Here is a 144,179-nt window from a genome sequence, read left to right as displayed (position 1 = left end):
CACCCACGGCGGCTTTGCGTACGACGGCCCAGTCTACTCCCCTTATGAATTTAGTGGGTGACGAAAAAAGCTACATGTCCAAGCTCCAAGCCACTGCCTGCGGTGACATGTCTGCGCCGCTGTACACAGCACAATGTAATGTTGTAGGACCCAGGGCCCTCATGCATACAACAAGACCACAGGGACACACACAGATATTATGTTGAACTGTCTACGGGCACGTGTGCCCAGCCACTTTATTGGCAGGGCCACATGTACAGTGACGTATGTGCTGGACGTGTGTGGTGTGAGTGTAAGCCAGCCCGCACGGAGTACTTGGTGCTGGCAACAACCTGGACAGTGGACACCAGTGCAACTGAAACTGAAAACACCTGCATAACAGAGTAAACTGCTGAGCAACATGGAGGGAGCCGGAGCAAGTCCAGAGGTCACCTAAAATGCAAACAGAAGTGTCCGTGAGTTGCAGTGCACTGAGTTTGGGGCACTAGAACCGAGTGCGCTCATGTGAAGAAAATGTCTAGGATTGTGTCCCTTCGAGATATTCCTGATGCAGATGCAGTGGGTTGTGTTAGACTTGCATCATCTTCATCATCAACGTCCCAGGTCTCCCACAATGCTTGAGGTGACATTGATGGCAACTTCTCCACACCACAAAACTCAATCAGTAAAGGTCCATGGGTTGTGGTGCACTGAGTCAGTGGCACCTGGAGTGCTGAGCAGGGGATCAGGCAGAAGATGGAATCCATGACAGGTGCGAGCAACTTCGTCAGTCTGCCAGTACAACTGTTTGGATCCTGGCAGTTGGCGGTTGGAGTTGGTCCTGGCGGTGGTGGCATGTGCCTCCTGCGGTGATGCGACGTCCGGGCCGGTCAGGACTCGATATGATGTGTGAGCCCTGGTAGGCCACAGTTAAGGCCGGAGGCAGCAGACAGCGCAGGGCCACGGACACATGGCGTTGATGACCCCAAGGCCATCACCTCAGAGGCCATCCAATATCTCAGAAGAAGGGGTCCCGGACCAGACCAGCACAGAGTTAGTGGCCCCAGATGCACAGTGGCCGGCACAGGCACCCTGCCACGGGACTGTGACTTGCGGTGCACTGAGATAGGGCCAGGCGGACTGAGTGGGTCCTCATCGATGTCGAAGGTGAATGTGGTGGAGGGTTGCGGGGGCAGTGGAAGGTGTCCTCCAGGGCATGATGCGGAAGGTCTGATGTTATCCGGAACCAGTAAATGGTGGAGTGGAAAATTATAGCCTCGTTGCCAGAACCAATTCTGTATCAGCTACATGAGAATGAGCACTACCCCCTAGTCCATAGACTCAGATGCCACCAATGTACAACCATTCAGTGTCCATGAATGTTGCACCGGGGATGACAGGGGATGCAGTCTGCGATGATGCTGGTACACTGATATGAACTCCGCCATTGCTAAATCAAGACTCTGTGACCTACTGGACCACAGTGTAAGCTGGAGGCAGCGGTCAGCAGTGGCCCACAGCCTCGTGTCATTGGCTCACGATGTACACCAGGACAGTTGTCGGTAGTGTTCGATCACCTCCGTAACGATGATCCTTTTTTGCTCCTGACTACAACACGTCATCCTCTTACACCTCTCCTTGCCATTGAAAAAATCGATGCTCAGTTCCAATTGTGCAATCAACTCGACCGCAGTGTAGGCGTTTCCAGTAAGGGGCCACAGAAACATGTGGTTGTGATGCTATACATAGACTTGGTGTCACCACATCAAAGGGAGTATAGTGGTTTAACACCTTCGCTGCGGCGGCTATTCCGCCGCAGCACTAAGGGGGCGTGGGGGCGTGGTGCGCACATGCTGGTGACGGAACCGCTCCGTAACCAGCCGCGGTTGAGCTGTGCTCATGACGGAGCGGTTCCATCATAGCCCCGCCCGCTCAATGGAACGCCCAGCGCAGGCAAGGAATCTGCACCACGCAGGCGCGGCGAGCGGGCCATGACGGAACCGCTCCGTCATCAGCACAGCGCCACCGCAGCTGATGACGGAGCGGTTCCGTCATTAGCACGGAAAGAATTAAAGTCTCCATTGCCATGTGTACATGATTGCATGATCAAGACTCAGTTCCAAATGTGTGACCTACTCGAGCTTAGTGTGGCCCGGGGACAGTAGTCTGTGTGGGCCCACAGACACGTGTGGTTGTAATGCTATGCACAGACTTGGTGGCACCACATCGAAGGGAATATAGTGACATCAAACGTCCCATGTACATATGAACTCACCCATCAGGATATCAAGAATCAGTTCCAAATGTGTTACCTACTCGTGCACAGCATAGACCGAGGGCAGTAGTCCTCATGGGCCCACATGCAAGTGTGGTTGTGATGCTATACACAGACTTGGTGCACCACATCGAAGGGAGTATAGTGACATGAACTCATCCATTATAAATGTGCTCTGCCATGGTGTAATCAAGACTCAGTTCCAAGTGTGTGACCTACTTGTCCGCTGTGTCTGCCGGTAGAGTACGTTAATGTGAAAGGAGTACTACTGACCTTGCTCGCGGAGGCTGTGATGGTCTGAAAAGGCTGCCAAGGTAGTGGCCCTCTGGCTTGGTGAATGCACTGGCACGTGGTGAGCCCTCTTCGATACACACAGGTGTCGGCAGGTGAGCATTGAGGCCTGGGAGCGTGGGCAGGACTGGTTAGGGGACCAGCTTCCCAGGGTGGAGCAGTCGCACAGGATCGCAGGCAACTCCGCTCACGGTGTTGGCGTCGGCCTCGTGGTGGGGTGAGAGGTGCTGCCCTGGCAGAGACATTGTGCATTCCGGAAGAGGACCACGCCCAGTTATGTGCCTTTTATTCACACCCCTACGCTGGCCTGGCGTACACCGGGCCAGCCCACTCCGCTCCCACTTACGGGGGAAACTTAACAAGCTACTTTTCCTTAATCTCCCCCACTGGCTGGGGTGACATGGTTGCATTCACTGTCCACTGCACTCCATACACCAGTGGGGTCTGTCGCCATGGATATGTGTGTGGTCTGCATATTGCAGTCTGTCCAGCACAACCACGTCATACTTAGCATTGTGTACATTCATATTCAATTGTCACTTGCCTCCTTCGCACATGTCTGGTCCCCAAATCTTCCCACATCCTGCTATTGTGCGGCTGAGGTGTCATGCCGTTGATGGCTAATGTACATGGCTGGCCCAGGTTCCCACAGTAAGTTGCACTGTCGTGTCTGGTGGGTGTGCATGTTGTTTGGCATGTTCCATGTGAGCTTGTGACGTATGCTTCTCCAGAGTTGTGAGTTGCATGATTGTGGAGTTGAAGTGTGTGGTATGTTCATTCGGTATTGGCCAATGAGCAATGCATTTCCATGGGTGCCATCCTGGTATCGCAGGTTGATAATGGACTGTCGGACGGTGTAGGGCTCATGCACACTGCCTGGGGTGTTGAAGGCGACGTTGGTGGGGATTCCTCGGTGGTCCAATATTGCCTGGACATTGGTGGGATACATGCGCTTTCTGTTGTGCTTATTGTGTGCAGTGTTGCCAAAGGGGAAAAAGTAGGACATGTGTGCAGTCAATTGCCCCCTGACACATGCGGGAAGCCACCTTTGGCGTAGACAGCTTGCTTGGTCTCCGGCTGTTCCTGTGCAGTGTGTGGAAAGTATAGATAGTGGGGCACCAAGCTGGTGCTATCCATGACTGTTGTGTTGTACTTGGATGGGGCTGGCAGTGTGACTCCTCTGACTCATGCTGAAGTTGGTTGGAGTGTACCAGTGGCCAACAGGTGCATCACAGCCAGCAGCTTGGTGTGAGGTGGGATGTTGGTTGACGCTGTGTTGGTACCGTCAGCCTGTGTCCAATAGTGGTCAGGATCCGGAGGATGGTTGTCCTTTTTTGTGCCTGTGGTGGGCAATGACATTCTCTGGTGTTGGGTCAGTGAGCTTGGTGCATTTTCAGAGGGTCGCTGTCTTTGTCTGCGCTGCCTCGGTGTTGGTCAGGGGGGGCAGTGAGGGTCCGGGGAGGTGGTCCTGGGGGTGGTGGCGGTGGGTGTTGTGGCCCTCTTGGGTGTCCGGGCTGCATGTTCAGTGTCTCCATAGCATCTTTTGTGTTTCAGGTGTGGCTCTGGGCTGGCCTCCCTTTTGTGGTGAAATCCAGCTATTATAGTTAGTTCAGCTAACTATAACTTGCACCCCCGCAATGCACTGCTGATGCCATCACATATCACATCATTCATGACATGGTCAGTGACATCACTGATGACATCTCAAATGACATCACTGATAACATCACTGATGACATCACCCACGTGATAATCTGATACACCTCATCACACCCTAATATAACCTTTGATACACCTACTCTAAAATACGGACTACCATTTTCGAAACCATAGCAACACCAATACCAGTTACTACATAGCCACTCACTGATTCCTAGGTCTACACGCACATCCACTCATTCACCATACAGTCACTCATACATGCAGTCACTCATCAGTACAGGACTATCATATGCACTCATACACCTATACAGACACTCACACTCCACCACTCATCCATAGCGTTACTCACACACCTAGTCAGTCATGTAAAAAACCAATCACACTTCCATTCACTCACCTATACAGTTAGACAAAAACAAGCTCACTTATTCATACAGACACTAACACATACTTACTCTCTTATACAATAATAATAATAATACTAATAAAAACATTTATTAAGCACCTGAATACACTACAACAGTGCATCTCCGCGCTAGGATGCATTCCTACTAGAATAAAAGGCAAGATCATCAGCTGCCCAGGGAAACGAAAGAACAAAGAGGGGGGGAAATACTAAGAAGATGTTACAGTACAGGGAACAGATAGGTTTTAAGTTTCTGACGGAACCTCGTTTCCGACGGTTCCATTCGGAGCTCCATAGGAAGATCATTCCACTGCTTACTTGCCAAGAACCTGAAAGAGCGCCCACCCATCCGTGATTTATGTATGTGGGGGACCAGGAACTGCATACTGCCCATAGATCTCAAAAGGCGATTCGGGCGATATATGTTAAGTAACCTATGCAAGTGTGTCGGACCCTTGCCATGTGCAATCCGATGACTTATGCACATGGTCTTAAACCTAATACGTTCTCTCACGGGGAGCCAGTGCAAAATCTGTAACACACCTTTCCCCGAGGACTTCCTAGGCAGCTTTAAAACCAGCCTAGCCGCCGCATTTTGCACACATTGCAACTGGTTCAGACCCTTATTACTGAGGACACACAGCAGGGAATTCCCATAATCAAGATGGGACGTGACCAAGGCATGCACTAGTGTTTTCCTAGCTGTAATAGGTAAAAGGTCCAGGATCTTACGTAGGATCTTCAATACGCCATCGCATTTCCCTGCTATCTTGGCAATGTGTTGGGAGTATGAAAGCTTGGTGTCCAACAGAACACCCAGGTTCTTCACTGTTTTAGAGGGGACAGGTGTTGGGCCCAATTCCATGGGCCACCACGCGGATGACCAAATGGATGGAGATGAACCAATCACCAATAGTTCAGTCTTATTGCCATTAAGGCGAAGGCAATTGTCCTTCATCCAGACTGCCAGAGATGCCAGACATGCGGAGAAGTTATCCGCCATCTCAACTGGGTTGTGAGATAAAGTAACCACCAGTTGCGTATCATCCGCATAAGATACAATGTCCACCCCATAGGACTCCACCATCCTAGCCAGGGGTTCCATATAAAGATTGAATAACGTGGGGCTCAAAATTGAGCCCTGCGGGACCCCTTGTTTTAGAGTACGGGACGTGGATCTAAAGGGGGGACAGTGTATTTGGAATTTTCTGTCCGCCAGGAAAGAGACCATCCATTCATAGGCAGGCCCCTCAACCCCCAATTCACTAAAACTAGTCAGGAGTTTAGAATGCAACACGGTATCAAATGCCACACTTAAATCCAGCAATATCAGAGCGGCAGTTTGTCCTTCATCAACTTTCTGACGAAGCAACTCTGTTGAGGAAAGGAGGGCAGTCTCAGTTGAATGCTTAGCCCTGAAACCGAACTGGTAAGCATGCAGGAGATGATTTTCCTCCACAAATTTGACCAGCTGGTTATTCACCAATTTTTCCACCACCTTGGCACAGAAAGGAAGAAGAGAAATGGGCCGGAGGTTATCCAATTGGGAGATGTTCAAATTAGCCTTTTTTTAATGGGAACTACTTGTGCCAGTTTCCATTCCTCAGGCACTTGTCTTTCTTGAAATGAGAGGGATGCCAAATTGCCAATGTAGTTCCACAGGAAATGAACCTGCTCACTAAGGATTTTAGGCTGAGCCACATCCAGAGGAGATGACTGGATACTCATGATGAGGTTTATCAGTTCCTCCCTTGGGGGGACCGTGAATTCCTTAAGATGAGCTTTCTTAGTGGATGTCTGGCCAATATCCCCCATAAGGGTTTCATCAACTGGATCCTGCTGAAAGGACTTATAAATCTGTTCCACTTTATTCACAAAATGATCTGCGATAGATTCGCATATCTCCATGGAATAAAGATCTTTGGTCTCTACCCGTGTAGGCACCGTGAGCTACTTATAAATTAAAAAGAGCTCTTTGGAAGAATTTACTGAGGAATCTATTCTCCCTTGGAAACAAACACTCTCTTGGCCTTGGTGATCCCTCCGTGGTACTCCTTCATACTCAACCTATATACCTCTTTCCGGGCTGGATCGTAATCCTTGCGCCACAGACGTTCAAATCTTTTACATCTGGCCTTGACCATGCGCAATTCATCGGTATACCACGGGGCCGACCTGGTCTTACGTACAGGGGCTTTTGAGGTCCAAGGGGCCACCTTATCTAGTGCCTTCGATATCCATTGTTCAAACTCCATTCATGTCTTTTTAAAGGTGTTACTAAGTGGGGGCTTATCCTGCAATAGCATATATTCAAAAGCCTTTTGGGTAAATTTGTTCCAATTCCTACGTTTAGAATGGATAGATTTTATGCAAGTTGTTCCTACTGACCCATCTGTTATTATAAATGGGACCAGGTAATGATCCGACCACAAGATCCTAATGGGAGTTAACACCCTTACCCCAGTCCAATTAGCAAATATGGGATCTAAAAGATGACCCGCCTGGTGAGTTGACATCTCACCTAAAAGCGTAAGCATCAGTGATTTTAAAGAGACAATCAAAGATTGTGCCACAGCACAATTAACATCCTCAAAATGTATATTGAGGTCGCCTAATATCAGGAATTTCTTATAGCGTAAGGCCGTTTGAACTACCGATACCAATAGGCTTTCCACAAACTGCTTGATGCTCCCGGGGGGCGGTATAGGAGATAACCCATAATTTTGCATTCAGGGTATACCTTGATAGAAAAAAGGCCGGCTTCACAATTATTCATTTTTACTTGCTATAATGAGCACACAAGCTTAGTGTTATACACCATAGCAACCCCCCCCTCTTTGGGTCACCCTGTCAATTCTCAGTAGGCTGTAGGCTGGAGGAAGGGCTTCAAGAATGTCCGGCGCCGAAGCCTCATCCAACCATGTCTCTGTAAGAAACAGCAAGTCAGGCTGGAGTTCGGTAAGAACATCATAAATGTCTAAACTGTGTTTCTTGAATGAGCGACAGTTCACTAAAAAAATGGAAAGCTTGTCCGGTGTGATGAGGGATCCAACTTACATAAACTACATTTCTGTGCCACATCCTCAGGTAACACGCTGTGAGTGCATACGGTGTTAAGTGTAGAACGAAAGTAGAGCAACTGATCTCTAGTATAGCTTTTAGTTACTGCCGTCTCAGTCAGAGCAGGAGCAGGGGGTATGACCACTGGCCGCGTTTGGGCACGGACGGGCGCAGACGGGCTTGCCTTGTGCGCGCCTTTGGCGCGCACTCGGCGCGCCCGCTGCGCGGTCGTTGGCTTGCCGTCATAATATAGGAAGCGAGACGGAATGCTAGAGCGCTAACCCTAGCGCCGAGGAGACAGGAAGTGGTGGACTCCTCACCCTCCGCGCAAACGCCCACAATGGACGCGGCGGACCAGGCGGGACCGAGCTGCAAAGCACAAAAAGCACAATATTATTAAGAGCAAAACACACGGTATTTGTAATTTTTAAAAATAGGTCCTACAATTTGGGCACAGAGTAGTAACCAGCAACTTCTTAATTCATTAAAATAAGGTCGCAAATAACGGCGTGCACCTCCCCTTCGTATCCCCACACAGTAATGATCTTTTTGTTGGTCCAGTGAAGGGTAACTGTCACTGCCACTGACAGTTTGGCATCCACGAACGAGGGCTCCCTCCTTCCGCCCTAAGTAACCTCAATCAGGGGAATGCTGGAGCGCTAACCCTAGCGCCGAGGAGACAGGAAGTGGTGGACTCCTCACCCTCCGCGCAAACGCCCACAATGGACGTGGCGGACCGGGGCGGGACCGAGCAGCAAAGCACAAAAAGCACAATATTATTAAGAGTAAAATCACTGATACAACCACACACTCATCCATACAGCCACTCTCACAATCACTCACTCTCACATATAGTTAATTTATATACTCCGACACTCACATGCACTGCCTTTCACATATGTAGTTACTCACACATGTACCACTGAGACATCCATTCACTCACCAACACACCCATACACGTACTCACCCACCCATACAGCCCTTCACAGATCTTGAACCCATACAAGCAATGAATCACCCACTCACATATCCATGCATGGAGTCACACACCCCCCACCCACCCACACAGACACTCAGGCACCCATACAGATACTCAGACAACCAATCAATACCCATATAGACACTCATTTAGCTACTCACCAACCCATGCAACCGCTTACACACCAACTGACAGACTGAAACAAACATTTACATAGTTTGGGGGAGGAGCTTCACGGGCAAGCAAGATGGCCGCGTAAGCTCGGAGCTCCGCGGACCCTCTGACCCTCCGCAAATATCCTGGAGGCTATCCTGTTCCACAGCTGTGGATTCCAATTGGTGAATGGTCGCAGACGCGGGAACCACTTTCCGCTTCCAAATCCGACGTTTCTAGACAAAGTTACGTCGTGTTGAACTTTGTGCCAGGCATGCGCCATTGTCCCGTGGGCGGCTGGTGATCGAGACGACGCGAAGCATGATTGATATGCGAAGCGAAAACCTCCGGTTTCTGCTGGCGGAGTGTGCGTAGCTGCGGAGTCGCCTGATGCTGGCTTGGCCTTCGTGGTAGCTACACCTCGTGCCTACACAAGTGCCTGCCTTGTTCTCGCTGTGTAGCCCTTTGTTCTCTCCGAACCCATCATGGCCGACAGGGGTGACCCCGACAGGACGGCGAACCGGGGCGGCAAAAGGACGACCCAGCCACAGGCAAATAAGATCGACCGATATGCCCAGCAAAGGACCTCGCCTTCTGTAGTGGCTCAATCCAAGGACTCCTTGCATACGGGCTCGCCCGAAGGATCGAGCCCACATTAAGGGACATCATGGGGGCCATTACAAGCATCAGGACTGAGATGCATAAACAGCACGAGGTCCTGGCACATAAGGTGGACACCCTGGCCATCGATCTCAACCTGATCAGGGCCTACTTGGGCAAAACTAATGATCGGGTGAAATCCCTCGACATCAAGACCTCCAGCCTAACGACCGATGTCTCGGACTTGCAAGCGGAGGTCCGCACCCTGAGGTTGGTTAATGACCAGTTCTCCAGACGGTTGGAGGACTTCGAAGGGCGTGCCAGATGGCAGAATGTCCGCATCATCGGAATACCGGAGGGAGCGGAGGAAGCGGCTGTTGATCTCTTTGTGGAGGACTTGGTGAAGACCCATCTCGCACCAGCCGGACTCAGCCATTTTTTCTCGGTTGAACGGGCCCACAGAATACCTGGCGGCCCTCCGAAGACGGGTGTCACACCGAGACCCATCATCGCCCGACTCTTTAATTTCAGGGACCTTGATGTGATTCTTCAAGCTTCGAGGCGACGTGGGCCGCTTAAATTTCAGAATGCAGATGTGAACTTCTACCCGGACTTCACCAGGGCCGTTCAGAGATAGCGTCAGAGCTTTGCGGGGGTGAAACGGTGCCTCAGGGACATGGGGCTCAAGTATTCTATGCTGTTCCCCGCTAAACTGCGGGTTGAGAGTGATGGCCGAGCCCTGTTCTTCGATATGCCTGAGTCCACGAGCGACTGGCTGGACACTTTGCCACAACGCCGAGAAGAGCATGAGGAACACTCCGAAGGCGCCTCTGGTGGCCCTGATCTTCAAGAATAGTGCTTGTCGTGCTATCTCTAGCGGTTGGTGTTCCCATTGACTGTGACTGCTGATGCCAAAGCTTTTGTACTTTTGCTTCTCCTATTTTTCCATGGAGGGTGGCAGGGTGGGACCGCGGGGATTCCTTACTCCTCTAGGGTCTTGTTTGTAGTTAGTTTATGGGGCGACAGGCACACTGCTGGTTCGGGGGGCTTTCTAGTCTGCTGCAGGGGTGCAGGGTGGTGGGTGGTGGTGGGGATGGTTATGTGTGTTTTCTTTGTTCTCTTCTTCTATCTCTCAGGCAATGGGTTGAATGCTCTGCTATGTTTCACTTGTCGTTGAGGCTTTTTGGGGTTGGGTGGGACTTGGGACATGATGATGGGGGGTAGGAAACTGCAAGTTCTTTGTTGGAATGTCAATGGCTTGGGTGACCGTATTAAGAGAGGGGTGGTACGGCAGTTGCTTAAAAGACATATGCCGGATATTGTTCTCTTGCAGGAGACGCATCTGGTTGGAAACACGTGTAGAGCGCTCAATCGTAAAGGGTTTAAGATGGTGGCCCATTTGGGGTTCTCTTCGGGATCTCGGGGGGCGGGTGTTCTGGTGCGTACGTCCCTTCCATTTGAGATTGACTCTACTGTGATTGATGAGAGGGGGCGGTACGCCGCTGTTGCGGGGCGATGGGAGGGGCGTGCCCTGACATTAGTTTCAGTTTATGTTCCTCCGGGTTTGCAGACTAGTACCTTCCAGGACCTTGGTGGCGCCATTTTTAATTTGCCCGCTGGGTTGTTGATTGTGGGGGGTGATTTTAACTCGGTTTGCTCCGGATCCTTGGACCGACACCCGCCTAGAGACCTCCGTAACACCCAACTATGGTTGCCCACCTTTCTTGAGACACTGGGGCTGGTCGATAGTTGGCGACTTCTGCACCCCACCCAGAGCCAATATTCCTTCCATTCTGGCGCTCACGGTAGCCTTTCCAAAATCGACTACGTCCTCACCCTGGCGGCTCACGCGCTGGCGGTCTCCGAGGCCCGTTTTTTGGAGCGGGGCATTTCCGACCATTCCCCGCTATGGGTCTCATTCGATTTTAATATCGTTATGTCGGAACGACCTGTGGTGGTTAACCCATGGTACTTCCGGAACCCCAAGACTCGTGGTCTCCTGGCTAAAGCCATCGACCTCTACTTTATCGAAAACATGGGGTCGGTTACGTCGGCCGCCACTCTGTGGGAAGCCTTTAAAACTGTCTTGAGGGGTGAGGCCTTTACTCTCATAGCGGAGGCCTGTAGTATCAGAGATGCCGACATGGTGCGTGTCGAGGCGGAGATCACGGAGCTGGACTCCCGGTTAGAGGCGGGTCCTGAGCCTGCCCTGCTGCACAGCCTCTCCCTTAAGCAATCGGAGTACCGTGACCTCGCTACTAATGCTGCTCTCGTCCTGGGTAGGGAACAGCAGGGTCGGATTTACGACGTTGGCGACAAGGCCGGGAAGTTGCTGGCCTGGCTGGATAAGAAGGAGAGGGCCAGCCGCGTCGTCCCTGAGATACTGGGAGAGGACGGAGTGGTAGTCACTGACCCGAGCGCCATTGCAGAGTCCTTTTCAGATTACTTTCGGGGTGTTTATGCCTCTGTCTCGGACCGGTCTGAGGCCGATTCGATTGCTTTCCTTTCTGACATCGATCTTCCGTGCTTGTCGGACGCGGATCGAGATGATTTGGACAGGGACGTTTCCGTGGATGAGGTCGCACTTGCGATTCGCTCTTTGAGGTCTGGCAAGGCGCCTGGTCCCAACGGTATTCCGGTCAAACTGTACAAGATTAGACCGGATGTGGTGTCCCCACATTTGCGCAATATGTTCCTGGAGGCGCGGGAGAATGGCCTACTTCCCCTTGACCAGAGGTTGGCCACCATTGTGGTCATCCATAAGGAAGGGAAGCCGAGGGATTTGTGCCGGTCGTACCGTCCTATCTCTCTCTTAAACGCAGAGCCTAAGATTCTCGCCAAGATGCTCGCCAACCGTTTGATTGGCGTTATCGGCGACTTAGTGCATCCGGACCAGTCGGGCTTTATTCCACACCGCAACACTGCTCTTAACTTGCGTCGACTTCACGGTGCTCTGGCTAGGGCCCATACGCTTGAGGAGCCAGCTGTCCTGGCGTCCCTGGACGCCACGATGGCTTTTGACTCCCTCGAGTGGAGCTACCTGTGGGCAGTGTTGGCGAAGCTCGGTTTTGGCCCGGTATTCGTGGAATGGGTTAAACTCCTATATGCAGAACCGCTGGCTAACGTCGCCGTTAATGGCCGAGTTTCAGCGACTTTTGCTCTTTGCAGGGGCACCAGGCAGGGCTGTCCTTTGTCGCCCCTCCTGTTCGCACTCGCGCTTGAACCACTTGCGGCCCTGTTGCGGACCCATCCTGACCTGCATGGTATCAGGTGGGCCCCTGGTTTCGAGGACAGAGTCTCTCTATACGCAGACGATATTCTGCATTACCTCACCTCCCCCTGCAGATCCCTTATTGTAGCCTGTGATGTGCTGCGGCTCTTTGGTCGATACTCTGGCCTAGTTATCAACTGGACCAAATCGCACCTGTACGTCCTGAAAGGGGGAACACCGCGCCTCCCTAGGGGTTGCGGCATCCAGGTGGCGAGCCAGGGCTTCAAGTATTTGGGGATTTATATCTCTAGTAACGCGAAGGCGCGCTACGAGCACAATCTGCTTTCCCCTCTTCTCCGCCTTCGGCGGGACGTGGAGGGATGGCGCAAACTCCCGCTCTCCTTGCTTGGGCGTGCGGGATTGTCCTTGCCCAGGTTCCTCTACGCCCTGCAAAACACCCAGGATCCGGTCCCAGCCCGATACTTTCGGGAGATCGAGAGCCTGCAACGTGCCCTACTCTGGGATGGCCGACCCCGCATCGCCATCACGAAGCTCACGCTACCGTGGTACGATGGGGGGATTGCGCTACCTGACGTGCGAAGATAGTATTGGGCCTCCCAGCTAGTGACTATCAACCACGGTCTGTACGGTCCGGAGAACAACCCAGGATATGCTATGGATAGGTGGCTTCTGGGCGGCGGGAACTACTACAGGGCGCTCTACTCGAGGTCTCTCGACAGGCGGATGTCTGGTCCAACGAAAACCGCGGTCCATATTTGGAGGGCAATTAGCAAGGCTCAGGGATGGAAAGATAGACTGACTAAGTTGACCCCATTGTATGATTCGGACATCCTGGGCACACTTTGGCATACCAAGGGTTTTGACAAGTGGGATTTGATAGGCATTTCCAGGGTGGAGGACATGTTGTCGCGAGGCGAGATTAAGACTTTCGCCCAGCTACAGGCAGAATTCCAATTGGGTGAAACAGAATTCTTCCGGTATGCCCAGTTAAGGGATGCATTGCTGTCCGCTAAACAGGAGAAAGGGGCGATCCCTGACAGCTCCCAATTGGAGGATAGGGTGCTGGATGGCCATATGCCGGACAGCGCCATCTCACTGTCCTATAAAAAACTCATAAATGTCTGTACCGATCTCCTCCTGGGTGTGAGGGACCAGTGGACACGTGATGGGTTAGAAATTGATGATGAGGACTGGCAGAGTGCGGTATCCTCCCCCAAGGAGGTTGCCATCTCTTCCCGTCTCAGATTAGTGCAGCTCAAAATCCTGCACAGGGTTTATGTTACTGGTCCCAGACTCGTGCACATGGGCTACTCCCTCGATGGGCTCTGTCGTCGTGGCTGCGGTGCTCTTGCCACTTTCATGCACATCCTGTGGGAATGTCCCGCGATAGCCTCCTACTGGCGACGGGTGCACTCGATCATGAATGAGGTGACTGGGGTAGCGGTGCATGCGGAAGCCAGGAGATGCCTCCTTAACATCTGGGATCCGACGGACCACAACGTGGCCCAGACTCTATGGGTAACCCTTGGCAACATGGTGGCTAAACGTGACATCGCGCAGAAGTGGGGGGATACGGCAGCTCCTAAGGTTGTACAATGGAAAGCCAATATGGATTGGTGTATGTTTCGGGAGAAGACCGTGTATGTTGCCAGGGGTAAACCTAAAAAGTGGCAGAAACTGTGGGGGGCTTGGAATGCATACAGGGGGGACATCTGCATACCCCCAGAATCCGCTCCGCTGGAGGAACACCTGTCGCCGTAGCCTTAGACACCAACTGCAACGCTGTATATATGCTATCCTGTGTTTTCCTCCCTCCCCACTCATTGCTCTTTTTCCGTTGGTCATACTTGTGCTCATTATACCCTCCCGACCCCCTCACAACGCCTCACTGTTTTTTCACACTCCATTGCCTATGTCTTTGCGCCGGGTTTGGCGCTTCTTTCTCTTCTATTATCTTCTCTGTGTTTTCTTATAAAAAGTAAAATCAACCTTCATCGTTCTGCTGTACTAATTCTTGCACTATTGTTATCCTGACTTGAAATGCTGCCTTGCCTCCGGGATGTTAGGCTGAATAGCTGTGTGCACTGTTTTTGAATAAAGATTTTAAAAAATTTAAAAAAAAAACAAAAAAAATTTACATAGTTTGATGACTAACCCATGCATTCACTAAGACACATTTAATTACTCACTTATACAGATAGTCCACACTTACTAAATCATCCATTCAAACACGTATACACCCACTCATTCTTCAATACACCTTGGCATATATATGTATATATAAAACATATTTTAAACTTTACCTATTTAAACTTTACAGAAACACAGTCCCTGGATGATGTCATCACTGATGTCATCAGTGATGTCATCAGTGATGTCACTGACCATGTCATGAATGATGTAATATGTGACGTCATCAGCAGGGCATTGCGGGGGCGCAATTATAATTCGCTGAACTAACTATAACAGCCGAATTTCTATGGTGTTGTATGAGTGAAATGTCCAACTAACTATAACGTCTCGGAAACCGATGTTTTTTTCCCGTGAATATATATATATATATTTATATATATATATATATATATATATATATATATATATATATATACACGCGTCACACTCCACCTTAATCTCGCTGATTTTGCCAGGAAAGTAAAGCACGGACCCAGCTGTAGCAGTTTCAAAATGTTATTTTGCTCCTGCAAAAACCTCAGCAGCCATGACGCGTTTCGACACTCATGGTGTCTTGATCACATGATTACTTGCCAGATCAAACAGGCCCCTTATTTCTCCACAAAATAAAGATAAGCGCTAAATCTGCGTTTTTTATCTCGGAGAAACACGAGGTTTTTCTCAAAGCGTGCTGTCACCATTCCCACCATTCCTACAATTGCCAGACTTAGCAGGCCTCGCATTTCTCCATCAAACAATGATTAGCGATAAACACTGCGCTTTTCAATCTCGTAGACAGCCTTACCCATACAAAGTTTCTCTCTAAGCGTGCTGTTACTAATCCATGAAACACGGCCGCCTCTAGATCAACCGCACAGCACTTACCTACAAACACACTCAATAAGGGATGCAATGGACTCACGATATGTCCCGCTTGGGCTCAACGAGGTTACAGATTACAGAGCTGCTGGGAGCTTATACCTGCTGTGAAGGAACTCTTCTATGTCCAAACCAGCATGCAACCAGGCAGCAGCCATCAGTGTATACACGATTATTATTTACAAATTGTAATGATGTAATTACATTGTTTGAACATGATTTCTTCGCCTTATGTGCCACAATGACTTGCAATTTTGAGCGCTACCAACTCTTCTATGTTTAATGTCACATGGTTTCCTATGTCACATGGTGGTTCTACCACATTTATCATAACATCAATTATGCACTAGTATAAATAAGGCTCACTAACATGGTGCAAGCAGATGTAGTGAACAAGGTGGATTTGTCCGCCGAAACGCGTCTGATCGTTTATATTGGTTAATAAAAACCTTTGATCTTCATCCACGGAGTCAGTGCCTGTTCTTTTGGAAGCCAAGTCAGGATTGGACTAATATATATATATATATATATATATCCGCAACTCACATCCACCATCTGCCGCTCCTCGTTTTCCCGGGTGCCTCCTTAACGCACGGTGGAATGCGTAAAATGTCTCCAAACACGCAGCTCAAATCCCCGAGCTGTTCAACAAGTAAGGACAGTCCAGCCCATTTTCTTTGTCTCTGCGCTTAGTTTATTTTGGCGCGCACACTCAGTCAACAAACAAACGCGTTTCGGCGTTGCCGCCTTCGTCAGTGCTGGCTGGCTGACAGAGAAATTTTTTAATTTAAATAAAGTTTGCAATCAACAACACATCACATGTTAAAAAGTAAACATAAAAGAGGCACACTAGTTCATTCACTTTTGGCAGCCATCTTAAAGTGTTTCAGATCGGTATCATCACTCTCTGATATAACGTTTGGCTTAAGTTCATTGCATCATTTTAGACAAAATTGTACACGGAGTGAATAATTCATGTCATAAAAATCCATCATTGTCTTGTGCAACCCTAAATGGGCTTTTTTCTCTCCGCAATTTCATAATTCAATATACATTATTACTCTTACTGTTACATGGCAATGACTTCAGTTCATTTTGTTTCATTCAAATGAGTATATGTTTCACCCTTGTTTAGCGTGTCATGCCCTGAATGGGCTTGTCACGCGACGGACTCTTAATTCAGAGTACATCATATTGAAAAGTGCCTCATAGTATCCTCTGTGTTTGCTACTATTCTGCCCTGGATGGGCTTTCTCATCTTAATCATTTACGGAAACAAAGAGGAAAGTAGGACAGTCTTGGGGAGGAAACAGCATTAATCACTTGTCAGTGGTGGAAAAGGTTAAGGAGTATGAGGTACCAGAAAGGGGACAAAAAAGAGAAATCTCTAAACTACTGAACTGTAACTCAGAGTTTACAGTATACTGCTTGGTATGTCCATGTGGTAAGAAGTATGTGGGCAGTACCATCAAACAGACCAAACTAAGAATCCTCGAGCATATGAGGGCCATTAATTTGAAAGATCAAACCTATTCAGTGGCCCGACATTATGAGAAGGAACACCAAAGCAATAACAATCTGCTGTCCTTCTTCATATTAGACCAATTGGTTAGAACAGAGAGAGGAGGAGACTGGGTCAAGAAGCTAAGAATGTTGGAGTCTCGCTATATCATCATGCTCCAAACTAAAAACCCGGTAGGTCTGAACAACGAAGAGGAAATGTGGACACATTTACATTAACCCACATAACCAGAGCAGAGAACACTGAATAGAGAGTTGACTTTTCCCAAATTCTTCCCGCTCCACCACCACCCCCCCTTTCCTCTTCTCCTTTTCCACCACTGACAAGTGATTAATGCTGTTTCCTCCCCAAGACTGTCCTACTTTCCTCTTTGTTTCTGTAAATGATTAAGATGAGAAAGCCCATCCAGGGCAGAATAGTAGCAAACACAGAGGATACTATGAGGCACTTTTCAATATGATATACTCTGAATTAAGAGTCCGTCGCGTGACAAGCCCATTCAGGGCATGACACGCTAAACAAGGGTGAAACATATACTCTTTTGAATATATATATATAAAATCACGTGATCAAGATATATACACAAAGCTTAGTAATAATATCTGGTTGGCTGTGGCCAGTGGAGTGGGCAGTGTAGACCCCACATTAATATGAGGAAAATAGTGCAAAATTCCCGTCCAACACAAAAGAACATGGAGAAAAAGTATTTAAAATGTTTTAAAACCAGCACCCCAGCCCTCCAAACCCTGTGCAAACATATCCCCTTGGAAAAACTAGAAACGTTAATGCAAAATAGGTACCTACTGCTACTTCTGGCCACTCACAATCACATTTTACAATGGAAGAACAAACAAAAAAGGCAAAAAAATCCAGATGCATGCCTTCCATCAAACAACAAACTTATTCAAAAGTTCTTCAATTTACTTGATTCCTCAAAATAAATCTTTGAAATCCAATGATATATGCAGCAAAGATTGCAGACAATAGAGAGAGGGATCCTTTCCCCTCAAAATCCAAATGAAAAGTGAACAAGGCATTGACAAAGCACTGGGAGTAGTCCTCTGGACAGGAAGAGGAAGTTGGAGTCTCTGTGGTACTTCCTTCCTGTTTAAAAAAAGTTAAATATCGCCTCCTATAGCGATGTGAAAGTTGACTAAGGGATGGTACGATGGGGGGATCGCCGTCCCTGATGTGAGACTCTACTACTGGGCCTCACAGCTGGTGGTGGTAAACCACTGGGTATATCGTTCCGCAATGTATCTAGCCTACATGCTGGATAGATATCAGATGGGCAGAGAGGGATGTATGGGGGCGCTATATACGAAAGCCTGAAAAGGAAGATACATCTGCCCAACGACCCATATAGTAGCGATATGGCACCAGGCGACTAACCGCCTTGGATGGACGAATGTGATGACCCAAGCCACACCATTATGGTTCACCCAGCAATTAGGACTACTATGTAATCAGCCTGGGGTTGATAAGTGGGACACCATTGGAATTTCCACCATAGGGGACCTGGTGAAAAAGGGCAAAATCCTTAAATTCGGAGAATTGAGGGAGAAGTATGAACTAGCTCAAGGGGAGATTTTCCGATACTTGCAGATCCGACATGCCCTTTTCTACAACACTCCCGGACATGAGTAGGATACCGGAGTCGCCCCCTTTGGAGGATCGGCTGCTGGATGAACCCATTTTAAATAAAGCCATCTCATTAACATACAGGAAATTGTGTAATAACGTACCAGACCCATTCCACATACTCCGAGGAAAATGGCAGACAGACTTAGGGCCCATTGATGATAAGAACTGGCAGGCGGCGCTGATATCCCAGAGGGAGGCGGCTATTACTCTCCGTTTCTGCCTGATCCAACAAAAAATCTTGCACAGATCCTATCTCACCGGGCTTAACTAGCAAAAATAGGTTCGAGATCGGACACGCTATGCCTTTGTGGCTGCCACCAAGAAGCAACCTCATATTATTTGGAACTGCACGATTATACGACCCGTATGGGAAGGGGCCACAACACACAATTTCAATTTCAAATGATCTTTATTCGGATTTTGATACATCCATAAAAGTACAACACATAAAAACATGTATAAAAATTAAAAACAAGATACCAGTTGGTTATGAGCAGCATATATGACATAAAGTGCATGATACAAAATAGGAAGACATTAATCTATTAACAATGTAGTCGTAGGTTTCAGTTTATCCAATCCCAATAGTCATATGGATCTAGACATACATATAGTTGATTCTCTGTACAATTTATATCAGGATGTTAAAGTGCAATGTGCATTCAGTGGCCATTATACATGTTCCATACTTGCCCTTGATCTCACACAGGTTTTTATAAAGCAACTTACAGTGTATATAACATCGTCTGTTGGTAGCATTTGTAAAAATCTCAGTGCCAGATTAAAGTCCCTTAGGTTATATTTTCTGAAAATCGGCAAAAGATATTGACGGATATACAATTTATAGTGGCCACAGAAAATAAAATAATGCAACAAACTTTGTTTCCCTCCTTCAGAGCAGGGGCAATCCAGCTCTTCTAAATTTTTGTTATAGCCGAGGGGGAAACTTAGTAAATTGACAATACTTCCATCCCGGAACCTGAACAAAAGGCTCCTGTTCCATCTTCCTATTGGGATTGACAGGTATCTACAGGGCTTGTTTGGGTTATTATTACCTGAATCAGTTAGTGGAAAATATTTAATAATAGCTGGTTTCGTCAATTCAGATCTCATTCATGGAAGACGGCGATAGTAAAACCCCTACAAAAAAAACCACTACACGATCCATCCGTCTTAACCAATCTGAGACCCATCTCACAACTCCCCGCGCTATGTAAATGTGCCGAAACCCTGGTAAATAAACAACTCACATCATTTCTGGAAACAAACAATATACTACACCCAAACCAGGCAGGTTTCAGAGCCAATCACTATACAGAAACAGCACTCCTGTCAACGACAGAAACCATTAGAGCGGCTCTTGACCAGGGGAAGAAGGCAGTCCTGATTCTCCTGGATTTATCTGCAGCATTCGACACGGTGTCCCACACCATATTACTACATCGCCTAGCTGAGGCAGGCATTGGGGGCACCGTGTTGAAATGGTTCACAAATTATCTGCTCCACAGAAAACAAATAACCAAATTGGGACACTTCTACTCAGAGGAGAAGGAGGTTAGGTCAGGGGTGCCCCAGGGCTCTAGCTTGAGCCCAACCCTGTTCAATCTGTACATGGCACCCCTGATCAACCTAATCGCCACGCATAATGTAACCACGGTTGCATATGCAGACGATACCCAATTGGTCCTGGTCTTAGATGAAGATACAGGAAAGGCTGAACAGATACTGAAAGACTGCCTAACTGCGACTTTTGGATGGATGCACAATAACCATCTAAAGTGCAACTCTGCGAAAACAGAGATCCTGCCCTTCGGGAAAAATAACATCTTTTCCCCTCTCACATGCTGGCCATCAGACGCAGAAGCCCCTCCTAATACCATCAGTGCCACACGCAACTTAGGTATAAAATTTGACGATATGCTGTCCTTTAAACAGCAATCCAAAGAAGTGGCCGGTATCTGTTTCAACATAATCAAGGGCCTCAGAACATTTTTTGATTACCTCCCACTGGCCGCCCGCCGTACGGTTGCAATCGCTCTCATAACATCGAGAATCGATTACTGCAACAGTTTGTATGCAGGAGCAGCTAAAACTACCCTGCACAAACTGCAAATGATTCAAAATGCGGCGGCCCGGCTTGTCTTAAGATGGCCTAGGAGATCATCCGCATCAGCTGCTCTGAATGCGTTGCACTGGCTCCCCATCCAAAAACGAATACTATTCAAAGTCCTTCTGATCACATACAGAGGCTTTCATAAATGCGGACCCAAATATCTGTCAACCAGTATTTCACAGATACCTCCCAAATAGGGAACTTAGATCAGCCACTGCTAATCTAATGACTATACCCAAGTTTCGACTGAAAACCAAGGGTGGCAAATCCCTAGCAGTACTAGGCGCCAAGGCCTGGAATGCCCTTCCAGCTAAACTTAGAGCATCACCATCAGAAAAAATCTATAAAAAACTTCTAAAAACATGGATCTACGGATTATCTGATGCAAAATGTAAAACTCTAATCTAAGGACATCTAAAGGTCAGCTACCATCCCCAAATATTTCATCTTTGCAGTGAAATCAGCAGCGCCAAGATGCTCCATGGAGTGTACGTGCGCTATACAAAAACCAACAAACATCAAACATCAAACATCGTTCCTCCTTATATTTGTCAAACAATGCCCGTTTTACACTGTTCTTGTGGGCGGGGACAATGGTATTTGGAGAGCTGAACAAAGAGCCATGTCCCACGCTCAACAGGCTATTCTTGACAGCATTTAGCCAAGGTATATGGTGGAATCTTTCGTGTAATAGACAATCTGAAATTATACTGTGCGTTAAGGATGCCGCTGGATTTGTCCATATTTTTATCCAGAAAAGCGCGGGCCTTGACCTAATGAAATCAGCTATGTAAGGCAACCTGAGTTCATGGTGACAAATGAATGTGGGCGCACAGGAAATTCCCCCCAGCACCTTCCTACAAAATCTATTTTCCTCCAACTGCAGGGACGTGCTGTTACAGTATCCCCACACTTCTGCTCCATATGTCCCAGTTGGTTGACATTGGGTGCGATAAATATTGAGCAGGAGGGTAGTAACATCGGCCAGTTTCGGTTGACGGAGAGATAAAATTGAGTTGATTGATTTGCCAATTTTATTTCTCACGTAGGCAGCATGAGGCTGCCATGAGCCAGTGTTAGAGAATAGTAACCCTAGATAAGGGAAAGTGCTAGTGCATTGTAATACATTGTCACCAGATTTAATTGAGGTAGTGTTGTACCTTTTAGGTCCACAGTTCATGATAATAGATTTTTTAAAATTGGTATTTAAACCCAGATCAGACATGAAAGCAACAAACCCTGTGATTAACGAACGTAGTGCATTTGGGGTGTGCCCCATTAGTACTGCGTCATCTGCATAAAGTAGGGTAGTAATGGGGGAACCATTTATAATTGGTACATCCTTATTGTTCTTGCTCGAGGTGGAGCTCAACCCATTAATATATAGAATAAAAAGCAGTGGGGCGAGTACGCAGCCCTGTCTAACTCCTCTGCTAATAAAAATATCATCGGATAATTCGCCATCATTGTTAATTCGTACTCTTGCCTTAAGATCCCTATGTAAATATGAAAGGAAATAAACCAGTGAGTCATCCAAACCATAATCAAGCAAAAGTGACCATAACCTAGAACGATTAACAAAATCAAAAGCGGAACTCAGATCCATGAAACCTAAATAAAGAGGGGACTTTTTGACGATAATGTATTTGGCCATAATCAGATTCAAATTAAGACACTGTTCAACAGTGCCCACATGGCTTCTAAATCCCAGTTGACTGCAGTGTAGCACATTATTATCCTCAGCCCAATTCCTTATCCTTTTAAAGATTACCCTACCAAGGACTTTTAGCGTATTGTCGATCAGTGAGATCGGGCGGTAGCAGGCAGGGTCCGACCTGTAACCTTTCTTGAATATCGGTACGATGACACTGTTCGACCAGGATTCGGGGATTGAGCTGTCAGTCAAATTGTTAAATAAATTACATAATAAAGGGGCCCAAAAATTAATTTCCGATTTAATCTGGTCAATAGATAGGCCATCCGGGCCAGGAGCTTTATTACTAGCGCTCTCCAATATAGCATCCTCCACCTCAGATAATGAAAAGTTCAGTTGTTCAGCATTATTTAATGAGGGGGCAGAATCTAAAGAAATGGCTGCTATAGCATAAATTTTGGAAAAATGCTCCACCCACGCCTCGCCAGTTATATTACAAGTGATTTGTTGGATGTTAGAACCAAGGGATCTGAGTGACTTGACTTCTCTCCAAAAACCTGGCGTGTCTTTTAATGAGGCAGTACGCGTGAGAGATTCCCAATGATTAATCACTAGAGCTTCAGATCTAGTCCGTAGGGCAGATTTATATTTTGATCTTAATTCTCTCACGAGGTGAGTGTCCCTTGGATTTAATTTTAAGGCCGCCCTCAGTTCCCTATTGGCCTTAGAGCAGGCGGAGTCAAACCAGCGGGGGCCATGGTCTATATTGGGCCTGGCTGGTTTGGAAGATTCACTTTTAATGGTGCCGCAAATATTACCAAATGCAACAACCACTTCATTGCCAGGGCTATTGAGCGACAGACAAGTCTCTACTAACAAAGGATGTTTTTTGATTACTCTGGCTAGGATATCCTTATTGTCCACCCCTTTCCATATTAATCTTAGTCTATCAGTGGATAATGCCAGATTTTGTGCCCCAGTTTCTACTCTCAGTGCAGCCTTCGTGGTCTGTGGATTATCTAAGTATATTCTAAGCGGATAATGGTCACTATATGCGGAGCAGATAACTTCTGCTTTTCGAATTATATCACACAAGGACGAACAAAGAAATATATAATTTATCGTGGAAGCACAGCCCTGACCTATATAAGTAGGTGTAGATATATTGTTTGCACTGGAACCACCAATTTCCATAGCATTTACTAGGTCACGGGAGGCTAGATGGTTTTTCAATTCTTCACCGTTTCTACATGGGGCACTAGTGCGGTACATATGAGCATTAAAATCCCCTCCGATGCAAATGCCATCAAAGGACCCATACTTTTGCCCCTCCACGATATCATCAATAAAATTAAACAATAGCAAAAAATTTTCATTGGGACGGGTAACAAAATCATTATTATAAAAGTTAATTATACATAAATTCATCCTGTTAATGTACTTCATAGCCATAAAACATTTGCCTGGTGTAGGGATCTGTTTGGTTTGTACCCCGGATTTTATCTTAGTCCAAATGGATAAACCCCCACTGGGGCAACCCATAGGTGAAGGAGAAGCCTTTAAATTATAGCAGCAGAAACCCTCCATTATGGGAGTGGTTGTGCACCAAGTCTCTTGAAGCAACAATATGTCACAGTTGTTATTGACCCAGTCTGACCATTCTTTAATTTTCAGTTTAGAGTTAAGACCCGCTATGTTCCAACTTACAAGAGATAGTTCAGAGTCCAGAGGCAGTGGACTTTTGTTCGTGGATTTACCTCTTACTGCAATCCCTGTTAGGGGTTGTAGAACTTCCCGAGTTTCAGTGATTAAAGTCAGTGATGGATCATCTGGATTAATCGAAGACAGTGATGGGTCATCTGGATTAATCGAAGAGGGTCAATCTAACATGTCCAAATCTGACAAAGGTGCAAATCTATTGAATGTATTAAGTGGGAATGTAGCTGGCTGGAATTGCGTAGGAGGTGGCTGAAAATGCATGGGTGGTGGTTGAAATTGCATTAAGGGTGGTCGAAATTGCATTGGAAGTTGTCTGTAAAAGTAACTCAAATGTAGCATGGTTGCAACCGTAGAAATAGCGGAACAGTTACTATTTCTATTAAGCAGATGTCTTACAGTTCCAGGGTTTTTAAAATTGAGAACTATCCAGTCACCATCCTTGTCTTTGAGTAATGGTCCAACCCAAGACACCCTGCGAGCCGATATGATTTCTCTTGAGATGTCGTATCCGACGCCCTTGTGCTTAGTTAGCCAGTCTATACATTTGTTTCGCAGTTGCACCCATGACTCCCCCTGATCTTCCCTCAACGGTGGTACTCCTGCAAGGACCAAGACAGTAGGACAGGCATCCGGTGGCAAATGTAAAGCAGGCCCTTGATGTTTAAAAGGCCTGCTTAACCCTGCTTGACCAGTACCTTTATTGTTAGCAGCAGTTGATATTGTTGCTGTTGTGGGTTGGGTAGAGCCATTATTGTGGTTGGTAACATTTGTGTTAGTAGTAGCCGGAGGGGCAGTTTTTCTAGGTGCAGGTGTTGGAGTAGGTTTGGAAGTTGAATTGGGTTTTGCCAACTTCACCCCTACATTAGCAGATCGGGGTTGAATTGTAGGTTGTATAATAGACGGTGGTGATACTCCAGGGTTACTCGTGCCCCCACCCAATACGGTACGAGCTTCCTGTTCCTTTAGTGTCAGAGTGTTGCTTAGGGATTCAAGTTCTTTTAAGAGACGGTCGGCTCTGATTTGATCCAGGATAACAGACCCCTTCCTTTTTACTTCTTCATTTTTAACCAGGTTATCTAGTCTATCAAGTCTTTTAAAAACGTTATTAAACTGGTTGATCATTTTCTTCTCTAGTCGATTAAAAATAGTGTCAACTATGGTTTCGATAAGGTTCCCATTTTGTTTCGAGAGATGGTAGTTATCTCCCATTAATGTTGTTTGGGTCCATATCGTGTTTGAAATCCCAATTGAATCAGTAGTGGTTCCGGCTGAAATATCATCGTCCACAACCGCAGAATCTTTGTCCACAACATGAACAATTTGTGGCCCAGTTGATTTTTGTCTATTCCACAAGCTCTGAGGCGTGGGCTGGTTCTTACTAGTTAAAGGTTGTTTTCTTTTGTTGGCACTTGGCTTGGCAATGCCTCTTTTGCGTTTTTCCCCTCCCTGTTTGTTACTCGTGTCCAAAGGTCCCGGGATAGTAGCATCATCCTGGGACGCTATTGTAATAATAGGAGCAGTTTCAGACAACAGGGATACGGGGGGTGTTAATACTAGTGCCTGTTTAGTGATAACAACAGCTGGTGAAAGTGGGATACCAGGAATATTTGACAATGGTATCGGCTGTGTGATGTTGTTAGTACGGCTCATGGACATTCTTCTTTTGGTGTCAGCTATTTCATTTGATACCAGGTTCAATGCATTTTCAAGTAGGGATTCAAATGTGGCAGGGGGAAAAGGGAAATCATCCTGTGTAGCACCAACATTGGCAGATTCCATACTGGGAGAGGGGAGGAGAGTAGACTCACCGCCAGCGGGTAAACGATGTTAGAGGGGTGGCCCGCCCGACCACTGCTGACCACTGACGGCCACAGACGGCCCGCCCTCTGCCCGGGCTCCGCCCGCGCGTCCCGCGACGCGGAGGGGTTGTCCCGCCTTTGTAGCACCTCCGGGCGCGAAGACAGCGGGAAACAGGAAGTCCACGCAAAGCCCGCTGGGAGCTGTAGTCTCCAGCCGCGTTAGACTGGTGATGGCGGCGAGACCGACAGCGTTCCAGACCCAGGGGCAAAGGCTGCGTGTGGCGTGCTGTCCAGACGGTGAGTGTGCTGCCAGTAAACCCCCGCTCCACCGAGGGGTTGTCCCGCCTTTGTAGCGCCTCCGGGCGCGAAGACAGCGGGAAACAGGAAGTCCACGCAAAGCCCGCTGGGAGCTGTAGTCTCCAGCCGCGTTAGAATGGTGATGGCGGCGAGACCTACAGCGTTCCATACCCAGGGGCAAAGGCTGCGTGTGGCGTGCTGTCCAGACGGTGAGTGTGCTGCCAGTAAACCCCCCACAACACACATCCAAGACGCATTTGGGAAGACACTCACCCTTACACCACAACTTGGCCTACTTAATATATAGGAAGATACTGACCTCACGGAAGTGGAACAACAACTGAACACATTGGGCTATACTCTAGTGAAATGTGAAATTGCCAAAAAGTGGGGACTGTCGCAAAGACCATCTCACCGGATATGGGCAAAGGAATTAGACAAGTGAAACATAGCAGAGAAGGAGGTTTATAAATCAAGAGGGTGCCCAAAGAAATGGGATAAAAAATGGGGCAAGTGAAATGAGTATCGGGGTACCTGTGTATTTCCCCAACTGTGGAAATGGAACTGCAACAAAATATGGCTCAATCTTTGTAAATACTGTGACTGAATTTTGTATATTCTTTTGATGTTATGAACATGCTTGGCAGATGGCAGTATTGTAGACTAACCAAATTATGTGACTTTCAATGTTTAAAAATAATAAAAATATATATATATAAAAAAAAGTTAAATAAAAAAATATGTATTGTGCTAAAAAACTACCTGAACTGTCCTTTTGAGTAATATGGTTTCTCAAAAATCCAATTTCACGGAGATTTTGCTGCTTCTCAAGCCGAAAATCTACTTGAGAAGCAGCTCTCTGAACGAGACCTCCCATGGACGGCTTCCTAGTGACTGGAAATTGCGCAAGGGGACTGCAAATGTGTACGCTTGCTGGAATTATGGGCCTCATTTATGAGGCTGTGCGTCACTTTTTGTGACGCACCAGTGGCGTAAAAAATGCGCCTTGTTACATAGTGACGTATCTAGGTAGATGCGTCACTTTGTAAACCCCTGCGCCACATTATACCTGAGCCAGGTATAATATATGCAAGGGGGGCGTATTGACGCAACAAAGGGTCATGGAAGTGACGCAGTGAAATCTATGAGATTTCACTGCGCCACTTCTAGGACACAAATGCGTAAATTTCTTACGCCTGCCTCACAGCAGGCGTAAGACTGACGCAGGCCCTTTCACATGGGGCTTGCCCCATGTGAAAGGATATATTGCTGGAGTTGCATCACTTTTCTGACACACTCCAGCAATGCGTCACTTTTACGCCATACAGATACGTCAGAAATACTGACGTATCTGTAACTCCTTGCGCAATGATGCATCATACTGTAAATATGACGCATCATTGGTGTTGCAAGGAGGGTGCAGTGAAAAGTGACGCATCGCTGTTTTCACGCAGCGATGCGTCACTTTTCATAAATGAGGCCCCTTGTGTTGTTTCCGGTGTCATCGTGTTGCTTGAACAGGATGCAAAATTCCACCATGTGACTTTGGCGGAATTTGGCCAGAAAATAGGGTAAAAGTGTAACATGGAGTGACCAAAATTGTGTCAATTCCGCGAGCAGAATGCCCCCCCTACTGGTGTCTTTATTTTGCACACGCACACACATGAACATTTTCCAGTACTTATTAACAAAGTTGTTACACACACTAAAATACGCTAAATGTAGAGCGGTATTCCAATAACAGTTTTTAATGGATTTGAAGGCTTTATTGTGAAAGAAAAAAAGATCAAGATCAACCAGACATTAACTATGATACTCACGTTCGCCATGCATTGTGCGCCATGTTTATGGAGCAAAATCTTATTCTAATTCATGTGCATTACAGTGTTAGCTGAAGTGCTAAGAAATGCCTAACATAATCCTGCCCATATCAGTATGGGATGTGTTAACAACAGTTAATTAATTAGAATCGACTCCCGAAGGAGTATCTCTGCGCAGTAGACCGCTGTGGTACCCGTCCTGGCTTTCCCTATGAGATGGTCCCTACTGGGTATCTGCAAGGTGAAACCAGGCATCCCGGCGTATGTGGGGGGCCGTTGTGGAGATGAGGCAAGCTAATGCCCAGAGTTGCCGAGTGTGATCCCTGGTTAGAGTAGGCACCGAGGTGAGAATTATCGAGTCCACTGACCCTGGTCCACGACCCTGCCGCGTTGGGAATTGAACCCTGGTCCCGGGCCGTCCTCTGCTCCTGGGTCTGCCGCCTCTAACCAGTGAGCCACACCACTCCAGTGCTTAATTTAAGCCGGTGGTTGCATGTGGCATTGACAGGCACTCATTTTTGGAGACCAGCACTTTTTTTCCCTTCAGTAGACTTTTATCCAGAACAACAAAGAACACTTATAGCTATGCATGCACACACCAATATTAATACCATTCTCTATTTCACTTGCCTTGAATTTTCTTCTTCTTACGGTCGGAAGCGTTTCCAACCTTTCTGCATGGCAGGCTGCCCAACGAATCCGGCAGGTCAACACCTTCGTGGTTGCAAATAGGAAGCCTGATTGAGCAGCATTGGAGGTGAGGGGTCAAAGTGATTTAAGCCCCCTTCCAGCTCCTGATAGGGCTTACTATACCAGCACTATAAGGTCCTGAAAGAAGGCTTAGGAACGCTCCCCTGCACTTCGGTGTGGCATCCAGGTGGGTAAAGGTTCTGCCATCCCCATTTTAGCAGTTGTACTGTGGTGCCTGAGACATGCGCAGTACATCAGCTAAATTAGATGGATTGAGCCTATGTGTGAGAGCGCAGCTGAATTAAGCTGTCCAAGTGTGCGACCATACATCTATCTCCAAGCTGCTGTGCACTTACACAGCAATCTGGAGATGGATTGTTCTTACAAATCCACAGCACTGTCTCTCCCCGCTCCTCACCTGACTTCAACTGGAGGGCTCTGGATTACTTCCCATTCCCCCCTCTCCTTACCTAACTTCCACTGGAGGGCTCTAGGTTCATGCCCTCCCCCCTCCTCACCCGACTTCAACTTGGGGGCTCTGGGTTCCTGCCCATCACCCCCTCCTCACTTGACTTCCACTGAAGGGTTCTGGGTACCTGCCCCCCCCCCTCAAATGACTTCAACTGGAGAGCTCTGTGTTCATGCCCACCCCTTCCTCCTCACCTGACTTCAACTGGAGGGCTTTGAGTTCATGCATATCCCCCCTCTCCTCACCTGACTTCGACTGGAGGGCTCTGGGTTCCTGCACATTCCTCCCCTCTTCACCTGACTTCAACTGGAGGGCTCTGGGTTACTGCCCACCCCTCCCCACCTGACTTCAACTGGAGGGCTCTGGGTTACTACCCCCTCCCCTCCTCACCTGACGTCAACTGGAGGGCTCTGGGTTCCTGCACATTCCTCCCCTCCTCACCTGACTTCAACTGGAGGGCTCTGGGTTACAGCCCACCCCACCCTCCTCACCTGACTTCAATTGGAGGGCCCTGGGTTACTGCCCACCTCTCCCTCCTCACCTGACTTCAACTGGAGGGCTCTGGGTTACTGTCCACCCCTCCCTCCTCACCTGACTTCCACTGGAGGGCTCTGGTTACTGCCCACCCCTCCCTCCTCACCTGACTTCAACTGGAAGGCTCTGTGTTTCTGCATATTCCTCCCCTTCTCACCTGACTACAACTGGAGGGCTCTGGATTCCTTCCTATTCCCCCCTCGCCTCACCTAACTTCCACTGGAGGGCTCTAGGTTCCTGCCCCCTCCCCTCCTCACTTTATTTATTTATTTATTTCTGGTATTTATAAAGCGCGACACTCATCCCAGGGGATATCACGGCGCTGTAAACAGAAGAGACTGCTGAGGACTGTGCTGAGAGTTATTTTTTAGGGAACAGGTGAGTTTTTAATTGTTTCCTGAATTGAAGGTAGTTTGTGGTGTGTCTGAGTTCTACAGGTAACTCATTCCACCTTTTTGCGGCTAGATAAGAGAAGGCGCGTCCGCCGGTCCTTGCTTTGTAAATGCGCTTGGGTTTAGCCAGGGCCAATTGGTTCGATCTTAAATTCCTGTTGGGGGTATAGAATTCGATTTTTCCTTGGAGGATAGTGGGGCCAGTTTTGTTAAGAGCTCTGTGCGCGTGGCAGAGTATTTTGAAGGTAGCCCTCTGGCGTATTGGTAACCAGTGGAGTTTCCTGAGGCATGCGAATGCTGAGTCTCGCTTGCCTTTGTTGAAAACCAGTTTAGCTGCCTGATTTTGTAAGACCTGTAGTCGGGAGAACAGTTGTTCGTTCATCCCTTCGAACAGGGCATTGCCATAATCCAGGCGGCTGACCAGTAGGGCCTGGGTGACTGTGCGTCGGCAGTCCAGAGGTATCCAGGGAAAGATTTTTGCCAGGAGTTTGAGAATTGCGAAACCTTTGCCCCAGAGTGATCGGATGTGGTCCTTCATGGATAGTGTATCATCCATAATGATACCCAGATTTCTGGCATGCTGTTTTGGGGTGGGGGCTGACCCCAATGATGGTGGCCACCAAGTGGCATTCCATGTGAGTTTGGCTTCTCCGAATAGTAGGATCTCTGACTTTCCAGCGTTTAATTTTAAGCAGTGGTTTCGCATCCAATCTGCCATTTCGGAGAGACAGCTATGTAGTTTTTTCTTTGTTGTCTCCGCCTCTTCGCCCATTGTCACCATCAGCTGTGTGTCGTCGGCATAAGAACATATGCCGATGCCCCACTTTCTTCCAATGTCAGCCAGAGATGAGACATAGACATTAAAGAGAGTGGGGCTCAGTGAAGCCCCCTGTGGTACTCCACAGCTGGTGGGGTAGGGCTTTGAGTGGTATTGGCCCATGTGCACTGCTTGGGTGCGCTTGCTGAGGAATGATTTAATCCATCTCAGGGCTGTGGATTGCACTCCTTAGCTCCGGAGGGTGTTTAGCAGGCACTCGTGTGCTACCGTGTCAAACGCCGCTGACAGGTCAAGCAGTATCAGAGCCACAGATCCCCCTTGATCTGTGATGCATCTGACACTGTCCGATACTGCCAGCAACGTTGCCTCGGTGCTATTGTTGGCTCTAAAGCCGGTCTGGGAGGGGTCCAGGAGTGAATTGTCTTCCAAGTATCGGGACAATTGTGTGTTAACCAATTTATCCAGAGCCTTGGAAAGGTAGGGGAGTTGGGAAATTGGCCTGTAGTTCTCCGGATTGGAGATGTCGGATCCGGCTTTTTTCAGGAGGGGGGTTACAGATGCGTGTTTCCAGGCTTCCGGAAAGGACGCAGTGGTGAGTGATTGATTAAAAAGCTTGGTAATAAAAGGGCAGAGCGTTGGTGCAATTTTTGAGAACACAAAATGGGGGCACGGATCCGCGGGAGAGCCAGATTTGATTGTCTTCAATGCCGATAGTACTTCATCGTCGGTAAAGGGTTGAAAACTAGTTAGACGCGGAGATTTGCCGTCGTCTGGTTGGGCATTGCATTTATCCGTTGTTGGGGGATGCTTGTCGGGGTTGTCTGGTAAGGTGGGGGTATTGGGGAGGGCGAAAGTGGAGTAGATTTTGTCAATTTTTTCCGCAAAAAAGTGCTGATGCGCTCACAGGCCTCGGTTGAGGGGGTGAGGGTTTGTGATGTGCTGGACGGATTGTTGAGTTCCTTCACTATTTTGAACAATTCTTTTGCGGAATTGTTGCTGTCATAGATTCGCTGGGTGAAGTATGCTTTTTTCGCGTCTCGACTTACCCTCCTCACCTGACTTCAACTGGAGGGCTCTGGTTACTGTCCACCCCTCCCTCCTCACCTGACTACAACTGGAAGGCTATGGGCTCCTGCCCATTCCCTCCTCCTCACCTGACTTCAACTGGAGGGCTCTGGGATCCTGTACACTCTTCACCTGACTTCAACTGGAGGGCTCTGGGATCCTGTACACTCTTCACCTGACTTACACTGGAGGGCTCTGGGATCCTGCCCATCCACCCTCTTCACCTGACTTACACTGGAGGGCTCTTGGTTCCTGCCCATTCCCTTCCTCTCCTCACCTGGCTTCAACTGGAGGGCCCTGGGCTTCATTATGCATGATAGCAAGTTCTTAAGCCTGCTTTTGCCTTGGACAAGGTGGAAATACTGCTGCTGGCGCCGGGATACCTTTTTAGGTAGCTGTGCGCTTTACGAATGTATTGTATTGTATTGTCTATGTCTGGCAGTGACAAGCAGGCTGCCCTTCAGTGCAAGCAGGGCACTGTTTCGAGGCTCATTGGTGGCAGGACGCCGCTCAAAAGTTCTTGCTTAAAAGCTACGACTGGTGGCATCCCCTAGAATTTAATGCTTATCCGCTCCTTGTAATGGAAGTTCTTGGCATACATTGGGCATTCATGACATCTGGTTACTACCCTTGTACATGGTTATTCCTAGCATGGCCATGTGTAACAATCATGTATATGGGAGTGCTTGATAAAAATGACAACCTTGACATTGTTAATGATCCCCATAGTGCTGTTACTCTTTCCAAAAAGGAACTTAAAAATGTCTTTATTGGGACCAACTCTAACCTACGCAGGGCGAAATGTAGCACCATGTCAACCTATGCATTCTATTATTCTAACTTGTTGGAGGACAAGGGCATGCCTATGTACCTTAAATTTATTACCAAGCAATCGCATTTGTTTGTTCTCACGAGGCTAAGACTTGGTATTGTACATAATCTAGTGGCCTTCCCAGTGATGAAACTTCATAGTCAATCCCCCTGCCCCTGTGATGGCCAGTCTAGGCAAAGCACCTTGCACTTTATGCTCATTTGCCCTCTTTATCTGCACCTTTGCCGCTATTATCTTAGACCCGTTTTTAGAAAACACTCTGTGTATACTACAGCCCAAGCCCTGAAATTGTTATTTGCACTTGACTCTGTTGATACTTGTTTTTTTACTGCCACCTTTCTACTCAAAGCTGTTTCGCATAGGAAAAGTTTGGTGTTTTAATATCTTTTTTAAACCCCTATACTGATGAGTTCTTTTGTCGTTTCCAATATAATGTGTATTTTGTGTATCTTTTACTGTATGCTTTTGTGATTGTTTTTAATAATCGAATAAAGCTTTGAAATTGAATTGACAAGCTGATCTTTGGAGACAAAATGCCTATATTCTACAAAGATAGAGTTTGCAGTTTGGGTACAACTGGAGATATTTACAGACAAGTAAAATCTTTTGTTTTTGATGATTGATCATTTTACTCAAAATGAAAAGCTGGTATCTGGGAGCAAAAAGTCTGTATTTTCAGAAAATGGCAATTTGTTGTTTGAAGAATACAAGTTAATTTAGCAGAAACAAAAGCTAGTATAACTGGAGGCCAAATGGGTATTCATGAAGAAAACAGCAAACTGATGTTTGAGGAAAAATGATTGCATTTCCATAATATATTTAAATTTGATGTTAGAATGACAATTCATGCCACATCAAGGACCCTTATTGGGAATATTATTATATCCTTGATGCCAGAGGGCACTTGTTCCTGCGGTTGTTATTTCATTACTCATGTGGAAGCATTTCATCATCCATATTGAAGTAGCTTTTTTGACATTATTTATCATTTTCCACACCTTGTCCTTTCTGAGGAAATTCTCAGCTGTTATGTATGATTGAGAATTTAGTTGACAAGGATGTAAAAGTGAAAGGAAGCAGAAGCTAGAAATGAAGAAAAATGCTCTATACTTCTTGAAAAATGATGGAACGTCACCACAAATTCCACACAGTGAATATGTGAATTGCCCTCAAAACCTATGTCTTTTCTACAACTTTATTGTGAAATTATACATAACAATCTATCGCTTTGTCACCCTTTGCTTAAGGTTTTTTGTCGCACCCATCTCTTCGTAACACTCTGAAGTATTGGGATTACTTGATACACCATAAATATTAAAATATTTCATGAGTGTGACCGCCTTTGAAACTGCATGTAGAACCTATGGATTTTAATAAATGTATTTGAAAATTGTATGCCTTAATGTAGGCATCTGACTGATATAGAGTGAAAAAAGATATACAGCAATGGGGTGTTATACACAAATAGTGTTTACAATGTGGCTTCTTTTTGGCTGTTGCTTTCCAAGTAAAGACTCACCTGGACTCTCCCTGAAACCCTGCTGGTTACCACGGAATGCTGCTAGGTTTCCCCCCGCCGCTGTTGGACCCTGCGAGTGGCCGCCGAGGGGGGGAAACTACACTTCCCATCAGCCCAGAGGTACACGCCCACTTCACCACGCGCCCAGTGGCGCACAAAAGACCACGAGTACTGCGGCAGAGCGGGCTTCTTTTTGGCTGTTGCTTTCCAAGTAAAGACTCACCTGGACTCTCCCTGAAACCCTGCTGGTTACCACGGACTGCTGCTAGGTTTCCCCCTGCCGCCGCCGCTGTTGGACCATGCGAGCGGCCGCCGAGCGGGGGAAACTACACTTCCCATCAGCCCAGAGGTACACGCCCACTTCACCACGCACCCAGTGGCGCACAAAAGACAGCGAGTATTCCCGCATCGCAGGACACGCGCGGGCGTTGCCGGGAGAAGCCCGGGACAGGGGCGGGACCATCTGTGGCCATCAAAGGCCATAGGAGGCCGGGCTGGGCCTCCCCTCTTACGTGTAGGACACAGATAATACCAATTAGGTACTTATACTTTGTTCCCATACTTGTATAACGTGTGCTTACTTCCTATGGCTACACTATGGTATGAACAACTAGGAAGGACCGAAAGGTCACCATCGAATCTACTGGGGGGATGGCAACTGGTACTATCGACCAATTTCTGACACGGGCCAAAGTGGTTATTGAGAAAGAGATAGCGCTAGTTAAGAAGCGCCTGTCGTTAGATTTGCTGACGGGGAAACGCTCCTCCCTTGGCAAGATTGGCTCGTCTGCTACACCAGAACCAGTCTTAAATAACACACCACTAGTCATCTTGAGCCCAGCATCCAGTACAACACATGAAGAAATGGATAACGCTGAGGTACGCTCACTACCTGATTCAACACTATCTAGATTGGTTTCTCGTGCTTCAAGCGTCTCACCACCCCTATCACCCATTCAAGCACTGTTGTCACCTGCATCTGTGACTTTAGCACTTGTTAATACCGTGACATCAGAAACTACTAACATTAGTACTATTGATCCACCATGCAAAAGAAAAAGAGGAGCAAGTCCACAAAAGAAAGTCATAGCAAAGAGGCGCAAAAAAGTACAAAGGGCGCCTCGACAGACTGAACAGCCCCCTATTTCACCTTTAGTAGTCATTGATAAACCCCAACCAGTCACCCAAGGCTGTAGTGAAGAAAGGCTCCTAGAAAAAATGGAAAACTGGTCAGATCTCTAGTGCTGCCACTACTTGAAAGGACAAAACAACTAAACTCCAAAATAGACCACTTGGAAAATTTAATTTCTGGAAATATAACCGGATTAGACACTATAACAACTGTCCTAAAGAGTTCAAAAGGCTTACTACCTACTCCTGCCCCACCAACTATTGTCCCCAGTAGTAATAGCACCACACTGCAAACTAACACCACAGCATCTTTTGTCTTTCAACCTGCTACAACCACCACTAACAAAAGTACATCAAACACTAATTTAACAGGGGCTGCTAGTAACAAAACTGCGAGGGCAGGTGCCACTACTAAGAAACAACCTGAACGTAATGCCCGAACAGCGGAAAACCAGTCTAAAGATCAGGGCCCTAATAATAGTAAGCACACTTCTCAACGAGTTCCCTGTATAAATCTCCCCCCTGAATCAATTCCTTACACAATTATCATGGTGAGAGTTCGCGGGATCGGAACTGAGAAACAGGAAACACACAGGGACCTTAAGAACAAAGTTATACACTGGCTCAATGCCAATAGAACACTTCCTCCCTTCTCTAGTACGGAAATACTACATGTTAGGAGGGTAAACTGGATAGGGAATACTGCTAAAGACCTAGAGGGAGACTGTATCATCGTAAGTTTCAAAGACCCATTGTTGGTTGACTTTATTCGTAGGGAACCTAGGTATGGGAGAGAGGGGAACATCCAAACTATAGACATACATTATTTTTATCCTGGTGTAAAACTCGGTCCATCTTCCCCCCGCGACAAGTATACAGAAGGGAGCCATATGCAGTTAATCCCTTCACAAGGGCTATGTTCCAACTACCCCTATCAAATCGATTTGAACTTGTTTCAAACTTAGAGGGGGTAGACTGACTGCCATACAATAGTGAAACCCCCGAAGCTTCTGAGCCTAATACTAATATCACTAGAAGGGATATAAAACTTGGAGCGCTTCTGGAAACATCTAAAGAGCCCCAAGTTTTAAATGATGGTCACGAAGCTGGGCAAAAAGAAGGCTATGAAGCAAAGCAGGGTGTGGACATGCCATTTCAGTATATCACTGAGGGAGAAGCAGACAACAGGAGAAACAACATCACTATAGACATAATTTATAATGAAGTTTCCGCTACTAACCAGGACAGAATCCAAAGTAGATAGGAAACAATCATTGCTACAGAGGTAAATGTATCATCATCAACATATAATATTATGCCCGAAATTGAGCATGCTCATATAACTAGTCCTATACCAACCAGTATGCGAAGCTGGAGATGGACTAAATCTCATAACCTGGAATATAGCTGGTATAAACAACAAATTTAACACCCCCTTTTGGAACAACTTTATTACCCAAGGTCATGACATAATATGTCTACAAGAGACATGGCACAGGGAGCAGTTTAGCGTTGAAGGATATATATCCTTCAATATAAATGCTGTAGATTCCACTGACGGTAGGGCCAAGGGTTCAACTAGGCTTACAGAATTTAAACTGGGCAAACGCATTGATGTCGGCCCTTATGCACTTATAACCTGCCTTGAGCACCAAAAAACTAATGGTCTAATGATTATCAATTTTTACAATAATATTTTCAACGCCAGCAGAGATATTGTGGTACATGATATAGATGCAGCAATAGAGAAATTACTTGCTGAATATAAGGTTTGCCCAGTAATACTCTGGGTAGGAGATTTTAATTTGCAAGTCTGTGCAGATGCCCACAAGGGGATCTGCAGCACCATCTATGATCAGGAGGAGAGAAGCGCCATAATATATAATCATTTCCCACATGATACATATGAGCTGGCACTAAATAGCCTAGCTGCCAAACTAGACTTAGAACTCTTGGATTGTTCTAAAAAGAGGGGCAACATTAGATGCCCAACTTTCAAAGGTAGGAACTCTAATTCCAATATTGACAACATACTAGCCTCGAACGGCACTGCCTACCCCGATTTATGGATAGAGGAACAAGCAGTGAGTGATCACAATAGTATCTCACTCACATTACTAGGCTGGGGCCCAAAGACCAAAATCCACAGTAAATCGATACAGGACATCATGGCCTGTAGACCAAACGAACCTAGAATCAAGTGGGCAAAGGTCAATCCTAATAAAATTTTAGCAGAGGTAAATGCCAAATGCGAAGTTGAAATAAGCTATTGTCTTAAAAACGTGATCAACCCTGAAATCATGCTACAAATGATCAATAGGATTAATGCAATAATAGAGGGTCTTTTGACTGGCAAGAATCACAAACCTGTAGCAAAACAACTGGGCTGGTTCAATAAAGATTGTACTGAAGCCTTGTCTTCACTAAAACATGCCCTACTAATAAAACCAAGGGAGCCGGAAATAATTAAGGAAAAGCAACATCATTATAAAGCAATGTTAGCATTAAGGAAACACAGCTACAAGATGAGGCACGGCAAAACCTAGATATGGTCGCGGCCACTAAAAATAGTAAATTATTGTGGGAAATTATCAATTGTCCATTTTTAAAGAACAGTTCTATACCCGCAGTAACTTCTAATGTCAACTGTAAAGCATGGATAGAACACTTCTCCAAAGTCTTTAATTCAGACGTTTTGTCTACAGATACCTCCGGCCTGTGGCCAATCATTTCTCTATCCATTACACTAACTGAGGTTCAGGCAGGACTTGAGAAGAGCAATGGCGGCAAAGCTCCCGGCCCGGATGGCGTGCCCATAGACCTGTACAAACACGAGGTGGATTTGTGGTCACCCATTCTGACATGCTTCTTCAATGCAGCAATTGAATTTGAACTTCCCATGTCCTGGGGGCAATCAATTATTGTACCACTCTTTAAGAAGGGCTCGAGATCAGAGGCATGCAACTATCGACCCATCTCTCTCCTTGATTGATCGATAAAAGTACTAAGTAGAGTTCTCTTAGAAAGACTGGAAACATGGGCAGAAGAGGAATCTATTTTATCACCAGTACAATATGGATTTAGGAGAGGGATTGGCACGATGGAGCAATGCATTAACCTCGACCTCATCATTAATAAATATGCAACAGTCAAAGATGGAAGCCTTTTTTTTATGTTTCGCCGACCTTAGTTCTGCTTTTGATTTGGTTGAACATTCATTATTATGGCCCATTTTATTAGACATGGGAGCACCCAAAGAGATCATATATTTCCTTGCTAGACTATATGATACATTAACTTGTAAAGTACGCTATGGGATGGCCGGCGAGTTTACTCCTTACTTTAAAGTTAAAAGAGGAATAAGACAAGGATGCATCCTAGCACCACTCTTGTCTCCCTGTTTATAAATGAGATAGATGTGACACTTAGAACATCCGCGGCTGATTCGCCAATAATTGATGGTAAGCCCATTCCAATTCTGCTATATGCAGACGACGCGGTTCTTTTATCGCGTACGCAAAATGGTCTGCAACATCTCATTGATAACTTTTCTATATTCATAGTCAAACGTAAACTGGTAATTAACAAAAGTAAAACGTTTACAATGGCATGCGGGAAAAAAACCAAACAAAATAGGACTTTCTTTTTAGATAAAGTCAGGCTAGAACCTGTTACGAAATTCTGCTACTTAGGGATAACCTTTTCCGGAGACGGGGGCTGGAACAGCGAACAGGAATGTGTACAGCTAAAAATGTCCAGGAACACCAATTGCATCTTTAGATTTGCAACCAAACTGGGGAACCGGAGAATAAAAGAAATGATCCATATATACATTTTGAGATGTCTGTCTTCTACACTGTACGGGGACCTACTAAGAGAGGGTACGTGTGTTGCTGCACTCTACCAGAATTGAAAACTTTAATTAATCATCTGCAGGGGCATGATTTAGGTGTCACCCTGCGATGCATTCGTTTTAAATTCTTGTCGCATTTCAGGCAGGGGGCACGATTGAGGTGCTCGCACTGTGACCCATTGACCTTTTAATTGTTCTCTGAGCATTGCTAGCTAAAAAAAAAAGTAAATTGATACTTGTATAGCGCACTACTCACTCGCAAGGGTCTCAAGGCGCTTGTACGAATACCGCTGGGGAACCCGTCCTGGCTTTCCCTGTGAGGAGTCCACTCCTGGGCACCCCTAGGGTGAAGGCCAGGCATCCTTACCATTGTGGGCGTCCTGGGGTGCACGCTGTTGTGAGAGGGCAGGGGGGCACTTCACCAGGCGCCTGCACTGCGTGCTTTTTTAAAATCCTTGTGGAAATAATTTGTGACACTGTCACTGTATTTTTGTGTACTCCCACTCCCCGTTCCTCCCCGAGCCGTGCTCGTGGTGTGGAGGGAGGTCTTACTTTCTCTTTTTTACTCACTTCCGGCAGAAGCGGGGGGAGCGATCTCGTCTTCCTGCCGTCTCCTCCCTACATAACGCAGGAGAGAGCCGGGCACTGGACCTACTAAGAGAGGGTACGTGTGTTGCTGCACTCTACCAGAATTGAAAACTTTAATTAATCATCTGCAGGGGCACGATTTAGGTGTCACCCTGCGTTGCATTCGTTTTAAATTCTTGTCGCATTTCAGGCAGGGGGCAGGATTGAGGTGCTCGCCAAACATAATTCACCCAAACTGTAATTAGGGACTGTTTAAAACTGGAACATCATATGCGTATTCCCTGGTTTAGACACATCCGGTTTTGGTTCAAATCAGTTTTTGATTTTGACCCTTTCCATAATCCGGAATTAGGTGTACCTTTCTCTAAAAAGGAGTCAAAAGATCTGTTTTTGGAAAATGCAGAGAAGACTATGAATGAATGAATGAAATCCGATTTGTAGCGCGCTACTAAGCCCAACGGGCTTCAAGGCGCCTAACCAAAAAAGAATGCTAGATGGAACAAATATGAATCCTTACTGGTAGGCCTTGATAAAGCACCAAGTTTTGAGTGCTTTTTTAGCCCCTTCGCTGCGGCGGCAATTCCGCTGCAGCGCTAGGGGGGGGGCCCGAGCGGCGCCCGCATGCTCGTGACGGAGCCGCTCCGTCACGAGCCGCGGTTGCGCTGTGCTCATGACGGAGCGGTTCCGTCATGGCCCCGCCCGCATAATAGAACGCGCCGCGCAGGCCCGGCAGCAGGGCCATGATGGAACCGCTCCGTCATGAGCACAGCTCAGCCGATGCTCATGACGGGGCGGCTCCGTCATGAGCATGGGAGGGGTTAAAGAGGGCCAGAGAAGGTTGGGCCTTAATCTCCAAGGGGAGGGCATTCCATAACCGAGGGGCAACGATGGAAAATGCTCTACTACCCCATCTGAGCTTCCTCGCACGGAGAACTACAAGCAGATTCATCTCAGAGGATCGAAGAGCCCTACTAGGGACATGGCGGGTTAGATGGGAAACCAGGGGATCCAGGGGACCAGCCGAGAGAGCTCTGTAGGCCAGGCACAGGAGCTTAAATGAAATCCTCTGTTGTATGGGAAGCCAATGCAGGCTCTTCCTGGCCATTGTAGCAGAGGATGCATTAGGTAGTGCCAGAACGAATCTCGTGGCCGCGTTCTGCAGAACCTGAAGGCGCTGGATGAGGCCCTTGTTAGAATCTGCATAAAGTGCATTTCAGTAGTCCAGCCTGGAACCCACCAATGCAACCACAGTCTGCTTACGTGCCTGGGGGGACAGATAGTGAAGGATTCTTTTAAGGATCTTGATGACCCCCCAGCGAGTGGCCACCGTTCTGTTGACCTGGAGAGTCATGGACAGCGAGGTGTCAAATATAACGCCGAGATTCCTGGCCGATTGGGAGGGAGTGGGGCAGGTTCCTAGGGAAGAAGGCCACCACTCGCTAGACCAAATATCCTGGTCTTTGCCAAAGACCAGGACCTCTGTTTTATCGCCGTTCAACTTTAGGGAGTTTTGGATCATCCACTCCGCGACTGTCTGCATGCATGTCCTAAAGTTGACCGCGGATGTAGTAGCAGAGTGAGCCAGGGACACCATGATCTGGGTGTCATCGGCGTATGACACCACCTCCATCCCCTGCGATTTTACTAACCTAGCAAGAGGGGCCACATATATGCTGAATAGGGTCGGACTCAAGGCCGACCCCTGTGGCACCCCATGTTGCAAGGATTTAGCAGGGGAGAGGAACTCTCAAAGCATGACCATGCTCTCTTAGATGTAAAGAAGAGTCCAGAAGGCTCAAGGCCGGCCCCGCTATCCCTGCCTCCCTCAGATGAGATATTAAAGTCGAGGGAGACAGGGTATCGAACGCTGCTGTAAGGTCAAGTAAGACCAACACAGTGGTTTGACCCAGATCCACCTTCAGGCGAATGTTATTCACCACCATAGTAAGTGCCGATTCAGTACTATGGGATTTCCTGAATCCATGCTGGGAGCTATCCAAGAACCCTGAAAAATCCAGGAAAGTGGATAGATGAGAGTTCAGGTGTGATTCAAGCATTTTTGCCGGAGCAGGTAGCAGAGATATGGGTCTAAAGTTTTTAAGCTGTCCAGGGTCCAGGGTGGGCTTATTAAGAAGGGGCTTCACTATCGCCTTTTTCCAGGCCGAAGGAACAGTACCCTGAGCCATGGCACCGTTCATCACTTCGAGAAGAGGCGGCAGAAGGGTGTCCCTACATACCTTCAAAACTTTCAAAGGACAGGGGTCCAGAGGGGAAGCCGACTTTGTCCTGTCTAACAGGAGATCAAGACCCTCCAGGGAGAGCGCGGGGAAATGAGTAAGGGTCTTGGTGGGATCTCTCGACCAGGACTCTAAATTGGCAAGGGCTAGGGAGGAATGATCCCCCAAAGTGCTCCTCTGAGTTTCCAGAGCAAGATAGATGTCCTCGATTTTTTTATGGAAAAACTCTGAGATTTTGTTGCACAGCTCCTGTGAGCCCACACCTGGATCAGGCACTTGAAGGGAACATAGAGAGTCCACAATCTTAAAGAGTTCCCTAGGCGAGGTAAGGGATGTAGTGAGATTAGAGAAGAACTCCTATTTCTCCTTAATTACTCTGGCCTTATATTCTCGCAGCAGGCGTTTATGTGCCTCTCTTTCGGTGGGGTCCCAGGATTTTTGCCATCTTCTCTCCTGTCTCCTGCAGCTCTGTCTCAGAAGCCTTAGCGGCTCCGTGAACCAGGGAGCTGAAGGTTTACGCCCGTGCCGAATATCGCAGAGATGCGGGGGCTAGCTCATCAACAGCTTTAATGATGGAGTTAGCAAGCTCTATGGCCGCCTCACCAGCTTCTCTCGAAGAGGAGTACCCGCTAAGTCTTATATAGGGAGCAAGGGCTTTGTTAGTAATATTCCAGTAGCTCCTTTTGGGACCTCTATTAGTAACACCCGGCATAGGCGTCCTGCAGGGGAGGATGCTAATTCAAGGGGCACTGCCAAGTGGTCCAACCAGACCAAGGGCACAGGGGGACCGGCTGAGAGTCTAGGGTCATTGGTGAACACACCATCCAAGATGTGGCCAGCCCGATGGGTTGGGCTGTTCACCAATTGGATAAACTCACATGCTTCCAATGAGTCAACCAGCGTGGAAGTGTCTTTAGCCCCCAGATCATCCAAATGAAAATTAAGATCCCCTAGAATGGTAAGGTGGGGTTTACCAAAATAGGGTTCTAAAATTCTTAAGAGCTCACAGCTGAAACTGACTCTAGGACCCGGCGGTCTATAATGAGGATGCCTTTAAAGGAAACCGAAGGAGAGCAGAGAATAGAAAAGTACAGTGCCTCAAAGGGGTCGAGGCCTCAGACAGAGCTTTTATAGTGCAGGACAGAGAAGCTTTACAAAGAATTGCCAGCCCCCCTCTCTACGTCTGATTCTATCCTGTCTATACAACGCAAAGCCATCAGGAATTGCCAACAGTAAATCATGACCTGACGAGTCCGAGGCCCACGTTTCCGTCACAAACACCCAATCGGGTTGTCTATCAGTCACAAACTCATGTGATATTGTTTTTAATAAGTGCCCTAGCGTTAACTAGAAAGCCCTTTCTAGGTTGAGTGGTGCTCTGTAATGCCGACAAGGTCTGAGGTCTCCTCTTAGAGGAAGTGAAGGGCAGAGGGACCAACTTACAGGTGTGGCAAAGGGAGGAGCGAAGTATGCCCTCCGGAGAAAAACTATGATAACAGGCTAAAAAAGATGGCTTAAGAGCCAACATCTCCTGAAAAGAGTAGACACCTGTTACCTTTAGGGTATGGTTGAAGTCCCCTGTGTCCAGCCCGTCCTCAGCGCGGACGGGCTCAGACGGGCCGAACTCAGGCGTAACTCCGGCGGAAACCCGCGTTCCCACTGCGCGTAACAGCTGCGCGTCAGCATGACCCCCTTTTAAAGACGTCTAGCGTCCTTATGATGACTAGAGCGTCAGACCTCCAAAATGGCGCCGGCAGGCGTCCCTGAGTACCCCCAATATGGCCGCCATAGGGCCGCAAGATATGTAAGCCAAAGCACATACGCATTCTATAATGAACATAATGATAAAGTAGGCCTCCAACAATACCTGACAACTGTTACCAGAAGTTCCCATCGCTTTGTATTGACACGGCTGAGATTAGGTACTGTGCACCACCTTGTGTCTTTTCCCCATACTGGAAGGAATAGTGTTTTGCCCTGCCCATGCGACGGAACATCTAAACAGAGTAGCTGCCATTTTAAGCTTTTCTGTAAGTTTTATATTTCCTTAAGGAAATTATATTTAAAGCCTATGTTCTTAAAATATAACAAAAGAACTACTACAGATGCTTTGCGGCCAATGTGTGAACTAAATAGTACGGATATATGTTTTTATGTAGCTACTTACATTTTAAGATGTATTTCCAGTAGGAAATCGATTATTATATGATCCAGAATAATTACGATTCCCATGCAATTTTAACAAATTTGTATGCTGTACTGTCTGTATTGGTTTTAATATTGTTATTTTTCCTACATTTTAAAAAAAGAATTTAGCAACTATATACCCAATATGAAATCTGTACTATTACTACTTATGGGTGTCTTCATAATTTTACATTTTAAATTGGGTTTACGTATTCTGACACCATTTTAATGTTCTATAGAACCAATTTATTAACTTATCTGCTAAGATGTCCTGATTAAATGATGCAAATTCGCACTTTCAAAATATGTTTACATTTACCCTTTTGAGGAGACATATGTTTACACTCTTGTTTAGTGTGGTAACTGTGTTTTTAAAGTTTTAAAAATGTAAAAAAGTTATTTTTACTTTGTCTGTTTGCTACATTGTATATATATTATATACCGAATGAAGCATTTGAATTGAATTGAATTGAGTGGTGCAGAAGAGGTGGCAGAGGGAAGAGGATCATTAGCATACAGCATTAGGGACAGAGGCCAATCATAACATAACTTATAGAGCTTATGGATTCATAACTTGAATAGTTGTACTCTATATAGTTGTGGGTACACTAAACTTATAAAACATCTATCGTTCATACAATTAAAAACAATATACCTCTAAATATATCATTAACTGATATCATACTTAGAGGAGTAATCCCCAAAATCTTTTATTCTCCTATAATTTTACAGTTATTGACCATGAATTCTCTGCCTAAATTTATTAGGTGCGCATTCTTTTATATTATGGCTGTAATTATACATTTCATAACCGTCAATGATTTGACAGTAATAAAACATCTGAGAATGGACATTATGCTTGTGTATATATACTATTATCTCATAATTTGTTTTACAAACCACTTCTAGAAATCACAATGTCAGGGCAATCACAATGTCAGGGACTCTGGCAACGACTGGTAGTAGAGTAGGCAAAGGTACAGGGAGTCTTCAGAGGAAAAGTATCCAATGGCACAGTTCTACACAAGGGAAGAAGCCAAAGGTCGGAAAGAACAGACACTCAATAAGCAATTTGGCATATTCAGAATATCTAACACCCAGGACGTGCAAGACATACATATAGCAACATTAGCAATAAAGGAAATGTGGGTACAGCACTCAAGAGTGCCACATAGTAAGACCAACGTTCAGTAAGTTCCTCACCCACAATTGCTATTACAGATACTGGCTGCAAATAACAACATATAGGCTATACATGCAAAGCCAGGGTCAGGGGAGCTGATAAGCATGGTGACATTATATAAGTAACATAAGGACAATACTCTCAGTGGACGGGAAACAAAACCGAGGTTGTCAGCTATGCCCACGAATCATGGCAGACATACAGGAACACACAAGGCAGTATCAGCAAGGGTGAAGAACTAAATTCACAGCAACAACAGACAAGGAGCTGGAAGGGAGGCATGTTTAAGAGAAAGAAAGAGAAAACAAATGGAAAGCTAGGGAGAAAGCAAGTAAACAACCGCACCTGGAAACTGGGCGCTAAGGCTGTAGGGAAAAGAATGTAGCAAACTTGAAACTGGAACTAAGGGAAGGGGAAAGAAAGGCAGTGACTGGGTAAATGGTATCCAGAGTGAGTGGATGTTCAAGAATGAAGGATGCTCTAAAATAGTGTTAGCCCAGGAATCAGGAATCAAGGAAGCACTGCACAGAATGCTAGTTCAAAGACCAAGGATAAACTAAGGCTCACGAATCTTCTGGAAACAAGTTAAGCAAGCTCAGGAACTTAGAAACATGGATCAGTTAAACAGCAATACTGCTAAAATGACCAATGCAGAACTGAAGAAAACTGAGGCTTGAAAGAGAGCATTATGATCACATGCCTTCGAGTGTGAGCAGGCTACTGACAGCCTCAGGTGTGCTGAATTCCTCCACCAATCCTTGGCCTGCTGGGGCAGAGATGAAGTAGTGAGCAGGGATTTCTAGGTATTGGTGTTTTTACCAAGAAAAGCAGACTGCCGTCCGCCAAACCAGGCATGGATCTAGAATGAATTTGAATTTCAGAATAGTGTTGAAAAGTCTGGAACTCAGTATGTGCACATAACAGAAGTTCTGGAAGCTTATTAGAACTCTGCAAAGTTCCACAGTTAGGCCCACAGGTGTTGGGCATGAGAGCATAGGGAGCAAATTGTGTCATAGAGTTAGATTGTAAGCCCGCCCCCCTCAGGAAATGTTAATGCTTCAATACTCTTTCTCATTTACCATTCTCCTACATCAGGACCATATATATTTTGATATTCATATGTAATCTGGAAATGCACCTTTGTGTACCAGACACTCTCACATATCTATTAACACAGGTCATCATAAAACATTTTCAGATGGAGTAGAATGATTTAATATTCACTCTACTATATGTCGTCAATTTACTATATCCCTTCTCTGTCTTTTAATTCCCTATGAGATAAATTCCTATAGCCCACTGTTTTTAGTAACTGAGGACAATATCATTACTTAATTTCTGTCGGTGCCTTATCTAGTTTTCCCACTTTTAGCAAACAGGAATCCGGCTGTCGGTTACATACTGCTTCATGCAGTGACACAAGATTCCTTTCCTCTGATGATTAAGGCAAGTAAAGCATTCCCAACCTAAGGTGAGGGTGAAGGACACATATCGCAATGACGATAACCCCTTAGGAGGTTCGTGGATGCAATCCGACCATGCTTGCTTCATGCAACTAAGAAACGTTGCCCACCATGCCACCTCAGTTTGAAGCCAACCATATTTAAATTATTCATGACCCATCTCTAATAGCAAGCCCGAACTGTTAGACCAGGCCCTCTGTGAACTGGAACACAAGCAACCCAAGACTGCTTTCACTCTAATTGGGGCTCAACGGTCAGGTGCACCTTGTTGCAGTGGCACACTGAGCAGTGTACCTATGTCTATCAATCAATCAATCAATCAATCAAGGCATATATAAAGCGCGCTACTCACCCTTGAGGGTCTCAAGGCGCTGGGGGAGGAGGTATGTTACTGCTCGAATAGCCAGGTCTTGAGCTGCTTTCTGAAGGAGAGATGGTCCTGGGTTTCCCGAAGGTGGGTGGGAAGAGAGTTCCAGGTCTTTGCTGCCAGGTAGGAGAAGGATCTTCCTCCGGTGGTGGCTCTGCAGATGCATGGTACGGTGGCGAGGGCGTGGTTGGTCGATCGTAGCTGGCGAGTGGGCGTGTAGAAGGTCATGCGGTCGTTGAGGTACTTGGGGCCCAGGTCGTGGAGAGCCTTGTGTGCGTGGGTGAGGAGTCTGAACGTGATTCTCTTATTGACGGGGAGCCTGTGCAGGTCTCTCAGGTGTCCGGTGGTGTGGCTGTGTCGGGGGATGTCCAGAATGAGTCGTTCGGAGGCGTTCTGGATGTGCTGGAGTCTTTTTTGAAGTTTGGCTGTGGTTCCGGCGTAGAGGGTGTTCCCCTAGTCCAGTCGGCTGGTGACGAGTGCCTGGGTAACGGTCTTCCTGGTTTCAGTGGGGATCCATCTGAAGATCTTGCGGAGCATGCGCAGGGTGTTGAAGCATGAAGATGAGACGGCATTGGCTTGTCTGGTCATCGACAGGGAGGAGTCCAGTATGAAGCCCAGGTTGTGTGCGTTGTCTGTTGGCTTGGGAGCGGTGCCCAGGGCCGGGGGCCACCAGGAGTCGTCCCAGGCGGAGGGTGATGATCCCAGGATGAGGACTTCCGTCTTGTCTGAGTTCAGTTTAAGGCGGCTGTTCCTCATCCAGTCGGCGACGTCTTTCATCTCTTCGTGCAGGTTGGCTCTGGCGGAGGTGGGGTCGTTGGTGAGGGAGAGGATCAGCTGGGTGTCGTTAGCGTAGGAGATGATGTTGAGGTCGTGTTGGCGTGCGATGGCTGCGAGGGGGCTCATGTAGACGTTGAAGAGGGTTGGACTGAGTGAAGATCCTTGTGGTAAGCCGTAGATGACTTCGGTGTCCTCGGATCTGAACGGGGGGGAGGCGGACTCTCTGGGTTCTTACGGCGAGGAACGAGATGATCCACTCCAGAGCTTTCTCTCGGATTTCGATGTTGCTGAGGCGCTTCACTAGGGTGCAATGGGAGACGGTGTCGAACGCTGCAGAGAGGTCCAAGTGGATGAGGGCCGCTGTTTCCCCATTGTCGACCAGGGTTCTGATGTCGTCGGTGGCTGCGATTAGGGCGGTCTCGGTGTTGTGGTTGGCCCGAAACCCGGACTGCGAGGGGTCGAGGGATCCGTTCGTCTCGAGGAAGGCGGCAAGCTGTCTGTTGACGGTCTTCTCGATGACTTTGGCAGGAAAAGGGAGGCGCGAGATGGGACGGTAGTTCTTGAGGTCGGTGGGGTCCGCCGTTGGTTTCTTCAGGAGGGCGGTAATCTCGGCGTGCTTCCAGCTCTCCGGGAAGGTGGCGGTGTGGAAGGAGGAGTTGATGATGTCCCGGAGATGGTTTGCGATGATGGCGTTGGCTTTGTTGAAGATGTGGTGTGGGCAGGGGTCGGTTGGTGATCCGGAGTGGATGGAGTTCATCGTGCGGGCGGTGTCTTCGGTGCTGATCGGGGTCCAGTTGCAGAGGGTGGTGGTGGCGGGCGTTGGTTCGGTGATGGGGTGCATGGTCTGTGCGTCGAAGCTGTTGTGTATGTCGGCGATCTTGCGGTGGAAGAACGCGGCGAGTGAGTTGCAGAGGTCTTGCGAGGGAGTGATGTCGTTGTTACCGGCGCTGGGGTTGGAGAACTCTTTGACGATGCTGAAGAGTTCCTTGCTGTCGTGGGTGTTGTTGTCCAGTCGTTCTTTGAGTGCCGACTTCTTGGTGGCGCGGATCAGCTGATGGTGTTTGCGGGTGGCGTGTTTGAGGGCGGTCCTGTTGTCTGTGGTCTGGTCGAGCCGCCAGGCTTTCTCGAGGGTGTGGCAGTTCTTCTTGGATTCCTTGAGTTCGTCGGTGAACCGGGGGGTTTTCTTGCTGCCGGGTCTGCTGGGAGGGTTCTTTAGTGGTGCGAGGCTGTCGGCGCAGGCGGTCAGCTACTTGGTGAGGTTGCTGGCTGCTTCGTTGGGGTCCGTTGTGTTGGTGGGAGTGTTGTGGCTGAGGGAGGCAGTGAGCTGCTCGGCGGTGATCTTGCTTCAGCTCCGGCGGGGAACCTGTTGCGGGTAGTGGTGAGTTGTAGTTTTTCTGAAGCTGAAGTGGACGCAGCTGTGGTCGGTCCAGTGGAGTCCGGTGGCGTGGCTGAAGGAGATGTGTTTCCTGGATGAGAAGACAGGGTCAAGCATGTGGCCGGCGTAATGGGTGGGAGTGTTCACCAGTTGCTTGAGTCCGAGGTTGGCGAGGTTGTCCAGCAGGGCGGTGGTGTTTCTGTCGTTGTTGTTCTCCAGGTGGAAGTTGAGGTCCCCTAGGAGGATGTAGTCAGCGGAGGGCAGGGCGTGCGGTCTGATGAAGTCTGCGATGTTTTCGCTGAATTGTGTGCGTGGTCCCGGGGGTCTGTAGATGAGGGTGCCTCGGAGGGTGGTCTTGGGGTCAGTGTGTATCTGGAAGTGCAGGTGTTCAGCGGCGATGAAGGTATCGTCGGAGTTAGTCGAGATGCGGATGGTGTTCTTGTGTATGATGGCGATGCCTCCTCCCGTCTGGTTGATGCGGTCGTTCCGGGTGATCTTGTATCCGTCCGGGATGGCTGTGGCGATGTCGGGCCCTGAGGAGGCGTTCATCCAGGTTTCGGTGAGGAAGGCGACGTCCGGTGCTGTCGCGTCGAGCAGGTCCCAGAGTTCCACGGCGTGCCTGTGGACGGAGCGGGTGTTCAGCAGGATGCACTTCAGGTGGTTGCTGCTTGTGCTCGACTTGACGGGGGTGGTGCAGGTCTGGAGGCAGGTGAATCGGCAGGTTTGGCAGGTGAAGGGTCCGTGAGTGCGTTTCGGGGTGGCTCGATAGCAGTCAGGGTTCCGGCCGGCATTGAGTGCGTTGAGGGTGGTGGGGTCGTAAGTCCGACGTGTGGGCTGGCGTTCTCGGGAGCCAGGGGTCCTGGCGCTGGGTGCGGTCCAGTAGCGGACGGGCGCAGATGGGCTGGCCTTTGGCGCGCCTTCAGGGCATAATCGGCGCGCCCGCTGCGCGGTCGCCCCGGGGGCGTCATAAGAGGGGAGGAGGGGAGGAGGGGTCAGCTGGGAGGCGGGGGGAAGAAACCAATGGGTGTGGGGGGGCGGGTCCGCACAGGAGGCAGTGGCGGGAAAACGGGGCTGAGGAGCCAGGCGGGCAAAGCAACGCACACAGGGGTAAAAAAATAAAGAATGGGGCAGGCAGGCACACGGGCACTCAGGCAGGGGTACAGAATAAGAGAATGGGGCAGGCAGGCACACGGGGGCACTCAGTCCAGGCGCAGGCAGTCCAGGCGGCGCTCGGGAAGGGTAGGAGAGTGCCGATCTGGAGGGCGGAGCAGGAGGCAGAAGACTGGCAGGCGGAGCAGCAGCGGTGGGGAAGTGACCAACCCGAGGGTTAGGGTCACTGTCTCTGCCGTGCTGCCGGACACCTTAAGAGGGGAGATGGGGAGTAGGAGTCAGCTGGGAGGCGGGGGGAAGAAACCAATGGGTGTGGGGGGGCGGGTCCGCACGGGAGGCAGCAGCGGGAAAACGGGGCTGAGGAGCACGGCGGGCGAAGCAACGCACACGGGGGTAAAAAAATAAAGAATGGGGCAGGCAGGCACATGGGCACTCAGGCAGGGGTACAGAATAAGAGAATGGGGCAGGCAGGCACACGGGGGCACTCAGTCCAAGCGCAGGCAGTCCAGGCGGCACTTGAGCAGGGTAGGAGAGCGCCGATCTGGAGGGGGGAGCAGGAGGCAGAAGACTGGCAGGTGGAGCAGCAGCGGTGGGGAAGTGACCTACCTATGTCTAGGTATACCCATGCAACTTAGGGGTCGATTAGGATGGCGGACGGATTGCCCCCGCCGGCCCGGCGGGGGCAATCCGTTCACCATCCTCACAGAAATTACCCCCCACCACATTAGGATGCTGGGGGGTCCGCGGCGGACGGGAAGACCGCCCGCCGCTTCAGGGCTAATATGGTGGCGGTATCTATCAGACACCGCCTGCCACATTAGGATGTGTTTTGGGGAATGCCTTTCCGTGGCGGCAATGCCGCCATGGAAAGGCATACAGTCTTTGCTTTGGGGGCCCGTTGAGGGCCCCTTGGTGAAGGGAGGGGTAGGGGGTGCACATGGGGGGTACCTATGGTACCCACCTGCTTTTCAAAGTACAGCATGGTAGGCACCGCGCGGTGCCTGTCATGTTGTGCTTTGAAATGCACAACATGCATTTTTGGCATTGCGGCGGACGGTGCTTTCAGCACCGTGTGGTAAATAAATATTTACCGTCGGAATTTCTATGCAGTAAAGTTCAAAAAAATAACTCAATCAGAAATAAGAGGCAGAATCCGTGATATCTGAGTTTATAAGGGTTTTATTCCATAAAATGGAATGGTTCGAACCAGGGTATCATGTTCCTTTCACCATCAAGGATCAGGAAGGGATAGACAATACTTTATTAACAGAATACAATATATATAGTAAATGCATATAATGGTGATGGATACAGAAGGCGTAGCAGCTGAGAGAAACGAGATAAGAACACATGTGCGTAACAGAAAGGCGTGCACGAGGGCGTACACAGAGGTGTGTGCTAGAAACGTCACATGAAAGTGTCACAAGTGGGTGGATACATAGTGGAATCTTGCAGTGTCAGCAGAAATCTGTAGCAAGGATGCGCGCGCAGCAGCATGACGTGTGTCTGACGTGAGGCTGGAGGGTGCAGGGGACTTGACATTTAGCACTAGAGGAAAGAGACAGAAGTCTGGCATGTCAGATCGACTCGTTCCTAAATCATATCTGATATCTTGTGTTTGGGGAACTATATTATCTAGAAGGAAAGGTCTCTTGGGCAGAGGCTACTCTATACTGACTATTAATGCGTGTATATGTGACTACGTGTCTGCGTGTAATGCGAGGGGCCATGGGCCTACCATGGTAACGGGAGCAATGAATTACTTGCATGGAGACAGAGAGGCCGGGCCCTTTGCTCTGCAGCCGGGGAAATGTTTATCTATTCTGCTAGACTGGAATGTGTTTTCGAGGAGCTGAACTCGGCTATACTGATAACTTGAAGGCAAAATACTGTCTTTGGCAGGCAGCAGGCCGAGCCGGGCACCGCTCGCCACGCAGGGAGTAGGACAGAGGTCAGGGATGTATCCCACGTTGCAGCTTTCAGGAGGCAGAGAACAGAAAGGGCTCGATGGCAGAAATCAGGGCCTAGCTCTGCGGGGCTAGGAAAACGTGAAAGTGCACCATGAAAAGACGTTGGCAAGGCATACTTAGGAACTGAATTATCGATCTATTCATGGTGGATCTGAAAGAGGACATGTTGAAGGTGGACGCAAATGTATTTGCGTCTTCATAGCAGGTCGAGGAGGGAAGTTACATGCACTTTAAGCTCGTACATGGAGACGGCGGGGTTCACGTTAGGGGACACAATTGACCATAAAATTCATATTACCTCATTCCCTCCTTGTCCCCTACGGACCCTTCATGATATATCAATCTTCATTAGTCCATCTATTTGTTCATATAACATCATTTGCTCTTCCTTTTTCAGGCGGGATTTAGAACGTGGACTTGGATGAGGAAAACATGATGTGGCGCACAAGCCGCAAATCGCTGGCCCACATTGTATACATAGGCAACAACTGAATACTATGAGAAGGGCTATTCCGAGGAAGGATAGGACTTTCCAACCCCAGGCTGATAACACGCTCCAGAACCAACCGGACCAAGTCCAGGTGCCTGGATTCTGGTGTATCTGACTTGCAATCTTATGGAGACGCGTTATGGCTTTATATACTGACCGTGCGTTTTCTGGAATGAAAACACAGCAACTTGATCCGATGACTCTACAGGCTCCGCCCCTATCGGCCAGGATGACGTCAAGAACAAGACGATTTTGAAGGACAACAAGTCTCATAGCAGACTGTTCCTCTGTTAGGTTGCCTACGGCGGAAGTAGTTTCATTTACCACTGCTTCAAGGGTTCTGGTCAAGTGACGTATTGATTTGCTATTGAAGATAGCTCCTAAATAGGGAAAGAAACCTTTATTGAAATCTGTATATTGTTCCCATGCCGTTTCAGTATAGTCGACAATCGGGAGGTCTCTCTTGGGTCTATTAGGTACTAGCCGGGAGTTCTTATGATAATCAGGTGGAGCTAGAAAAACAGGTGGCAGAAGGAATGCAATGTAACATGTCCCATCCCAATCTAGTGGCAAACGTATATAGGCTGTATGACCACAAATGAAATAGGAATAGCGGGTAGCTTTGAATGTAAACTTGCCTTTATCACTGAATTCGATCACAGTAGTACATTTACTATGACCTAGAGGTACCGAACCATTCTTTCTGACACATAATTCGCCTTTGACTGGTAACACTGACATAGAGGGTAAGTCTGGTCCGGTATCAGACTGGACATTCAGAATCATGAGGTTAAGTGTATAATTACCTAATCCATATACTTCATTTTCTAGATCGGTCCCTGTCCTTCATTGAAGACCCTCCTTGTTAGGGTAACATGCTTTATGCAGAACTGTGTTCAGATTTCCCCATACCCAACTGCCTTGGTAGACTATAGTATCAGAGTCTAAAGAATTTATTAAACTAAACCAGGCACCACAGGAACCATTATGTGTGAACGGATACGGGAAGAGGGGCAGGACTCCCTTGTATTTCTGATAGGGAGGAAGTCGGCCACATATCCAACAATTGGTAGCATTGCTGGTCTGATGGGAATGATATAACATACTGATAAAAGTATTGTTGCGCAGCGCAAGCCGGTAAGATAACTCGTGCGGGGGTAATTCACTGAAAGTATGCTCGACAGTGCTATTTGGAAAGAAATGTGCATGTATGGAAATAGGAAAATACATGTGTAGCAATAAACTTGCAGCAATAATCGTAAGACTCAGAAAAAACATAACCAGTAATGTCACGATGCAGTGACTACGAAGAGATTTACAATATTCTCGTTTCTTGAGCTGTTTCTGTCTATCTCTCTCTCTATTGGGGTCTAACTTGTACATGTCAGGAACCTGTCTAACCGCTTCACCTAGGGGAGGACTTAAACAATTAAACTGTCTGACTTGCTAGACCTCAACTTTAGGCGGTACTCCTGCTGAGGAGTTTTCTCTACCAGTGGGAGTTTAGTATCAGTCTCTGGAATGGGGCCGGGCTCGGAGTCTGACTCTGGCGGTAGTCCATGATATTTTTTTATATGACTTGAGTGGAGCCAGCCCTTGCGGCCCTCCACCTTCACTGCTGTCCTTGTAGTTAATAAAACAAGCTTCGGCTCCTGCCAGCGGGGCTCCAGCGGACTCCTCCTGTCAAAGTTCCTAACAAAGACGTGGTCCCCCGGAACAATCTCGTGTGGCTTCACCTCGGTGTTGTCGGGAAAGGCTGCAGCCACCTGTGAACGACAAGATTGTAGTGCAGACATCAAGGAGGCAAGGTAATCTGTCAGCATATTACAGTCAACATCTGTGATCTTACGAGGCAGAGGCGTCCCCCACATATTCGGTGGCCTACCAAAGACCACCTCGTACGGGGATAGCCCTGTTCTAGAGTGTGCAACCATTCTCATGTAAAACAATGCAACTGGCAAGGCGACTATCCAGTCTACCCCTTTCTCGGCACGAATCTTAGCAAGACGTGTTTTCAGTGTCTGATTGTGGCGTTCCACGAGGCCTGCTGCCTCGGGATGTCGGACGCAGTGGAATTTCCACTGATATCCTAGCAGGAGTGATACCTGCTTCATTAGCTCGGACGAGAATGGCTGGCCATTATCTGAATACACGACACGAGGCAAACCGTACCGTGGGAAGAATTCACGAACCAACTGTTTGGCAGTGGTCGGAGCAGTGTAATCTGGGACTGGATATGCTTCTGTCCATCGGGAAAGTGCACATACAACTACGAGGACATATTTGAATCCTCGACATCGTTCCATCTGGATATAATCCATCTGGAGGACTTCAAAAGGGTGATCGGGAGGATTGAATCCACCTTGCTCTACGGGAATGCTTTTACCGGGGTTGAACTGACAACAGATCATGCAAGTACGCACTTTCTGTTTTGCTGCTGCTCGTAAATGTTTATTGTACCAGAGATTCTGTAAACTGTCTAACATGGCTTTTTCTCCCAAGTGTGCTGGACTGTGTGCGGTGTTGATCATAACTTCAACCATAGAGTCGGGGAGAAACCATGTGGCTTTTCCCTTCGTCATCCATCCCTGGTCTGTCTGAATCCCTCCTAGTTCAGTCCATTTCTTTATTTAGTCTGGAGTAGCATGTGTCTGTATGTCAATTACATCTAGTACGGGATCCTTAACTGTCATGCAATGTGTCGGTGTCGGAACTATTGTCTTTGTCATATCAGCTGCATGTGTATGAGTCAGAGCTGTGTGTTTCGCGGTTCGATCGGCCAGGTCGTTAGCCTGGGAAATAGTATCTGTAACTTTAGTATGTGCCTTGCACTTCATGATAGCTATGGCTGATGGCAAATGTATTGCTTCCAATAATTCTTGAATGAGGGGACCATGTTGGATCTTGGCTCCGTGAGAGGTCAAGAAACCTCTTTCCTGCCAGAGTACACCGAAGTCGTGTACGACTCCAAATGCATACCGTGAATCTGTGTATATGTTAACATTCCTGTTCTTGGCTACTATACAGGCTCGAGTCAGAGCAATGAGCTCTGCAGCTTGAGCAGACAGTGTATCAATACGGTGTGTTTCTTTGACTTCAGTTTCAGTGATCACTGCATATGCGGCCACTAATTCTCCTGTGCTTGTTCTCATACATGAACCATCCACGTAAAGTGTCAGGTCTGGATTAGTCAGTGCAACATCTGTCAAGTCTCGTCGGGGCTTTGTTACTGCATTAATGATCTCTATACAGTCATGTGGAGCTGGATCTGTTATGTTCGAAGATAACAATGTGGCAGGATTGAGTATATTACAGCGTCTGATTTTTATGTGTGGCTGGAACAATGTTAATTCATAACCTGTCAGTCGTGCTATAGTCAAGTGTTGAGTCTGTGTTCTGTTTAAAAGAACTTCCACAGAGTGTGGAACTTGTACTGTCAGGGGATGTCCTAACACTATGGAATCACTTTGTCGGATTGCTAAGGCTGTCGCTGCAACTGATTTTAAGCACGCAGGCAGGGCCTGGGCTACTGGGTCTAATGTACTCGAAAAATAAGCACACGGCTTATGTGAACCTGCTTGGTCTTGTGTGAGGACAGATAATGCCGTGCCATCACGTTCTGTAACAAAAAGTGTAAAAGGTTTGCTGTAACATGGTGTTGCTAAAACTGGTGCTTGACATAATGCTTTCTTTAATTCATCAAAAGCCTGTGTGTGTTCCTGAGTCCAAGGGAGGACAGTCGAAGTCGCTGCCTCCTGTGTTGTCAACTGTATAAGTGGTTTGGCTAGAAATGCGTACTGGGGAATCCATTGCCTGCAGTAAGAGGTGAGGCCAATGAAGGCCCGCACTTCCTTTTATGTCTTGGGTTGCGGTAAGTGTGCAATTAACTCAATGCGGTCAGGTGTTAGCTGTCTCCCCCTCTTGGACAGCAAGTGCCCAAGGTACACCACTTGCTGAACACAGAATTGTAACTTTGAAGGGGACACCTTGTGTCCCTTGTCAGCCAAGAAATGCAAAACCGTCAGTGATGCATGTTCACATTCAGGTTCGCTACGGGCGGTGATCAACAGATCATCGACGTACTGGAGTAGGGCAGTGTTAACTGGCATGTGAATACTGTCAAGTTGTCTTTTTAATGCTTGGCTGTAGATGCTGGGGCTTTCTGTGAATCCTTGAGGTGCGCGTGCAAATTTGAAGCTACGGCCATTTAAACAGAATCCGAAAAGGTATTGGCTCTCCGGATCAATGGGGACACTGAAGAAGGCGTTCTTGAGGTCAATTACAGTAAAGAACGTTGCCTCTGAATCAATAGCAGTCAATAATGATGAGATGTCGGGGACCACAGGGTACTGTGGTACAATGCATTTATTTAATTCTCGTAGATCAATCACCAACCGATATACTGGAGGTGCATTCGGGTCAGTACGTTTAAGAATCGGAATGATAGGGGAATTACATAGATTGGAGTCGGTTTCTACAACCACTCCCTGTGCAATGAGCTCTTCAATGATTTCCAGTAAAGCCACTACAGCATCGGGTGGTAACTTGTATTGTCGGATTCGGGGCAGTACAACTCCTGGCTTGAGTGTAACTTGGTATGGTGTAATGTGCATACAACCTACATCCGTTGGGCCTTGCGCCCACAAATGTTCTGGTACATTTTTCAATCTGACATCAAAATCTCGTAATACATAGTGACCCTTAAAGTCACGCAAAAACAGTCTCACTCCTTCCGGGGAACAACATATTACAGCTCCTAGAGCTTTCAGTGTCTTGATACCTAACAAGTTTTCTGGACATGACTTCGTGAGCAATAAGTCTGTAGTACGTGATAATGGACCAACTGCTAGGGGAACAGGTTTCGATACTTCATTAACAATAGGCTGTCCTGAAAATCCAAGGGAAACATTCTGTGAGCCTGAGAGGGGTGCCCCTGGAACCTCGTCGTGACTTATTGTTGTTCGACTTGCCCCTGTGTCAATCAAAAACTTTCTATCTTTTCCTAATACTTGACTATGTACATAAGGACCCTCTTGATCTACAGGAACTTCAATGAGAGGCAAGCCAACCTCCCTCTCTAGGCTGTTTCATGAGTATCCCTGATAATCGGGGTAATCAGATTGTGCATACTGGTACATCTGCTGTGAAACTTGCTGTGTCGCGGCAATGGGCTGTGGATGTGGTACCGCTACTGTCTGTCCTGTCTGTTGTGGAGCAGGCATTGGCTGTACGTTTTGTGGGATATGTTGCTGAACTTGGTGTTGGACCTGGTCCTGTCTAGGCTGACGTGGTCTCTCTTTAGTTTTTCCTGTTGCTATATTGTATTTCAGAACCGTACATTCATTCACATAGTGACCTGGCTGTTTACAATAGTTGCATGTCCCTTTAACGGGAGCCGCCGTATTATTTGACTGTGTCATACCCTTTTTCTGACCGTCAGCTGGAACTGACTGAGCAACTAACATTTTCATTTTCGTATCTTTCATACGTCTCTGCTCGTGATCTTGTTCTTCCCTAATTCTATTCTGGTGGTACTGTAACATTTGTAACATTTGGGACGGCGTATTTGCTTGCCATGTACTTTCTACTTTAAAAACACGGTTCTTAACTTGAGGCAGGGAATTCTCGACTAATTTTGATACAAAGAGGTGTGGGTATGACTCGCTACTTGTTTTCAGGCCACTGTTAATAATAAAACATTTCTCGAATCTAGAATAAAAATCACTAGTGTCTTCATCGTGTTTCTGTTTACAGGCTGAGATTGCGTCCCAGTCTTCCTTTTTAGTTGTTAACAGTCTAGGCAGAACCTGTACTAATAAACCTGGTAATGCTTTAGCTTTATCCCCAAGGCCTAAACCTGCGGTACGTCCATTTTCTTCAACTTCTAATGCAGCCCAATCAATCTTTGTGTCTCCCACCTCCCATTCTTTCTCCTTTAGTTTCTCGTAAATTCCAGCAGGCAACAGTACTTTTAACATTTTCATAATATCTGTATACGTGTAATCGCCCATGAGTAACATATCTTTAATCTCTCGGTGAAAACCTGCAGGGTCTTTATCATGACTGGGCACTATTTTCTTCATTTCCAATAATTCCATTTTAGTGATGGGTGTATATACGAATACACGTTCTAGTGTGTTATCGTCTTTTCTGACCGGATGTACTTCCCGTAAGGGATTCTGTCTGTCAAAGTAAAACATTTTTCTTTCTGGGGGTGGTGGAGCTGACATAAACTGTGGTTTCAGGAAAGCAATATACTTGTGTCTATGTTCTAGAATTTCTTTAATTAAGTCAGTACCTAGGCCTCTCAATCTATTAGAGAGCAGTTCTACTAATATGTCCGGTAAGGGACCTGGATCAGAATGTTGGCTTTTAAACAACGTAATGAGATGTTGAATCATGTATATACCAGCTAATTTTTGTTCATCAGGGGAAAGGTTCAAAAACGTCTGTGCTACTGCATCATCATTATATGTACTGGAATTGTTAGCCCATTGTACTGCGGACCGGGCTAGTTCTTGTTCATCCATGGAATTGAGTACATGGTACCCCATTCGATCTTGAAGTATTTTATCGGTAACCTGAAACATATGTTCAGGAGTACTCAGATTTGATATAGCAGAGAGAAAAAGTCTTTTACTTTCTGGACGTATTTTTTTCTTAAGGTATTTTCCCTTACCTACATATGCTATTGTCCCTTTGTCTGACTGTTGCAAGGTTTCTGCTAGATCCTCTGTTTCCTCCTCCTCTTGCGAGGAAGGTGGATCGTCTAATTCAAGTTCTTCTTCAGGTGCTCGCTGGGCATGTATTTCTATTATTTCTTTACGGATCTTTCTAACCATAGTATGTATACTGTTCTCCTTATCATGTTTACCCTCCGACATATTCTGGCTCCATCTAATCAGTCTATTCATCTCACTTTGCGGAAAGCCTGCCTGATCTTGTTCTCTTATTAAACAATTAACCAAAAATCGCATTATTAAACCTTTAGTCTCAACTTTCTGATGTGACATGGCGTCAGCAACAGACTCCGGTCCTTCTCCTGTTCTGATAAAAAAATACAATTTGTCTAGATGTTCTGGCATTTCGGGTAGTAGCATCAAATAATCTGTAACGCGTCTCAAACGTATGGACGCTAACAACATGGGTCCTGACGTACCAGGCACTGAGTCATATCTGCAGTCTGTAAGTTCTCTTCTAAGTAGTTCGGCTGAAACGCCTTTCGGTGTCCGAGCCTTTGCTAAATCTCTCATTGTAACTCGGTGTATCTGTAGCACCTCCTGAACCGGAGGCTTGAGCATAACCTGGCTGTAGAGTCGGTACCTGCTGTAGCTGGGTTGGGTCCTGGACCACGCCAGTCCCAAAAGGATTTAATGGATGCAATTGTTGGATACCAGGGGGGACAACGGGAACGGGTGCGGGTAGCGGAACTGGAGGGATCTGGTGTTGCGGACCTGGGGGCGGATGATCATGGGGTAGGAGGCCGTCAGCAGGTGCAGGTGGTGCGGGTACATGGGCATGTGCAGTAGTATATGTAGGAGCTACATCGTCTAAATAGGAAGAAATAAAAATGTCTGCTGCAGTCTTGTGACGTAATTTAGTCAGAACCAATGGAGGGGGCAGATCTTTTGGTATTTCTGGAATGGCCTTAGGTAAACCCTCGGCCAAAAGAGGATACATACCATTCACAAGGGTGTTTCGTTGTCGGTCTACTTGCTCTGCTTTAACTCGTATTCCTTCTTCAACTAGTACGTTTTCTCGGGCTTTATCTGAATCTTCTCTATGTTTCTCTGCTTTTCTGAATTCTTTCTCTGTACGTCTATGCGATTCTTTACGCCACAATTCTATGGCGTCTTTCTGAGATTGTCTGGCCTTCTTTTTCCATAGCGCTTCTTCTACTCTCATGATGCAATCTGCATCCCATGTCCCTGTAACGGGCCATCTATATTTCTCGTCTAGATTCTTAGTATAATCGGCCCATAAATCTAGATATAATATGGCATCTAAGCCATGCTTATGGTACATGAAATTTCCGGGAGTATCCCTAGGTGGGACAGGAATCGCTTCCTCTAGTATCCCTTTCCTAGTTCCTATTTGTCTTAATTTGGAAAACAATGGCATCTTGATATTTGGTACTTGACACTTACTCGAACTTGAACACACTTTTTACACAGAAACACGGTAATGTATATCAAACAGTCACTCACACCACGACATTAATGAAATAGAAACATTTTGAACACATATTGACTATGCTTGAGATTCTATAACGAAAACAAAAATCGAACCGTTGAAGACACGAATTACTTGATATACTGCTAAACAGTACAGATACACTGCTAAAACAGTGCAGACCGGGTCTGTGTACCCAAACCCGTCTTGACCGGATACATAGTAATGCACCCGTCTAGATGCGTCCCCAGCAACGGTACTCACCGGGAAGCACGGAACGGAAGGCCTCGGAAAACTCGTCTGGACTGGACCGGACTGGACTCGACTCGACTTCGACTCGTGACGTCACAGGCACGTCGGAACTGGTGGGCCTCTAGACATCTCGGATCTTGCTCTCTTGGCTGGGCTCTGGTCGGCATCCTCCGTACTCCTCACCGCCTCGTCTGGGTGTCGATCGCAGTCTCAGTCACCTCCGTTGGCCTGAGGGAGATACAGGAAATCCTGCGGGTACGCGTAATTGTCCGTCACGGCTGTGGCAGGGGGCTAGGCCTGCAACGCACCGCCGGCGCGTAAGGTGGGGGAGGGGTCCCTGTTCGGGCGCCAAATTAATGTGGTAAATAAATATTTACCGTCGGAATTTCTATGCAGTAAAGTTCAAAAAAATAACTCAATCGGAAATAAGAGGCAGAATCCGTGATATCTGAGTTTATAAGGGTTTTATTCCATAAAATGGAATGGTTCGAACCAGGGTATCATGTTCCTTTCACCATCAAGGATCAGGAAGGGATAGACAATACTTTATTAACAGAATACAATATATATAGTAAATGCATATAATGGTGATGGATACAGAAGGCGTAGCAGCTGAGAGAAACGAGATAAGAACACATGTGCGTAACAGAAAGGCGTGCACGAGGGCGTACACAGAGGTGTGTGCTAGAAACGTCACATGAAAGTGTCACAAGTGGGTGGATACATAGTGGAATCTTGCAGTGTCAGCAGAAATCTGTAGCAAGGATGCGCGCGCAGCAGCATGACGTGTGTCTGACGTGAGGCTGGAGGGTGCAGGGGACTTGACATTTAGCACTAGAGGAAAGAGACAGAAGTCTGGCATGTCAGATCGACTCGTTCCTAAATCATATCTGATATCTTGTGTTTGGGGAACTATATTATCTAGAAGGAAAGGTCTCTTGGGCAGAGGCTACTCTATACTGACTATTAATGCGTGTATATGTGACTACGTGTCTGCGTGTAATGCGAGGGGCCATGGGCCTACCATGGTAACGAGAGCAATGAATTACTTGCATGGAGACAGAGAGGCCGGGCCCTTTGCTCTGCAGCCGGGGAAATGTTTATCTATTCTGCTAGACTGGAATGTGTTTTCGAGGAGCTGAACTCGGCTATACTGATAACTTGAAGGCAAAATACTGTCTTTGGCAGGCAGCAGGCCGAGCCGGGCACCGCTCGCCACGCAGGGAGTAGGACAGAGGTCAGGGATGTATCCCACGTTGCAGCTTTCAGGAGGCAGAGAACAGAAAGGGCTCGATGGCAGAAATCAGGGCCTAGCTCTGCGGGGCTAGGAAAACGTGAAAGTGCACCATGAAAAGACGTTGGCAAGGCATACTTAGGAACTGAATTATCGATCCATTCATGGTGGATCTGAAAGAGGACATGTTGAAGGTGGACGCAAATGTATTTGCGTCTTCATAGCAGGTCGAGGAGGGAAGTTACATGCACTTTAAGCTCGTACATGGAGACGGTGGGGTTCACGTTAGGGGACACAATTGACCATAAAATTCATATTACCTTAACCGCCCGCCGCAATGTTAAAAATGCGGGATGCACCCGCCACTGTGGCGGGTGAATCCTAATTTGAGGCACGAGACCTCCGCCCTTATTGCGGACGGTCCCTGCCCACAACAGGATGACAGACGGACAAAGTCCATCCACCATCCTATTGATCCCTTAGGGTGGTACATGAAACACACAAAAGGTGATAAGGGAATGCTTGCAATTTGTCTAACAACTGACAATTACTTGGGTATCATTCCAACTCATTATTAGACTTCAGGAGGAGCTAAGCAAAGCTGAGTAAGTGACATTCTGATTGGGTGATAGAGATAGAGCAAGTATTCGCATGTGACGCGACTTGCTTGTATCAAGAACCTCGAATAACATTAATGAAACTAATTCAACAAGTTTTGTCTTTCTAATATTGCATTTTTACACTACACGGGGGTGTCCTAGTGACGCTTGCCTATGTGTCTAATCATAATAATGACGCTTGCTAATAATATGGTTGCTGCTTTGCGGGAATCTAGTCTGCGCATGCGTCGGTCATACTCACGTTATGTGACGCACTCGCAGTTCTGGAGGGAACTTGTCACTCATGCGCAATAATGCTAAACATGGCCGCTTTTGTTTCTCACATGCTCCGTGCTTGCACTGCTGCTTTGGCAAAGCCGTTTTTTCTGCTTAACTCCTAACGCTATAGTTATTATAAAGTAAGGGATGTAGTATAGCCATTCACGGTATACAGTGTATTCATTTTTTTCCTGTGTTTCTAAATTGTTTTCGCTTACTTTTCATGTACCATCCTCAGGGGGGTCTGGGAAGCACCGCTACTCCATCATGAAGTCCGAATAGAACCAGTCATGTGACGGGGGAAAAGAAAGTCACGCAGCAGTAGAACCCAGCCAGCTGGCAGCCAAAGCCAAGATGCTCATGTGAACCTGCTCTCTGACCTAGCTGAGAAGCCGAACAGTTACCTGCAATTGCAACAATTGTATTTAGTTGTGTGTACCCCATTGTCTGCTAAAACCTCTCTTGCCATGGGAACTGGAATGTAAGGGGTGGGTTCGAAAAATGAATATTAAGTCTGAGAAAGTCTGAAATTTAGGAGGTACCATGACCTAACCTCCTCTCTTGCCCAATCAGAAATTAGGGAACCTTTCATTTGCAACATTTGTGGGTGGTACATTGTCCCGAAAACAGTATAATTTGCCTAGGTTTAGCTAGAGAAATTGTCCGACTTGTACGAATAGCTGACCTGTCACTGACCCAGCGAACTCTATAGGTGATTGATACAGAGAGCTGCAGAGCACTCTGTCCGTAATTTCCTCAGACTCAGTCGGAGTTTGGGAAACCTTAAGTGCTGGCGAAGCACTTTGCTAGGCGATTCAAGAACCCAATCGGGGTTATTGGCAGATTCCTTGCAGAGAGGGGGTAGCGCAGGCGTTGCATCCGAAGCTGCAGGTGTTGGTCCTACCCTTTGGTGAGCCCAGTCCTGATCCTAATCCTGAGGTTATCCTGTCCTGACTGTCCATGAGCTGTACCTGCCCGCCTACTGGCAACCTAAGTCCTTGAGGGTCCTTTCCCGCCTTTCCCAACCGACCCGTGGCCAGGGTTGGTCTTCATTCTATCCTAGGTAAATATAAAGTTGCGTGGGTGTTTGTCTATCTAAGTTTCTTTTCTCTTTCCCGAATAAAGCAAATTACCTATTTGTCCTTTACCCTGTTTCTCTCTACAAATAAGTTTCACGTATAAATCGGTGTATTAGCATGTTCCATTTCCTCCCTACCCTTAGTCAAATTCAGAATCATATGCATATGTAGTTTGACCCATTGTTATCCTCCCTTTAGAGAATAAGCACATCTGGTTAAATCAAATTGCATAAGTTTCGTTTCTCATAGACTGTTAGTGATAACTGAAAGTCTGCTCTGACTAGTATGTTCCCTTTTCTTACCCGCCTTGAGTGGAGTTACGAAAATCTGTTGATCTAAGTATAGCTTGTTCCTTATTTTCCCTTCCCATTATTTTCCAAAATTTCTAAATGTTTCTCACATTAATTCATTGTTATACTATTTTCTTAATCTTAGTGATAGATAGTTTGATTTGTGTTAACCTGTGGCTCATTGAAAATGAAGAAAACGATAACTAGATAAAGGTTTTTGAAACTTCCTGCGTTTGTGGTTATTATAAAGAGTATAACGAAATTGAAATGGTATATGGTATTCGTGTTGTCTACCTTCTCCACAGCTAGCTCCTCGACCCATTGTGGTCTTAGGTACCTGGATAAGGATTGGTAAGTCAGGTACACAGTGGTAAATAGAAAAGAACCGAACTGCTGATAGAAGTGTGTGGGTTACCAGACTAAAGTAGAACAGGAAATTTGGTTTATGGGTCCTAGTGTGCATATTTGGTAACAAAGGTTAGTCGGGTGACCTGCGCGCTCTATCAGTAGTTTTCTGGTAAGCAGAGGATGGTTAGGACTAGTTGAGACAGGAAGATAGGTTATTTGTAGATAAACCGTGAAAAATATAAATGTGCTGCTAAAATTGTTTTTTTCCTTGATCGATCAACTGTAAAAAATATTGTTTGAAATGTTATGAAATGTTTCTTTTCAGGTTGTGATAAAATGCTGCTATATGATTAATGTATTAACAAATTGTTAGTGATTGTTATATGTTGTCTGGAATCCCCGGGGGCAGAATAGTGGATGGTGAGGAGAATCCACCTTGCAGTGCGGTCATTGGCTTGAGGAAAATTAGTGCATGGTTAGGTAGAACTGGAAGCGCTAATTAGGGTTTTCTGAATGAGTAGTTGAATAAATGATAGCAACGAGTTCGCCATTGAAACTTCAGTTGTGATATTACCTAGTAAAGGGTCACATGAGGAAGGAGTAGTAGGTTAGTCGGAGCTTGAGTGATAGCAAAGGAGTTCGCTAGTGAAACTTTGGACTTAGTATATATCCCGGAAAGAGTGGATGAGTCAAAGAAGTAGCAGGTTCTCTAATGCTTGTGTGAAGGGTAGGCAGGAGGGTCTATCCGTAGTGCATGAAAAGTAGACAGGAGAAGTTTACTTGCAGTGAAACCAATCTTTCTGTCTAGACACTCGAGTACAGTGGCAAATGTTATACGTTGTAAACTAAACAGAGCACTTGCACTTTAAGAAAGAAATCAAGTTTCCGTTACCTTGTGAAGAAGGGAGTCAGTTGCAGAGCTGCGCTGACGTCACTCTGTGCCGCGCTGGTATTGGTCGAAACAGCGGGTGTGTAGCGGAGCTGGAATTATAAAGGAGGGGCGAGAGCCGGAGCGTGAGACTGCGTCTCACGAAAAGGTCGCGCACCCATTGGTTGAAGTTGTTTGCAATCACAGTGTTGTTTGGTTGTTGGAATTTACAAAGCACGCTAGTATTGGAAGAACGTTTGTAAACAAAAGTACGTACTTTAAGCCTGAGTCAGATTTACGAGGTATATGTGGTATTCGCTTAATCCCGAGACTCGACCTGATCCTAGGTACTTAGGGTTTGCAAAAGATCAGTGGAAGGGTCGTAAAATAAACGGAATGTACTGGAGCAGGAGAAATATGACTTTCGCAGACAAGGTCAAGAATTATTTCAAGAAAGACAAACCAATAAAAACTAGAGAAGGTGTAATCATTCCACCACCTAATACTCCAGCATCATTTATGATGTTTGACAAAGGGTATCATACCTGTGTATGGTTGGAAAATTGGGTGGAATATGCTAAGGAGGATGGAGTTTTAGCTTTTCCATTAGATGGTACCTTTAATGGTAGAATTTTGTTTAATTTGAGAACCCGAATGAATGACTTACACCCCAGACCAAGACTGACGCAATATGAGGCCCTAGAAGAATGGGAGATTGAGGCCTTTGAGAGAGACAGACCCAGAATGGATAAAGGGTTAGCAAAATTTTATCCGAAAAATCAGAGAGAAACTCGAGAGAAAAAATTGAAGCAATGGAGACAGAATATGATGGTAGAAGGACTATTCCCAGTACGAGGCGTAGATGAACCCACGGGAGGGAAAAGGACAGAGAAAACCCGACACTTAATGGCTGCGGGTTATTCGGAAGATGAATATTTGGAGGATTTATTAATGAAAAATCCACCTCCATATGATGAGGAGTCTAGGTCCTTGAGCTCAAAGAACCCATTCATTAGGCCACACAGTAATATGAGGGCCAGCGCAACTGATACAGCAGGTACAGGTTATAGGCCTAGTAGCAAAGAGGGATTTTGCATGCCCGATACAACTGTACCATGTTATAGACCGTCCTGTAGTGAGGGACCAAGTACTACCGTTCCAACTGCCCCGAATCTTTACCCTCCATTAATTCACAAATAGTACATGACACCTCCACAGAAAAGGTCCTACAGGACAGGGAGAGAGAGGCCTTGATTAAACAGAGAACTGAATTAATACAGAAAATATCCCAGTTAAATTCAAGTCCCGAAGCTTTGACAATTCCAGTAACTATTGGACCAGTTGTTCCTCTTTACGGGGTAGACAGGCGAATCCGAAAACTCCAGTTATTTCTCCAGTTGTAGCGCCGCCAAGAAAAGAGCCCCTAATTGTTGATGACCAGACTAGTGAATGTGAGTCTATAATTTCCTTAATGGACTTGCCCATAAGAGAACTAGAAGTTAGCGCACCAAGAAAAAATACTCAGAATAGTGCACGAGAAGTCCTGATAGAAACAGCTTCAGGTACTAGAAGTGCCACGGTAGTGACTCCGGAGGAGATAGATCGATGGACTCGAGAATTAGAAAAGGGAACTCCTCAGCCAAAACCATTAGATATTTACAAATTAAGAATAGAATTGGAAGAACTGATGGCTGGGAACGTGGGACTAGACAGGCTAAATACTCTTAATGAAGAAGAGCTGTTGTTCATATGTAAGAGCATTACAAGAAATACCAGAGCGTTCCATGAGAGACTAATGGACACTGCAGCTAATATGGAAATAGATGTCAGCAGATCTAAGGTATTGCAGAAACCATACAGAGCAGAAGTTTCTGACAAAGAATTGGAAAACATGAACGTGTCAGGGAAAAAGGTGCAAATAAGAGAATTATTACACCTGTTACAGAAATGGGGAGACCTAGAAAAATGGAAAGCAAGGTGGGCAAAGAAAAAAGAAGACAATAGGTCCCGACACGTGTCCCCTGAGTATGTCCTAAAGGAAACAGATAAAGCTGAACCATTGTATCCCATGAGAGAAGTACCAGGTGGAAAATATGTACAAGTTCCATGGTCCCGACAGGATATTGTGTCATTCACAAATGATTTCCCAAAATTACGAGAGAAACCTGTAGAATGGTACAGGCAGGTTGAGAAGTTTATTAAGGTTCAAAAAGGTCTCCTGAAAGATCTAGATGGATTCTTTGACATTGTAGTTCCCGTAGATTTGTGGGAAGAATGCAAAATTGCTGTTGATTGGCCCAGTGAGGAGTATCCCAGAGACCCTAGGACAGGAGCCCCCTCAGCAGAGGTGTTGAGAAAGTATGACCAGGTAATACTGCATTTGAAAGGCAAGGTGCCTGCTAAAGAAACTGATTGGACCCGCATAGATAGAACTACCCAAAATCGTGATGAAACTTTACATTCATATTATGAACGACTGTTACAGGTGTTCAAAACGTACAGTGGACTAGATAACGTTGAGACGAAGGACATGACCCATTTTATCTATCGATTCGTGGTAGGGTTGAGACCTGAAATTTCACAGTGGATTAAAGACAATAAAATGTGTTGGCAAGCTAAACCTATAGATGAGGTCCTGAAATACGCCAAGTATTGTGAAGATGAGATGGAAAATAAAAGGAAAGCATTAAAAGAGAAAGTCATGTGGGCACAAGTGAAACTGGCAGAGCAACAAGAAAAGCAGTTAAGTAAAATGAATAATAATACCCAGAATCAAAGCCCAGGGGGTGGAGGGAAGCCCAGAGTTAAAATGAGCCGAGAGGAAGCTAAGAAGAAGTTCCCCTGTCACGGGTGCGGCCAGATAGGGCACTGGAGAGACGAGTGTCCAGCGATACAGAATGGTAACATGCCCAATAATGATTTGAATCCACAGGTACAGAAAGAAGGGCCACGAAAGACTCAGCAACAGGTAAAGAAGCCACAGCTGCCTCGCGCACCTGGGCCAAACTATAGGAATAGAGCACAGCAGAGTGAGGAAGCAGAGGTTTGGGAAGGAAGGGAGGATAGATAGAAATGCAGCAACTTCACAATTCCTGTTGAATGATACATTCCTCTGTGATGAACCTTACTGACGGTGCCTGAGGGGGGAGGACGAGGAGTGCAGGCTTGGCGCCTCCTTGCCGGTAGACCAGACAGGGCCATACATTCAAGGAAAGGTTGAAGGGAATGACGTCACCTTTCTGTTGGACACTGGCGCTACCCGTTCTACTGTGAGAACAGCAGATGTCCCAAACCTACCCCTCTCGGGAGAAGCAATCCAAGTAGTGGGTGTTTCTAATCAGATAATTATTACCCCAGTAACGGAGCCCATAGAAATCACAATAGGGAATTTCAAGGAGATGGACAGATTTGTAGTCTGTGACTCCAGCCCAGTGAACCTGTTAGGACGTGATTTGCTGTGCAAAATGAATTGCACCATCTTTTGCACACCAAAAGGCGTTGAAATTCAGACCCCAGATGAAGATGGAATTTACAAACTAATGTTAATAAGGCCTGACTCAGATATTCAAAGACTGACAATACAAGACTTACCTGAAGACCTCCGGCAGACAGTGAAACCCGAGGTGTGGGATTTTACTGGTAAAGATGTAGGATTAATGGCAAATGTTGACCCAATTAAAATAGCCATATGAGAAGATGCAGTTTACCCAAATACCAAACCATACAAAATTAGTGCAGAAGTAAAAGCAGGGGTTGCCATCGAAGTAAAAAGATTATTGGAAGCAAACATCATGCAGGAAGTAATGAGCAGTCCTTGTAATTCACCTATAATTGGAATCAAGAAACCGAGTGGTAAGTACAGGGTAGTGCAGGGCCTGCGCAAAGTAAACAAAATTGTGGTTCCTTGCTGTCCTATTGTACCAAATCCTGCCGTGATCTTGTACCAAATTCCATGGAATGCTGAATGGTTTACCGTCATTGATCAGATCAGATAATGCTTTATTCGATTTTGTTTCAAAAATCATAAAAGCGTACAAATAAAGACAATCATAATTAAAGGCAGCAAACATACAGACAGTGATACAATGCAGTCAAATATCTACAGGTTAAAATAACTACAAGTTAATAAAAAAAACATGTGCCCAGACTTTTGAAGTACTATCCAAATTTAAAAACGTGCTGTGTTTAAAATTGGGATTACCAACTAAGCTAATACATGAGGCTGTCCCTTTATACAATTTCATCAGCAGTTACAGTTATTATACCGCGAATCAAGTCTCTTAGATGCAAAAAAGTTACTACCACTGAGAGCATGAGGACCCCTTCCCAGCAGATAGGTAAGGTCTGCCTTTGATCTTATTGGCGGGATATATGGGGAAATTGGGTAGAAATCATGTAAGTCCCACACAGATATGGGGCTGTCTCCTTTTTTGGGCGGGTTGGATCGTAGATAGGGGACACTGTTCCTATTTCTAAATTTCACTAGAACCAGGTCCCCGCTGATGTCTTTGGTTAAAGACCCTAGCCAGCCCACCCTTCTAACACACAGAATTCCACCGTCGTGATTGGGTGTGAGTGGTCTGTTTTTAGTTAGCCAGAATATGACCTTATTTAAAAGTTCCTGGCGTCTTTCGGGTTTCCCGTGGGAGGGTGCCGGTATTCCTGATAGAACGAGGACAAATGGGGCGGCTTCTGGGGGTAAGTGTATGGATGCTGCTCTGTTTGGGTCCACTCTGGCAGCAGTATACTTAGTAAACCCAGATTTAGGGGTGACTTTAGGGGCAGTTGTAGCGGTTTTGTTAGGAGATTGTGGAGGGGTTTGGGCATATTTACTTATGTTAATAGGCAAAGGAGCATTGGGGGCAATAAATAAGTCAGAACCGTTGGGTATTACCTTGTTAGAAGTGGACGGAGAGTTGATTTTAGTGGTTTTCTCTTTTCTTATGGTAGTTGGCGAAGGGGCTCTTCCCCCACTAGATAGATCTTTAGTGGTTGGTGGAGAGTTGGCTTGAATGATTTTCTCAATACCTGTTAGTCTATCACCCAGGGCGTTAATTTTTTCTACCAATGGTGATACGATAGAATTTAACAATAGCTCTAACTGAGACAATAAAGAGAAACGGGGAGAAGATACTTGGTCGTCACATTTTCCAGCCTCTACCGTAGTTAAGGTGGGGTTAGTGACTGCCGATGTAGGACCAGCGCACAGTTTTAGTATTTTCGGATGATTCCCGCTGCCATTAGTCCCGTCATGCTTCCTTTTAGCGGTTGGGCCCTGAAACAATGCAATACCTTGGGTATTGTCTTTTTGAGATGGTAAAGATGAGTCACAAGGTTTCCTAATTGGGGTAATGGTGCTGATGCCTTTTACGGGGGATGGTGATACCACTGGGGCATACTTAGTGCCACACAAAGCATTTATTTCCCCCCCAAAAAGGCAAGTTCTGCGGACTATCAGGGATCAGTGGGGGAGATGGCCTAGTATCTATGGATTGGCACAGGTCATTCTCAGCTTCGCTAGAGGTGGACAATGTTCTACTGGTCACAGTAAAATTTAAGGTCCCCTGACCTGGGTCGCGCTGTGAAGGAGATTTCTTATTGGTTCCCTTGCGTGTCATAATGCAGTGTGGTACTATATAAACGATGATGATGGCTTTAAGGGGAAAATAAACTGTCCATAGAGTGTCAATGTATAGTTCAAATCGATGTACCTCCTCTCGTGGAGAAGCGTGGCTCAGTGGTTAGAGGCGGCAGACCCAGAAGCTGAGATCGGCCGTGGACCAGGGTTCGATTCCCCGCCTTGGCGGGTCTCGGGCTCAAAAATTCCACGGAGTCGACAATTCTCGCTCTGGTGCCTACTCGACTCATGGGGTCACACTCTGCGACTATGGGCAATAGCTTGCTTAATCTCCACTACGGCCCCTCGCGGCGGGATGCCTGGCTTTCACCTTGTGGATACCCGGCCGGGGTATCTCACAGGGGAATACCAGGATGGGTTCCCTAAGCAAGCGCCTTGAGGCCCCTGGGTTAAAGTGCGCTATATAAATCGAAACACATTTGCATTTACATCTTGTTGAGGAACCAAGGGGGGTGGCCCGTCCCGTCCTCCTCAGGCCTCCGAGGGCCACAGAGGGCCCGCCCTTTGCCCGGGCTTATCCCGGCGCATCCCGTCCTCGCGGGACAAGGGTTCAGGCGAGTCTTTATGCGCCTCCTGGCGCGTGGGAAATGCGCAATGAGCCCCTGTGGCTCCTGGGGCTTGCAGTCTGGCACGTGGTCTGTGGCGCTAGACCGGCGGAACAAAGCCCGGTCGGTGAGGGCGGGCGGCGGAGCTAAGCCCGGCCACGATGCAAGGAAACACCCACAAACACGAACACCGATGGACTCTGCTGCAGGCGAGTCTTTATGCGCCTCCTGGCATGTGGGAAATGCGCAATGAGCCACTGTGGCTCCTGGGGCTTGCAGTCTGGCAAGTGGTCTGTGGCGCTAGACCGGCGGAGCAAAGCCCGGCCGGTCGGTGAGGGCGGGGGGCGGAGCTAAGCCCAGCCGTGATGCAAGGAAACACCCACAAATAACTGATATTGCAAATCCTTATAAATCCTCTTTTTCTTTTATCACCTCAGAAGATAAATAGCCAAAAAATGCCAAAAGTGCCTCCTTGATACTTCACTTCATATTTCAGGGACACGTTATCTTTTCCTTCACCCTTTTCAGAAATCCTGACCGTCACTTGGAAGGCACGCACCCCCTCCTCACCTTGATGAGTGCTGTCCTCGCCTCTTTTAGCTGCAGAAAGTGCTCCCTCTCCTCCCTCACAAGCACAGGTGAGAGAAGCCAATCCACCGGTAAACTCCCGTCCGTGGGCTTTCCCGAGGGTGAGACTCCACACAGACCACTTCAGTCACGATGCCCGGGACTCCAAAACCAGCCTCGCATGACTTGCAATCGCCAAAAAAGAAAAAAAAAGCTGGAACATAAAGCTCCGAAACTCGCAGGTTCTCAGAAACACCAGGAACGCTGAGTTGAACGCCGGCTGGTGTGTTCACCGGAATTGCCGATCGCCATGTTGGAGGGGGGTGGGGCATACGAGGAGTCATTACCGTCATTGACTTATGTCACGCATTCTTTTCTATCCCATTGCATCCAGATAGCAAATTTTTTTTCTCATTTGAATTCGGCAGTCATGTCTATGTCTGGAATCGTGTCCCTCAGGGGTACATAGAAAGCCCTTCAATCTTTAATCAGATTCTGAAAAAGTGTCTTGAATCTTTGGTCCTACCTAGAAAATCAGTGCTGGTACAATACATAGACGACCTCTTTGTGGCGTCTAAAAGTCAGAATGACTGTGTTGTTGACACCACTGCCCTACTGAACCATTTAGGGGAAGGAGGGCATAAAGTATCTCCAGACAAATTACAGTTCTGTACCTCTGCAGTGAAATATCTGGGGCACCAGATAGAGAAAGGTATCAGGAAAGTAACAACAGAAAGAATCAGGATAATTAAAAACATGCATCTACCCCGTGCTCAGAAAGAGATAAGAATGTTCCTTGGGGTGGTAGGATACTGTAGACAGTGGATTGTGGGATTTGCAGTTTTAGCAAAACCATTGATAAAAATTACCAAGAAAGGAGCAAAGGACCCAGTAGAGTGGGATGAAGAAAGCATGTCAGCTTTTACAAAATTACGAGACTGTCTGTGTACTGCTCCTGCATTGGGAATGCCTGATTACTCGAAAGAGTTTGCACTGTTTTGTGACACACGTGACAATTGTGCATTGTCAGTTCTGACCCAAGCGCATGGTTTGACTAGGCGTCCTGTGGCATATTTTTCTGCCACTTTGGATCCAGTGGCTGCTGGATTACCTGGATGTCTGAAAGCAGTAGCTGCAACTTGCATGAGTCTTGAGCAAAGTGAATCCATCGTCATGGGACATCCTGTAACTGTGTATGTTCCACATGCAGTTGTAATCTTAATGACCCGAACTAAAAACCAGTATCTCACTCCTAGTCGGCTGACTAAGTACGAAAGGATTCTGGTAGGTGCAGCAAATGTAACCATTACTCGATGTAACTTATTGAATCCAGCTACCCTATTACCTGATTCCCTCATTGCAGAAGCAAAGGGAGAGGTCGAGCATGATTGCATAGACCTAACTGAGTTCAGTACAAAACCACGCCCAGACATTAAGGAAATGCCCTTACCTATTGAAGATTACCAACTGTTTGTGGATGGCTCATGTCTAAGACATGAGGATGGAGGCTTAAGCGCTGCTTATGCAGTATGCACATTAGAACGTGCAGTAGAAGCATCCTGTTTGTTTGGAGTCAAGTCTGCACAAGTGGCCGAATTGATTGTATTAACCAGAGCCTGTAAAGCTGGGAAGAATAAGAGAACAACCATATATACGGACAGCCAGTATGGCTATGGGGTTTTGCATGATTTTGGCCAATTGTGGCTGCAAAGAGAGTTCCTGACCTCTTCAGGTACTCCGATCAGGAATGGGAAGGTTGTAAAAGAATTACTGGAGGCAATCCAGTTACCAAAAGAATTGGCAGTGGTCAAGTGTGCTGCTCACAAATCTGGCAATGACGATGTGACAGCAGGTAATCGATATGCTGACCAACTAGCCAACACTGTGCTCGTTATCGAATGTCAGTCAACATCAAGTTGGGGGGACATGGAAACAGCTGCCACATTATGGTGTTTGAAGATGTGCAATCATGGGAAGAACTGAAAGATTTGCAAAATGTAGCAGGACCAAAGGAAAAGAAAAGGTCGAAAAAGACTGGTTGTCGGAAAAGGAGTGAGGATGGTGTCATGGTTTACACTGATGGTATGCCTGTATTGCCTGACTGCTTGCTTGCTTCTATGGCCCGGCTAGTACATGGAGATGCACATATAGGCAGGGACGCTATGGTTCGTGTCTTTAACCAGACATGGTACAATTTGAAATTCAGGAACATTGCAGAGGCACTTTGCCAGAGGTGCTTGACTTGTCAGCAGTTTAATCCAGGGATGTAAACAGTAGTTACAGCAGGTACGATCGGAAAAGCAGAAGGTCCCTTTGTCAGATTACAAATTGACTTTATACAGCTGCCCCTCTGCAAAGGAATGAAGTACGTCCTTGTCTTTGTCTGCTTATTTTCAAAATTGGTATAAGCTTATCCTGACAAAAGGAATGATGGCATTACTGTAGCCAAATTGTTACTGAGGGAACTGATACCTAGGTTCGGTTTTCCAGTTACAATTGAATCAGACAGAGGTGGGCATTTTCACAATGAGATAATAGAACAGCTTTGTGCAGCATTCAAAATTACCCAAAAATTGCACTGTGCATATCGCCCAGAGGTTTCTGGAGTGGTAGAACAACTGAATGGCACTATCAAATCAAGATTAGGAAAGATGTGTGATTCCACAGGAATGAATTGGATAGACGCCTTGCCCCTTGTCCTGATGGGAATCAGAAGTATTCCAGATCGGAAGGCAGGCCTGAGCCCCCATGAGATACTGATGGGAAGAGTAATGCGACAAGCATGGGTGCCAGGACACAAACTGCTAAGCATTTCTGATGATTTGGTGCTAGAGTACTGCAAGCAACTGGGTGACCAAGTGCGTTCTATCTCTCACCAGATTGGGGAAGACGCCGTCGCCAGGCCAACAACTCCAGCCCATAATCTGAACCCAGGGGATTGGGTTGTGCTAAAGAAACACACCCGATCGAGTTGTCTTGCACCGAAGTGGGGAAAACCGAGACAAGTGATTCTTGTTACCACGACAGCGGTGAAGTGTGCAGGTGTGCCGAAGTGGATCCACGCCAGTCATACAAAAAGAGTGACTGAAAACAAAGAAACTGAGGCTGAAGGTTGTGCAGCTGAGGGGTCTCCTGACGTTGGTCCTGAAGTAGCTGATGATGAGCAACCAAGCACCAGTCAAGACGAGTGGGTCCCAGTAATCGACCTGACATTCTATCCCATAAGAACCAGCAGATACACCTATGTAGATAGAGAGTGGAATAGTGAGGACGAGACAGGAATAGAAAAGGATAACCAGATTATCGAGATTCATGTCAGATAAGACAACGAAAAAGGACAGACAGGGACAAACCAGGCTATCGACACACCTCCAAGAACTCCAGAGATTGAAAAGGGACAATTAGGAAGTAGAGCAAATGTTCAAGCGGAAACAAATCAAGGGTTCGAAGTGCTTGCACAGGATCAGATAGAAATAGATAAAAGTGTTCAGGAAGAAAAAATTTAAACAAAACAAAGCCAAATCAGACATACACCTGAACAAGGCCAGCTTAGTGACCATGTCAATTAAGAATGAGCAACCCAATATACCCTTGAGGGCTTGGGCGGTAGGTATAAAAGGCTAATTGTGCCGTCAAGGGTTTTGTTGAACTGTAGAGTATTCAAAATTATATATTATTTTGTGGTCCTAAGCATTTGACACCACTGATGCACAATTTGTGTCAGACAAAGTTTTTAAACAAATAGAGCTAATACCAAACGGTAATAAAAAGAGAGAGCAATAGCAGGGTGTATGGAAAAGTTCTGTTTGTTTTAATTATTCACAAAACAAAAATAAAATATACATGGGTAGATGTAGATGGTAGCAATGAGTACAATCATCTGTAAAGACAGGAATCGGCTGATTTTATATCTCCCTGTGTGACTTTGGAAGTGGCGCTGCTGATGAAAACGCACAGATAGTCTATACTTCAGTTTTCTGTGTATTTAAGCGATTTGCAGGCAGAATTGCTGATGCCTGTTGAACTGCGAGGATCGCCTTCGACCTTTGTTTAACCAGGACCGCCGTTTTAAGTGAATTTCATTTAAAAGTGATTGAGGGCCAACAAATCGCTTAAATACAGATGATTGTACTCATCGCTACCATCTACTTGAATTTGAGGCCCATTAAAACTCCATGAGCTTCATTTATCTATAAGAAAGGGTATTCATGATTTGATTTGTCTGTCCTGAGGATGGTCTCCATAACGCAAGTCTAGAGACCGAAACGTCGACTGCGCTTATTCCACTGCTTTTAATGATATAACTTGTAAATAGGTGGATAAGCTACAACAATTGCTGCAAATAGGTTGTTTTACTGATATTTTTTCCTATTGTAGCTTTTACAACAAATGGTATACCCATGTATATTTTATTTTTGTTTTGTGAATAATTAAAACAAACAGAACTTTTCCATACACCCTGCTATTGCTCTCTCTTTTTATTACCGTTTGGTATTAGCTCTATTTGTTTAAAAACTTTGTCTGACACAAATTGTGCATCAGTGGTGTCAAATGCTTAGGACCACAAAATAATATATAATTTTGAATACTCTACAGTTCAACAAAACCCTTGACGGCACAATTACCCTTTTATAGCTTAGTGACCAGGCAGAAGAAGAAGAATTAAGACCTGGAACTAGTCAGATAGGTAGGGAACAAGAAACCATTGAAGCAGATGTACCACAAGTGAATGAAAATAAAAGATCAGTAGACGAAAGCCCAGTAACAGTGCCAGTTAAAAGATTCAAGAAAAAGAAAAGTGAACCAAGGTTCATCAAAAGACTGAGACTAAGACTAAAAACTGTAGAGGAAAAGCTTGAGGACAGGAAACAGGCTGCTAGAGAAAAGGAGAAATCTGGAACTAAGCCTAAGAGAAAAAGGGCCCGACTAAGGAAACACAACAGTAAATATCAGGATCCTGAATGGACTTTTCTGGTACTAGAGGAGTTCGAAGATCTTGATATAAGTGACGAAAGTAAAGAAGAGGTGATTGCCATTCAGAGCACCGAAGAAGAAGAACCGACCTGAAGTTGCTCGGTGTAAGAATTTGGATAAAGTTACAAAGAGGGGTTGAAAACCTCTCTTAAGGCCAAGATGTCTGATTCCAGTGTAAATGGAAGACCTAGGCATAATTGGTGTAAAACGTGTTGTCAAATATGTGTATGTAGTGTAGAACTAATTATAATACTTGGATAGGACTTATCATAACCATTCCCTCTATGATGAGTGAAAACCCAAGTCTGTACCCCAATAATAATTTACCGGATGACACTGTAGAATCACACACTAGAAACACTCCAAAAAGTATAGATGTATTAGACAGACCACTTAGCTTGAAACAGAGACAAGTAGACTTAGAAGCCCCAGATGAGGAAGACTTACACTTCAATAAAATCCGGAACAAAGCTCATTTAAATGTTTTTGTGAATCTATTAGTGCATTATGTAGAGACAATGGAGATAGATGACTGTTATGTTTGCATAAAACTATCTACTTCAGTAGCTGAAGGTGTGACTTACCAACACTTACCCTTGACCTATGGAATTTCCTGTAGTATATTGACTAGCCTATGTTACAGACGAGGACCGTTACAGTATTACTACTCAAACGTTGACGTGATTTTTTCTGAACTTCCTGTTAGAAGGACTCTGAATCCTGTACATACGACCAGAGATGTAGCTAAATACATGGGTGATTATTTTCTAACCGTAGGGAAAATTAACATAGATGACGCACACAAGAATAACCGGACTTGTTCTCTACATGAAAAGGAGAAAGAATTTTTAGATATGGTAGAGAAAAGAAGAGAAAGGTTCCAAAAGAAGGCCAAAGATAAAACTCAGAAAGTTCCTAAATTGGCAGAAAATATAGAAAGTACCTCAAATGGTAGAGAGAATGCTGCCTTGTTGCTGGATTTCGAAAAGAAGGGGAAGCTTTGTCTTCATAGAGAAATGACTAGTTATTATAATAGCATATTCATTGGTTCCAGTGAGTGCGGACATAATTACAAGGTAATTGGGGGTTGGGGATTCAAAGATGGGTCAGAGCCCGTGTTTCCTGGAATTTATTTTATATGCGGAAACAAGGCTTACTTCAAATTGCCGGACCATTGGTACGGAAGTTGTTACTTTGGTATTGTCTTTCCGAAGATATACCATGTGGGGAAAAACACTGGAAGCATTGAAAAGACTAACAATTTAGCACACACAAAGAGAGAGAGTGCTGGAGAAATAGTGGGTGATATTTTTAGCGCATTGATACCTGCAGTGGGAGTGTCTCTGAATACACACAGAATTTGCAAATTGTCAACGGTAGTGGATCGGTTATCTACTGACACTGCTGGAGGTTTCCTGATGGTCACTACCGAGATGGCTGCGATCAGATCTATGGTTTTACAAAACAGGCTTGCTCTTGACACCTTATTAGCAAAAGAGGGCGGAGTCTGTAGAATGTTGAAAGCGCAACATTGTTGCACTTACATACCTGATAAAAGTGTAGGAATCGAAAGGTATGTGAGAAATATTACAAATTTGGAAAAAGAGCTCAAACCACTGGAAGTTGACAGTGCCTGGAAGAGACTAACAGATGGTCTTTCCTCTGTAGGTCATTGGTTTACTAACCTAGGGAAAAGTTTGTTGAGTAAAATATTATTGCCAATCATGGGCATTAGTATAGTAGTGTTTCTTATATTCATTTGCTGTAAATGTCGCAAACATCAGAAAAAGTACACTGTGAATAAGAGAGGAGTGAAGAGGAATGTGGATGAATTGGAACTGGAAGAACTGAATAATAAAATTTATAAAAAGATGAAAAAGTCTCACCCTAATAAAGAAGCGAAAGAAAAAATGAATCGAATGATTGAGGAGATTGAGATGCAAGACATGTGACAAGTTGGCACCTGGTTCCATTTATAGTGATGATAGTAAATATCATCAAAGAGGGGATTGATAGAGCAGGTATTCGCATGTGACGTTACTTGCTTGTATCAAGAACCTCGAATAACATTAATGAAACTAATTCAACAAGTTTTGTCTTTCTAATATTGCATTTTTACACTACACGGGGGTGTCCCAGTGACGCTTGCCTATGTGTCTAATCATAATAATGAAGCTTGCTAATAATATGGTTGCTGCTTTGCGGCAATCTAGTCTGCGCATGCGTTGGTCATACTCACGTGATGTGACGCACTCGTAGTTCTGGAGGGAACTTGTCGTTCATGCGCAGTATTGCTAAACATGGCCGCTTTGTTTCTCACATGATCCGTGGTTGCACTGCTGCTTTGGCAAAGCCGTTTTTTCTGCTTAACTCCTAACGCTATAGTTATTATATAGTAAGGGATGTAGTACAGCCATTCACGGTATACAGTGTATTCATTTTTATCCTGTGTTTCTAAATTGTTTTCGCTAACTTTTCATGTACCATCCTCGGGGGGGGGGGGGGGTCTGGGAAGCACCGCTACTCCATCATGAAGTCCAGTCATTTGACGGGGGAAAAGAAAGTCACGCAGCAGTGGAACCCAGCCAGCTGGCAGCCAAAGCCAAGATGCTCATGGGAACCTGCTCTCTGACCTGCTCTCTGACCTAGCTGAAGAAGCCGAACAGTGACCTGCAATTGCAACAATTGGATTTGGTTGTGTGTACCCCATTGTCTGCTAAAACCTTTCTTGCCATGGGAACTGGAATGTAAGGGGTGGGTTCGAAAAATGAGTATTAAGTCTGAGAAAGTCTGAAATTTAGGAGGTACCATGACCTAACCTCCTCTCTTGCCCAATCAGAAATTAGGGAACTTTTCACTTGCAACATTTGTGGGTGGTACATTGTCCCGAAAACAGTATAATTTGCCTAGGTTGAGCTAGAGTAATTGTCCGACTCGTCCGAATAGCTGACCTGTCACTGACCCAACGAACTCTATAGGTGATTGATACAGAGAGCTGCGGAGCACTCTGTCCGTAATTTCCACAAACTCAGTCGGAGTTTGGAAACCTTAAGTGCTGGCGAAGCACTTTGCTAGGAGATTTGAGAACCCAATCGAGGTTATTGGCAGATTCCTTGCAGAGAGGGGGTAGCGCAGGCATTGCATCCGAAGCTGCAGGTGTTGGTCGTGCCCTTTGGTGAGCCCAGTCCTGATCCTAATCCTGAGGTTATCCTGTCCTGACTGTCCATGAGCTGTACCTGCTCGCCTACTGGCAACCTAAGTCCTTGAGGGTCCTTTCCCGCCTTTCCCAACCGACCCGTGGCCAGGGTTGGTCTTCATTCTGTCCTAGGTAAATATAAAGTTGCGTGGGTGTTTGTCTATCTAAGTTTCTTTTCCCTTTCCCGAATAAAGCAAATTACCTATTTGTCCTTTACCCTGTTTCTCTCTACAAATAAGTTTCACGTATAAATCGGTGTATTAGCATGTTCCATTTTCTCCCTACCCTTAGTCGAATTCAGAATCATATGCATATGTAGTTTGACCCATTCTTACCCTCCCTTTAGAGAATAAGCACATCTGGTTAAATCAAATTGCATAAGTTTCGTTTCTCATAGACTGTTAGTGATAACTGAAAGTCTGCTCTGACTAGTATGTTCCCTTTTCTTACCCGCCTTTAGTGGAGTTACGAAAATCTGTTGATCTAAATATAGCTTGTTCCTTATTTTCCCTTCCCATTATGTTCCCAAATTTCTAAATGTTTCTCACATTAATTCATTGTTATACTATTTTCTTAATCTTAGCGATAGATAGTTTGATTTGTGTTAACCTGTGGCTCATTGAAACTGAAGAAAACGATAACTAGGTAAAGGTTTTTGAAACTTCCTGCGTTTGTGGTTATTATAAAGAGTATAACAAAATTGAAATGGTATATGGTATTTGTGTTGTCTACCTTCTCCACAGCTAGCTCCTCGACCCATTGTGGTCTCAGGTACCTGGATAAGGATTGGTAAGTCAGGTACACGGTAGTAAATAGAAAAGAACCGAACTGCTGATAGTAGTGTGTGGGTTACCAGACTAAAGTAGAACAGGAAATTTGGTTTATGGGCCCTAGTGTGCATATGTGGTAACAAAAGTTAGTCGGGTGACCTGCAGGCTCTATCAATAGAACATGACTAGATCACAATGTTTGGAGCTCGCAAAACCATGTCCTTATTGACAGTTAGTGCCCTCCATCTTACTAAGTGATTGGACAGAGCAGCCTGCATATTGCTTTGCACCTAGTGATTTTATTTACATGGTTTTGTGTAGCGTGGACCAAGCCACCAGTGAGCAAGAGCACTTACAAAAAGAAGTAGCTACATTGTAAGGACATCAAAACCAGTCAGTTGCTCCACAGATGCAGATGTGAAGGCAGGAGTCTACAACAGTGCAATGTATATGACCACATGCTCTTTTTAGGCACTATCAGAGTATCGGAGAGAGCCTATGCATAGCATGATTCAAGAGTGCAGTTCACTTAAGTTGTATATTAATGAAATAAGGCTCAATCCGCTCACTAGATATGGGGTATTTCTCACTTGCAACATGAGGCAGTTTGGCCCTGGCAGAGAGGAATTGATATACTGACAATGACAGTTTGGTGACACTCTTGATAGTGCAGAGAAGCCCTGAGAACTCTGAAGTTCACACATAAAATCAGGCACGAGAGGTATTGGGCTGGATCTGCTGCAACACCGCTTCAGGACGGGCCTGTTTTGATGACAAATCTCTTGTGGGGATAGATGTTTTCAGACAGACCTGGGCCTATGGGAGAGCTGCCAACTGGTCGGACCAATAAACTGCTTTATAAAATTTTATGAGGTTCTGCAGGTTTTGATATTAAATGTTATGTTTCTGCTTTCTCCAAGTCTAGCAGGTGCAGCAGCAAGGCAATTTATTCTCCTATCATTATTATGTCAGGCAAAGGCTTCCATAACTGTCTCCTCCATGCTGGTGCTCTTCCAAAGGAAATAGATCAGGGTGGTTGTTTCCTCCTGAGACAGGGTGTGCTTGTGGGAGTTCAATGCCCCATGCACTGTGCCCGGAGAGTGCATGGGCACAGTGCTGGTTCACGCATCTCTTTGTACAAGGCACTGGGCTGTCAATGCCCTGCACACTGATCCCTCACTATGCTTTACTCTGTGCCTGACGCTCTCACAGCCCCACACACTGGGCACACCGGATCTCTCACAGCCCTGCACATCAGCTATGGGCTTCGCGCAGGAACCTTCTCCCCCAGTGGCTTTTTACAATGGACCCCTCTGCTCTCACAATTCTTCACACTGGGCACTGGGCTTTCACAGCCCGGCACATTGGACCCTTGCTGCCCTTTATACCGGAGCTGACTCAGGGCACACGGCCTAAAAACAGATGTGTGGGTGCTAACCAAGTTAGGCAGTATGTAAGTGACATTATGGCGAATTACATCATGGCATGTGGCATCGCACATGGCATCACAGGAAGTGAACTCACAACCCCTGACCTCACAGGAAGTTACATCACAAGAAGTGACATCAGATCCTAACACCTTAGACATGAAACAAAATGAACCCCGGCACTCCTAAAGTTTGGATTACAAATATATGACCTTGATAAGTTAATACCAATAGGGCAAAGGTCTACTCAGGCAAGACCCCAGAGATGTATTTAAACAAAATTTCCTCAGTTCATTCCATACAAAAATTTGACATATGAGCTAAAAGCATCTCTATATCAATTTATAACATGACTGAATGCACTCCAAGAATTTATCTCAAAGTAGGTACAGATGGCAAAACATTCCTTTGATGGTGGTGACGTGCATCAGTCCTTATGAGCAGATACGAGAACAGCCAAAGACATATGCTTAGCAGTTCTATTGTGAGTACCTTTGAGGACATTACAAGATTTAACAAGTGAGATTTTGCATCAGGGTTGTGCCAAAAAAGGTACGCAACTCCGACACAAAATCTGGGCCTCAGCTTGCACATTTATTTTTTTTAAACTCTGCAATAAAGAAATTGACAGCAAGGAGAAATGTGGAAGTAAATCTGTTCTGATTAATTGGTTGCAAAATCTGCATTTTTAAATATCTTATAGAACTAAAACACCTCCTGAAGAGATCTTTGTGTGAGCAGTAAATCTTAGGGAATAAAAATAATGGTATGATCACTCTGGAGGTTAACACATTTGCTGGAGGGATCTGTGTTTTTTCCAGCCCCAATTTAGAATAATGGTGCCATATAGGGTTAATGTGCAAAGCACATCATGTAACATGCAGAACATAAATTTGTATTTTGTGTAGCTAGGTATGTGGGTTACTGCTTTTAACACACAATTCCATTTGCTTTAAGAGGGGCATATTATCAAGACAGGCGATAAAATTATCGCAGTTTTAGCGGCAGAAAACTGCCGCTAAAACGGCGATAATGGGCTTGATAATATGCTCTATGAAATTCCAATTGAAGCCCATGTTAAATGTGAAGGACATCTAACATGTGCTTCGATTGGAATTCCATAGAGCATATTATCAAGCCCATTATAGCCGTTTTAGCAGCAGTTTTCTGCCGCGTAAAAGGTGATAATTTTATCGCCTGTCTTGATAATATGCCCCACAGTTCATCAATTGTAATCCTTCTAATACAGCACAGTGAGCTATGAAGAACATGTGATTCCTTCACCTTGTAACCCTCACTGTATTATGAAACATAAATTGACCTACACACATATGATTTATGGTCAATGTATAAGATTTGGTGAGATGTAAAGTTCTTTGACACCCTACATTGGGATGAGAAGCACTATAAAAGAAATAAAACAAATTAGTGGTATTTAAATCGTTATTTGTGTAAATACTGGGACAGTATTCTTACAGTGCATGCAAATGTCTTGTATAGAGGGTAACCCTGGGCAGAGCAGGCATAGTGCCTCTACTCTAAGTTCCATGGAGTTGGAAAACAACTCAGTGGAACTTCGCTCCGCCCCCTCCTCTCTCCCAAAGTGATTATAAAGTAATTGAAAAGGCACTCACCTGCCGTGGCTGCCTCCTCCTCACCATGGCTACTCTCCTTCCTTGCCGTTCTTCTTCTTAGATAACCCCTACATTGTACGTCTTGCACTTGCGCACCCGCAAGACATACAACATAAGAAAGGACGGTGAGGAGGAGGAAGGAGAGTGGCCTTTGCGAGGAGGAGGCAGCCACAGCAGGTAAATACCTTTTTAATTTCTTTGGGAGGTTGGAGGGGCCGGCTAACTATGTCCTGCCACGGAGTCATAGTTTTGCCTGAACTCTGTGTTCACAATGTAATGCGCTGTAGGCAATACGACGTAAACTACGCAGCCGGAGCATAGTTACCGCCTGGGCTTAATACAGGAATTGAATACAATCAACAGCATGCCTCTCATAAGTACCTACCAAGTGATATGCTGTGTGCTTGTGTTTCCCCTCCATTGCCTTTAGAGGGAAGGTTCCAAATAGCTCCCAGCCAGGATTCTCAAAAAGGGGAGGCCTGAAGGCCCCATAATTTCAGTCTTTGTTCAAGGCTAGCTGGAATTCAAAGTAACAAAGACCCCTTGCGGCCTGCACCTTGCTGCTTGGAACGAAAACAGACATGGTGCTGGTGCTGCTGAAAGTGTCCCGGTGTCAGAAACCTACACCGGGACAAGTTTATCATATTTCAGTGGGGCCCAACTTTTTGGTAGGGTGGATGGCGTCCACTCTCTGAAAATAGTAGATGGATGCCATCTACCCACACATACCCCCCACTTTTGCCCGGTTCTTGATCCTCAAACCCATTCACACTGGGCATCCCTAGCTTTCACAGCCTTGCACACACAGCTTTCTTAGCACTTTACACATTGCCCTGAGCCATTAGAGCCTGTTGGAATTTGCTCTTTCGGGTTGGCTGAAGGGATGCCCCAGCCAGGCAGGACCTACCGCTCCCGTCAAGGGTGGGTGATCACACACGCCATATAGTCTGTGCTCACCCTTGAGTAGCTTGGCACTGAGCAGTCAGGCTTTCTTCAGAGGCAATGTGTAAAGCAAAGGCACAGCAGTCAATCGTGATAAATACATGAGCGTGACAGAAGAAACTTCACACTGGATGTATGTAATTATGTTAATATTCAAGTCACATATTCAAATATTATAACATGAACATCATATACTTTTGAGCATAAAACACATTTGGAAATATAACTAGCAGTACTTGGCCCACCCATTCTGTTATGATTAAGCATGGGCGTAAAATCTGTTCCGCTCGCGGAATTTGCGGATTTTCGGCAAATTTGCAATCCGCAAATTCTCGCAAATTTGCTGACAATTCGCAAATTCACGTGCAGCAGATTTTTTTGCTTGGTCGCGCTTGACAAATACAATATTGCGGCGTGCGGCGTTCACTTACCGTCATTCAGCGTTTCAAGAGTTGTTTTTCTCCATATTTGCGTGTGCTGCGCCATTTTGCATCTTGCTGCGTGATCCCGCGGGAGTTTGTCGACCCCGATTACGTTATCGCAGCTCGCCACCTTGCACAGCAAGAGTTTGTCATTGCGAGTACGTCATAAAGGCTCGTGATCACGTATCGCGGGAGTAAACAATTGCGAACTCGTAGATGCGGCGGGCAGCAACAATCTCGCACTCGTGAAATTGCAAAATTTGCAATTCAGCACAAGAAATCCACCAGCAGGTAGCATAAACCTTCTGAAAATGATGATTTTTATCAGAATAACTCCTCAGGTTGACATTTGCCTGCACTTTTTTTTGCAAGGAGTACATTTGGGGGTGGGGGGGTGGGAGGAAGGAAGTGCCCCACAGTCTCCAACTTCCTGTTCCTGTCCAGCAGGCTCCTCCCAGTGCTTTGTTCATGTCCTGGTCACTTTGATTTGGATCTTGACCTGGAAGGATTACTTTTTGTGGATGCTGCTGGATATTTGGATTTGAGGCCTTTTTTACTTTCTTTGGATCACTTTTGGAATAGAAATTTCACAAGTAAGTTGATGTTGTTTGTTTGGGGGCATGGATGGCATTAGATTGGGGTGATTTTTGTGTGTTTTTCGATTTTTTGGCTGTTGTTGGGGCCATTTGCCCAGGAGTACGGAGTGGTGCATGGACTGAGTCTTTCTGTGGGGTGTCTTGAATTTCTACATGATTGAGGGCATGGATGGCATTGGATTGTGGTGATTTTTGTGTGTTTTTCGATTTTTTGGCTGTTGTTGGGGCCTTTTGCCCAGGGGTACTCAGTGGTGCATGGACTGAGTCTTTCTGTGGGGTCTCTTTAATGTAAGCATCATGGAGGGCATGGATGGCATTGGATTGTGATGATTTTTGTGTGTTTTTCGATTTTTTGGCTGTTGTTGGGGCCTTTTGCCCAGGGGTACTCAGTCGTGCATGGACTGAGTCTTTCTGTGGGGTCTCTTTAATGTAAACATCATGGAGGGCATGGATGGCATTGGATTGTGGTGATTTTTGTGTGTTTTTCGATTTTTTGGCTGTTGTTGGGGCCTTTTGCCCAGGGGTACTTAGTGGTGCATGGACTGAGTCTTTCTGTGGGGTCCCTTTAATGTAAACATCCTGGAGGGCGTGGATGGCATTGGATTGTGGTGATTTTTGTGTGTTTTTCGTTTTTTTGGCTGTTGTTGGGGCCTGTCCATGTGGGTGGGGGCCATTTTGAGGCCTGGTACAGGCAGGGTCTGGCCATGTAGGTGGGGGTCTAGGGTCCATTTTGAAGCCAGGCAGTGTGCTTTGTTGTGCCATAGGCCTGCACCCAGTCTGCCATGCTTTCATCCATCATGCACAGGGGTACTCAATGGTGCATGGACCGAGTCTTTCTGTGGGGTGTCTTGAATTTCAACATGATTGAGGGCATGGATGGCATTGGATTGTGGTGATTTTTGTGTGTTTTTCGATTTTTTGGCTGTTGTTGGGGCCTTTTGCCCAGGGGTACTCAGTGGTGCATGGGCCTAGTCTTTCTGTGGGGTGTCTTCAATGTAAACATCATGGAGGGAATGGATGGCATTGGATTGTGGTGATTTATGTGTGTTTTTTGATTTTTAGGCTGTTGTTGGGGCCTTTTGCCCAGGGGTACTCAGTGGTGCATGGGCCTAGTCTTTCTGTGGGGTGTCTTGAATGTAAACATCATTGAGGGCATGGATGGCATTGGATTGTGGTGATTTGTATGTGTTTTTCATTTTTTTCGGGTGGTCCATGTGGGTGGGGGCCATTTTGAGGCCTGGTCCAGGCAGGGCCTGGCCACCTGGCCATGTGGGTGGGGGTCTAGGGTCTATTTTGAAGACAGGCAGTGTGCTTTGTTGTGCCATAGGCCTGCACCCAGTCTGCCATGCTTTCATCCATTATGCACAGGGGTACTCAATGGTGCATGGACCGAGTCTTTCTGTGGAGTGTCTTGAATTTCAACATGATTGTGGGTGTAGGAAGGTGGATATCTGACTATGGTTGCTCCCAACATTTTGCCTGGTGTTTTGCTGGTTTTTCGACTTAGTTGACCTGGGGCCCTGCTATTCAGGACCCCAGGCCCACTGCTCTCTCTGTAAAATGGATTCCATGTACTCTAGGTACATATCTAATTGGTACTGGGCCACCTTATCAGTCCCTGTACGGTATACCTTAGGTATCCAGGGCATAGGTGTACCCAGGGCCTACCAGGGGCTGAAGCATGTATTATGCCACCCCTGGCTGGCCATCTAAAACAGACACAACTGGCTGCACGACTGCTGGGGCAAGGTGGTGTAATCACCCTTTGCTTTAGGTATAGTATCTCTATATCTAACCCTAAAATGGACACATATATTCCTATCAGTCACTCCTATGGCAGGCCTTATCAATCCTGAAGGCAGAGTGCTTGGAATTATGTGAGATGGTGCTCTGGCATGAGCTGAGCCCGTTTGCAGCTTGCGGAACCAAGTCCTAATAGCTGTTCCATGATAACGCTATACCATATACTCTTAAGTGCATTATGAACTTCGCGGTCAAATGCTAACTTTGGTATAGCATTATCAAAACATGTCGAGTAAGGTGTCATACGAATTGGAGTACTACCCCCTCGCCAATTCTGGCGATGGGGGTAGCATTCCACCCTTCTAGAAGCACACAACATGTATGTAACTGTGAACCCCGGTTAAAGTTAACTCGAGCCTCAGCATCACAAAATGGATGCTGCCACCACAGACACAAGTCTGACCTCCTGCTGCTGGGAGTCCTTCCAGCGAGGGAGGTTCGCACAAAGGGTTTCCTGCCTTGAGAGGTGCTAGCACCACCCCAGAGAGGATTTTGTGTATTAGGTAGGCCAGGGCTGAAAGGAATGAGACATGCCTGGGGCACACAAGGTGTCCCTGTGCATACGCCGGTCTAAACCAGTTCCTGGGGCACTCCAGCCCCAGAGCTGGCGCAAGACCGGACAAAGGAAAGGGGGTGTAACCACCCCCCTTCCTGGTCCCACCCAGAGGAGGGACCTAGTCATAGTGCAGCCTCCTTTAGCAGAATAAAGGTAGGAGCTGGTCCCATTTCCAGTTAGATTAATCTTGACAACTTCCACGAAGAACTCTTGACCTTCTCCCTCCTGAACCATCAGAAGACTGAAGAATCTCCCCTATGGTCAGGGAGTGCCCATCCTGCTTCGCAGGCACCATCAAGCTCCTGTGCGGTTTGCTGCAAAACCTTCCATCCCGGAATCCGACAACCCAGCTCCACAAGACCCGGACCTCCAGACTCCTCTGACCTCTACCCACATCCACAGCACAGCTGGAACCCGTGGGTGCGACGAGCAACGTGGAGATGGCCCTCTTGAGAAACCTACACAGCGCTTCCAGCACGACCGCCGAGGGATCCTCGAGTGAGTGCACTGGGGTTTGAGAAGCCCCACACCGACGTAGCTCCTGCACCAAAGACCAGCCCCCCAGCATCCACGAGATCTGCGTGGGGCAATTTTGCCTGGTTGCTGCATCTCCTGTTGTCTGGTCACTTGCCGGCTGGCCTGTGACCTCTGAGACGACGATCCGAAGATTTCACCACTGCTCGTCTGGTCCCCCAGACTGGACCTTGCGTCCTTGTAAAGGAGGAGCACCCCAGACCCTCCTGGTCCGCACCAGACGCCATCTTTGTTCCACTGCGTGGCCTGCATTAGCCAAGGCCTGTTGACCAGATCGACGATCCAACACCACCGACAGCAGCAGACTACGTGGGACAGCTCGTGCCTCCAGCCTGGTCATGAAGAACAGCTCCTGGTCCGCACAGCCACAGAGAGAAGCGACCCTTCTTCCACCTGAACGTGGCAACAGCATCTGGTTCCCTCCTGGTTCCAGCACCATCACTGGCTAGTGATCGAGACTCTGTCCCCTTCCCTTTCAGCACTTCTTCTTCCCAGTTCCATCCTTGGAACCACCGGACTCCTCCATCTGGCTGCCTGCCAGCAACTCCTTCTTTCAGGCATCACCGGGATCAACGCAGCAAACCCGACACCAATTCAGCCCTATGCACCCGCAGCCTGTGGGTTAGGTAACTAAAGCTTCTAGGTGCTGAAGTCTGTGTTCACTATCCTAGTGTTCAGGTCCACTGTTGTTTTCCCTCCATCCAGCCGGGTTCGTCCGGAATCCGTAACTTTCTAAACTGTAGCATCCATAGACATTGGTACGCATCGCGCTTGAGAGTTTCCACACTGCACGTGAGTCCCGTGGGCCTCCTGCTCCTTACTAACCTAGTTTGTAGCGTGGTCCCAGCGATCCTCCAGCCTCTGGATCTCTTTACAGTACTTTCTTTCCTCGCATTCCATTGTTTTGAGTATATGGTTTGTCGTGCCCCTAAGGCGCACTTGTAAATATTGTGCGAACTCGTATTTCCTTTTTAGTATTGTCATGTGCTTAGCACTCTGACCTCATAAAGAGTTCAGAGGTGTATGTTAGTTGATAAATAACAGTTTATTTTCATAACAACCTGTGTGGTGTCCTTTCATTTGGTATTCAAGGGGTTATATGTGGTAAAACAGCTTGCTTCACATGCCATTCAGAGTTTAGCCTAAAGACTGCTCTTGTCCACGCTACTAGGATAGCTGGTCTATAAGGTTGACTTTACAACCAATCACCATAAGGGTTGTTTGGACTGATACAAGGTGATCACTAGAACTAGTGAGCATCATATATCAGGCCAACTTCTCACAGAGGGCATGGATGGCATTGGATTGTGGTGATTTTTGTGTGTTTTGCCCATTTTTTGGCTGTTGGGGCCTTTTGCCCAGGGGTACTCAGTGGTGCATGGGCCTAGTCTTTCTGTGGGGTGTCTTCAATGTAAACATCATGGAGGGCATGGATGGCATTGGATTGTGGTGATTCTTGTGTGTTTTTCGATTTTTAGGCTGTTGTTGGGGCCTTTTCCCCAGGGGTACTCAGTGGTGCATGGGCCTAGTCTTTCTGTGGGGTGTCTTGAATGTAAACATCATTGAGGGCATCGATGGCTTTGGATTGTGGTGATTTTTATGTGTGTTTAGTTTTTTTGGTGTGGTGTTGGGGCCTGTCCATGTGGGTGGGGGCCATTTTGAGGCCTGGTCCAGGCAGGGTCTGGCCATGTGGGTTGAGGTCTAGGGGCCATTTTGAAGCCAGTCAGTGTGCTTTGTTGTGCCATAGGCTTGCACCCAGTTTGCCATGCTTTCATCCATTATGCCCAGGGGTACTCAGTGGTGCATGGACCGAGTCTTTCTGTGGGGTGTCTTGAATTTCAACATGATTAAGGGCATGGATGGCATTGGATTGTGGTCATTTTTGTGTGTTTTTCGATTTTTTGGCTGTTGTTGGGGCCTTTTGCCCAGGGGTACTCAGTGGTGCATGGGCCTAGTCTTTCTGTGGGGTGTCTTCAATGTAAACATCATTGAGTACATGGATGGCATTGGATTGTGGTGATTTTTATGTGTTTTTCGTTTTTTTGGTGTGGTGTTGGGGCCTGTCCATGTGGGTGGGGGCCATTTTGAAGCCTGGTCCAGGCAGGGCATGGCCATGTGGGTGGGGGGCTAGGGGCCATTTTGAAGCCATGCAGTGTGCTTTGTTGGGCCAGGCTTTCATCCATTATGCCCAGGGGTACTCAGTGGTGCATGGACTGAGTCTTTCTGAGGGGTGTCTTGAATTTCAACATGATTGAGGGCATGGATGGCATTGGACTGTGGTGATTTTTGTGTGTTTTTTTATTTTTTGGCTGTTGTTGGGGCCTTTTGTCCAGGGCTACTCAGTGGTGCATGGGCCTAGTCTTTCTGTGGGGTGTCTTGAATGTAAACATCATTGAGGGCATGGATGGCATTGGATTGTGGTGATTTTTATGTGTTTTTCGATTTTTTAGGGTGGTGTTGGGGCCTGTCCATGTGGGTGGGGGCCATTATGAGGCCTGGTCCAGGCAGGGCCTGGCCATGTAGGTGGGGGTCTAGGGGCCATTTTGAAGCCAGGCAGTGTGCTTTGTTGTGCCATAGGCCTGCACCCAGTCTGCCATTATGCCCAGGGGTACTCTGTCAGTGGTGCATTTTATTAGTCTTTCCATTTCGGTGGGTGGGTATAATAAAAATGCTTACTTGCAAATTATTAATTGAAGTGCTACATATGCAACATTCATTTAACTGATGTTCCTCTGGCTTCGGTTGCTTTTAGGTGCAGAAATACGAATCATCGGCCTCATCGTTCCTCATCAGTGCCAGGAACAAGTCCTGCTGCGGTGTGTGCAGCAAAACGTCACGTGTGGCCACAGACAACTCTGCAACTTGTGCAACTGCGGCCTGCTGTTCTGACATCTGAAGAAGATAGCCCCAAAAAAAGTTGCCCGTAGCTCCTCTAGCAAGAAAGTTGCCAGTAAGGAGCAGAAGAAGCAAGTGGCGCCACTTACCAAGGAGACTGGTGTGCCGACCGCCGCATTTTTTTGGAAAAAAAAAGTACTCCTGCAGCAGCAGCGGGGTCTGCTGGGGACCAAGCTGGGAGCAGCACCTCCGCTCCATTGGGCTCAGTGCCACCACCACCACGCCAACTTAGGTCCAAGCCCTTGAGTGCTGCAGAGGCAGCCAGTATAGTTGTTCAATCACCATCGACCAGTGAAGTTGGCTCATCTCAAGAAAGTAGCAGCATCCCTCAATCAACACAGGTTGTTGTAACTCATCTGACGAGTGTTCAACAACCACAGCCGCAACAACAACCACAAGTGCAGCAAGTACAAGCCCAAGTATATGTGGAAGGAGAGGCGGCACAAGGAGAGGCGCAAGCAGAGGTGCATGGAGCGGCACAAGTGCCCACAATAGTTGTTCCTCCCGAAGTAGGGGCACATCAGGAAATCGAAATTCAAGCCGAGGTATCATCTGAGGGAGCCACTCCTCCTGATGATTCATTGTCTTACAGATCCCCAGCAAGGAAAAGATCAAGGATGGTGTCTACATCGTCTTCAAGCCCCCTTCCTTCTGATGATATGGATCAAAATTGGGAACCACCACTGCTGTCTGAGAGTGAGGCACACCATGATCTAACAAAGGTAGCTAAGCATAAAAGGAAGGTCCCCGAATGTCTCATAGTTATGGAGTGTGATGATGACGCTGAACAAGAAGTGGTGTATACTCCTGCTGATGAAGACTCTCAAGGCGACGACGCAGTCATCATAGACGTCAACCCAGCCTCAGCGGGCATGCAGCAAACAGACATTTTTACCCTATCCCGAAATGCTGCTGAGCGTGATGTTGGCGACGTGTCAATGGGACCACCACCAATGCAGTTAACTAGTACACCACCACCTACAGCTTCCATATTTTCTCGCCAGAAGGGACCTCCATCCACCTCGACCTCCGTTTCCTCAATTAGTGGTGCTGTAAGTGCACAACGTAGTAAATTTCGGCAACACACATCCTCCACTTCATCTGACATCAGCATTCCTCCGCCCCCCACAGACATTTGAAGTCAGCGGTTTGGGACTTCTTTAGTGTTAGCCCAACAAGGGAAAACAGCCATTTGTACCATTTGTAAGGTTCGAGTTAATCTTGGTAAGCTTGGTACCAACTATGGTACCGGAGGCCAGAGAGGTCATCTTGAGAGACAGCACACTGTCAAATGACATGCGCACCTAAAGGAGATCAAGGCAGCCCGAATTGCAAGTCAACAAATTGTATCCGTTGATGTTTCATCTGATGATGACGAGGAGGAAGAAGCATCAAACATTTCTTCATTTACACCCAGTACCCCTGTCAGCAGCACACCCCCTGCAAGATATATGAGCCACACTAAGAGTGTGGGAGAGAATGAGACACCAATGCGAAAAAGTTCATCATCACTGAGCGTAACTGGGTCGAAGAAGTCATCATCATCCCGTAAAATGGTCCAGCCCACCATTAGAAGCATGTTGTTTTCAGATGCGCCATTTGAACGCAACCACCCAACGGCCCGTCTGTATAACACTAAGCTGGCTAAAATGCTAGCGCTGGACCTTCTCCCTTTTTCTTTTGTGGAAGGGGTGGGTTTTCTTGAATTAGTGGCAACGCTCTGCCCTAAATGGAAGGTTCCTAGCCGGTTCTATATTGCCAGAGTTGCGGTTCCAGCACTACATGAAGATGTGCTGGAGGTGATTGGGGCAGCTGTACAGAAGACTGCTGTTCACACTATACATCTGACAACAGACATGTGGACCAGTTGCCAAGCCGTTGATTACATGTGCATCACTGCACACTGGGTCTCTTTTTCAGGGGTTAAAGCAAAGGTAAACGCAGGTGTTGACACAGACAAAGTTTCAAAAGCTGCTCGGAAACATGCAACGCTAGCCATGTTTGACATGGAGAAAAATCATACAGGAGAAAACATTTTGCATGAGTTTAACACAAAGGTCTTTCAATGGCTGTCCCCAAGAAAACGCATGATTGGTTATGTTTCCACGGATAATGGCACCAATGTAGTTAAGGCCATGGATAAGGGTAACTATTTCAGAGTGCCATGTTTGGCGCACTGTATAAACCTGGTTGTTAAAAAATTCTTGAGTAAAGAAAGTCCAGTGTGCGAGTTACTGACCACCTGCCGAAGAATGTGCACACATTTCAACCATTCTTTTAAGGCCCGGAAGCAGCTGAGGTGCCTGCAATATGAACATAAAGTGCCAGTGAAAGCACTCATCCAGGAGGTGGTAACACATTGGAACTCAACCTTCTACATGCTTGAGCGTCTGTATGAGCAGTATGCGGTAGTCGATCAGTATTTCTTTACACTGGGTACACCTATGATTGACCTGAGGATACAGGTGGAGCAATGGCAGCTAGTTAAAAGAGTGACAGACATGCTTCGTCCTTTTGATGTCTTCACACGTGCAGTCAGCAGGGAGGACTGTAATTTGGGAAAAGCTATCCCATAGTTGCGCATGCTAGAGCATCAACTGAAGGCGGTGTCTTCTACGTTTCAAAAGGATGGAAAGCAAGAAGCATTTGAGTTGGCGGAGAAGTTATTACAGCGCCTACTTTGCGATGAACGTCTTCAAAAGATCCACACATACTATTCTGGATCCACGGTACAAAAAGGTACACGGTACAAAAAGGCAGTAGCAGGCAGAGTATTCTTCCCTTTTGATGACGCAGATGTTACAAAGTACAAACATTGGCTAACTGTGTCAGCCAGTCGATTTGAAAGAGAAAAGCAGAAAATTGAAGGAAAAGGCAGTACATCAGCATCAGCAGGCTATCCGTCAAAAAAATCCACTTCTGCATCTGTGGCTGTGGCAGAAGTGAGTGATTTTCCCTCTCAACCGTTAACGACACCAGCAACCGTATCATCTGCACCAGACACAAAAGTAACATTGTGTGTTGAAGAGGATTGGCTAACTCAGCTTGGGTTTGCTTCTCAAAAGGTCCCAGAAAAAAGTAAGCAAAGGGGAGGAACCCTGCAGAACCTTGAGTCGATGGTGCAGGACTATCTGAATGACTCAACAGAGGTCTATGTTCATGATGACCCATTGGCGTATTGGCATGGGAAAATAGATGTGTGGCCAGAGATCACCAACCTGGCTATAAATTACTTGTCTTGCCCACTCGCAAGCGTGTCTTCTGACCGTATTTTCAGTGCTGCTGGTGGCATTGTAACTTCCAAAAGGACCCGCCTCTTGCCCAAAAATGTGGAGCGGTTCACCTCATACCACCAGATTACAAAATATGAGAATGCACACAGGAAGAAGACGAGGAGGACACCAACTTAGATGAGGGAAGTTCTTCTCTGTTAACTGACCTACTCCCGTCTGAATTCGCAGAGTTTGAGGACGAGCTCTTCTTCCCTGACACCGAGCCCTGAAATGAGTCAATGACACTAACTTTCTTTTTCGTCCTTATTCACTTTTATTCCTGTGTGTCTGTCTTTCTTTGTTTTGCAAAATCTACATAACAAAACTTTAATCACCTAATCACAAAAACAAGCCCATCAGCAGAACTGTCTTCAATTATTTGCTTATTGAGTTAAAGGTGCCGCAGTCTGCATTCCTCAGGTTCACAAGTTCACAAGAACTTGCTCCTCTATCCTCCTCCTCCAGACTCCTATTTCCCTCAAAGCAGATGGCTGGATTACGCCCAATGAAGAAAGACTCTGCACTTGTGGGGGTGTTCTACTTCTTTGCGGGTGAGTTGACGGGTCTGGGGCATTGCTGGAAAGGTCTAATACCGGATAAAAGTGGTTTGGAGAAAATCGGAGCAGAAAAGGTTTTTGCGTTTTTGATCACTTGCCTGTCTTTGGGGTGCTGTTTGGGGGGCTTCCAGGTTATTGTGGGTGGGTTTTGGGGTTTAGGAGCACTGCTGGGACAGTCTAATGTTGATTGCATTTGTTTTTCAGGAAATCCATGGTGGAAAAGGGGAGTTAGGGCCTAGCTGCACAGCGTATTTGGACTGAATTGAAGGTAGGCCCATTTTTGCTTTTTGCCTGTTTGGGGGTGTTCTGCTTTTTTGCGGGTGGCTGCAGGGGTCTGGGAACATAGCTCAGAAGGTCTAATATCGGAATCAAGTGTTTTGGACCAAATCCATGGTGAAAAAGTTTTTGCGTTTTTGCTCACTTGTCTGTCATTGGGGTGCTGTTTGGGGGGCTTCCAGGTTTTTGTGGCTGGATTTTGGGGTCTGGGAGCATTGCTGGCACAGTCTAATGTTGATTGCATTTGTTTTTCAGGAAATACATGGTGGAAAAGGGGAGTTAGGGCCTAGATGCACAGGGTATTTGGACTGAATTGAAGGTAGGCCCATTTTTGCTTTTTGCCTGTTTGGGGGTGTTCTGCTTTTTTGCGGGTGGCTGCAGGGGTCTGGGGGCATAGCTCGGAAGGTCTAATATCGGAATCAAGTGTTTTGGACCAAATCCATGGTGAAAAAGTTTTTGCGTTTTTGCTCACTTGTCTGTCTTTGGGGTGCTGTTTGGGGGGCTTCCAGGTTTTTGTGGGTGAGTTTTGGGGTCTGGGAGCACTGCTGGCACAGTCTAATGTTGATTGCATTTGTTTTTCAGGAAATCCATGGTGGAAAAGGGGAGTTAGGGCGCTGCACAGCGTATTTGGACTGAATTGAAGGTAGGCCCATTTTTGCTTTTTGCCTGTTTGGGGGTGTTCTGCTTTTTTGCGGGTGGCTGCAGGGGTCTGGGAACATAGCTCAGAAGGTCTAATATCGGAATCAAGTGTTTTGGACCAAATCCATGGTGAAAAAGTTTTTGCGTTTTTGCTCACTTGTCTGTCATTGGGGTGCTGTTTGGGGGGCTTCCAGGTTTTTGTGGCTGGATTTTGGGGTCTGGGAGCATTGCTGGCACAGTCTAATGTTGATTGCATTTGTTTTTCAGGAAATACATGGTGGAAAAGGGGAGTTAGGGCCTAGATGCACAGGGTATTTGGACTGAATTGAAGGTAGGCCCATTTTTGCTTTTTGCCTGTTTGGGGGTGTTCTGCTTTTTTGCGGGTGGCTGCAGGGGTCTGGGGGCATAGCTCGGAAGGTCTAATATCGGAATCAAGTGTTTTGGACCAAATCCATGGTGAAAAAGTTTTTGCGTTTTTGCTCACTTGTCTGTCTTTGGGGTGCTGTTTGGGGGCTTCCAGGTTTTTGTGGGTGAGTTTTGGGGTCTGGGAGCACTGCTGGCACAGTCTAATGTTGATTGCATTTGTTTTTCAGGAAATCCATGGTGGAAACGGGGAGTTAGGGCGCTGCACAGCGTATTTGGACTGAATTGAAGGTAGGCCCATTTTTGCTTTTTGCCTGTTTGGGGGTGTTCTGCTTTTTTGCCAGTGGCTGCAGGGGTCTGGGGGCATAGCTCGGAAGGTCTAATATCGGAATCAAGTGTTTTGGACCAAATCCATGGTGAAAAAGTTTGTGCGTTTTTGCTCACTTGTCTGTCTTTGGGGTGCTGTTTTTAGGCTTCCAGGTTTTTGTGGGTGGGTTTTGGGGTCTGGGAGCACTGCTGGCACAGTCTAATGTTGATTGCATTTGTTTTACAGGAAATCCATGGTGGAAAAGGGGAGTTGGGGCCTAGTTGCAGAGCGCATTTGGACTGAATTCCAGGTAGGCCCAAAGTTTTCTAAGTGTGGCTTTTCCCGGGTTTTGCCTTTTGGCTTGTTGGGGGTGTTAAACTTGTTTTTGCCCGGGTTGACAATTCTGGGGCCATTGCTGGGAAGGTCTAATACCCGAAAGAAAGTGTTTTGGAGACAACCCCTGTGGAAAAAGTTTTTGCATTTTCTGCGATTTCGCTCACTCTACCGTTTTCGGGGGGCTATTTGTGGGGGTTCCTGATGTTTGTGGGGGTGTTTGCGAGTCTTGGAGCAATGCTGGGTATGGATACTTTTCTTTGCTTGCAAGTGGTTTGAATACAATCCATGGTGGGTAAGGGGGGATTTGGGCCTACTTTACTTTCAAAGTACGTTTTGTCACCATTTTCTACTAGGCCTCGTTTTTGGAGATCTGATTGGGGGTCTTCTACATTTTTGCGACTGGGTTTAGTAAGGGTCTGGGAGCACTGCTGGGAAGGTCTAATCATGTTCTAAAACACAGTTTACAGAGTACACCTAGCTTGAGGGGAAAGATCCGCTAAATTAATTTGCCCATACTTATTTATCCTTCAAAAGGAGACTCAGACAGAGTACGCACTTACAAAAATATTGTACTGTCTATTAGGAAACTCAAAGTGTGACTTTTTGCACTACACAGCGTACATACCTTATATTTATTTGTCAGTGGTGTTCCAATATCACTTCATGTTTTTCCATCAATAATTACAGGCCGGGTTTCAGCCTGTGCAATGGGAAAAAAAGGATGAAGTCAGGCTTGACATTAGCGAGCCGCAATTCAGCATCCGAAAGGCAGGCAGTGGACAGGGTGTCTTCTGGTCACCAACATTGATGGAAGGAGCGTCAGATGGAATGGAGGAGTCCCGCTAATAAGAGAAATGGTTGGATGCATGCAACTTACCAAATTCAACAGGACAACTACAACAACATACAGATACAGTATCCTTTCTTTTCTAATTATCTTTTAAGTAATGTTATTGCTGTGAACTTCTATGAGTGTGACTGCATTTCTTTGATCTCTGCTTCTAAATTCATCCCTACAGCCATTGTATAGGTTTTACTTCTGCTATTTTTAAAACCTAATTTAATGTACAAAGTGGTTCTCTGAGTGCAGAGATAGGCAAGTGAAAACGCATAATTATTACTGCAGCCCTGTACTGTCACATTCTTTCATTCACGGTTGTCGAAAGTACTACTTACTTTTCAGTAACCATGCATGCAGTAGTGCATGCGCTTCCTTTATGTCACTTAAAAGATTTATGGATAGCTTTGTACCCAAAGATTTGTTTATCTTCAATTATTGTTTGTCCATGCTGTGCTTTTTTTTACTTCTCTCAACAAAACTTTCCCAAAAAACCCCATTCCCATCCATTTTCCAAACCCTAACCCTCTTTCCCCAGGCTGTGTGGTTTTGATTGATGTGTGACTAAATGACAGCAATAATTCCACACACTTGCTGGGGAGGATAAGGTCATAGCAACAGGCTGGTGAAGGAAAACGAGGATATATTCTTACTCAGCTTGACACAGAGTCACTATTGGCAAATGAAAGCAGATTTTCATGTGCGCCATCAACTTGATTGGTCATCAAGAACATCCTGCTCCTAGACGTTGCAAAATATTACGCTGCTGTGTCCTTCACCTTCAGTACTATTTCTTGTAGTAGTAGCCAATGTCAAAGAAATTCAACGGAATTACTAGTTATACTTTCAATACTTTACCATTTGTTAGGCTACATTGTGGCACTGTTCTAGTGTACGGTCACCTGCTATATTCTCTATCGTACTGTTCTAATGCTAAGGTAAGGACAAACAAGGTTTCATTTTCTTTTTTTTTCATATGCTGCAACTGCCACTGTGTAACACCACTAGTACCACCGCAATGATGACATTTCATCCGCCCAGGATTGCCAACCTTAATTGCCATTTCCCGTGCAGCCAGCCCTGTGCCTAGCCCTATTTCCAAACACAAATTACAGGTAAGATAAGCGTTTGGGGGCAGGTAGTATAATGGAGTATTAGGAGAGACGAGAGACTGACGGTAGTACAAGTAAAGTCCTAGGACTATTGAATTCACTTACTCTGTGAGAGGCACTTAGTTTTGAAAACATTTGGGCAATTAGTAATTACTTACACAACTTGAATCAAGATGCCACTTACATTTCAGGAAAACCAGCCTCAAAAGCAGTAAAAAACACGTATGCGAGGATAAAGTTTAAAGTATATTTATATCCCTAACATAAATAATCTCCCGCAAGACCCAACCCACCCCCCATCCCAAACCCCAACGAATGTCCATGAAAAGTCCAATAAACCCAACTCCCAATTCCCACCCCCAGAAGTCTTTAAAAAAGGGGCAAAGGACAGTCTCCTCCTACTGCTGGCTGCTGTTCACTTTTCGGGCCAGGCCGGCATGCTCCTTGCGGAGGGTCTCGAGCAGGGTTTTGGTGTTTAAGAGCTCCTGCTCAAGATAGGACACCCTAAGTGAAAGGCGGTGCATCCTTTTTTTGGTACTGCTGTGGGGGGCAGCTGATTTGTTTGCTGCTCGGCGGTGGCTGCGGTACCCCGGCTCCGTACCGCTGGAGACCTGCTGCGCTGACTGGCTGACCCAGGGAGCGCGGAGGAGGATGAAGCTGTCCCGGTAGATGTTGTGGTCGACTGTGTGTCCCCCTCCTCCTGGGCCACCAGCCGCCGATATTCGGCGACAGTTGCCTCCAGCCTCCGTTGCCGGGCCCTTTTAGCCAGCTCCTTCCGTGTTGGTTTGGAAGGAGCATCTATATGAAGAAAGAAAGACATAGTCTGTAACCAATGCTCTTTAAGATTAACACAAAATGATTCAGCAGAAAGTTGTGTCACAGTAGAACTAGCAACTTGCAAGCGCAGTACATAACTATTGTGGCCAGTATCTATCTAACCTCCCACTTCTTCATCCTTGCTCTAACATTATTGGGAGTTTAAGTAATCAATTCTACAAGCACTATGGACTCACTCCATTAGAGTCGACTATGACAGTACACCAGTCTTATTCTTATGTTTCTCTCTTGTTTACCAAAATTGGTACGTTAACTTCTGCAAGCCGGCATAATGCCAGCGCAGTCAACTTGCACCCGAGAAAAACAGACGCCCGCCATGATGAGTGAGACAGACTTGCGTTACTGTACCAGTCCAGTACATGCAGGTGGTGATGCTCTTACTTTTCTATTACGGGTGGCACAGAGAATACTCTGTTACAAGGGCTACTGCTAAATTAATTTAACTTTCACCCTACAGTGCCAATGAATACTAGAAAAGGAAAATGAAGAAGATAAAGAATCTGATTATCTATCACTGCACATGGTATGTATTTGCTTACATATGGGATGACTTTAGGTGCTTTGCTTTTTATTGAGTGAACAGTGATACATCCACACATGAATGACCGAGTTCTACTAAACTTATTAACAGAGGTAGTGAGTGGCCATCGTATTAGCCGGATATATGCTGTGCTTGCAATACAAACTTCTGCTACTATTCATGGTAGTATTCGGACAAAATTACAACTTCTTTTCCTTGCCCTTCCTACACTGGGACGGACGTGCGGGTGCGGTGTTACATGCTCTTCAAAGTAACACTTAGTTCATCCAGTGACCGTCTACTCTCTCTAGATACACATATGCTATCTAAGAGTCAGATAGTACCATGATCCAGGCATCCATCCATTCAAACTATATGTCAATCATTCTTCTTCATGTCTCTCATCTGGACAAACCTTACATTTTCTCACGGGAAAACAACCTTTTCATTTTATTTCGGAAACCGCAAGCCGTACATCCGTGCTTGACTTGCATTTGAATTTCAACCAAAGCATATATTGCGCACACATACAGTTTCTGTTTCATCCACCCAGGCTGTTCTTGTTCCACCCATCCTTGCTTCATCCTTCACCCAACCATGCATCATATTCCTTCCCAGCCACCTTGGGCACCAATCAAACACGTATCATTCTTCTTTGTCAGTCATCATTACTTTTAACTTGCTCGTCCTTCCACACTTACTTACACCCTTCTTTCGCTTTTCGTTCATCCCATCCATCAAGTTCATCTCAGATCTGATTGGGATTCTCGAAAAAATATTCACCGCTGAGTTGAAGTAAATTTAGAGGAGGCTACTACCTGGTTGATAAAAACTTTGTTCTAAATTTGAAAGTCTGCTTAACAGTACAGTAACTTAACTGTAGAACATATATACTACACCCGTGCAGAGAGCACACTCTGCAGTCTGCAATCTCAATAAGTAAGGAATGTAAGAGCTTACCACTGCCCGCCACTACCGTGGCAACCCGCACAGCAATTTCCTCCGGCACTTACACTGCCTCCTCCCCAGAAGTGTCCTCCTCCTCCTCCTCCGCGCTGGGCCCAGCACCAGATGTTCCACCTACAAAGTACATTTAAGAATGTTAGATGTCATAGACATACACCACTCACTAGTATTTTGTCTAGGAATGAAGAAATGTGAATACAGAAACCAATCTAATAATTTGTGACTGTCTACTCTAAAGTAAAAATTTCCCTTTTTCCAGGGAAGGGTGTTGTCTTGCTGCACTTTTTGGCACAATTGATGAATGCTTGCTTTTTAACACGCACCCTTTTTCTCATAACAGACAGAAGCTTCACTTCAAATCATCATCACTAGGACGGAGTGACCAACGATTCAGCACCAAAAAGAAAAATTAAAGTTCAAACCAGGTGAGGGCTCGGCTCGCCCACAATAAATGTGTGAAATAAATCACTAAGCACTTTTCCATTTTTAATCAACCGTTTATGTTTTATGACAAGCTTGATTTTAATAAATATTTTTACTTTTAATAAAGCTTTAAAACTTAAATAGACTCTGTAGTTTTTGGTCAAGAGTGAATGAGCAAAAGGTTTTGCAATTTGCAAGCATGAGTCCGTGCCTCTGACACTTCTGGACTCTGCCTCTGTACTCTTGTCCTGCGTTGGATAATCATCATTGGGGATCAATCATTGATGATTTCGGGAGCTAAATGACTCTGCCACACTATCTAGTCAGTAAGGAGATTGGGGGTTCTTCAAAGTCTGATATCACTGAGGTATGTGGAAAGTCTACCTGCGCCTATTATAATTGATAAACAATGCACTATTTAGTGTCCATAGTTCTGTTTGTGTAGATTTGTCCCTGCAACAGTAGTAGTATGGATTGTCCTCCTATCCAAACCAAAAGTAAAGTAGTATCTTATTCTTTCTTGGTGGTCATTCACATTTTATTGTTGGTAATTGTCAAAGCATAAACATTTAGAAGACTTGAAAATACATTATGGACAATCCCAGAGGACTGCACTCAGTGCATAGAGCTATTGCTGACTAGAATGGGAGTTTCATTTAACACCTTTTGCCAAATGTGCAATCTTAGTTAGCTACACAGACAGACTAATAAGAATAATCTAGTAATACCACAGGGAGTCATAGTAGAGGCAGGATAAGAATTTAGATACAGTCTACAAGAATATCAAAGACGATTTAGAAAAAATCGAATGAGGAACGCTAGGAAAAAATAGGTACTCTATATTAAAATTATAACTTAACGGGGCCAGCAAAGGAGCCCTCGCCTGACCAATCCTGGCCTTGTACAGCAGCAACAGCCTCCTCCTCTGTCCTCTTGCCCCTGGGGGGAGCTGATGTACAACATGAAAGAAAGAAAGACCCGAAAACATGGTTGATTGTTGTCAACCAAATGAAACATTTCAAAAGAACAATAACAAAATATTTTGGCGAAATTGCAAATAGACAACTATTCCACGGGATATATTGACCTATCTCATGTGGTCTACTAAGATAGTAGTATTGCTTGATTGGCGGACCGTCGACTTGGAAAGTTATGTAACTCACTAAACAAACTACTAAAAAGGTTCGCCTAGGACTGGCAGGCAGCAGTCCGCAGCACGCAAAGTGACAGATAAAGTCCATCGTGATTGTAGATCAGTGACAACACTAAAAAGTTTCCTACTAAATTAACCAGTCATTAAAATACTCAAACTATCAATCCACCACCACTATTTCTTCTTATTGCCAGGTGTAAAAAGGAAGGACTTGACTTGAGTATGTAGGGGCAGATTTACAAGCCCCTTGCGGCTCTTTTGCTCCGTTGTTGCATGACTTTTGTGACGCAGCAGCAGAACAAAAGAGGAGCCATGGTGCAGCGTATATTAACAACGTGACGCATATGTGAGATGCATCACGTTGTAAAGCCCTGCACCATCAGGGGGCGTTCCGGCGCAAGGGGGGGCGTTCCTGCGCAGGAACGCATCCTAAAAGTGGCTGAGGGAAATCTACAAGATTTCAATCAGTCACTTTTAGGACAATGATGCGTCACTCAAACCCTGCGCCTGCTTGAAGCAGACGTACGGCTTGACGCAGCATTGGGGAGATAGGGCACCCCAAAGCATTGCTGGAGCTGCGCCATTGTTGCGACGCAACTCCAGCAATGCGCCGCCTTTACGGCACAGATGCGAAACGCTTCGGTGACGTTTTGGGCCCATGGTGCGCCGCATTGTAAATACGGCGCACCATGGGTGGTGGTGGCGTGGCGCACAATTACTGGCGCATCCCTGCTACTTTGCAGGGATGCGCCGGTAATTGCAAATCTGCCCCTTAGTGTCTAGCATTACGCAGTTCTGTAAACTACACTCATACATAATTTCTCAAGCCAATGAAATGAACACAAAATCGAAAACAAATAAGCATAGTAGCAATGCTACTGAGAAGGAGAGCAGTGCACCTGAAATGCACAGAAGATTTTGAAATATAATTTACTTACAATGTAATCTGCAGCATTATTGCTCTTGTTAAAACACAAAAATTTGCAGTATAATAATAACACACAGAGCAGGAGAAAACAGAGTAGTAATGAATTAGCTACTACTACTCACCAAGCCCGGGGATCTCGATGCCGAGCAGGCCGAGCAAGTCGCGTTCCCGGTCCAGGAGATCTGTCCAACGGTGGGTGGCCTGGTTGTAGGTGCGCCGGACCCGAGAGTGAGAATACATGGCCCGGCACACCTTCTCCCACCGCTTCCGGCGCTGCCCCCCTCAAACGCCCGCATGGGAGCCGGGCACGGGGTGCGGGACCCTTCCCATTCTCGGGCTGCTTCCTGGCTCCCTTAACCATGGTCTGGGCAGAAAGGAAGGTAAATAATAAATAAGAAATAGAATAGGGAAGAAGAAAAGAAAAGAGTTTAAAAAGTAGTTTAAAATTAACCAAAAGTAGCAGAAAACACAAAAATATAGAGCTAGAATAATAGAGGGATAGATAATAAGTAAAATAGATCAAAAAAAACTTCAAACAAGCAAAGGATGGCAGAGATTGAGAGAGGATACAGAAAGCATGCCCAGAACCATAGCAATGAATGAAAAACAAGATGGCCGCGCCTGTTTACGACCGCGTGGGTAAGTTCGCGCAAGATTTCCCCCGCGATCACACGTGAACTTGTACTAGCGGGCCGCACACTTTGCGAGATTACACATAGCGCCCGGAAACAGAAATATGTCACGCAAACAAGATGGCCGCGCCCATGTACGACCGCTAGGGTAACTAGGCGTCGTTGTGCTACCAGCGGCTTGCGAAAACGCAAAAAACCACGTAAACTAACACGCCCCAAGAAAACAAATCGCATATTCGCACAAATTTGCGGCTTCCGAATTCGATCTCGTGCAAATTCGCACCCTGCGAATCCCGCGAAATTGCAGAAAAACGATTTTTGCAAAACTGAAAGCACTCAGCAGGTGCAGAAGTTCAAGCTCACCATTAGTAACCATTCCCTGTAGTGCTTTCTGTAGCCCCCCCTCCAGTGTTCAGTTGCCTACTTGCAACTATTCTATGACCCTGCTCTGACCCTCAACGCAGACTCAGAGAATAGCTACAAGTATGCCACAAAGGTCCTGTTAAAAAAATTACACTCCAACAGAAAGTAATTACAGATAAGGAAGCAGGTGCCAGACCGGAAGTTCAATTTCAGTGACACATTAATCAACCCATAATTCATTCATGTCAGTTTAGGCAGGGCAGGTGTGCTAACGAATTTTGCAAAACTGAAAGCACTTAGCAGGTGCAAAAGTTCAAGTTTATCATTAATCAGGAAGCACTTACAGCTAAGGAAGCAGGTGCCAGCTCAAATTCAGTGACACATTAATCAGCCCCAAATTAATTCATTGCAAAAAACACAGTTGATGGACAGAATGTAGAACAAAGTCATACATTCACCCCAGTACAAGGATCTGGGCCTAAATCCATCGTTTTTTTAGCACTCCACACCACCCTGGGTTAGACACTGGCTATATGCAAATCAGCTCTGACCCTGTGCCTCATGGGAACAGTCCAGTCCGAACTACCAAGCCATGTCTTTCCCAGACCGGAATCAAGCATCCAAGGACCGGTTTCTGGTTATCAGCTTCATCAGCCTGGATAGCTTGACTCCAGTGGTGTGGAGAGCCTGGGACTCACGTCTGAGTATACCCAGCACACTCGGGGTGAAAATTGCAAAAAACACAGTTGATGGACAGAATGTAGAACAATGTCATACATTCACCCCAGTACAAGGATCTGGGCCTAAATCCATCGTTTTTTTGCACTCCACACCACCCTGGGTTAGACACTGGCTATATGAAAATCAGCTCTGACCCTGTGCCTCATGGGAACAATCCAGTCCGAACTACCAAGCCATGTCTTTCCCAGACCGGAATCAAGCATCCAAGGACCGGTTTCTGGCTATCAGCCTTCATCAGCCTGGATAGCTTGACTCCAGTGTTGTGGAGAGCCTGGGACTCACGTCTGAGTATACCCAGCACACTCGGGGGGAAAATTGCAAAAAACACAGTTGATGGACAGAATGTAGAACAATGTCATACATTCACCCCAGTACAAGGATCTGGGCCTAAATCCATCGTTTTTTTGCACTCCACACCACCCTGGGTTAGACACTGGCTATATACAAATCAGCTCTGACCCTGTGCCTCATGGGAACAGTCCAGTCTGAACTACCAAGCCATGTCTTTCCCAGACCGGAAACAAGCATCCAAGGACCGGTTTCTGGCTATCAGCCTTCATCAGCCTGGATAGCTTGACTCCAATGGTGTGGAGAGCCTGGGACTCACGTCTGAGTATACCCAGCACACTCGGGGTGAAAATTGCAAAAAACACAGTTAATGGACAGTATGTAGAACAATGTCATACATTCACCCGAGTGCAAGGATCTGGGCCTAAATCCATCGTTTTTTTGCACTCCACATCACCCTGGGTTAGACACTGGCTATATGCAAATCAGCTCTGACCCTGTGCCTCATGGGAACAGTCCAGTCCGAACTACCAAGCCATGTCTTTCCCAGACCGGAATCAAGCATCCAAGGACCGGTTTCTGGCTATCAGCCTTCATCAGCCTGGATAGCTTGACTCCAGTGGTGTGGAGAGCCTGGGACTCACGTCTGAGTATACCCAGCACACTCGGGGGGAAAATTGCAAAAAACACAGTTGATGGACAGAATGTAGAACAATGTCATACATTCACCCCAGTACAAGGATCTGGGCCTAAATCCATCGTTTTTTTGCACTCCACACCACCCTGGGTTAGACACTGGCTATATACAAATCAGCTCTGACCCTGTGCCTCATGGGAACAGTCCAGTCTGAACTACCAAGCCATGTCTTTTCCAGACCGGAAACAAGCATCCAAGGACCGGTTTCTGGCTATCAGCCTTCATCAGCCTGGATAGCTTGACTCCAATGGTGTGGAGAGCCTGGGACTCACGTCTGAGTATACCCAGCACACTCGGGGTGAAAATTGCAAAAAACACAGTTAATGGACAGTATGTAGAACAATGTCATACATTCACCCGAGTGCAAGGATCTGGGCCTAAATCCATTGTTTTTTTGCACTCCACATCACCCTGGGTTAGACACTGGCTATATGCAAATCAGCTCTGACCCTGTGCCTCATGGGAACAGTCCAGTCCGAACTACCAAGCCATGTCTTTCCCAGACCGGAATCAAGCATCCAAGGACCGGTTTCTGGCTATCAGCCTTCATCAGCCTGGATAGCTTGACTCCAGTGGTGTGGAGAGCCTGGGACTCACGTCTGAGTATACCCAGCACACTCGGGGTGAAAATTGCAATAAACACAGTTGATGGACAGAATGTAGAACAATGTCATACATTCACCCAAGTACAAGGATCTGGGCCTAAATCCATCGTTTATTTGCACTCCACACCACCCTGGGTTAGACACTGGCTATATGCAAATCAGCTCTGACCCTGTGCCTCATGGGAACAGTCCAGTCCGAACTACCAAGCCATGTCTTTCCCAGACCGGAATCAAGCAGCCAAGGACCGGTTTCTGGATATCAGCCTTCATCAGCCTGGATAGCTTGACTCCAGTGGTGTGGAGAGCCAGGGACTCACGTCTGAGTATACCCAGCACACTCGGGGTGAAAATTGCAAAAAACACAGTTGTCAGTTGAAGCAGGGCAGGTGTGCTTTTCCCCCATAATCTACAGTGATGAACCAGAGGGTGGCAGTGATGTACCAGAGGGTGGCATGGGTGAACCAGAGGATGGCAGTGGTGAAACAGAGGGTGCTGTGATGAACCAGATGTAGAAACAACATGGTCGCGACCGTTGCGACCCGACAAGTAAGTTTGCGTTTGCAAACTGGTACAAAACCCTAGTGAACTGGCAGAAAACCTTGCAAACACAAAAAAAGAAAAAATCCGCAAATTCACGAAAGTTTGCTGATTTTGCGGATTGCGAATTCGTGAATTCGCAAAATTCGCCCATGCTTAAACAGTATGAACACTGTGGACAATCCCTAATCTTAGCCCCCTCAATAGAAAAAGCACCCTTATGCAGTGCAACATGCTGTTCACCCCATGCCACCCCAGCAGCCCTAGTACTATAGTCCACACAGTTATAGGGTACACTCTGGGTCACAAAGATACGTACATACAGAAAAATAGAATACTTTTTAGCAGCATCACGGGTCGAAGCCACGCGGGTAACCCCACTGTCAAATGTATTGTGCTTTTGGCATGAAATTAACGTATAAAGTGGCACTGCTGGCCAGTGTCGCGAATCACAGGTGGTCCACAGATGATTAATGGTGGAGAAGTGTGGCTCAGGGGTTAGAGGCGGCAGACCTGAAGCTTGAGTTCGGCCCGGGACCAGGGTTCAATTCCCCGCCTCGGCGGGTCTTGGGCTCAATAATTTCACGGACTCGATAATTCTCGCTCCGGTGCCTTCTCGACTCACGGGTTCACACTCTGCGACTCTGGGCAATAGCTTGCTTAATCTCCACATCGGCCCCTCGCGGTGGGATGCCTGGCTTTCACCTTGTGGATACCCTGCCAGGGTTATCTCACAGGGGAATACCAGGACGGGTTCCCTAAGCAAGCGCGGAGATGCCCCAGGGTAAGTCATGCACTATATAAGCTTCATACATTTACATTTACATTTAATCCCACTAACAAACACTCACTCTGTACCAATATACGGTGCAACAGGTATCAGCCGGTCTGTATGGATCACTCTTGCACACATATGAGCTCAGCACCCTAATGCAGTGCCACTGGTACCCAGCAGGTCAATGGATAACACCCTGGAGACTCCCTCTAGTTCAACCCAAATGTCCTATACCCGCTGGATAGAAGATAACTAGCCTTTCCTCCCAGATACTAGGCTGGACGTGGTCAAAGTCACACTTAGTCTGGGTCCTCGGGAAGCAGGTGGGGATATGTAGCAAGTTTTAATTAGGAGGTAGACCTAAACAAGGGGAATCTAGCAGTCACTCAGACAGTTCATCCACAGGTATCAAAACATAAAGAAGTCCCGAAGTCTCTTGACCGCTTCTGAACTGTCTTAGAGGCGTTCTTTCAACCCATCTCTTCCTACTACCTGGTCCTAAGATGTCTTTGGGAGAGGCCAGGTATGGAGAGGGCAGTTGGTCTACTACAATGAGGGTCACAAGGGAACAACTGATAAATGGAGAGTAAAACAGAGGAGCCTCGTCAATTTCGGACACAGCGTCTGGTGTGCATTGGTATGGGTCGCACCAGACACTTCAGGTTATAAACATGAAGAGTTGCAAATTCCATACCTCCCTGGAAATGAGGCACAATGACCAGTCCATGTTGAGATGGGTTGCACCAGGCAATACCGGTCACAAGCACGAAGAGATGCAATTCCGTACCTCCCTGGAAATGAGGTACAACGTCCGGGGCACAATGATACAGGTTGCACCAGATCAGTCAAATCACAAACACACAGGTGCAAGTTCAGCAGAGCCACACACGGTAGAATAAGGCACTACTAATGGTACACCCCCACCTCCAAGGGTCGCACCCTGTGAATCGGACACTATGCAATGAGCATGCAGTCGGCATGTCGTACAAGAGAGATGCTGCACAATTGGTAGAACGGGCCACTAAAGACAACAATTTACTTTTGGATGTAAAAGATGATATTCACCATATGGGTTTGGTTAGAAGCCATCACACTGCTTCCTCCTGAATGCTCTTAACCTTTTCATCAGAATATTGTAAGATACTGTGTCAAAGGCAGCACTGAGGTCAATAATGCCAGCTAAGCATGGTGACGTTTGTCCAAGAGTGCTCTTAAGCTATCTAATACTGTTAAAAGGGCAGTCTCTGTTCAATGCATAGGAGTGGCTGATTTGTAAAAAAAAAATAAGTGCCAGGTCCCTCGTTTGGAGGCCACTGCAGCTTGCACCACCCATTGCCCCTGCCAGACCCGCCAAAGACAGAGCCCAGAGGCAGAAGGTTAGAATAGGGTAGATGTGAGCATCCTCCCATGTCTGAGGGCAGGTTGCTGGTTTGACGTAAACCTGGACTGGGCCCAGGAGCAATTCTATACTTCTTTAATTGTAACTTTAGGTTCTCATACTATGTAGAAGTAGAAGTTTTTATCAGCTGGTTGGCAGAGTTTTCTCCAGCAAATTTCCACTCTAAGATGTGCTGGTTTCATTTGTTCCAGCTTCAGATTGAACCATAGTTTGGTGGAGTGAATATGGATTTACAGCTGTGCAATGTGATTACTTGTGGGAAAATGTGTTCGATAATCAAAGCTTTAGAACTATTGTGAGAGGGCTTCATGATGGAAGTGTTTGTTTTATCTAGTAGTTAAGGCATTGGTAGTGGCTGCAGCAAGAAAGGTTATGTTATTTCGATTTGTATAGCACATTATATCCCGAGGTGGTATACAGGTGCTTGTGCAGGTGTGTGCCCCCCAAGGAGCTTACACAAAGAGCCAGGGGGCATATTTACAATACCTGGTGCATCCCTGCAAATCAGCAGGGATGCGCCAGTTATTGTGCGCCACAACTCCGCCATCATGGATGCGCAGCATTTACAATTCAGCGCACCATGGTGCAAAAACGGCACAGATGCGTGACGCATCTGTGCTGTAAAAGTGACGCATTGCTGGAGTTGCGTCGCAAGTGTGACACAGCTCCAGCAATGCTCTGGGGCCCTATCTAGTTAATGCTGCCTCATTCCTTACGCCTGCTTCAGGCAGGCGCAGGGTTTTGACGCAGCATGGGCCTAAAAGTGACTGAGTGAAATCTTGTAGATTTCACTCAGTCACTTTTAGGAGGCGTTCCTGCACCCGAACACCCCCCTGCACAGGAACGCCTACATGTGGCGCAGGGCAATACAACGTGGCGCATCTCCCAGATGCAGCACGTTGTAAGTACCCCGCACGATGGAGCAGGATTTGCGCCGCTGCTGCGTCACAAAAGTGACACAACGGCGGCGTAAATGAGACGCAAGGAGCTTGTAAATCTGCCCCCAGGTCTTTAGTTTCTTGCAGAAGTCGAGAACTGAAGAGGAGTAGGCAATGTAGGAGAATGGGTGACCTGTTTTTTTTTTCATAACCAATTTTATTATGAGTTCAAGCAAAGCTCAACACAGTCCTCCACAGTCAGGAGGGAACTGTCAAAGACAGACAAAAAGAGATACATCATTAGCACAGCATCGAACCCATCGTTATATAGTAAATGGCGTCGAACCACCCCTCCCACCCAACCCCAAAAACACCAACCAGCCCCGCCCGCAACTACTCACCCCTTATCCCACCCTAACCCAGTGCACGCAATCACAGTCCAGCAACTTGAGACAGTCTGCAAAGGTGGAGCCGGCCAGCGGCCTAAGGTGCGGGATCCACATCCAGCTGTAATGCATCATCAATGTCCACGGGAGGGTCAAGGAGCAGGCCCCGGTAATCCGCCCACCGTTTCCAGATTTTATAATGTTTGCGGGGACAGCCCCGGGCTTCAAAAACAGGCTGCTCCAGACCCATGAGGAAGTCCAGTCCCGCCCTCCAAGCCCCGAGGGGGGGGGGCGCGCTCGCTCTTCCAGGCCTGCGCCAGATCCCTCTTCGCCACCACCAGCCCCAGTAACAGCAAATGGCGCTTGTAAATATTGCCCCCAACATTCTCTAGAACATGAAGAAGACCCAACCTGGGGGTACGGGGCAGGTCCCAGCCCAACACCTCTGACAGGCAGTCCCAAACCCCAGCCCAGAATCGAATCAATCTCTCACAGGACCATACAGTATGGAACAGGGTGCCCTCTTCAGAACCGCACCTCAGGCATTCGGGAGACGCGACAAGGCCCGCCCGCCATAGACGGTGTCTAGTAAAATATGCCCGGTGGAGGTATTTGAACTGGATGAAGCGAAGGCGGGTGGCTATAGCAGCACCTCGGGGAGATTCCAAGGCCTCACGCCAGTCGTCATCGTCCAGTGGACCTACATCAGCCTCCCAGGAGGCCCGCAGCGCTGCGAGTGAAGGGGAACAGTGAGTGACCAGAGAGCGATATATCTGCGAGACCTTCTTGTCCCCCAGGTCTCCCATAAACAGTTTAGCTTCGATAGGACTAAAATCAGGGAGCTGTTCCATGCCCACCAGACTTGGAGTAAGCGCGTGGCGGAATTGAAGGTAGCGGAAAAACTGGGTCTTGGGCATGCTAAATTCGGAGCTAAGCTCTTGAAAGGACTTCATGGTAGTACCAGAGAGGACATGACCTAGGGAGGAGATCCCAATCGCATCCCAGCCGTCAAAACCGGACAGGGACGCCAGTGCCGGTAACAGACCATTTCGCCACAGCGGGGTTTCAGCTGTAAGTCGACCCCACCAGCCCATCCGATGCAAGGCCCGCCGCCAGACAGCGAAGACCACTTGAGTGACTTGCGGAAGCAGTCGCCTCCGCCTAGCCGAGTACAACAGGGTATGAAGGGAGGTGCCACCCATCAGGGAATGTTCAAGGGCATAGGCCGGGTCACTACGGTCGCCATACCACCACTCGTTGAGCACAAGGAGATGGGAGGCCTGATAGTAAGATAGAATATCCGCGGCCGCCAAGCCGCCGCAGTAGGTAGAGAGGAAGCATGTGCGCAGTGCCACCCTGGCGGCACCGCCAGCCCATAGAAACCGGCCCAGCACAGAATCAACAGTACGGAACCACTGCGGGTCAACCTGGAAGGGATGATTCTGCAATTGGTATAGCAGACGGGGCAAAGCCACCATCTTGAAGATGGCCGATCGGCCGTAGATATTAAGCGGCATGCGCGTCCATGTCTTGACGTCCAGTTGGACCCGATCCCATACAGGCAGAATGTTCCGGTCCCATGCCACTGCAGGCGAGGCCGAGAGGAAGACACCCAGGTACTTCACCCCCTCAACTGCCACCTGAAGGGATGCAGCCCATGGGCAGTCCACTGCGGCGCCCCCCAGCACCCACATGGTCGATTTGCGCGGGTTAAGGAAGAGCCCCGATGCCCGACCAAACTCCTGCATCAGCTCCAGAACACGAGGACCCGTACGCTGCAGGTCGGTCATGAAAAATAGCACATCATCCGCATATAAAGCTATGCGGTCCGAGTGATCTGCTCCCCAGACGAAGCCACGGTAGAGCTCATCGCGGCGCACCCTGGCGGCCAGCGGCTCCATGGCCAGTGCGAAGAGGTAAGGGGAGAGCGGACACCCCTGACGCGTGCCCCTGGACACCGGAAAACGGGCAGACGTCGTACCCGAGATACGCACTGAGGCCGTGATCTCGGTGTAGAGCAGCCTGATATAGGAGAGAAACACCGGGCCGAGATTCAGCAGCGGCAACAGGGCAAAAAGAAAGGTCCAGCTGACCGAATCGAATGCACTATCAATATCGGCCAGCAGGAGCGCCGCCGGGTCCTCCGAAGACTCAATCGCTTGTATCGCGGCCTGCGCCCGTCGTATATTGTGTCTCGTTGCTCTTCGCGGCATAAAACCCGCCTGATCTGGGTGGACAAGGGCCGAAATGTGTGGAAGTAAACGGTTCGCCAGCGCCTTTGCCAGGAGCTTGGCCTCGAAGTTGATGAGGGATATGGGGCGATAAGAGTCATGGCGATCGGGGGGCCTACCTGGCTTCAAAAACACCACTATTTCGGCATGACGCCAGTCCGATGGGAGGCGACCAAGCTCGCGTGCCTGTTCCAGAGCCCGCAAATAATGCGGCCCGAGCTGTAGATGGAACTTCTTATAAAATTCGCTGGGGAAACCGCTCGGCCCCGGCGCCTTGCCTACATTTAACTGACCCAGTGCATCACCCAGCTCCTCGGCCGACAGGGGAAGGTCTAGGGCCCCGCGCACTTCATCAGATACAGCAGATGGGGGAACCGAAGCAATATAATCAGCGATAATGGCAGGGGAGAGAGTCTCCCGAGAGGCATACTGGCGCCCATAATAGCGCGCAAAACTCGTTGCGAGAGTTGCCGGATCTGTGATAGCCACTCCTGCACCATCAACAAGGCCCGGCAGCGTAAGAGGCTGTAGGTTCTGTTGGCACAGCCTATGGAGCATGGTGCAAGACTTGTCGCCCCACTGGTAGACCCGACTACGAGTGGCTAACCACGCCTGACGAGCCTCATCCAATAGGACCGAGGAATAAGACTGTTGCGCCTGCAGGAGTAGCCGCAGTGCCAAATCATCGGGTGCCTCACCGTGTCGAGCCTCGAGCTCCTCCACCCGCTCCGCGGCCGCAGCAATGCCTCCCAGCCGAGTCCGGTGAACAGATGCACACCAAGCAATATCTATGCCCCGCAGGGTGGGTTTCATAGCCTCCCAAACAGTCACCGCATCCATCCCTTCAGTAAGGTTGTCCTGCCAATAACGGGCGATCGCGCTACGCAAATGTTGGGAATAATCAGGGCGCTGCAGATGCCACGCGGACATTCGCCACCGGAAGGGGGAGCGTGCTTTGCGCAGGTCAATTTGTACCGCCACTGGGGAATGATCAGAGAGCCCGCGAGGCCGAATCGCTGCCCCCTTCACTCTGTCCAGGAAAGCCCTCGGGACAAACACACAGTCCAAGCGTGAAAGGGAGCCATGGACAGCCGAGACAAAGGTGTACTCTCGCCGCTCCGCATGCAGATGCCTCCACACATCCACCCAGCCCAGACCATCAACCATAGCCCCCAACCGTGTAGGGGAGGGTACAAGTGCCACTCCCGGCCTCCTCTGCCGGTCCAAAGCCACATCCATCACATCGTTCCAGTCTCCGCCAATCACAGCCATGGAGCGGGGGAGCTCAGCCCACACAACAAACAACCGTTCAGCTAAGGCCCACTGCAAGGGGGGGGGGCATACACACAGCCAAATACAACCGGCTCCACCCCGACTTTCCCCTGTACAAAGACAAAACGGCCCTGGGGGTCAAGCCACTGACGCTCATGTACATACGCCAGCCGTCTATGAATAAGAATGGCTACACCTCTGGACCCCCTGGTGAATCCGGCATGGAACACTTGATGGAAGCCAAAGCGCTGCAAGCTCAGGGCTTTCGTACCTAGCATGTGCGTTTCTTGAAGAAGGAGTACATCTGCCAAGTCCCTCTTAGCCCATCGAAGCACCGCCCCGTTTAATCTTGTCCAATAGTCCCCGTACATTCCAGCTAAGGACACGCATGGACGCGCCATTGGGCGCCAAGTGAGGAACATCAGCCATGATCACAATGCTCCCAGCCCCACGCTCCCAGACCCCCGGCCCACACCCCAGACCCCACAGTTGCAAAATACACAAAGACCACGTGCACCCCCAGAACCAGAACCCCATACCCCACAAATCCCGAAGCCCCAAACCCTACTACCCCTCCAACCCCGACCCAACCCATAATCAACCAAACACCCAGGTTCCCCCCACCCCCACCCCCATACTTCAAGGAACAATGAAGTACCTGTCGCGGTATACGGTACTTCAGGCCCAAAACGCAGCACCCAAAGCCAGCCATACCAATGGATCCCAACTAGTCCCCCCCTTAACTAATCAGACACACCCAGAACCACCTCCCAGTCCCAACAGGAGGAGGCAGCCCAAAGTACGTGCCCTGAACCCCAATAAACACACAGTAAAGTCATAAGCAGAGCACCACAAGAAAGTTACAGCCCACGAAGGCCCCGGCATTCGCCAAGTAGGAAGCCATACTGCACCAGCCAATGTATGTCCCATCGACCACAGCTCGGCCTCCGCCAGATATGGTCACATGTAGAAGGCAGCCAGCAGACAGTCCCCATGACGGGCGATCAAGAGCCTCCATCAGATTGGTCCGCATCCGGCTGTGTGTCCCCCAAGAGAGGGTCCCGGGACAGGGACCTCCGCCGGGAGCGGGACTTGCGATGACGTTTCCCTTTGCCAGACGGGTTGCTCCTGTCCTGAGACGAGCCACGCGATGATCCAGAGTGCAGCCCCGGTTGGACGTGAGGTCGGATCCTGACTGTTTCATCGGTCCAGTTGAAGACGGCCTCCGGTGTATCAAAGAAGAGGGTCTTGGAGTTGAAGATCACCCGGAGGCGGGCCGGGTAGAGCAGCGAGTATTGAATTTTCAGGCCACGCAACTTGGCCTTGGCATCCAGGAACGAGTGCCGCTGTTGGTGGACCAGTTTGGTATAGTCCGGGAAAATCATTATTTTATGATTGTCATACAGCAGGGTGTCCTTCAACCGCGCCTCCCGGAGGATGACGTCCCTGTTGTGGAAGTTGAGGAGCCTGGCGATGATCGGGCGAGGCCGCTCCCCGACCGGCGGCTTCTGTGTCAGGGCGCGGTGGGCACGTTCCACTATGAAACATTGCGACAGGGAGTCCGGAGGTAGCCAGCTCTCCAGCCACCGGGACAGAAAAGCGTCCATGGGTCCCTTCTCGCAGTCCTCCGGAAAGCCAACGAAGCGCAGGTTGTTTCGCCTCGCCCGACCCTCGGCATCCTCCACACGAGTCGCCAGGCCCCGTTGGATCTGTTCCATGTCGGCAATCTTCTTCTTAAGGGCACCAACATCACCCTCCACTGTCGTGACCCTGGTCTCAGTTTCAGTAATGCGGGCGACTGCATTGCGAAGATCCTGACGCAGCAGCATCACATCGGCCCCCACCGCGCCGATTTTCGCATCCAGCATGTCACGGGACTGTGTAATGGCTGCCATCAACGCCGCGTTGTCCGGTCCAGCAGGATGACTCCCACCAGCCGCCCCGGCCCCTCCACCATGGCCAGTGAATTTGTCAATGGGTCCCGTCTTAGTGGCGGCCGAGCCCCTCGTCATGACGGCCGTGAGCAGTGACACGCACCTGTACTAGGGCCGCTTCTCGCAGTAGTCCACCAGCCAGGCCCCGGCCGAGGCGTCTCGAATACACCAGGCCACCCGAGAGTTCCTCACCTCCGGCCCACCGATCGGGCTACACCCCAGGCAACGCTGCTCCGCCAAGGTGTATGAAATCGTCTTCGCGCCCAATGGATCCGGGCCGGTGATTCCGGGTGGGGACCACCGATCCAGAGGTCCCGGCTGCACCAAGGCCAGGCAAGTCGCAGAGCTTCCAACAACTCCTCCAGTCGCAGCGAGGAAGGGCCGATGATCCCACTGTAGGTCGTCAGGAGCAGGGGACCCCGGATCGCGGCCAGCCCAGGCTGCAAAAATCAATGTCCCAACTGCGCCCGGGCCACCAGGCCACCTCTGCCGCTCCGGCCCCTTCGCCGCGTCCACCCCACTGGTAGGTTCAGCCAAGCCCTGGGAGGATAATCACTGGTCCAGGGTCCAAAGCTTGCCGCGACCCTTTCTGGCACAACTCCTCGCAGCAGCCCCCACTGCGCCGGTCAACAAGGATAGAGGACACAGTTCTCACCGGCAATGGAGCCGCCGCCAGTCCCAGCGGGGGGGCAATGCGTCTGCCAGCAGTGGGGGACAGCAGTAGCAGGATGTCCGGACCCCAGTGTGAGTGTCTCCGGGTGTCGCCAAACTCGAGGCCCCGGCTCCAACAAGGCCAGGTAGGCCGCAGTCCCTCCGAGGCCCCCCACCGGCCCGGGCCCCCGCCACCGGCAATGCAAGGACAGGCCGGGCACTCCGCTGTAAGTCGCCGGCAGTAGATAGCCCTGGATCGTGGTCTGGGAGCGGCTGCGCCGGCTCCGGGTCAGGTCCCCCGGTCGGGGACGCCAAAATCGAGGCCCCGGCTCGTCCGGCGGGCACCAGGCCGCTCGCCGCACTCACTTGCCCCACTGCCGTAGGCGGTCCCGGCGCGTTATCTCCGGCACCGGACTGCTCCCGGTGTCCTCCGCCAACACTACCCGGGATGTGGTGTACTTTCTGGGGTTCAGGGCCAGGATAATTCAAGGATAAGCGGCGGGCTGGCGGGAGCTCTTAGGCAGCCACGTCCGCCATGCTCGCCCGCTAAGCCACGCCCGTATGGGTGACCTGTTTTGCCTTTGCGGATGTGGGGAGTGTGTGCGAGTGAGAACAAGGCAGAGTGTAGGTGTCTGGTGTGTTGGTGAAAGAATATGCAGCTGTTCAGGTATTCTGGTCCTGTGTTGTTTAGAGTTTTGTATGTATGCTTTAGAAGTTTGAATTGGCAGCTTTTGTGAATGAGGAGTCAGTGAAGCTTCTTGAGGTGCGGTGTGATGTGGGCTTGGCGTGGGAGATCAATACGAGTTGTGCAGCGCATTCTGGAAGGTCTGGAGTCTGTTTAGGAGTTGTTTGAAGACCAAAGAGCGGTTGGAGCAGATTGGGGGGATATTCTGTTTAGCTACTTCTGAGTTTTTTGTGAAGGTGGCATCTATAGTTCGACCCTTACAATGAGCAAGGCCTTACACAAGTTGGTAAAAACCCATTTCTGCTAAGGTGAACGAAAAGGAAGAGGCCAGTGCGTCCATAGTGGTGCCCTACCATATACTACATTCCTGAGGTAATGTGATGAGGAGTGCGAACAGATAAATCTCCAATCAAATCCAGGAACTTTTGCTGGTTGGAATATATTTCTTTCAGGTTGGCAGGAGCAGCAGGTGAGTGAGGAAATGGTGTTTAGTAGTTTTAGAGCCTCATACATCAGAACCTGAGATCTAAAACCACTGGGCGCTAGGCACTCACAACCTCTTACAGTCTGGACATGGAGCCCTGGGCTAAACCAGCCTACAAGTGGACCATGGGCTCTCACAGCTTGTACCCACAGCCTATACACAAATGTACTGTGGCTCTACCAGCTAGCACATGGTGCCCTGGGTTTCCCCAGCCTACATGTGGGGCCCTGGTCTCTCATCGTCTAAACATGGGACCATGAGCTCTCACAGTCTACACAAAGGGCCCAGACTCTCTCAGTGTGCACACTGGACCCGGGCTCTCTCAGTCTACACACTGGGCCCGGGCTCTCTCAGTCTACACGCTGGGCCTGGTCTCTCACAGTCTACACACAGCCCAGGCTCTCTCAGTCCACACACTGGGCCCGGGCTCTCTCAGTCTACACACTGGGCCCGGGGTCTCTCAGTCTACACACTGGGCCTGGTCTCTCACAGTCTACACACTGGACCCGGGCTCTCTCAGTCTACACACTGAGCCCAGGCTCTCTCAGTCTACACACTGGGCCTGGTCTCTCACAGTCTACACACTGGGCCGAGGCTCTCTCAGTCTACACACTGGGTCCAGGCTCTAACAGTCTAAACACTGAGGGCTGGGTCTCTCAGTCTAAACACTGGGCCTGGTCTCTCTCAGTCTACACACTGGGCCTGGTCTCTCACAGTCCACACAATGGGCCCAGGCTCTCTCGGTCTACACACTGGGCCGGGGGTCTCTCAGTCTGCAAACTGGGCTCAGGGTCTCTCACTCTACAAACTGGGCTCTGGGTCTCTCAGTCTACACACTGAGCCTGGTCTCTCACAGTCTACACACTGGGCCGAGGCTCTCTCAGTCTACACACTGGGTCCAGGCTCTAACAGTCTAAACACTGGGGGCTGGGTCTCTCAGTCTAAACACTGGGCCTGGTCTCTCTCAGTCTACACACTGGGCCCAGGCTCTCTCGGTCTACACACTGGGCCAGGGGTCTCTCAGTCTGCACACTGGGCTCAGGGTCTCTCACTCTACAAACTGGGCTCTGGGTCTCTCAGCCTACACACTGAGCCTGGTCTCTCACAGTGTACACACTTGGGCTGGGCTCTCTCGGTCTACACACTGGGCCCGGGCTCTCTCAGTGTACACACTGGGCCCAGGCTCTCTCAGTCTACACACTGGGCCTGGTCTATCACAGTCTACACACTGGGCCCAGGCTCTCTCAGTCTACACACTGGGCCTGGTCTCTCACAGTCTACACACTGGACCCAGGCTCACTCAGTCTACTCACTGGGTCCAGGCTCTAACAGTCCATACACTGGGCTCTGGGTCTCTCAGTCTAGCTACAAAATATGTAAAAGGTTAGGTGTAAGGGCCCTTAAGGGCCTGGTCTCTCACAGTCTACGCACTAGCCCAGACTCTCTCAGTCTACACACTGGGCCCAGGCTCTCTCAGTCTACACACTGGTCCTGGTCTCTCACAGTCTACACACTTGGCCTGGTCTCTCACAGTCTGCCTCCTAGACCCGGGCTCTCTCAGTCTACACACTGGGCCTGGTCTCTCACAGTCTACATACTGGGTCCAGGCTCTAACAGTCTATACACTGGGCAGAGGGTCTCTCAGTCTAAACACTGGGCCTGGTCTCTCACAGTCTACACACTGGGCCTGGTCTCTCACAGTCTACACACTAGACCTGGGCTCTCTCAGTCTACACAGTGGGCCCCGGCTCTCTCAGTCTACACACTGGGCCTGGTCTCTCACAGTCTACAAACTGGGCCTGGTCTCTCTCAGTCTACACACTGGACCCGGGCTCTCTCTGTCTACACACTGGGCCCGGCTCTCTCAGTCTACACACTGGGCCTGGTCTCTCACAGTCTACAAACTGGGACTGGTCTCTCTCAGTCTACACACTGGGCCCGGCTTTCTCAGTCTCCACACTGGGCCTGGTCTCTCACAGTCTACACACTGGGCCCAGGGTCTCTCACTCTACACACTGTGCTCTGGGTCTCTCAGTCTCTACACGGGGTCTGGTCTCTCACAGTCTACACACTGGGCCCGGGGCTCTCACAGTCTACACACTGTCCCTGATCTCTCACAGTCTACACACTGGGCCTGGTCTCTCACAGTCTACAACCGGGGGTCCAGGCTCTCTCAGTCTACACACTGGGCCTGGTCTCTCACAGTAAACACACTGGGCCCAGGCTCTCTCAGTCTACACACTGGACCTGGGTGCTCTCAGTCTACACACTGGGCCTGGTCTCTCACAGTCTACACACTGGGCCTGGTCTCTCACAGTCTACAACTGGGTCCAGGCTCTCTCAGTCTACACACTGGGCCTGGTCTCTCACAGTGTACACAATGGGTCCATGCTCTCTCAGTCTACACACTGGGCTCGGGGTCTCCCAGTCTACAACTGGGCCTGGTCTCTCAGAGTCTACACACTGGGCCCAGGCTCTCTCAGTCTCCACACTGCGCCTGGTCTCTCACAGTCTACTCACTGGGCCCAGGGTCTCTCCCTCTACACACTGTGCTCTGGGTCGCTCAGTCTACACACTGGGCCCGGGCTCTCTCAGTCTACACACTGGGCCTGGTCTCTCACAGTCTACACACTGGGCCTGGTCTCTCACACTCTACACACTAGACCCGGGCTCTCTAAGTTTACACACTGGGCCTGGTCTCTCACAGTCTGCACACTGGGCCTGGTCTCTCTCAGTCGACACACTGGGCCTGGTCTCTCACAGTCTACACACTGGGCCCAGGCTCACTCAGTCTACACACTGGGCCTGGTCTCTCACAGTCTACACACTGGGCCTGGTCTCTCACAGTCTACACACTGGGCCTGGTCTCTCACAGTCCACACACTGGGCCTGGTCTCTCACACTCTACAAACTGGACCCGGGCTCTCTCAGTCTACACACTGGGCCTGGTCTCTCACACTCTACAAACTGGACCCGGGCTCTCTCAGTCTACACACTAGGCCTGGTCTCTCACAGTCTACACACTGGACCCGGTCTCTCTCAGTCTACACACTGGGCCTGGTCTCTCACACTCTACAAATTGGACCCGGGCTCTCTCAGTCTACACACTGGGCCTGGTCTCTCACAGTCTACACACTGGACCCGGTCTCTCTCAGTCTACACACTGGGCCTGGTCTCTCACAGTCTACACAGTGGACCCGGTCTCTCTCAGTCTACACACTGGGCCTGGTCTCTCTCAGTCTACACACTGGGCCTGGTCTCTCACAGTCTGCACACTGGATCCGGGCTCTCTCAGTCTACAGACTGGGCCCAGGCTCGCTCAGTCTACACACTGGGCCTAGGGCTCTCACAGTCGACACACTGGGCCGGGGGTCTCTCAGTCTATACACTGGTCCTGGTCTCTCACAGTCTACACACTGGGCCCGGGCTCTCTCAGTCTACACACTGGGCCTGGTCTCTCACAGTCTACACACTGGGCCTGGTCTCTCACAGTCTACACACTGGGCCTGGTCTCTCACACTCTACACACTGGACCCGGGCTCTCTCAGTCTACACACTGGGCCTGGTCTCTCACACTCTACAAACTGGACCCGGGCTCTCTCAGTCTACACACTGGGCCTGGTCTCTCACAGTCTACACACTGGATCTGGGCTCTCTCAGTCTACACACTGGATCCGGGCTCTCTCAGTCTACACACTGGGCCCAGGCTTGCTCAGTCTACACACTGGGCCCGGGGCTCTCACAGTCTATACACTGGGCCGGGGGTCTCTCAGTTTACACGCTGGGCCTGGTCTCTTGCAGCCTACACTTTGGGCCCTGGGCACCTTTTACTGGGCTCTCACCGCTTATACATTGGGCTGTGAGCTCTCACAGCCTACACACTGGGCTGTGGGTTCTGCAGCCCACACACTGACATCATGGACTTTTGTGGTGACCACATCTCTAAACAAGGGACCCTTTACTTTCACAGCTTACATATGTGGGGTGGGCTCCTATGGACTATTCATGCGGACCTTGGATATCACGGCCTGCACACTGAGTCTTGGCTCCAACAGCGACACACTGGGCTCTCAGACACTAACCACTGGGCCCTGGGTTCTCAGAGTCAATACAGATGGTCCTGGGCTCTAACAGCCCAACAATTCGACCATGGACTTTCACAGGCTATACAAGGGCTCCTGGGTTCTCACATCTTACACAGAGGGCCCTGGGCTCTCACAGCCTATTCACGGGCCCCTGCGGTCTCACAGCCTACTAACTGCGCCTCAGGATACCACTGCCCACAAACTAGAGGCTGGGCTTCCATAGCTTCTAAAATGTGTTGTGGTTCTCTCACCCTGTATAGTGGGCCCTGGCTTCCTATTACAACCTACATACTGTGGTATTGTAATGTAGTATGTTTTTTTAAGATAAGCATGTAGAACACAGACTGAATTACGTCAGAAATGTGTTTCAAAATAGTGTGCAGTTAAGATCTAGGTGAAAGCTAAAGGGCAGCATATTGAAAGGCTGCCTGAAATAAAGCATTACTGTAGAGGCTTTACAAAGGCTTACGATTTGTCTCTTCATCACATACTTTCAAAATTCTGGGCCCTGGCTCTCACAGCCCATGCACAGGACCTGGGGTTCTCACAGCCTGTACACTTGGCCCTTGGGCCTCACAGCCCACACACAGGGCCCTGGGATCTCACAGCCTTAACATTGCATCCTGCACTCAAACATCCTTACACACTGGGCTCTCACAGCCTTCAGTCTGTGCCCTTGCCTCTTACAGCCCCGCTGAAAATTCCGATCAAGGTCCTTCAATGCAACCCCAAGGAATGGAGTAAGATGTTATCCCCCCTTTTTAACTATATTTTCACTACTGGGGACATTCCCAAGTCCTGGAAGGGGAGCATTATAATACCTATACACAAAAAAGGTACAAGGCTGCATCCTGGCAATTATAGACAGAGAGCCCTTTTGAACGCTACAGGAAAGATCTTCACAGCAACAGTACTAGATCATCTTAAGGACTGGGCCTTTTCATCTGGACTAATTCCCCTATTCCAGGCCGGATTAAGACCAAAGCACTCAGTCACTGATAATATTGCTGTCCTGCAAACCATCTTAGATAAATGTCTCACAATAAAATCTCAGGTCGTATATGCTGCCTTTATCGATTTTACCACCGCATTCAATATAGTGGACAGAGCAACACTTTGGAGAAAACTCAGCAAAATGGGTATCCCGGACAATTTACTACATATACTATCATCACTACATACAGATACCTGGTGCCAGGTCCAAATGGGGAGGGAAAAGGGTCTCACTAATCCTATCCCGACCCCAAATGGCCTTAGGCAGGGATGCCTTCTGGCTCCTCTATTTTTTCTCTTTATTTAAGCGACTTGCCTCAATGTTTTCAGCAGATTTGCAACTTTCCTCCAAAAATTGCTTCCCACAAAATACAATCAATCAATCAATCATTGTATTTATATAGCGCACTACTCACCCAGAGGGTCTCAGGGCGCTGGGGGGGGGGGGGGTCCGCTACTGCTCGAACAACCAGGTCTTGAGTTGCTTCCTGAAGGCGAGGTGGTCCTGGGTCAGGCGGAGGTGGGTGGGGAGGGAGTTCCATGTCTCGGCGGCGAGGTAGGAGAAGGACCGTCCCCCTCTGGTGGCTCTGCGCATGCGGGGGACGGCGGCGAGGGCGTGGCTGGTCGAACGAAGCTGGCGTTTGGGAGCGTAGAAGTTGAGGCGGCTGTTGAGGTATCCTGGGCCTTGGCTGTGTAGGGCTTTGTGTGCGTGGGTGAGGAGACGGAAGGTGATTCTCTTGTTGACCGGGAGCCAATGCAGATCTCTCAGGTGTCCGGAGATGTGGCTGCGACGGGGGATGTCCAGGATGAGCCGTGCTGAGGCGTTCTGGATCCGCTGGAGTCTCTTCTGGAGTTTGGCGGTGGTTCCGGCGTAGAGGGTGTTGCCGTAGTCCAGACGGCTGGTGACGAGGGCCTGGGTGACCGTCTTCCTGGTCTCGGTGGGGATCCACCGGAAGATCTTACGTAGCATGCGCAGGATATTGAAGCACGACGAGGAGACGGCGTTGACTTGTCTGGTCATGGAGAGGGAGGAGTCCAGGATGAAGCCCAGGTTGCGTGCGTGGTCTGTTGGTTTGGGTGCGCTGCCTAGGGCTGGGGGCCACCAGGAGTCGTCCCAGGCGGAGGGCGAGGGTCCAAGGATGAGGACTTCCGTCTTGTCCGAGTTCAGTTTCAGGCGGCTGTTCTTCATCCATTCGGCTACCTCTTTCATCCCTTCGTGGAGGTTGGCTCTGGCGGTGGTGGGGTCGTTGGTCAGGGAGAGGATCAGCTGGGTGTCGTCGGCGTAGGAGATGATGTTGAGGTTGTGCTGGCGTGGGATGTCTGCGAGGGGGCTCATGTAGATGTTGAAGAGGGTTGGACTGAGTGAGGAGCCTTGAGGGACGCCGCAGATGACTTCGGTGGCTTCCGATCTGAACGGGGGGAGGCGGACTCTCTGTGTCCTTCCGGCGAGGAAGGAGATGATCCACTCCAGTGCCTTCTCCTGGACTCCGACGTTGCTGAGGCGTTGTGCTAGGGTACGGTGGCAAACAGTGTCGAAGGCCGCGGAGAGGTCGAGGAGTATGAGGGCCGCTGTTTCGCCGTTGTCGAGCAGTGCTCGGATGTCATCTGTGACTGCTATCAGGGCGGTCTCGGTGCTGTGGTTGGCCCGGAAACCAGACTGCGAAGGGTCGAGGGATCCGTTCGTCTCGAGGAAGGCGGCCAGCTGCTTGTTGACGGTCTTCTCGATGACTTTTGCAGGAAACGGGAGCAGCGAGATGGGGCGGTAGTTCTTGAGGTCGGTGGGGTCGGCCGATGGTTTCTTGAGTAGAGCGCTGAGTTCGGCGTGCTTCCAGCTCTCCGGGAAGGTAGCGGTGTCGAAGGAGGTGTTGATGATGTCCCGCAGGTGGGGTGCGATGATAGCGTCGGCCTTGTTGAAGACGTGGTGAGGGCAGGGGTGGGTCAGAGATCCGGAGTGGATGGAGTTCATTGTGCGGATGGTGTCTTCAGTGCTGATCGGAGTCCAGGCGCTGAGGGTGGTGGTGGGGGGCGGTGGTTCGGTCGTGGTGCTCGTCGGTTGAGTGCTGAAGCTGTTGTGTATGTCCGCGATCTTGTTGTGGAAGTAGAAGGCGAGGGAGTTGCAGAGGTCTTGCGAAGGGGTGATGTCGTTGTTTCCGGCGTTGGGGTTGGAGAGCTCTGTGATGATGTTGAAGAGTTCTTTGCTGTTGTGTGCGTTGTTGTCCAGTCGTTCCTTGAATGCAGTTTTCTTGGTAACGTGGATGAGTTGGTGGTGTTTCCGGGTGGCGAGCTTGAGGGCAGTCATGTTGTCCGGTGTTGGGTCTCTGCGCCAGGTTCTCTCGAGGGCTCGGCAGTTCTTCTTGGAGCTCTTGAGTTCGTCGGTGAACCATGGGGCTTTCTTGCTGCCGGGTCTGCTGGGCGAGGACCTCAGGGGGCGATCTCGTCTGCGCAGTCGTTGATCCACTTCGTGAGGTTGGTTTCGTGCTCAGGGAGGACGTGAGCTGGTCGGCTGTGATCTTGTTCCAGTTCCTGCGTGCTGCCTGTTGCTGGTGGTGGTGGATCGTGGTCCTTGCGAAGCTGAAGTGGACGCAGCTGTGGTCCGTCCAGTGGAGTCCGGTGGCGTGGCTGAAGGCGATGTCCTTGCTGGATGAGAAGACGGGGTCGAGTGTGTGTCCGGCGTAGTGGGTGGGGGTGGTCACCAGTTGCTTGAGTCCCAGGTTGGCGAGGTTGTCCAGCAGGGTGGTGGTGTTGCGGTCGTTGTTGTTCTCCAGGTGGATTTGAGGTCCCCTAGGAGGATGTAGTCAGCGGAGCAGAGGGCGTGCGGGCTGATGAAGTCGGCGATGTCTTCGCTGAATTGAGTGCGTTGTCCAGGGGGTCTGTAGATGAGGGTGCCTCTGAGGGTGGTCTTGGGGTTGATGTGGACTTGGAAGTGCAGGTGCTCGGCGGTAGAGAGGGTGTCATCGGTGTTGGTCGTGATGCGGATGGTGTTCCTGTGGACGATGGCGATGCCTCCTCCGGTGTGGTTGATGCGGTCCCTACGGATGATCTTGTAGCCGTCTGGGATGGCGATGGCGATGTCAGGCGCGGAGGAAGCGTTCATCCAGGTTTCCGTGAAGAAGGCGACGTCTGGGGCTGTGGTGTCGAGCAGGTTCCAGATCTCGATGGCGTGCCTGTGGACGGAGTGGGTGTTGAGCAGGATGCATCTCAGGTGGGGTGGCTCAGTGGCAGTCCGGGAGTCGGCCGGTGTTGAGTGCGTTGAGGGTGGCGGCGTCGTACGTCCTGCGGGTGGGCTTGGGTCTTCGAGGGCCAGGGGTTCTGGCACTGGGCACGGTCCAGGCGCGGACGGGCGCAGACGGGCTAACGTTTGGCGCGCCTTCGGCGCACAATCGGCGCTCCCGCTGCGCGTTCGCACGGTCGCCATATATGGCGAAGTGCGAGGGAGGGCGGAGCAGCTGGGAGGCGGGAGCGGGGAGGGCACAGAAGAAGGGGGCGTGGTTAGCGACGGAGGCGGGAAGCGGGGAGCGGGGAGGGGGTAAACCGGGGGGAGCGAAAACAGGGGAACAAGCGATAAATATACAGCAAAGCAAAATACAATCTCAGACAGGCAATGGGGCACACAGCAAGGAAAACGGGCCACAGGAGCCTACAGTGGCAGCGAACACAGCACTAGACCGCAGGAGACCACGCCGCTCGGTGGCAGGGGGCGTGGTCACACGGCGGCAGCAGGGTCAGCGAGGCAGGCGGGTGGCGGGAGGCACACGCAGCAGCTAGTGGCCGTGCGGCGCGGAGGGTGTCCTAAGCTAGGTCACACTCACCTGCATCGCACGGTCGCCATATATGGCCAAGTGTGAGGGAGGGCAGAGCAGCTGGGAGCGGGGAGGGCACAGAAGAAGGGGGCGTGGTTAGCGACGGAGGCGGGAAGCGGGGAGCGGGGAGGGGGGAAACCGGGGGGAGCGAAATCAGGGGAACAAGCGATAAATATACAGCAAAACAAAATACAATCTCAGACAGGCAATGGGGCACACAGCAAGGAAAACGGGCCACAGGAGCCTACAGTGGCAGCGAACACAGCACTAGACCGCAGGAGACCACGCCGCTCGGTGGTAGGGGGCATGGTCAAACGGCGGCGGCAGGGTCAGCGAGGCAGGCGGGTGGCGGGAGGCACACGCAGCAGCTGGTGGCCGTGCGGCGCGGGGGGTGTCCTAAGCTAGGTCACCTAGACATACTTTGCTGTATGCAGATGATGTTATTATATTAGATCTAACTCCATTTGGTCTGCAAAGAAGCCTTCGGGCACTCCACAACTATGCAGAGGAAAATGATCTAATACCGAACATCTCGAAAACAAAAATAGTACCATTTTCTGGCAAGAAAAGGAGCACTCAATTCATCTGGTCACTAGGGGGAAAAACGGTGGAAGTGGTAAATGAATATACCTACTTGGGAAGAATCTTCACCAAGTCTTTGCAAAATAGGCCCCATATCCTGAATCTGACTCGGAAATCTGATGTGCATGTGGGAGCACTTTCACGGTTTTACGCTGCATCTGGACAAAGACATTTTTCTGCTATGCTTAAGGTATACAGTGCCAAGGTTCCATCAGTACTGTCATACGCTCTTGAATATGTACCAAAAAGTCAATGGAGCTTTTTAGACTTAAAAGAAGAAAAGATCCTATGAAAACTAATGAAGTTGTCCCAGGCGGTACCAGTGCAAGCTCTCCGCCTTGAGTTTTCACTAACCAGCTCCTTTGCCCGAGCAATCGCCAATATCATCAGGTGGGCGTACAATCTCCTCCATGCTGAAAAAGGAACGCTCCGATCCCTACTAAAAATAGAAACATTTGACTGTGAAGCATCAAAGAATGTATTTTCAAGAAATATCCTATTTGATTTTAAGTTATCAGAGGTTAATATCAAGCTGTTACATTCTTGGACTCCTGCCCAGTTGAAACTTTTTCTAAAGCACTTTACTTCAAGACTCAGCTTTGACCTTGACTCTCAGCACTGTTTCAAACTGTCTTTATAAAAAAATATCACCGAATCTATAGAGTGCAAGAAACCTCAACAGTACATTAATTTTAACCTAAACCATGGAGCTAAGAGATCGATTGTTTTGCTCCGATTTGGAATACTTCCGGTAAAAACCATTACATCTAGGTGGTACTTAAAAGAAAGTCTTATATGTAACTTGTGTAATGGCGGAGAGCAGGACTTGGAACATTCATTGTTTACCTGCCCAAATACGATAGTGGTAAAAGCTAGGAAAAGGTTTATTCAACCAATCTATTTGAAACGTAGAATTAATTCAGTACAGGAACTGATCGTTTTATGTAAAGCTCCGTCAAATGAATTTGTATGTTACAATTTTTACAAATTTTTAAAACCATTTTTAACTTTGTATTAGAATGACATTTTTTATACTAAACTGTTTAAATTGAAATTGTACATTTAACATTTGTGGTTCTCGGTGGAGAACCAAATCAAATACAATAAACTTGAAACTTGAATACAGCCCCGCACTCTGTGCTCTCCCCAATCCACACCAGAGATCTCAAGCAACAGCAATCCTACACACTGGACCCCGGGCTCTTACATCCTACATACTGGGACGTTGGGCCTCAGAGCCCTACACACTGGGCCCCACGCTCTCACCTCACAGTCTACACATTGGGCCCTGAGCACCTCTCACTGGGTGGGTTGCCCAGCCCACACACTGACATCGGGTCTCACTCTGGGACGTGGGGCCTCAGAGTCCTATACCCTGGGCCCGGACTCTCACAGCCTACATACTGGGACGTCGGGCCTCAAAGCCCTACACGCTGGGCTTGCACAGAAGAGTTACTGGACATCACTCTGTAGGTTGTGATTCCAGTAAACCCCTATTAATCGATCACATTTCCATTGAGAAATCCTGCCCTGCTGACATCACTAAAAGACGTTTTCAATCTTGAGTAGTACAGAGAGAGGCGTTGCATGGGTGGCCACAGCAGAGGCCTATTTCCCACAGATGGAGAAGCTTGCCCATACTGTACCTGCACTGCTTGATCTTTAAGCTTGGTCAACACCTTTTCATTATGCACATAACAATCAGCTCTTTCATGGTGGGAGATAGGAGCTGGAATGGAGTTAGAGCAAGAAGAGCAAGAAAGCGCCTAGGAGGGATCAGGAACCAAAGCATTGCAGTGTGAATCGTGCAGCATAGGGTCTAGAAGAGCAGTAGTAGGCATAAAGGGGGCAGCGAAAGGTCAATGGAGGTGTAGGGAGCAGTGCGGATTCGTGGACCCTGGAACCACATACGGTCCAAGTGTGGGAAGGCGGTGCGAGGCATGGGGGGGGGGGGGGCAGTAGAACAGCTTCCAAGCATAGGGTGCTGCTCTAGGTCTGAGTAGGGAGCGTCACAGGGGTTAGATAGAGGCTCCGGTGCAGGCTCCGAGCGGAGAGAGCAGTGCAGGGTTTGAGGGCTGCAGGGTTACTGAGGGGAGCTCCGCACAGTACACGTGATTGGGGAAGGCTCTTCTGATTCAAGGGGGTGAAGTTCAGGGCTTGGGTGACCTGGGCGTAGACGTCTGAAAGTTGCAAATGATCCAGAGATTGAGACGCTCAGGGGCCAAATATGGAGCGAGCAGAAGGGTCCGAGAAGGGGTGGAGCACTGCATGGCGTGGGGACATAGGGCAGGGTTGAGAATAACCTGCAGATGATCACGTTTCAGCTGCTCATGGTTCAGGAGAGATTCAAGGGCCTGAGTAGGGAGTGTCTGGGACAGGGTTTGGGGCAGGGAGCAGTGCAGGGTCAAATGGGGAGGGAAAACACAGTCAGGGGAGGGAGCAGAGCTGCATCTACGTAGGAGCAGCGGAGTGTCTATGTGTGAACGGTGCTGGAGACCATAGGAGCAGAGGGGCAGTGCAGGGACTAGAGGGGCGTAGAAGCATCAAGGGTATAAAAAAAGAGTAGTGGCTGCCGCCACCAAAAGATAATGCAGAGCAAGGGCCAGATTGGGACCGCAAATAAGCCCGGACACCCCCAAGAAAAGTTGGGTCACATTTGTAGACTATGACATTTTACGTACATGCATAGCATCAGGGGACTGATTTTGGGAATACCTTGTGATAAAATAAGCTTTTAAGCCTTGTAAAATCAGTAGTATTGGCCAAACCTAGAAACACAATCATTCCACTGCAACTCACCCATAGGTCTCCTCATGCTCAACTTCACATCTGTGCACCCCTACACCTTTGGGTCCATGCCTCTGTTGGTGACCCTTACATCCCTTAACCTGTGGTCACCCTGAGATTTGTGAATCCCATGACTGCCTCAAGGCCATGAGACATCTGTTCATACTTAGGGATCCCCACTTCCCACTGTGTGACAGGACCTCAGATGATCATGGCGGTCCTCACCTCTGGAGGCTTCTGTTCCCCCTCAAGGAATCATGGGTGGGGGGGCTGCCTAAGGCCAGCGAACCTTCAAGCCACTCCCACACCAGCAGGGCGCTTTAAGCTCATTTACACTCTCGGGTCTCTAGATTACTGCTCTGGCTCATATGGAGCTGCTTCTCATACATGAGTCCTGAAAGTCTCTGTATTGCTCTCACGTACCCTGGAATCCTGGCCACTTTCATTTGCCCGTGGAATCCAGCTCACCTCCTGGCCACCTGATTCCCCTGTTCACCCACAGTCCCTGTAGCTCCTGCTCACACTTACCTGAAAGCACCTTGGGCTTGATAATATGCCCTTGTGAATTCCCATAGCAGCCCATGTTAACACCAGAACCTGGGCTGCTATAGGAATTCACAAGGACATATTATCGAACCCTTTATCGCTGCTTTAACGGCAGCATCCTACCGATAAAGCGGCGATAATTTTATCGCCTGTTCTTGATAATATCGCCCCTAGTCACTACATGGCTAGGTTCATTGTGAGATGCTCCATGTCTTATATTTGCACCTCTGTTCCCCATGTGCTCTGCTCAGGCTCCTGTTTGCCCTTAATGCCCATAGGGAGCAATGAAGGCGGGCAGACTCTTCAAGGGCGTTGCTCAATTTAGATCCCCAAGGCTCTAGTCTACCCTCAGTTGCCTGAGAATCTTGCTCCCTGAGGCTCCTGCTTGTCCCAAGGCTTCTGCTCACTCTCACATCCCTAAAGATCCTGCTCACTATTGGTTCCCTGAGGCTTCTGACCACCCTTGAGTCCTCCTGCTCCTAGGCATGGGCCCCTGAAGCTCCTCCCCAACTTAGGCCCTGAAGGCTCTTTCTGGTCACTGAATCTTCTCTTTGTGTACTGTCATGTTCCTGAAGTTGCTGCTCACCCTGGATCGCTGACTCTCATGGTCACCTTTGGGTCCTCTGAAGCTGCTGTCCACCCTTAGGTGATTGCCAAACTCCGTGGTGAGCTGCAGCAGGCATCTGTGGGTGTACTCATCAGAGTCTTTCAAGGCTCCCCTTTTGATTGTCACTAAGGAGCCTCTCTGCATGTGATGTCTTTGGCGGCATCAACTTCAAGCAGCGTGATTCCTGATGGCTATTTATTGTGGGCAGAGACATGATCTGAATTTGTAAAAGCTGCAGAAAATTACTCCCACCAGAGCCTTTCAATTCGTCTCACAGATAACATGCCCTTGCCCTCTCGTTCTCTTTCAAGCATGTACAGGCCTTCTCTTCTTTCTCTGGCACACGTCTATCCCCCCTCCAAATGTTCCCTCATTTCATCTCCTCTTTAACACTGTCACCCAGTGTAACTATCTCTCTATCTAATTTTTTATTTCTTTGTTGATGTCTGTCTGTCCATCAATCACACCTGGTTTTCTTTCCCCATCTCCGTATCTCCTTTCAATCGCTTCTTAGATACCGGTCGCTCTCTTGCGTTCCCTCACTCTCCCTCATTCTCTCTATTTCCCTCACCTCCTCTTTCATTTGCCTTTCTTACAGGCTCCTGATTTTATTTGTCCATTCGAAAAACAACCCCCTTCACTTTTCTGTTGCCCCATCTGCGCTCTTCTTTCAGTTGTATTTCTTTCTCTCATGTCCTTATTTACTTCTCTAATTTTTGATCTCTCCTTGAGGTTTTATTTCAGTTCTCTCTTCTTTCTCTTTTAACTCTTTTTCTCTTTGGTCTTTGAAACTAACCATTTTCTCTAAATCTGCTTTCTTCTTGTGCTTCAAACTCCAATATGTCCTGTTGTACTACATTTAGTGTTATATTCCGTTGTGTCCCATGAGTAGCCCTTAACCGCTTCGGCCAATGAACCACACTCTCTGCTTCCAGCTCCAAGATAACCGGACACCGCTCCCAGTGTTAGAATTGAAACATATTATAGCCATATTACTTATATTTTACCTGATATTATGTTAGAATTTATATAGCTAATTCATTATATATGCATACTGTATTCATAGGCAACTAGTAAATGCAGATGGTACGTTTGCTAGGTTGACATCTGTGTCGAAGACGCCATTTTCTATTATAATCGAAACTGTTGCTTGATCATTTACAAGAAATGGTCCTTGGTAAGTTTTGTTTCTTCAAAGTTGAATCTTGCTCATTAACGCATGCCTTTTCTGTTAAATGGAGGACTTCTCCCACCTGTCTAGTGGGGAGGATAAGCCAGAAGCCCTTGGGCAGTAGATAGCTTGTGCCTGCTGCAGAATTGAAACTTCTGTTCTGTACTACCATTGTATTACAACAGCTACCAGTGTTTTTCCATAGGAGGTGGGTCTTTGTGGGCTCCGCAACATACATAATATAACTTTATGAGTGTTAGAGTCAGTCCCTCGCCAGCCATCATAGGAGGCTGGTCAGATGGGAATCCACTGCAGTGTACTTTGTGAATAAACTAGTTAGCTTGTATTCTCTAATGTGTCATCGACTCTTCATTTCTTGGAAGGCTAGAGGAGGTCGAGAGAGACCCGGGTGGCCCTAATTGGGTCACTTCCTTCAGTTGGTGCCCGAACAGGAGCTCCACCGGGGGGCCCATCCCGCCCGGAGTCTGGCTATGGGGTCGGGGTTGCATCCGGTCGGATGGGCGGATCAGGGATCCCCATATGATAGAGCCTGGTTCTTTTGGCTGCCCGGCCTGTTTGAACGGGCGGCTCCTCATCTAGTGTTCATCTCGGCTGGGGTCTTGAAAAGGCGAAACCCTTGGATCTGACCGTTTGGTCCAAAGAGTCCGCAGTGGAGAATAATCTTGTTTGACCTGGGTGCACCAGGTAAGTTCATCTTGATTTCTGATAAGAGCGGTGCCTTCTTGATTAACTTGGTGAGTCTGTGGACACTTGAGATATGGAGCGTTTTTGAACATTCTGCCAGGCCACTTGTTGAATTTGGCTTACCCTTTAAAAGGCCTGGGGCTAGAGTCTATCTTGTCTTGGTGCAGTCTGAGTACTGACTTGTCTTGGTGCAGTCTGAGGACTGCTTTTGAGAGCTCTTTTGTTTGTGTGTGTGTGTTTTTATTGTGTGTATTGATTGAGTGGATAGTGAATGTGTCTGATGCTAAGATGCCTTGTTGGAGTAAAGTGTGGTGTTTGGGGCGTCGCTGTTGCTCTGTTGAGCATCAACTGGAAGAAAGGCAGCCTGCACCTCCGGAAGGCCCTCCGAGTTTTGAGATGTATGTGAAGCATGATATTGGCCATATTATTTTTCGTACATTATGGCACAGGTATTCGAGGGACAATGCTGAGCTTCAGTGGCCACTGGATGGCACTTTTGATGAGCAGAAATTGAATTATTTACAGGACAAATTATTCACTAGAAGAAGTAGACAGTTAATGTTTAATACTTTGCTGGTGTGGCAGAAGGAAGCTAAGCAGAGAAGTATTCGAGCTGAGGAGTCTAGTAAGAATGCAATGCAAACAGTGGTTCAAAAAGCTTAGCTTACGATAGAGAACAAACCTAGAAGGGTATTGAGTGTGCAGATAGGAAGTTTCAATTACAATGTAATAAGTCTTATATTGTTCGAGAGGATGAGGATCCTTTTGTGGAGGATCTGCTGGTATCTCGCCCCCACCTCCCTAAGCCGCACAGAGAATGTTGTTCAGTCATCTTAGTCTTCTGTAGCTCCTCCGTCTTCCTCTGGTCTTTCACCAGACTCAACAGCTTTGGCCTGTTTGTCTCCCCTCCAGTTTTGTAACCTGCGAGTGTGGTGACTGCAGGCACCCTGGCAGTATCTGCTATTCTGCTCATGTTTCTCCTCCTTCTCTTACTCCTCCTACACAGCCATTGTTGACACTGTCACCTGCGACTGTATCTCTTGTGTCCTCTGCAGACATTTCATCCGCAGTGTTGTGTAGTGTTGGAATACCGGTGCGAGAGCCAGATGGAGGGAATTGGGCTGTAACATGGGAGCAAATGGAGTGAGTATTGATTCGATCTGATGTGGGTGAAGAGGAGAAAAGGATGGTCGCAAATCAGGCAGCACAATGGGCTTGAGTCTGATTTATAGTGTGGAGGATATGTGGAGCATAATGAAAGATTTTGATCCATTTGTACAACAAAATGCTCTTCAGCATATTTCAGCTACATTGATAGGTTTGTGGGAATAGTGTATTGGAGACACAGCTAATCAAATTATTTCTGATATTCCAGATCGTGTATATTCAGCTGGTATGGCCCCTGCAGAAGTTCTTAGTAATGTTGGGACAATACTTGGTGATCGAGAAAGATTACATCACCGTACCCCAATTGCCGATGAGGGAGGTGCATCCTATTTTTCACCCTAGATTTCAGAGCAGCGTAACCAGAGGGGAGATGTGGTTCAACAACGGGTGATGGCTAATTTTTAGGAACTGTGGGGCTATACCCTGTGGAAGAGAAGTGAGGTGCTAGCTTTTAAGAGTAAGTTACCGGATCCTAGGAAAAACCCTACAGCGTATTATTAAGAGTTATCAGAGGCTGTCTCCTTGTCAGTTATGACCCTAGCAAATATTGAGATGTTTTTCGGGCTGTTGGTGCCGGTGGATATATGGAGGCAGGTCCATACACAGGACCACAGGGTGGAATTGAATGGCTCATGGGATGAGATTAAGGTATGGTATAAGGAGCGAAAGCTCACTGAAAAAACTAGGGCTTAGATTCTAGCTTGACCAAGTCGTATCATCACTTATATGCATTCTCTTATCCCACCCAGACGAGTAGATTGGGATAAGCTGATGACATGTCAAAAGAAAGAGGAGAGTGTGTCTGATTTCTTTAATCGTTTGAAGGGGTGTTCTTGTATTTCAGTGGACAGGATTTATAAGTTGAAGGGGGTGTTCGTTGGGTGCAATGCCAAGCCGGCGACTAAAGTGAGTGCCAGGCTCTGAAGCTCCGTCCGGCTCTCCAGCTTTAAGGTATTTTCCTGAGGCCAGCGCCGACATCACAAAGCGAGGGCGATGTGAGAGATATCGGAAGGGAAGCTCATCCAACGAACAACCTCCGGCAGCTGATCCTTCTCCTACCTCGCCGCCAAGACTTGGAACACCCTCCCTACCCACCTACAACAGACCCAAGACCTACTCGCCTTCAGAAGACTCCTCAAGACCTGGCTCTTCGAGTAGTAGCAACACCCCTTCCCCTCAGTGCATTGAGACCCTCATGGGTAAGTAGCACGCTTTACAAGTACTCTGATTGATTGATTGATTGAAAGATATCAGAAGGGAAGCTGATCCCTCCGATTCGAGAACAGATCAGCTGGGTGCCCAGGAACAGCCGCAACAATGACGAGTGGGCCATGCAGTGCTGCCTTTCGGCCGCGGGCTCATCACCCTGCCCCCATTCCAGCGTGCAAGGCCGGATCTGCCCACAGCTGACCCGACCGCCTGCATTGCTGGTGAGACCCGCTGCATTTTCTCCCTATACTTACTTCCCCACAGCCCCTCTCAACTGCCGCCGGCTGACGGGATACTTATCGGTAACGGCAGCGCGCAAAAAATCCAGCTACACACGTGGGGCCTGCGGGGGAGGGGCGCGTACTGAAACAATGCGTGGCCTCTCCGCTGCCAGCTCCTGCCAGCACACGCGCACATGGAGGCAAACAGGGAAGCTGACTTTGGAGGGATAAAGAGTGGGGTGCCCCACGAGCTCATGCCAATGACGGCATTGATTTGAATACGACAATCCTTCCGCCCGGTTTGCAGACTGTAGCCTACTCCGCAGGCCAACACTTTGCGTTCTCCCTTCCAGTGGGAGTCAACTCTTTTATGGGCCCCCATCCTGCTACCAAGTGGACTCTTAGATCTTGCACCTTTACACAGCGTACACAGGCCTGAGCCTCATCCCTGCCTCAACGGCTTCATTCTACAGCGCATGTGCCCCCCCTGATGTGAATGGGGCCTGCCTTCAACCAGCAGCTACGTCAGCCTGGCCACAAACAGCAGGATTGAGTTGATCTCTATTTTTCTATTTGCGCAAACTACTGCAGTGGCACCTCTTCCCCCGGTCCCTGCCCACATCACCCCGCCATCGGGCCGGCTGGCCTCGATTCACCCCCGCTTGGCCTGTTATTGCTACCTGGCATATCACGCATTGAGGCGGGAGAGACCGCCCACCCTATAAATACCTGCTGAGGACTAGTAGGTCACGGCAACTTTGCTCTGCGCTGCATGGGCCGCAAATACCCTAAGCAGAGAACTCTTCCATTTGAAAAGCTTACGGACACCACACCAGCACAAGATCCCACCTTGGCAGAGTCTGCGCAGAACCTAAGCCAGGGAGACAGCTCCTCTGACCCGGCTCACTCTCTACTCCAATAGATGAAAGCAGGCTTTAAGGTGTTGGACAGCCACTTTGATTCTCTTGATGAAACCATCTCCAGTGTCAGTGCCAAAATTCAAGCTCTTGACAGAAGGCTGGATGTGGTGGAGTCGCGCATCTCAGACATTGAAGATGGGACTGCTCAATACGCTAAACGTCTAGAGTGCGTAGAACGCATTCTGAAGGAGGTGGCCATTAAAAACGAGGACCTCGAGGCTCGCAATCACCAAAATAACGACTCCCACTGGCCGCAAGGATGTATTTGTTGAGAATCTGCTGTTGGGATTGTTTGGAAAAGAGGCATTCACTCCAGCCTTTGTCATAGAAAGCGCCCCAACCCCGGTCTCCCTCCCAGGCCCATTGTGGCACGCATCATGAACTTCCGAGATAGAGACACAACACTCAGCCTGGCGAGGGAAAAGGGAGATGCCCCAAACTGTCCTTCTATCCAAACTTTACGGCCATGGTTCAGGAGGCTAGACGTAAATTCAACAGGGTCAAAGCCACCCTAAGAAACCTGGGACTGCGCTATGGTATGTTATACCCGGCCAGGCTGAAAATGGATGGGCATGGCAGGGCCCGCATCTTTGATAACCCGACGGAGGTACAGGAGTTCTGTCGTGTCTACAAACAAAAGAACAATTCTTCAGTCAGAGCAGGATCCGGCTCTTCCCGACCTCCCTCCTCCCCTCCCCCCCCACAGCTGCTCTGATGCAAGCGCAGAACTGTTTTCAAGTGCTGGCACAGGATGATTGAACTACCTCACACTCCATTTACTCATGTTTAACTTTGACAGGAACACGTTATACAATTTTATATTGCAGTAAGCTGGAGGCTTGCCGGGGCATGCTGCCCCCCATGGTGTATCCTTTGTGTATGGTCTGGTTCACTTTGGGGTACTGTTTTTTGGGAATGTCACTCCAGCGTAAAGCAATTTGGTACTTCATGTTCACTATCATTTGGGGTCTGGCCCTTCCCTGGGTTGGGGGTTGGCTGGGTGGGGAGGTGGGAGGGTAATATCAATTGTAAGTCTGTTTTTTCCATATTGTTCAAACATTCAAGATTGACCATTGTTGTTCATAGTCGCTTTAATGCTATGATGGAAATGTCACACCAGCTGGATGGCCAGGTTCGGTAATGTAGAGGGTCCATTGAACCTCACCCTACTCTCATGGAATGTGCGGGGCTTGAATAACACTCAGAAACATAGACAGGTGATCCACTATTTATTAAGATACAAAGTAGACATTGCCTATTTACAGGAGACACACCTCCCCAAGACTGACAAGGCACACTTTGGGTCTAGCTGGGGCACAAATAGATATTTTGCAAACTACAGCAACTATGCAAGGGGGACAGCCATTTTAATACATAATAGGGTTCCATTCTGACTTAGTTCCTTGTACCAAGACAGCAAGAGGAGGTACCTTGCAGTATCCGGGACCCTCTTGGGTAGGAATGTTACACTATTGTGCATATACGCCCCCAATACTGACGCCCCAGAATCTTTTAACGCTCTTTCATCGCAGCTTGACAGGCTAGATCCGCAGACGCTGAAAGTCGGTGGGGATTTCAATCTATTGCCCGAGCCTGACATGGACAATACCTCTGTGGCACAGGACGCTAAACACCGAGCCCACCGTGCACTCCGAGAACTCTGTGACCGGTTCACCCTATTGGATGTTTGGGGGGAAACTTAACCCCAACACTACAGAATACACACACTACTCAGGTCAAAGCAACACATGGACAAGGATCGACTTCTGGCTCATCTCACCTGATATCTATGGCTGGTGCTCTTTGGTTGAGACACTTCCTAGGACCTATTCAGATCACTCCCCCGTTATATTGCATTTTCAGATCCCCCACCCGGAGGGTTTCGAACGACAATGGCGGTTCCCCAATCATTGTCACAGGACACCAAGGTACAGAATGGTCTGCTGATAGATAGGTTTTTGACAGTCCTGACCCTTCCCAAACGATTGGCAATAGTGTAGTGTACTGCCCATAAAGAAATCACTGATGATGTGGGGAGGGAAAATGCTTTTGCAGATCAGATAGGAAAAGAGACAGCTAGGTCGAAAATGACAAAAAATTTTGTGGCAGGACTTGCTAGATGGGTACCAGATGTTAACATGTTTGAAAATTCCTGAGAGAGTGTTAGGGAGATACAGAGTGAGGCAACATTTGAGCAGTTGGCAGTGTGGCAGGAAAGTACAGGGCATTTAGAAGACGAAGGGTGTTGGACTGATAACTCCGAGAAGCAGAGATGGATGTTGCCTGATGCATATGTATTTCCCGTAGTCACAATGGCACTTGGTCCGGCTCATATTAGAGCAAGGGGAATCTGTAGGGTTTTGGATCCCGTGTGGTAAAATGATAATATCCCAAAGGTTGCTACGCACCTAGTAAAACACTGTATGATTTTAATGAAGCGCAATACTGAAAAAGGTACCCCTACACCCTCTGGTAATTTTGCACTACCTTCTCTTCCTTTCGAGGTACTCCAGATGGAATAAATTGAGATGCAACTAGTTGATAATTTGAAATGTTTGCTAGTGGTTGTTTGTGCATTTAGTAAATCGATTGAGCCTTACCCAACAAAATAAAGCACAGCCATGGCGACGGCGAAGGCTATTATTAAGGCGTTCTTCCCCCTCTTCGGTTTGCCCCGTTTGATTTGGAGTGACAACGGAAGTAACTTTAATGCAAAAGTGATCCAATTGGTGTGTAATGGTCAGCACATCAAGCGAAAATTCCATGCAGCAACTCAACCTCAGTCACCAGGCTTAGTTGAGTAGTACAATGGTAATCTCAAGCTAAAATTGGCTAAGATTAAGGAAAGTACTGGGTTGCAATGGCCAGATGCATTACTCCTTGCTCTACTGTCCTCCAGAATGACAGCCCATTCTAGAACTGGATTACCGCCATACGAGGTGGTCTTTGGCCATCCCGCAATTGTGTGGGGCTTCCCTAGACCGAAAGTTTTCTGAAATTGATTATCCTCTGTTAGTCAATTATTTATATGATCTTACTAAAGGTTTACATTCTATTCATCAACAGATACATGAAGCTTTGCCTCCAGCACCGGAGGGGCCCGGGCATACCGTACAGCCTGGAGACTACGTATTCGTTAAGAATTACCAGAGGTGAGACAGCTTGGAACACAATTGGAAAGGACCATATCTGGTCCTCATCATGACAAGGAGGGCAGTGAGACTGGATGGCAGGAAGCATTGGATCCATACATCTCACTGCCGGCGAGTGCCACTTCTCCTCCCCTATGACTGGTGGGTTTGCGAGGGGATAGGGGGAACACGAAACAGAGAAGGTTCCACATTTTGTTCCCTTTTCTGACGTCCAACTGACTTGGGCGCAGACGGAGGAAGGGAATCAGGCAGTTCTGATAGCGGCAGTTCCCCCAGAAATTAGGGCCGCCCAGGTTTCTTATTCATCTGATCCACAGGAGCCTAAGTCTTGGTCTTCAACACCCCCTAAATCTCAGTTTCTTCTCTGTGATGAGACAGTGCCTGGAGTAGAAAGGTACGTTTGCATCCTCGACGGAAGGATAGTGGACCAAAAGAGAAGTGAGTGTAGCAGGGATGGACTTTGTGGATAAGATTAGTGAAAATGCCCCTTGTTTCTGCTTTTCCCCATTAGAGTACAGATCAGAAGATTGGTGCACTGTCTGTGATGCAGGACAGGATAAGTTGAGGGTATCTTCCAAGGAGGGAGAGTGTGGCTCCACAGTGAAGTGCTCAATAGCACCACTGAGGATTATAAAATAGAAGCCTTCCAGGGAGGCTTGTAAAAGATCCTGATCTTCTCAACGTTTTTCATTATTTTCCTTTTTTGTATCCTTTCCATCATTGTTTCCATTACATGACGTCTTTTTCTCTGGTGATTCTATTTGTAAATATATAGTAAAATGTATCTGTTTGGTTGTACCATTGTAGAAGATGAACATCCTTTTGTTGCCCTGCGACCGGGGCAGCTCAGTTTGCTCAAAAAGGTGTTCTGTATTGTTTTCATATTACTGTTCTTGTTGGTGGGAGGGGGGATGTATTGGGTCCTGGAGTGTTCAGGTGATACCCGATCATGTGCTTTATATCGGATTGTCTTCTCGGATCTTAGTAAAAGGGCTATGCAAAGTAATGTTTTCTTAGATGCGCACAGGAAGTTTTTGGAAGATAACACAGCTTGCTATCCTACTGACTCTGTTACAGGTTTATGGACTGCTTAGCCATTATCATTCGTGAGTTACATATATATTCACCATCCCCATTTTGTAGTGGCAAAAGGCGAATTTGCTATGGGATATCCTGGCCCTTGTTTGTATTATAGAAAACCCAGAGGGACAGGGTACCTAGGTTGCATGCCTGAAATGTATTGTGATAACCTGTATATTAATAAACAAAATGTCACTCTGACAGGTTGCCATTATCAAGATCTGACAGCCACTCAAGAGGCAGGTATTTATCCTGCATGCTGCCCAATAATAAATTGTACTGATGCTTATTTGTATCTGAATTTTTCTGGATCAATAGTGTACAAAAATATATTGCGTTTAGGAAAAAAGGATGGCCCTAGTATGGAGGGCAGAGATATTAGATATGCTCCATTGTCTTATCAGGGTCCACTTTATGCCCACCCAGGTTTCTATTTTCTATCAAATGGTACCTATTCGAATATGTACAATGGCACAGAGGATGTGTCCTTTGGATTGGTTTTACCTCTTGGGGTACCTTGCAAGTATAGTAAACCAAATACAAGATGGGTAAAAAAAACATTGAGCAAGGAATTTTGAAGGGGGAGTTACTGACTTGGAAGACAACAATTACAGTAACGGTATTACATTTGGATATATCCTTTCCTCTATTATCACATTTGGTGGCACTCGGAGGCAGCTTTACGTGACATCACCACCCAGTAGGAAAGTATGCGCATATACTCTGAGCAAACAAGATATGCGGTCGATTTCATTTTAGCCAAAAGCAGTGGTGCATGCACAATAATCTGAGAGCAGTTTGTGGTTGGATTCACGAATATGGAAAAGAATATTTCACAACATATTTTAGACATTTTAGTAAATGTTCGAGGGATGGAGAGTGGTAATTGGAGCTGGTCCTTATTTGGTGGCTGGGTTGGATTGTAGAAAAGGTGATATATTTCATTGTCCTTTGAATTTGTTGATTTGTTTTGATTCAGTGCCTTCCCATATTCTGCTCATACTGTGCTTCTTATCTCTCTCCCAAAAGGATTTCAGTTCATGATACAAATGCAACAATAATGCTTCAAAAGGAGCTTGGTACAATTCTGCAAATTGATGAGGGTGTTTTTGGTTCAACTACTTCTCTTGCAGGTTCTGTTCCTGATGTTACTTGTACGACTAATGTTTAGTGTAATTTTCTT

Source organism: Lissotriton vulgaris, chromosome 5 (assembly GCF_964263255.1).
Source record: "Lissotriton vulgaris chromosome 5, aLisVul1.2, whole genome shotgun sequence".
Taxonomy (NCBI): Eukaryota; Metazoa; Chordata; class Amphibia; order Caudata; family Salamandridae; genus Lissotriton; species Lissotriton vulgaris.
Note: the sequence above shows the minus strand (reverse complement) of the source record.